At 45.6% G+C, this 121,896-nt stretch overlaps 1 protein-coding gene across 1 annotated transcript; it reads right to left on the reverse strand.

Annotated features, from left to right (window-relative positions):
* Positions 1–52,145: 52,145 nt before the first annotated feature.
* DICER1 (dicer 1, ribonuclease III) lies at positions 52,146–120,940 on the reverse strand. Its single transcript, XM_069737488.1, has 29 exons — positions 120,773–120,940; positions 119,108–119,168; positions 118,194–118,256; positions 117,806–117,981; positions 117,140–117,302; positions 116,127–116,257; positions 112,729–112,863; positions 111,647–111,807; positions 111,220–111,388; positions 110,454–110,932; positions 109,495–109,627; positions 108,390–108,632; positions 108,173–108,309; positions 107,663–107,795; positions 107,453–107,528; positions 106,910–107,049; positions 106,587–106,766; positions 106,146–106,359; positions 105,151–105,304; positions 100,381–100,563; positions 99,784–99,889; positions 99,517–99,692; positions 92,007–92,664; positions 65,682–65,837; positions 64,733–65,564; positions 63,914–64,182; positions 63,639–63,801; positions 57,401–57,476; positions 52,146–53,772 (listed from the first exon to the last, which is right to left on the reverse strand). Exons 4-29 carry the CDS (start codon positions 117,917–117,919, stop codon positions 53,607–53,609), a joined length of 5,547 nt encoding a protein of 1,848 aa, XP_069593589.1. The 5' UTR covers positions 117,920–117,981; positions 118,194–118,256; positions 119,108–119,168; positions 120,773–120,940; the 3' UTR covers positions 52,146–53,606.
* Positions 120,941–121,896: the final 956 nt, after the last annotated feature.

The following is a 121,896-nucleotide window of genomic DNA, read 5'->3' on the forward strand; positions in this document are numbered from 1 at the left end:
GCGGTCACGTGGTACCGCTCATTACAGCGATGAATAGCTCACACAAGACAGGCTGCCGGCGCTGAGAGGAGACATCGCAGGAGCTGGGTGAGTATTTCTCTACAATTGGGCGGGCGCACCGGGGATGGGAGGCGGGAGGTGACCCCCAAACTTTATTTTTAACAAAAAAACTTGATTTTTCATCTCTTCTCTCCTACAGGAGAGAACAGATGAATGCTGCCTTCAGCATCACACGCAGGGGGGACAACGCTTACTGTAGCGCTGTCTCTCCTACCTCGGTACGTGCACACGGAGGAGAGTGCACACTGTTCTCTGTGTGCATGTGTGCGGGACGCTTTGCGGACCATGCTGCCGGAGATAAGCGGACATGTCTCCGTATTTTCAACACCGACACACGGTCCGTGAAAACACGGAAACATGTGCATAGACCCATTCATTTGAATGGTTCTACGTGTGTCAGTGTCTCCGGTATGTGAGAAAACTGTCAGTACACGTACCGGAGACACGGACGTATGAAAGAGGCCTAATATGGCTACATAAGGACTCCATGTGCTCCTTGTACAGGGCAATCAATTTCATAATATGTCTTTATAGCATATCTACAGCGTAGGTTACAGGATAATATTCTGTCTGCAGCCACCACTAGGGGGAGCTCTCTGCATACAAAGGTACATTATAAGATTCTGTCTGCAGCCACCATTAGGGGGAGCTCCCTGTATACAGAGATACCTGATAAGATCCTGTCTGCAGCCACCACTAGGGGGAGCTCCCTGTATAGAGAGATATATGAAAAGATCCTGTCTGCAGTCACCACTAGAGGGAGCTCTCTGTATACAAAGGTACATGATAAGATCCTGTCTGCAGCCACCACTAGGAGGAGCTCCCTGTATAGAGAGATATATGATAAGATCCTGTTTGCAGGCAGCATTAGAGGGAGCTCTTTGTATACAAAGGTACATGATAAGATCTGTCTGCAGCCACCACTAGGGGGAGCTCTCTGTATACAGAGATACATGATAAGATACTGTCTGCAGTCACCACTAGGGGGAGCCCCCTGTATACAGATTTATTACAGGTGAATGTGATGTCAGTAAGCTTGTGAGTACCCTCTAGTGGATGCTGCAGGAAATTTGAATGATTTGGAGCTTTGATCACTAGGTAATTTTATTAAGACCGTAAATGGTTAAATATTCCTGAAATACAGATTAGCATAAGTGTCTCCTGTTTGGGAACATGAACTCTTGCATAATGTCAGCAGTGAAGAGTTTGCTTTCCATCTGCTGATCTATGTCTTGCAGCAGACCTTATTTTAGAGACCTCACTTGTGTCTGTTGAACTGCAGCTCAGCATTAAACCTCCCCCCCCCCAAAAAAAAAAAAAATTAAAAAATAATCTCAGAAAACCTTTTATTAAAACCACCTGTTTGACATTGTTAGTGGACATTGATGCTGTCAAGTCACTGAGCCTCTTAAGCTAAAACAAGTCATTAAGTAGATGGTGAATTAGAGGTTTAGACATGGTCGATAGGAGGCCTCGATGATCAATGGGTCTCCACCTCTGATGAAATGAAGCTCCTCGGACGACCCCGTGCATCACTTGACCGCGCTTCCCTCACTCCATCTAATTAATACTGAGCGATCGCAGGCCCGGCTCAGCGCTGAGAGGACATCAGTAGGTAGAACCATTAATAATCCTCTGCAGCACTGCGCATTGTAATCGTCAGCCTGCAACTTACTGTAATCCTCCCAAAAAAAAATAAAAAAATGAAAAGGTTTTTTATTTTTTTTAATTCAGCTGATTGGAAAATCGTACAAGCAGTTGAAAGGGAGAAAAACAAGGTCCTCCTGGGTGAAGAGGGCAAATTATGCCGGCGTGTACGCTGAGTGACAGACATTTTAGTACTAGCAGGGGACCGAATTTTAAAAGGTCACCGAAATCTTTTGGCTCGGGAACCCCTGACAAACAATGAACTTTCCATATATTTATTTGCCCATTTCTTTGTTTTTACAGCAAGCAGAATAAATGAGTTAAATGACGTTGCGGAGGCCTGCACATTGTCAGCACAGGTTATAAGTCACTATTAAACCCCCATCACATCAGCCCCAAACCCGGTCCAGGCAAGAGGCTGAGAGTTATTTGCATTCTTTATGTCATAAAAAATCATATCCTTTTACCTAAGACTTGTTTCTTTATTAAACGCAGCCACAAGAGTATTTAGCTCTGGCAAAGAAAAAAAAAAGTTTCTCTGTAGAACTTCGAGCCTGCGAGAAAAAAAAAGCATCGGTCCCAGTTGAACGTATCTGGGCGTCCACTCAAAAAACACACATTACTTTTAAATAAGATTAGCCTTTATATTCTGCTGCTTAACGTAAAACTTCTCATGTCATTCTCTCATTTTAGGTAAACGCGAACGTAATTCTGCACTCCGAAAAAAATCAAAACGAAAATACAAAAAAGCGATCTTACAAAAGTGGTTTAATTGGCTAAATTGATACATTTTTGTAAAATTCTTAAAGATACAGATATAGTCAAAATGATTCCCCCACGTATCAAATTTGGTTTGTTAGGAAAATCGGCAAACTTTCTACTCTTGACAATAAACCAATGAATCACGATCAATGTAAATATCTGAACAAAACTAATGTAACAAGTGGTTTCTGCAAATTCAGCACAAAATGACACTTCTATTGGTGTTTTCAGATTATTTATCCCTTCACTAAAGGCCCCTTCACATTTAGCGACGCTGCAGCGATACCGACAACGATTCGAATCGCTGCAGCGTCGCTGTTTGGTCGCTGGAGAGCTGTCACACAGACCGCTCTCCAGCGACCAACTATGCCGGTAACCAGGGTAAACATCGGGTAACTAAGCGCAGGGCCGCGCTTAGTAACCCGATGTTTACCCTGGTTACCATGCTAAAAGTAAAAAAAAAAACAAACACTAGATACTTACCTACAGCCGTCTGTCCTCCAGTGCTGCGCTCTGCTTCTCTGCTCTCCTCCTGTACTGTCTGGGAGCCGGAAAGCAGAGCGGTGACGTCACCGCTCTGCTTTCCGGCTCACAGCCAGTACAGGAGGAGTGCAGAGCGCAGCGCTGGAGGACAGACAGCGGTAGGTAAGTATCTAGTGTTTGTTTTTTTTTTACTTTTAGCATGGTAACCAGGGTAAACATCGGGTTACTAAGCGCGGCCCTGCGCTTAGTTACCCGATGTTTACCATGGTTACCAGTGAAGACATCGCTGGATCGGTGTCACACACGCCGATCCAGCGATGTCTCCAGGGAGTCCAGCGACGAAATATAGTTCTGGACTTTATTCAGCGACCAACGATCTCCCAGCAGGGGCCTGATCGTTGGTCGCTGTCACACAGAACGATTTCATTAACGATATCGTTGCTACGTCACAAATAGCAACGATATCGTTAACAATATCGTTATGTGTGAAGGTACCTTAACAGTGTCTTTAGTACTGCAGCCCTCAGGCTGTTGTGACCTGCTGCCCTTCTGGCTGTTGTGATCTGCTGTCTTTCTGGCTGTTGTGACTTGCTGTCCTTCTGGCTGTTGTGACCTGCTGTCCTTCTGGCTGTTGTGACATGCTGTCCTTCTGGCTGTTATGTCCTGCTGTCCTGGCTGTTGTGACCTGCTGTCCTTCTGGCTGTTGTGACCTGCTGTCCTGGCTGTTGTGATCTGCTGTCCTTCTGGCTGTTGTGACCTGCTGTCTTGGCTGTTGTGATCTGATGTCCTTCTGGCTGTTATGATCTGCTGTCCTTTTGGTTTATAGTCCTTTTACTAGGCACTGCTCCTAATAGCCAGTTTCCTACTCCACACTGATGAGGGGCAAATACCCCGAAACAGCTGTCTGTGGATGGATACCATGTTTTGGCATAGGTGGTTTTCCTTTTTGGATGCTGCCCTTCCCGTGGTTGTTCCTTCCCGGTGAAAGACCTGGCTATTTATTGCTGGCATTGAGAAACACGTGATGGTGTCTCCGCAGCTTTTCTACATGCTTCTGGCTGTTGTGACCTGCTGTCCTGGCTGTTGTGACCTGCTGTCCTTCTGGCTGTTGTAACCTGCTGTCCTGGCTGTTGTGATCTGCTGTCCTTCTGGCTGTTGTGACCTGCTGTCCTTTTGGCTGTTATGACTTGCTGCAGAAGTGATACTGGATCGCTCCGTCAGGGCAGCCGGGTACTCGGTACCGGGTCCTTCGATTCTCAGGGGGATGTCACGGTGGCTGACTCGGTCCGTGGCCCTCGAAAACATCCGTTGTAAAAGGGGGAAAGGTCTTTAAAGGGAATGTTCGTGACACCACCTGTGGTATTCGGTCAGGATCACCGACGCTGCTTTAAGGGGTCCGCTGGGGTGATGTTATGGCAGCTAGATGGTATACCTTCCCACAGGTGAAGTGTGTCCCCAGGGCTTCCCAGTGTGTAGATGGTGGATGGTGTGAAGCACAGTGAAGAATGAGGACACAGGGTTGCAGTCTCTTTACCTTTTTACTGAAGGTTTCAGCATCCACAGTCCAGAGCACAGACCACAGGACAGGCAGAGTCCAGCCGGTTTGGAGGCAAATCCAGAGTCCCCTTATCCAGGTGAAAAACAGTAGCTTTTCTTTGCGCTGCAGTGTTGTAGTCCCTTACTGCTAAGGTTCTCATAAAGTCCTCACAACTGTTGTAGATGTTATGTCTGTTTCTCTGTCCCCCAGATAGGATAGGACAAACCCATATGACTGGTGGCTTGAGGCAGTTTATAGGGACTCTAGCATGCCCCAGCCTCTGGGAGTTGCCACCGTGCCTCCTGGGCATAGGTCGGATAGATACCGTGGAAATAGCTGTCCTGCCGGTCTCTGAAGAAAAGTGTAGAGATCTTTACTCCCTCGGTATTCCAGCCACCGAATTTCTGCGCCTTATAAGGAAGCAGCCTGCTCCTGGCTGATCTCCCTCTGATATCCTCTCCTTTGCTTTGCTTTCCTTCATGCTTGCTGCAATATGTTCTGCTTTCTATCCGTCTGTTTCCTAGGAGCTGCGGCACTTCAGGCCACAGGGCTCCTATGCTTCCTCTCTCTGTCTTCCTGACAGGAACTGAACCTTTTCCCTCCAGATCAGGATGTTCTTATAGGGGAGTTCACCTTAAACAGGCTTAGAGCTCCCCCTTTCTGGTCTGGAATGTGAACATGTTGCATGCATTGTGCTACCTGACAAAGAGTTCTCCTTCATTGCCTCCAAATGTAACATCACTCCCCCCCAAGAGGAGAATGATACTACTGCAATGACCAGGACCCTAAGGCACTGCACTCCCCAACCCCCGTTAAATCCAGTACTCCCGAACTGGGAAAAGAAAAACAACAGTTACAGGTTAGCATACAGACATAAAAAATGTTGAAAAACATTTGAACAATTATAAAACTTTGGCTTCCCATTATGGGAGGTGAGGACACTTGAACGTTGCAAAACATGTTTATAAAAAGTACATCTGTATTGTCTTTGGTCAGATGTAGCAAAGAAAGGCTCTTACCCACGCTGGCAAAGTGGGCAGTTTGAGGGTGCCAAACTATTTACAAAGAAAGTTTTTGGGTAAGCAATGTCCATTACTGCAATATCCATTTTTAAACCTGTAACAAAAATAAGCAAACAATTCAAACATATATCAGCAGTTATTAACATTTTTAATCCCTGTAACGAGCTGGGATTTGACACTTGGTGCTACGTGTAGACCTGCGTAGTTCCTGATCTACTGTGTCTGTTGTAGTGTACCCACTAGTGTATGTACTATGTGTAAGTATACTAGGTAGTCGTCTGCGTGGTCTCAGATTCACCATGGGTCTAACAGTTTCACCAATAGCAGAGGGTGGATTGTCTGGTTCCACTGCTGGGGTGACAATTGCTGCTTGAACCTGTTGGTGCAGAGTCTCTTCAGGTTCTGGATGGTTCTGAGTCACATTTTGTTCTGGTATTTCCAGCTGAGGAAACGTTAAGACAGGTATCACGATGGCCTGATGTACTGGAGTCTAAGACTGGGGAAAATCTCCAAGAACAGTGTGTATCATCTTCTCTTCCATAGGTGGAGATGTTCCTGGATCGGTTTCTCAGTTCCTCAATTTATCAGGGCATTTCTTGAGATGGTGTCTGGATACTGCCGTCGAAGTTTCTCCTCCATCTTTTCTGATAAGACAGACTTTAGTATTGTCAAAGTTGGACGGTAAGATGGTATATGCTTCTGCTTCCCATTGATCATCAAATTTGTTCATTCGCCTTTTATGCTTTAACACTTGTTCACCTGGTGACAAGGGAATTGCAGGAGCACGTTAGTTGTAGTCTCTCTCTTGTTTTTGTCTGGCTTTAGATAGACTTCTTCAATGCATTCTTGTACTTGACAGTACTTTTGCTGTCTTTCTGTATCCCAATCCGCATCTGGTGAGGTATTTTCTGGGATTAGGACTCCGATGTCTAGATCAACAGGTAGTTTGCTGGCTCTTCCTCTCATCAGGTATGCTGGAGTACAGTTGGTGGAATTCACTGGAATGTGGTTGTACAAGTCTACCAAGTCTGGCAACTTTTCTGGCCATAAGATCCTTTCCTGTATAGGTAAGGTTTTCAGTAGGTCAATCGCTACTTGGTTCATCTTCTCACACATTCCATTGGTCTGTGGGTGATACGGAGTTGTTCTGATCTTTTTGCATCTGTAAAGGTTGCAGAACTCTTACATAGTAACATAGCTAGTAAGCCTGAAAAAAAGACATTTTACCATCCAGTTCAGCCTATATTCCATCATAATAAATCCCCAGATCTACGTCCTTCTACAGAACCTAATAATTGTATGATACAATATTGTTCTTCTCCAGGAAGACATCCAGGGCTCTCTTGAACCCCTCGACTGAGTTCGCCATCACCACCTCCTCAGGCAAGCAATTCCAGATTCTCACTGCCCTAACAGTAAAGAATCCTCTTCTATGTTGGTGGAAAAACCTTCTCTCCTCCAGACGCAAAGAATGCCCCCTTGTGCCCATCACCTTCCTTGGTATAAACAGATCCTCAGCGAGATATTTGTATTGTCCCCTTATATACTTATACATGGTTATTAGATCACCCCTCAGTCGTCTTTTTTCTAGACTAAATAATCCTAATTTCGCTAATCTATCTGGGTATTGTAGTTCTCCCATCCCCTTTATTAATTTTGTTGCCCTCCTTTGTACTCTCTCTAGTTCCATTATATCCTTCCTGAGCACCGGTGCCCAAAACTGGACACAGTACTCCATGTGCGGTCTAACTAGGGATTTGTACAGAGGCAGTATAATGCTCTCATCATGTGTATCCAGACCTCTTTTAATGCACCCCATGATCCTGTTTGCCTTGGCAGCTGCTGCCTGGCACTGGCTGCTCCAGGTAAGTTTACCATTAACTAGGATCCCCAAGTCCTTCTCCCTGTCAGATTTACCCAGTGGTTTCCCGTTCAGTGTGTAATGGTGATATTGATTCCTTCTTCCCATGTGTATAACCTTACATTTATCATTGTTAAACCTCATCTGCCACCTTTCAGCCCAAGTTTCCAACTTATCCAGATCCATCTGTTGCAGAATACTATCTTCTCTTGTATTAACTGCTTTACATAGTTTTGTATCATCTACAAATATCGATATTTTACTGTGTAAACCTTCTACCAGATCATTAATGAACTCTTGAAACACTTCCGCTTCAAAGGCTGGACCTTGATCAGTAAGGACCTTCTCTGGGTATCCATGTGGTCTACAGAAATACCATTGGAAGGCCTTGGCTGCTGTTCTTGCTGTCAGATCCTTGACAGGTACAACTACCAGGAATCTGGAGTAGTGATTAGGGTTGAGCGACCTTGACTTTTTTAGGGTCGAGCCGGGTTTCGCGAGACCTGACTATCTCAAAAGTCGAGTCGAGTGAAATCGGCCGATTATGGCGAAAAGTCGAGGATCGACCGAAACACGAAACCCAATGCAAAGCCAATGGGATTTTTTTTTTCTCTCTCTCTCTCTCTCTCTCTCTCTCTCTCTCTCTCTCTCTCTCTCTCTCTTTTTCTCTCTCTCTCTCTCTCTCTCTCTTTTTCTCTCTCTCTCTCTCTCTCTTTTTCTCTCTCTCTCTCTCTCTAAAAAAGTCAAGGTCGCTCAACCCTAGTAGTGATCCACCATGGTCAGGGCATAGACATAGCCTGACCAGCTTGGAGTTAGCTTCACATGATCTAGCGTGACCAATTCAAGTGGCTGTTTGGTGACTATGGGCTGTAGGGGAGCCCTCTGACTGTCACGGTCTTTTCTGTGCAGGCTACACAGGCCACACTCTCGGCACCACTTTTCGATGGCTTTTCTCATGCCGACCCAGTAGAACCTTCCACGAAGTAGACTCTCCAACTTTTTCCATCCAAAGTGTCCTGTTCCGTCGTGGTATGCTTCCAGAATCATTGGCGCATTTTGTCTTGGGACCACTATCTGCCAAACCAACTCATGAGTGCGTGGGTTGATGCTTCTCCAGCACAGCTTACCATCATAGATAAATAGTTTGCCTTTCTCCTTCCACAGTTGTTGCGTCTCTTGTGGGTCATCTGGGCCAGGGTGTGAACCTGCCTGCATCAGGAGATCTTTTGCCCGACGGACCATGGGATCACTGTCCAGGGTCTCTGCCCATCCATGGTGGGGCAGGGGATTCAGTGTGGCTTCTGGCTTGTTTCTGTGCTGATTCCTCACAGGATGAGAATACTGAGTTGCCTTGGGGCGGTGGAAAGCTGGCAATTCTATTTCTTCGAGTGTTTCTGAATCTTCTCACATCTCTGGCAAGTTGGTCATTCTGGACAATGCATCGGCATTCGCATTCTTGTGCCCTGCCCGGTACTTGATGGTGAAATCATAATTGGACAACCGGGCCATCCACCGTTGCTCCAGGGCACCAAGTTTTGCTGTGTCCAAGTGTGTCAGTGGATTGTTATCCGTGAAGACGGTGAATTTTGCCAAAGCCAAGTAGTGCTTGAATCTCTCCTGTTATGATTAGGTAATTCAGTACCACAATGGACATAGAAGTCAGAGCACATACAGTGACCTGACAATAACCCAAAAACATAGAACGAGCTCTGAGACGTGGGAACTCTGCTGACCGCAATCCCTAATCCTCTCCAACCACACTAAAGGCAGCCGTGGATTGCGCCTAACGCTCCCTATGCAACTCGGCACAGCCTGAGAAACTAGCTAGCCTGAAGATAGAAAATAAGCCTACCTTGCCTCAGAGAAATACCCCAAAGGAAAAGGCAGCCCCCCACATATAATGACTGTGAGTAAGATGAAAAGACAAACGTAGAGATGAAATAGATTTAGCAAAGTGAGGCCCGACTTTCTGAACAGAGCGAGGATAGGAAAGGTAACTTTGCGGTCAACACAAAACCCTACAAACAACCATGCAAAGGGGGCAAAAAGACCCTCCGTACCGACTAACGGCAAGGAGGTACACCCTCTGCATCCCAGAGCTTCCAGCAAGCAAGAAAAAACCAAATAAGCAAGCTGGACAGAAAAAACAGCAAACAAAAATAACAAAAGCGGAACTTAGCTATGCAGAGCAGCAGGCCACAGGAACGATCCAGGAGGAAGCAAGTCCAATACTAGAACATTGACTGGAAGCCAGGATCAAAGCACTAGGTGGAGTTAAATAGAGCAGCACCTAACGACTTCACCACATCACCTGAGGAAGGAAACTCAGAAGCCGCAGTACCACTTTCCTCCACCAACGGAAGCTCATAGAGAGAATCAGCCGAAGTACCACTTGTGACCACAGGAGGGAGCTCTGCCACAGAATTCACAACACTCTCCGTCACTGCCTAGACGATGGCGAGGAACTCCAGCTTAAAGGAACTGTAGTTTTCAGGGTTCCTTTCAGTGGGACGAAGTTTCCTGCTGGCGTAGGCAATTACCCTCTCTTTGCCTTTCTGGACCTGGGACAACACTGCTCGTAGTCCCATCTTGCTGGCATCCGTGTACAGCACAAACGGTTGGTCATATTCAGGTTAAGCCAGTACCTCATCTCCCGTCAAAGCTAACTTCAAATCAGTGAATGATCTCTCCAGTCCGTCGTCCCAGTCAAATGGGGTATTCTTACCCTTGGTTTTCATGGATTGGCCCACTAACAGCTCTTGTAGTGGCGTGGCTTTCTTGGTGAAGTCTTTGATAAATCTTCGGTAGTGGCCTACCAGCCCAAGGAATTGCTGGACTTCATGGAGGTCGCTGGGCTTCGGCCAGTCTCTGATCACAGTGACCTTGTCAGGGTCTGGGGCCACTCCTTCGGCACTCACTACATGGCCCAGGTAGTGCACTTTAGACTTTAACAGATGGTATTTGGATGGTTTTACCTTTAGGCCAAAGTTGGACAGGGCTTTGAACACCTCGGCCAGGTGCTCCAGATGGTCCTCATAAGTCTCGGAGAAGACAATGACATCGTCCGGATACAGCAATACGGTTTCAAAGTTCTTGTGTCCAAGACAGCACTCCATCATCCTCTGAAATATTCCTGGGGCGTTGCACAGTCAGAATGGCATGTAGTTGAATTCAAAGAGACCCATCGGTGTGGTAAAGGCCGTCTTTTCCTTATCTGCTTCTGCTATGGGAACCTGCCAGTACCCACTGGTGAGATCCAAGGTAGAGAAATAGTTAGCAGATTTTAAAGCAGTTAATGACTCTTTTATTCTAGGCAAAGGGTATGCATCCTTGTGTGTAATGTGGTTTATCTGCCTATAATCTACACACATCTTCATCGTGCCGTCTTTCTTTCTGACGAAGACTAATGGAGCTGCCCAGGGGCTACAACTGTCTCTAATTACCCCAGCCTCCTTCATCTCTCGCAACATGTCTTTGGCACACTGATAATGAGCTAGAGGTACAGGACGGTATCTCTCTTTAATGGGTGGATGATTTTCCATGGGGACATGATGTTGAACCCCTTTTACCTGTCCAAAATCTAGTGGGTGTTTGCTGAATACCCGCTCATACTCGTGGACCACCCTGTAAGCCCCTTGCTTTTGGTGTGATGGTGTAGAGTCAGTGCCCACGTGTAATTTCTGACACCAATCTTCCATTTGTCCTGCAGAGCCATTGTCCTCTGCCTGGTTAGATGGGACCAAGGGTTCTGTTGCCTGTATCACATTATTATCAACAGTAAACAGCTTGGCAAGTGTGGCATATTTGGTTAGATGGACCTCTTTCTCTCCACAGTTAAGGACACGTACTGGCACCCTCCCCTTGCGGAATTCAACCACCCCTCGGGCTGTCAGGATTGTGGGCCTACTATCTGAATACACAGGTTCTACCAAGGCCTGGTAGTCTTTACCTTTGAGGCCTATTGCTGCACGACACCATATTAACATTTCGCTCATGGGGGGATTGCGATGGGGATTGAATCACTCACTGTGGCATGGCCAATTTCTCCACCAGATGGTTGTACCTGCTGTCTCTGTACCAGAGCTCTGATTTCTTTCTGCAAAATAAGTTGCTCACTGGAACCAGTAGTTTCGGCCACTTGTTGTAATAAGACAATAACCTCAGACAGACAATTTTCAATAACATTAGTGCCAATGGTCATCATAGGATTACATTCACGGTGATCAATATCAACAACCACTATCCCTTGGGATTTCAACTCTACCCGCCCCACTTTAATGGTGACCTCTTTGTATCCCACTTGTGGTAAGGGTTGAGCGTTACTGGCTACTATGGTGAAATCATCATCAGGGCCACGAGTAATGTCTGTCAGCCCAATAACGTTTATAAAGGATGTAAGGCATAGTTGTCACCTGAGAACCGGTGTCCAACAGAGCGTTCATTGGGATAACGTTGATCACAATGGGGAGAACAGGTCGTCCTCCAACGTACTTGGCTCTCCAGTTAATAATAATCTTTATTTTTTAATAATCTTTATTTTTTATATAGCGCTAACATATTCCGCAGCGCTTTACATCACATTATCATCACTGTCCCCGATTGGGCTCACAATCTAGAATTCCTATCAGTATGTCTTTGGAATGTGGGAGGAAACCGGAGTGCCCGGAGGAAACCCACGCAAACACGGAGAGAACATACAAACTCTTTGCAGATGTTGTCCTGGGTGGGATTAGAACCCAGGACCCCAGCGCTGCAAGGCTGCTGTGCTAACCACTGCGCCACCGTGCTGCCCAAAATCAGTTTTGTGGGCCTGGTTGTCCTACTCATGGGGATTGGCCCTCTGCCCCAGGGGTCGCTCGTTTAAATGACAGTATCTTGCAATGTGTCCTGCCTGATTGCAGTGGCGGCAGAGGGGTCTTCCGTCCTGATGATAGCAATCGTCTCTTCCTCTGGTCGGTGGGATCTTCTTCTGTTGTCGCCAGGGAACATCCTCCGGTCTGGAAGCCAGCTTGATCTTCACATTGGGGGCCTCCTGTAGGGACTGCATGGTCCGGGCTAATGCAGCAAAGTTCTTGGTCAGCTCATGCATCTGGAGGCGTAGTCCTGCGGGAGAATCCTCTTCAAGGATCTGGGCATCGGCCTCAGCAGGGACTTGGGGACTGGCGCCACCTCCTGGTGGTACATGAGGGCTTGACACCTAGGGGGTACTGCACGGCTGGGCTGCCGTTCCTGTAGCACCTGAATGGCCTTGTCTTGAATTGTGTAAAGGTTAGGTCCGGATTCTGCATGGCCAGGAGATGCAGTTGGGCCCTTTGGTTATTACACAGGAGTCCCTCAATGAACCGCTCTTTTAAGAGTTTGTCTTCATCGTGCATGCTGTTAGGATCAACCTGCCTGACTGCCCACAGTGCTTCCTGGAGATTAAGGGCATAGTCCCGTAGGCTATCCTGCAGCCTCTGCTTGCACCCATAAAACTTCAATTTGATTTCTGTAGCTGTGCGGGTGTCAAAGGTGGTTTTAAGCTTAGCAAAGATCCACTGCACAGTCCCTTTATCCGCAGCTGGCCAGGATTTCACCTCCCTCAGGGCCACTCCAAGCAGTTGGCCCGTTACAATGTGAACTTTCTGATACACTGTCAGGGGATAAACTTCAAGCAGGCTGCAGAGGCTTTCTTTAAAGTCAGCTAACGTATGCGATTCTCCAGAATATTGCGGGAGCCAGGCTGCTCCAGGGATGTATGGCATGGAAAAGGGCATGATGACCGTTATAGCTGTGGCGGTGTCTGGCCGGCCTAGGGGAGCTGCGGCTGTGTTCTCCGTGGGGCTCAGGGGCATCACTGGGCCTGCGGGCACATCCGCTGCGAGGTCGGGGGTGCTATTAGGTTCGCGGCTGCAACCGCCGCCAACTCCCCTCCCGGGTTAGACATTGTTCTTCCCCCTCATTAACCTGATGTAATTCGGGGATCCCCTCCGCAATCAGCAACGGTTTCTCTGGTGCTCCGCTCTTTGCAGCGTCTCTTCTTTTGGCTCCGCTGCATGACGTCTTCACTTCCGGCGTTCCAGGCAGCAGCGCAGCACCTGGTCTTCCTGCTTCGCGCTCTCTTTGGCTAGCTCCGCCCACAAAGGTACGTCTCCTCCCCCTCGCGCTCCACGTGACGCCGCAATGGCGGATTTTGGTGGCAATTTTTAGCGGCAATGCACAGTCTTTTAGCACAAATCACGGTTAGGCACAGTCTCTAGGCGCACATGACCCGATTTTCAGGCTTAAGTAGATCCTGTTCGTGACGCTAAGTTGGATCGCCCCATCAGGACAGCGGGGTACTCGGTACCGGGTCCTTCGATTCTCAGGGGGATGTCATGGTGGCTGACCCGGTCCGTGGCCCTCGGGACGTCCGTTGTAAAAGGGGGAAAGGTCTTTAAAGAGAATGTTCGTGACGCCACCTGAGCTATTCGGTCAGGATGACCGACGCTGCTTTAAGATGTCCGCTGGTGTGATGTATGTCCCCAGAGCTTCCCAGTGTGTAGATGGTGGATGGTGTGAAGCACAGTGAAGAACAAGGACACAGGGTTGCAGTCTCTTTACCTTTTTACTGAAGGTTTCAGCATCCACAGTCCAGAGCACAGACCACAGGGCAGTCAGAGTCCGGCCGGTTTGGAGGCAAATCCAGAGTCCCCTTATCCAGGTGAAAATCAGTAGCCTTCCTTTGCGCTGCAGTGTTGTAGTCCCTTACTGCTAGCTTCTCATAAGGTCCTCACAACTGTTGTAGATGTTATGTCTCTTTCTCTGTCCCCCAGATAGGATAAGACAAACCCATATGACTGGTGGCTTGAGGTGGTTTATAGGGACTCTAGCATGCCCCAGCCTCTGGGACTTGCCACCGTGCCTCCTGGGCATAGGTCAGACAGGTACCGTGGAAATAGCTGTCCTGCCGGTCTCTGAAGTAAAGTGTAGAGATCCTTACTCCCTCGGAATTCCAGCCACCGAATTTCTGCGCCTCATAAGGAAGCAGCCTGCTCCTGGCTGATTTCCCTCTGATATCCTCTCCTTTGCTTTGCTTTCCTTCACGCTTGCTGCAATATGTTCTGCTTTCTATCCGTCTGTTTCCTAGAAGCTGCGGCACTTCAGGCCACAGGGCTCCTATGCTTCCTCTCCCTCTGTCTTCCTGACAGGAACTGAACATTTTCCCTCCAGATCAGGATGTTCTTATAGGGGAGTTCACCTTAAACAGGCTTAGAGCTCCCTCTTCTGGTCTGGAGTGTGAGCATATTGCATGCATTGTGTTACCTGACAAAGAGTTCTCCTTCATTGCCTCCAAACATAACATCATTCCCCCCTAGAGGAGAATGATATTACTGCAACGACCAGGACCCTGGGGCGTTGCAATACATATCTAGACACCATCTTCAGGCACCAATCCTGAGGACTCATGGGCAATGGCTTCCACGTCACTATGGTTTTCTGTAAACGCATTTTTCTAAGATGTTCCTTTTGACAGATGACTCATTCTTCTTCTTGCAGACACCACTGATCTGTAGGGCCTTTTTTCTAATTTTGTTTCATTGCTCCACAGAACATTGGTTTCTGAAAATTCAGCCCAAAATGACACTTCTATTGGTGTTTTTAGATTATTCATCCCTTCATTAACAATGTCTTTAGTACTGCAGCCCTCAGGCTGTTGTGTCCTACTGTCCTTCTGGCTCTTGTGACCTGCTGTCCTTCTGGCTGTTGTGACATGCTGTCCTTCTGGCTGTTGTGATCTGCTGTCCTTCTGGCTGTTATGACCTGCTGTCCTTCTGGCTGTTGTGACCTGCTGTCCTGGCTGTTGTGATCTGCTGTCCTTCTGGCTGTTATGACTGCCTGCAGATGTGATACATATCTAGACATGATCCTCAGGCACCATTCCTAAGGACTCATGGGCAATGGCTTCCACGTCTCTATGGTTTTCTGTAAACGCATTTTTCTAAGATGTTCCTTTCAGCAGGCGACTCATTCTTCTTGTAGACACCACTGATCTATAGGGCCTTTTTTCTAATTTTGTTTCATTGCTCCACGGAACAGAATCTTAGAACTTCTGGGGGGTTTTCTATAGTTTTAAAAAAAAAATAGAGGTGGCTTTTATTGTGCTTTTGGGGTGCATGCATTGGAGTTTAGGCATATTTAGCACCTTACTGTGCAAACTGATAACTTAGTGTCTGCTGCCACCAAATCTTGCGGCAGGTCTCCTGCAGTCTCTTGAGGGTTTTTGAATGTCAAAGTTTGGGTTGAGTTTTCCAGGTCACAGAAAAATGGAACAAAACAGAGTTCCCAGTGGTGTGAGGTAGGAGGAAGCAATCTTCATAGCAAATATAGGTACTTGAATAATTGTAAAGAATCTCATCTTGGAAAATCCTTCAGGAGGCGTTATACTGTTTGAAAAAAATGTAAGACTGACTGTATTTTTGTAGATTTAAAAGGTTCTGCCACTTTGACTAATAAGTGTTTGCTTCAAGGCTGGATGCTAAGATGATCATATATGGAACTCTGCAGCTGTGAACTCCAATGATCAGATACAAAGGGAAGCGAACGCAACATGCCCTATTGTTTAACCACTTTGAGACGAAGCCTGTTTTCACCTTAATGACCGGGCCAATTTTTCTAATTCTGACCTCTGTCAATTTATGAGGTCATAACTATGATACGCTTCAAAGGATCCTGGTGATTCTGAAACTGTTTTCTCGTGACATATTGTACTTTATGATCGTGGTAAAATGTATTCGATATGACTTGTGTTTATTTGTGAAAAAAATGGAAATTTTGCGAAAATTTTGAAAATGTCACCATTTTCTAACTTTTAGTTTTAATACCCTTAAGTTAGAGAGTCTTGTCACACAAAATAGTTAATGAATAACATTTCCCACATGTTTGCTTTACATCAGCACAAATTTGGAAACATAATTTTTTTTTGTTAGGAAGTTATTAGCAGCGTCGGACTGGAGCACCTTGGGCCCAACAGAGAAAATCATTCTTGGGGCCCACTATGTAGCTACATACAAATAAATACAAGACCACCAATTGTGCTGTAAAACACGCTAATATCAGGGTATAATATAGGTAGTACACGTCTTGATTATGTAGCAGGTGTTGGGGTAGCCCCCTCATAGAATATAAAGTAGCCCCCTCATAGTATATAAAGTAGACCCCTCATATAGTGTGATGTAGCCCCCTCATAGAATATAATGCAGCCCCCATAGAATGTAATGTACCCCATAGAATATAATGCAACCATTCTCAGAGTATAATGCAACCCCCTCATAGGGTATAATGCAGCACCCCATATAATATAATGTAGCCCCCTCATAGAGTATAATGCAGCCCCTTCCTATAGTATAATACAGCCCCCAGAATATAATGTAGCCCCCTCAGAGTATAATGCAACCCCTCCATAGAATATAATGCAGTCCCTCATATAGTATAATGCAGCCCCCCACAGAATGCAATGTATCCCCCTCAGAGTATCATGCTGCCCCCCTCTTAGAGTATAATGCTGCTCCCCTCATAGGGTATAATGCAGCTCCCCCATAGGGAATAATGCTGCCCCACTTATAGGATGCAATGCAGCTCCCTCATAGAGAATAATGCTGCCCTCATAGGGTACAATGCAGTTCCCCCTATAGGGAATAAGGCTACCCCCTCATAGGGTACAATGCAGCTCCCCCATAGGGTATAATGCTGCCCCCATAGGGTATAATGTATCTCTCCCATAGGGAATAATGCTCCCCCATAGGGAATACTGCTGCCTCCATGGGGTATAATGTAGCTTCCCCATAGGGAATAATGCTGCCCCATTATAGGGTATAATGCAGTTCCCCCATAGGTATTAATGCTGCCCCCTCATAGGGTACAATGCAGCTCTCCCATAGGGTATAATGCTGCCCGCCACAGGGTATAATGTATCTCCCCCATAGGGAATAATGCTGCCCTCCCTCATAGGGTATAATGCAGCTCCCCCATAGGGTTTAATGCAGCTTCCCCCATAGGGAATAATGCTGTCCCACTTATAGGGTACAATGCAGCTCCCCCATAGGGAATAATGCTGCCCCCCTCATAGGGTACAATGCAGCTCCCCCTATAGGGAATAAGGCTACCCCCCTCATAGGGTACAATACAGCTCCCCATAGGGTATAATACTGCCCTCATAGGCTATAATGTATCTCCCCCATAGGGAATACTGCTGCCCCCCATAGGGTATAATGTAGCTCCCCCATAGGCAATAATGCTGCCCCCCTTATAGGGTACAATGCAGCTCCCCCCATAGGGAATAATGTTGCCCCCCTCATAGGGTACAATGCAGCTCCCCCATAGGGTATAATGCTGTCCCTCATAGGGTATAATGTATCTCCCCCCACAGGGAATAATGCTGCCCCCCTCATAGGGTATAATGTTGCACCCATAGGGAATAATGCTGCCCCCATAGGGAATAATGCTGTCCCCATATTGAATAATGCTGCTCCCTCATAGGGTACAATGCTGCCCACCAATAGGGAATAATGCTGCCCCCTCATAGGATACAACACTGCCCCATAGGGAATAATGCTGCCCCCATAGGGTAAAATGTAGCTCCCCCATATGGTATAATGCTGCCCCCCCATAGGGAATAATGCTGCCCCAGACTCACTGATATATATATATAAAAAAAACGCAATACTCGCCTCTTCTCCTCACTCCCACCCTGATTCTGGCGGCATCTCTGCTCCGATGTCAGGGGCTGCACTGCAGTCGGCCTCGCACACAGCAGGTACGTGATGAAGTGATGTCATCGTGCACCAGCTGTGTGTCAGAGACGAGGGGAATGATGGGAGAGGGAGCGTCATCTGACTCTCTCTCCTCCATTAATGCGTGCTGGGGGCGGCGCTGGCGACGGGTCCCCCTGGCTTATGGCCCCATAGCGGCTGCGTGGGCTGGGGGCCCCTGAGGGAGCGGGGGTGGGGGCCCTGGTCTGCGGACCCTGATAGTGGGCACTGTTAGCTGCAGCATGCGACAAACGCTGCCTGCTATTATAGTGAAATTAATTAACTCCTATCCACGCCCATGGGGGCATGGGGAAGAATGAATATTCATTTCACTTTAGCAGCAGGAACAGGCTTAGGCTTCCTGTCACCTGCTGCTGCTCCGCTGGCACAGGGGGGCCCCATAACAGCTGCGTGGTGTGCCGCTATTAGTGACACCCCACTGGCTGGGGGCCCCTGAAGCAGCGGGGGCCCTAGGAAGCTGCTGGCCCTGTATGCCAGCAGGTGTCAGGGCCTGGGCCCACCGGAGAATCTTCCAGTTCTCCGGTGGCCTAGTCCGACCCTGGTTATAAGGGTTGAAAGTTGACCAACGATTTCTCATTTTTACAACAAAATTTGCAAAACCATTTTTTTAGGGACCACCTCACACTTGAAGTGACTTTGAGGAGCCTATATGACAGAAAATGCCCAAAACTGACACTATTCTAAAAACTGCACCCCTCAAGGTACTCAAAACCACATTCAAGAAGTGATTTCAGATGCTTCACAGGAATTTTTGGAATGTTTAAAAAAATGAACATTTAACTTTTTTTCACAAAAAAATTACTTCAGATCCAATTTGTTTTATTTTACTAAAAGTACCAGGAGAAATTGGACCCTAAAAGCTGTTTTACAATTTGTCCTGAGTACGCTGATAATACCCCATATATGCAGATAAAACAGTTTGGGCGCATGGCAGAGCTCGGAAGGGAAGGAGCGCCGTTTGACTTTTCAATAGAAAATTGACTGGAACTGAGATCAGATGCCATGTCGCGTTGGGAGAGCCCCTGATGTGCCTAAACAGTGGAAACCCCCCAATTCTAACTCCAACCCTAACCCCAACACACCCCTAACCCTAATCCCAACACTAACCATAACCCTAACCACAATCCTAACCCTAACACACCCCTAAACCTAATTCCAACCCTAACCTTAATTCCAGCCCTAACCCTAATTCCAACCCTAACCCCAACCCTAGCCCTAACTTTAGCCCCAACCCTAACCATAAATTTAGCCCCAACCCCAACCATAACTTTATCCCCAACCCTAACCCTAATGGGAAAATGGATATAAATACATTTTTTTCCCTAACTGAAGGGGTGATAAATGGGGGGGGGGGGGGGTGATTTACATATTTATAGTGGGTTTTTATGTTTGGCAGCTGTCACACACTAATGACCCTTTTTATTGCAAAAATAGTTTTTGCATCATCACATTTTGAGAGCTATAATTTTTCCATATTTTGGCCAACAGAGTCATGTTAGGTCTTTACTTTTCTGGGACGGGTTGATGTTTTTATTGGTACAATTTTTGGGCACATGACATTTTTTGATCATTTTTCATTCCGATTTTTTTGAGTCAGAATGAACAAAAACCAGCAATTCCTGAATTTGTTTTGTGGGGGATAGTTTACACCGTTCCCCATGTGGTAAAATTGATAAGGCAGCTTTGTTCTTCGGGTCAGTAAGATTACAGAGATACCTCACTTATATCTTTTTTCATGTTTTGACGCTTTTCCACAATAAAAACTATTTTATAGAAAATGAAAAAGAGTGGTATTCACCTGCGCTGTCTACAAAAACGAACAATAAAATGACTTTCCGGAACCGCTTCCCTCCGCACTCAGCACCGCAGTGAGTATAGCATATTTTATGTGCACATAGCAATTGTGGCATATTAGTGCTCCAACATACTAGGGGAGCATTTCTCCTCATCTCAACATATGGGCAATCAATTCTAATCACAGTAATCCTTGTCAGCCAGCATCTGATGGTCATCTTACTACCTTAACCTAACGGAATCCTGCGCTACTCCCACCAGCAGTAAGTTTATTGTGTACTGGGAAAACTAGACCTCATTTATTTAAAACCACCATTACCTATAAAGGTTGTACATTTATCTAAGCAGGGGCATCTACTATAAACCTCTGAAGATTAAGCAACCGTGGTCATCACAATACCCGCATCAATTGCAGATACACAGGGATCACGTCTCTTCATTGCACATTTCCATTTAATATCTGAGAGAGTATATATTATAAATCTATTTAGTCTCACTATATTCACCAATACAAACATTTACCCCCTTTTTTTTTTTTTTGTCTCTCCTCATTCCCCTAAGATTCTGGTAGTACTTTAAGGACCCATTGCAACATCCACTGCATAACCAATGATTACTCATTAAGTAAGTGCTCTCTTATTCATTTATTCATCTATTTTTCATTTTATTGTTCGTTTTTGTAGACAGTGCAGGTGAATACCACTCTTTTTCATTTTATATACTTTACAGGTCTACACAGAACCTGTCACAATCACCAGCAGCACGCTACATTCAGCAGTTTTGTTTCCCCACTAGGGACTATCAGGAGCGCCAGTGCTTTTTACTTTCTTTTTTAGTATTTTATAGAAAAAATAATTATTTTTGCATCGCTTTATTCTGAGAGCTATAACTTTTTTATTTTTCTACTGATGGAGCTGTATGGTGGCTTGTTTTTGGCAGAACAAGATGACATTTTCAGCAGCATCATTTTTATTTACATCCATCTTTTTGTTCATGTTTTATTGCACTTTTTGTTCGGCGCTATGACGATAAAGCATTGTTTTTTGCCTTGTTTTTTTTTTACAGTGTTCACTGAAGGGGTTAACTAATGGGACAATTTTATAGAGCAGGTCGTTACGGACACGGCGATACCAAATATTGTACTTTTATTGTTTTTTTTTACTTACACAAATAATAAATGGATTTATTGGAAAAATATTTTTTTTCTTTATTTGGGGATTTAAAAAAAAAATGTTTCTACACATTATAACTTTTTTTTAAACTTTATAACATTGTCACATGTTGGACATCACTATATCATGTCAGATTGCTGATCTGACACTTTGCATAGCACTGTGTCAGATCAGCAATCTGACAGGCAGTGAAGGAGGCTTTCCGGCGCCTGTTCTCAGCAGGTGCTTGCAAGCCACCTCCCTGCAGGACCCAGAAGGACCACATGGCCATCTTGGAGCGGGGAATCTCCATGGAGACCACCAGAAAAACGTGGTTGCATCACGTTGTTCCAGTGGGAGCACTCAGGGAGCCCCCTCCCTGCGCAATGCTTCTGTATGCCGCTGTCACTATTGACAGTGGCATCAGAGGGGTTAAATGCCCACAATCGATGCTAGCACATACAGCTGACCACCACGGTGCTCACCGTGAGACCGCGATGATCACACTGCCGTACTAGTACTGCTCATGGCACATGTCGCTAAGGGGTTAAATCTGTTTTTTAGTTACTTTTTTTAATTTATTCCTTAATTAGCAATGCTTTTTCTTCGCATCAGGAGCTATATATATATATATATATATATATATATATATACACACAGTACAGACTAAAAGTTTGGACACACCTTCTCATTTAAAGATTTTTCTGTATTTTCATGATTATGAAAATTGTACATTCACACTGAAGGCATCAAAACTATGAATTAACACATGTGGAATTATATACTTAACAAAAAAGTGTGAAACAACTGAAATTATGTCTTATATTCTAGGTTCTTCAAAGTAGCCACCTCTTGCTTTGATGACTGCTTTGCACACTCTTGGCATTCTCTTGATGAGCTTCAAGAGGTAGTCACCGGGAATGGTCTTCCAACAATCTTGAAGGAGTTCCCAGAGATGCTTAGCACTTGTTGGCCCTTTTGCCTTCACTCTGCGGTCCAGCTCACCCCAAACCATCTCGATTGGGTTCAGGTCTGGTGACTGTGGAGGCCAGGTCATCTGGCGTAGCACCCCATCACTCTCCTTCTTGGTCAAATAGCCCTTACACAGCCTGGAGGTGTGTTTGGTGTCATTGTCCTGTTGAAATATAAATGATGGCCCAACTAAATGCAAACCGAATGGAATAGCATGCAGCTGCAAGATGCTGTGGTAGCCATGCTGGTTCAGTATGCCTTCAATTTTGAATAAATCCCCTACAGTGTCACCAGCAAAGCACCCCCACACCAACACACCTCCTCCTCCATGCTTCACGGTGGGAACCAGGCATGTAGAGTCCATCCGTTCACCTTTTCTGCGTCACACAAAGACACGGTGGTTGGAACCAAAGATCTCAAATTTGGACTCATCAGACCAAAGCACAGATTTCCACTGGCCTAATGTCCATTCCTTGTGTTCTTTAGCCCAAACAAGTCTCTTCTGCTTGTTGTCTGTCCTTAGCAGTGGTTTCCTAGCAGCTGTCTTACCATGAAGGCCTGCTGCACAAAGTCTCCTCTTAACAGTTGTTGTAGAGATGTGTCTGCTGCTAGAACTCTGTGTGGCATTGACCTGGTTTCTAATCTGAGCTGCTGTTAACCTGCGATTTCTGAGGCTGGTAACTCGGATAAACTTATCCTCAGAAGCAGAGGTGACTCTTGGTCTTCCTTTCCTGGGGCGGTCCTCATGTGAGCCAGTTTCTTTGTAGAGCTTGATGGTTTTTGCCACTGCACTTGGGGACACTTTCAAAGTTTTCCCAATTTTTCGGACTGACTGACCTTCATTTCTTAAAGTAATGATGGCCACTCGTTTTTCTTTGCTTAGCTGCTTTTTTCTTGCCATAATACAAGTACAAGTTCTAACAGTCTATTCAGTAGGACTATCAGCTGTGTATCCACCAGACTTCTGCACAACACAATTGATGGTCCCAACCCCATTTATAAGGCAAGAAATCCCACTTATTAAACCTGACAGGGCACACCTGTGAAGAGAAAACCATTGCCTGTGACTACCTCTTGAAGCTCATCAAGAGAATGCCAAGAGTGTGCACAGCAGTCCTCAAAGCAAAAGGTGGATACTTTGAAAAACCTATAATATGACATATTTTCAGTTGTTGCACACTTTTTTTGTTAAGTATATAATTCCACATGTGTTAATTCACAGTTTTGATGCCTTCAGTGTGAATGTACAATTTTAATAGTAGTCATGAAAATACAGAAAAATCTTTAAATGAGAAGGTGTGTCCAAACTTTTGGTCTGTACTATATATATATATATATATATATATATATATATGTGTGTGTATATGTATATATATACAGTGCGGCAAAAAAGTATTTAGTCAGTCAGCAATAGTGCAAGTTCCACCACTTAAAAAGATGAGAGGCGTCTGTAATTTACATCATAGGTAGACCTCAACTATGGGAGACAAACTGAGAAAAAAAAATCCAGAAAATCACACTGTCTGTTTTTTTTTAACATTTTATTTGTATATTATGGAGGAAAATAAGTATTTGGTCAGAAGCAAACAATCAAGATTTCTGGCTCTCACAGACCTGTAACTTCTTCATTAAGAGTCTCCTCTTTCCTCCACTCATTACCTGTAGTAATGGCACCTGTTTAAACTTGTTATCAGTATAAAAAGACACCTGTGCACACCCTCAAACAGTCTGACTCCAAACTCCACTATGGTGAAGACTAAAGAGCTGTCAAAGGACACCAGAAACAAAATTGTAGCCCTGCACCAGGCTGGGAAGACTGAATCTGCAATAGCCAACCAGCTTGGAGTGAAGAAATCAACAGTGGGAGCAATAATTAGAAAATGGAAGACATACAAGACCACTGATAATCTCCCTCGATCTGGGGCTCCACGCAAAATCCCACCCCGTGGGGTCAGAATGATCACAAGAACGGTGAGCAAAAATCCCAGAACCACACGGGGGGACCTAGTGAATGAACTGCAGAGAGCTGGGACCAATGTAACAAGGCCTACCATAAGTAACACACTACGCCACCATGGACTCAGATCCTGCAGTGCCAGACGTGTCCCACTGCTTAAGCGAGTACATGTCCGGGCCCGTCTGAAGTTTGCTAGAGAGCATTTGGATGATCCAGAGGAGTTTTGGGAGAATGTCCTATGATCTGATGAAACCAAACTGGAACTGTTTGGTAGAAACACAACTTGTCGTGTTTGGAGGAAAAAGAATACTGAGTTGCATCCGTCAAACACCATACCTACTGTAAAGCATGGTGGTGGAAACATCATGCTTTGGGGCTGTTTCTCTGCAAAGGGGCCAGGACGACTGATCCGGGTACATGAAAGAATGAATGGGGCCATGTATCGTGAGATTTTGAGTGCAAACCACCTTCCATCAGCAAGGGCATTGAAGATGAAACGTGGCTGGGTCTTTCAACATGACAATGATCCAAAGCACACCGCCAGGCAACGAAGGAGTGGCTTCGTAAGAAGCATTTCAAGGTCCTGGAGTGGCCTAGCCAGTCTCCAGATCTCAACCCTATAGAAAACCTTTGGAGGGAGTTGAAAGTCCGTGTTGCCAAGCGAAAAGCCAAAAACATTACTGCTCTAGAGGAGATCTGCATGGAGGAATGGGCCAACATACCAACAACAGTGTGTGGCAACCTTGTGAAGACTTACAGAAAACGTTTGACCTCTGTCATTGCCAACAAAGGATATATTACAAAGTATTGAGATGAAATTTTGTTTCTGACCAAATACTTATTTTCCACCATAATATGCAAATAAAATGTTAAAAAAACAGACAATGTGATTTTCTGGAATTTTTTTTCTCAGTTTGTCTCCCATAGTTGAGGTCTACCTATGATGTAAATTACAGACGCCTCTCATCTTTTTAAGTGGTGGAACTTGCACTATTGCTGACTGACTAAATACTTTTTTGCCCCACTGTATATACTGTATATATATATATATTCTTACAATTTAATTTGCAAACTGGCCACTGGGGCTTATTTAGACTCATACTTCTTGTCCTTTCAGGTGTTTTCAACAGGCTTCTTATCATCAGAGATAGGATGCCATTGGCAGATAACTCAGGATTTAATAATTGCAGTAGGGGATGTCACGTCTCATCTCAACTCCTGTACAATGACTGATAACACCTCTATATACAGAAAATAGCAGAGGATCCACCATTCACAATAGGTGATGTCATAGCTCACCTCCTCCTCCTGTACAATGACTGATAACGCCTCTATATACAGTATATAACACAGAATCCACCATTCACAATAGATGTCACAGCTCACCTCCTCCTCCTCTTGTACAATGTCTGATAACACCTCTATATACAGTATATAACACAGAATTCACCATTCACAATAGGAGATGTCACAGCTCACCTCTTCCTCCTCTTGTACAATGACTGATAACACCTCTATATACAGTATATAACACAGGATCCACCATTCACAATAGGGGATGTCACAGCTCACCTCCTCCTCCTCCTTTTACAATGACTGATAACACCTAAGGGGACAATACAAATATCTCGCTGAGGATCTGTTTATACCAAGGAAGGTGACGGGCACAAGGGGGCATTCTTTGCGTCTGGAGGAGAGAAGGTTTTTCCACCAACATAGAAGAGGATTCTTTACTGTTAGGGCAGTGAGAATCTGTAATTGCTTGCCTGAGGAGGTGGTGATGGCGAACTCAGTCGAGGGGTTCAAGAGAGGCCTGGATGTCTTCCTGGAGCAGAACAATATTGTATCATACAATTATTAGGTTCTGTAGAAGGACGTAGATCTGGGGATTTATTATGATGGAATATAGGCTGAACTGGATGGACAAATGTCTTTTTTTCAGCCTTACTAACTATGTTACTATGTTACTATGTTACCTCTACACTGTGTTCTGAATTATTATGCAAATTGGATTTAAGTGTCATAAAGATTTCATTGTTTTGTTTTTCAAATAAACTCATGGATGGTATTGTGTCTCAAAGATCAATGGATCATTGAAATCAATCTTAACCTCTTAACACCCAAGGGTGGTTGCATGTTAATGACCGGGCCAATTTTTACAATTCTGACCACTGTTTCTTTATGAGGTTATAACTCTGGAACGCTTCAACGGATCCCGGTGATTCTGACATTGTTTTCTTGTGACATATTATACTTCATATATTAATAGTAAAGCTGCACCCTATAATGACAATGTCTCTATGGACAGCAGAGTGCACGTCCTCACCAGGGGATCCATCTCAGTAGGTAAATCCAGAAGCGCATGAAGAGAAGGACAGTGCCACAGCAATTGTGATAAAACAGCACCCGTATTTATTCTGCCATCTGCAACGTTTCGGTCCGTGCTTGAAAAAGGTCCACGGACCGAAACGTTGCAGATGGCAGAATAAATACGGGAGCTGTTTTTTCACAATTGCTGTGGTGCTGTCCTTCTCTTCATGCGCTTCTATATTATACTTCATGTCAGTGGTAAAACTTCCTTGACATTACTTGAGTTTATTTGAGAAAAAAATTTCCAACTTTGAATTTTCATGCCCTTAAATCACAGAGATATGTCACACAAAATACTTAATAAGTAACATTTCCCACATGCCTACATCAGCACAATTTTGGAACCAACATTTTTTTTTGTTAGGTAGTTATAAGGGTTAAAAGTTGACCAGCAATTTCTCATTTTTACAACACCATCTTTTTTTAGGGACCACATCACATTTGAAGTCACTTTGAGGGGTCTATATGATAGAAAATACCCAAGTGTGACACCATTCTAAAAACTGTGCCCCTCATGGTGCTCAAAACCACATCCAAGAAGTTTATTAACCCTTCAGGTGTTTCACAGGAACTTTTGGAATGTTTAAAAAAAAATTACTTCTGATCCAATTTGTTTTACTTTACCAAAGGTAACAGGAGAAATTGGACACCAAAAGTTGTTGTATAATTTGTCCTGAGTATGCCAATACCCCATATGTAGAGGTAAACCACTGTTTGGGCGCATGGCAGAGCTCGGAAGGGAAGGCGCCATTTGACTTTTCAATGCAAAATTGGCTGGAATTGAGATACGACGCCATGTGCGTTTGGAGAGCCCCTGATGTGCCTAAACAGTGGAAACCCACCATAAGTGACCCCATTTTGGAAAGTAGACCCCCTAAGGAACTTATTTAGATTGTGGTGATCACTTTGAACCCCTAAGTGCTTCACAGAAGTTTATAATGTAGAGCTGTAAAAGTAAAAAATCTTATTTTTTTCACAAAAATGATTTTTTGTCCCCAATTTTTTATTTTCCCAAGGATAACAGGAGAAATTGGACCTGAAAAGTTGTTGTACAATTTGTCCTAAGTATGCTTATACCCCATATGTGGGGGTAAACCACTGTTTGGGCACATGGCAGAGCTCAGAAGGGAAGGAGCACCATTTGACTTTTCAATGCAAAATTGGCTGGAATTGAGATGGGAAGCCATGTCTCGTTTGGAGAGCCCCTGATGTGCTAAAACAGTGGAAACCCCCCAAAAGTGTCCCCATTTTGGAAAATAGACCCCTCAGGAACTTATCTAGATGTGTGGTGAGCACTTTGAACCCCCAAGTGCTTCACAGAAGTTTATAATGTAGAGCCGTAAAAATAAAAAATCTTATTTTTTTCACAAAAATGATTTTTCACACCCAATTTTTTATTTCCCAAGGGTAACGGGAGAAATTGGATGCCAAAGTTGTTGTACATTTGATCCTGAGTACGCTGATACCCCATATGTGGGGGTAAACTACTGTTTGGGCACATGACAGAGCTCGGAAGGGAAGAAGTGGTGTTTTGGAATGCAGACTTTGATGGAATGGTCTGCAAGTGTCATGTTGCGTTTGCAGAGCCCCTGATGTACCTAAACAGTAGAAACCCCCTACAAGTGACCCCATTTTGGAAACTAGACCCCCCAAGAAACTTATTTAGATTGTGGTGATCACTTTGAACCCCCAAGTGTTTCACTAAAGTTTATAACGCAGAACCGTGAAAATAAAAAAATCTTTTTTTTTCCACAAAAATGATTATTTAGCTCCCAATTCTGTATTTTCCCACGGGTACTCAGGACAAATTGGACAATAACTTTTGGGGGTCAATTTCTCCTGAGTACGGTGATACCTCATACGTGGGGGTAAACCACTGTTTGGGCGCACAGCAGTGCTCGGAAGGGAAGGAGCACCGGTTTACTTTTTCAACGCAGAATTGTATGGATTAAGATCGGACGTCATTTTGCATTTGCAGAGCCCCTGGTGTGCCTAAACAGTGGAAACCTCCCAATTCTAACCCCAACCCTAACCCCAACACACCCCTAAGCCTAATCCCAACCCTAGCCACACCTCTAACCCCAAACACACCCCTAAACCCAACACACCCCTAACACTATTCCCAACCCTAAACACAACCCTAACCATAATCCCAATCCCAACACACCCCTAACCCCAACACCCCTAACCCTATTCCCAACCCTAACCATACCCCTAACCCTGACACACCTCTAACTCAACCGTAAACGTAATCCAAACCCTAACCCCCAACTCTAGCCCCAACACTAACTTTAGCCCCAACCCTAACCCTAACTTTAGCCCCAACCCTAACCCTAACTTTAGCCCAACCCTAACCCTAACTTTAGCCCCAACCCTAACTTTAGCCCTAACCCTAACTTTAGCCCCAACCCTAAGGGTATGTGCGCACGTTCAGGATTTCTTGCAGAAATTTCCTGACAAAAACCGGACATTTCTGCCAGAAATCCGCATGCGTTTTTTTTTTGCGTTTTTTACGCAATTTTTGCACGTTTTTTTCCGGAGCTTTCCCAATGCATTAAATAGCGGGAAAAACGCAAAAAATCTGCAAAATTAATGAACATGCTGCTCTTTTTACCGCAATGCGTTTTTTTTCGCGGGGAAAAAACGCATCATGTGCACAAAAATGTAGGAATGCATTCTAAATGATAGGATGCATATGTATGCGTTTTTTATGCGTTTTTATCGCGAAAAATGCAAAAAAACGCGAAAAATCCTGAACGTGTGCACATACCCTAACCCTAACTTTAGCCCCAACCCTAACCCTAACGGGAAAATGGAAATAAATACATTTTTTAATTTTATTATTTTTCCCTAATTAAGGCGCTGATAATGGAAGGTTTGATTTACTATTTATAGCGGGTTTTTATAGCGGGTTTTTATGTTTGACAGCTGTCACACACTAAAAGACGCTTTTTATTGTAAAAAAAAAATTTGTATTACCATATTCTGAGAGCTATAATTTTGCCATATTTTGGTCCACAGAGTCATATGAGGTCTTGTTTTTTGCGGAACGAGTTGACGTTTTTATTGGTATCATTTTCGGGCACATGACATTTTTTGATCGCTTTTTATTACGATTTTTGTTAGGCAGAATGAACAAAAACCAGCAATTCATGAATTTCTTTTGTTGGGGTGGGCGTTTATACCATTCCGCCTTTGGTAAAATTAATAAAGCAGTTTTATTCTTCGGGTCAGTACAATTACAGTGATACCTCATTTATATATTTTTTATGTTTTGCTGCTTTTATACAATAAAAACTATTTTATAGAAAAAATAATTTTTGCATCGCTTTATTCTGAGGGCTATAATTTTTTTATTTTTTTCGCTGATGATGCTGTATGCCAGCTCGTTTTTTGCGGGACAAGATGATGTTTATGGCGGTACAATGTTTATTTATATCAGTCTGTTTGATCGCTTGTTATTCCATTTTTTGTTCGGAGGTATAATGATAAAGCATTGTTTTTTGCCTAGTTTTTTTTTTTACAGTGTACACTGAAAGGGTTATCTAGTGGGGCAGTTTTATTGGTCGGTCTTTACGGACGCGGCGATACTAAATATGTGTACTTTTATTGTTTGTCTTTTTAATTTACATAAAGAAATGTATTTATTGGAACAATATTTTTTATTATTGTTTATTATTATTAGGATTATTTATTTTATTTTTTACACATGTAAATATATTTTTTTTACTTTGCCCCATTGTGGGACATCATGGTAAAGTGTCAGATCGCTGATCTGTCACTTTGCAATGCATTGTGTCAGATCAGCGATTTGACAGGCACTGCAGGAGGCTTGCCAGAGCCTGCTCTGAGCAGGCACTTGAAAGCCACCTCCCTGCAGGACCCGGAAGGAGCCCCCCAGCCATCTTGGATCCGGGGCCTGCAGGGAGGAGGACGGAGGAGACACTCGGAGCAATGCGATCACATCCTGTTGCTCCAAGGGTCTCAGGGAAGCACACAGGGAGCCCCTCCCTGCACGATTCTTTCCTATGCCGCTGGAGCACTGTGATCATGTTTGATCGCAGTGTTCCGGGGGTTAATGTGCCAAGAGCGGTCCATGACCGCTCCTGTCACATAGTGCTGGATGTCAAGTAAATAAGGCAGCACACTGCAGCGCTAGAACATACAAACTTGAAAAACAAAATTTGAACTGCATTACTGCACTAGAAATATGAAAAATGAGAGCGTTTAGCGCATAAAAATGGCCAATTTTATGTGTACCTGGTAGCCCCTTTACGGCATCTCTCTTATACCAGGTCCTACACTTGCCTTACCTCGCTGAGAATAAACGCCTCCATCTGAATGGGTACATGTGAAACCTCTTCCTAGACTAAAATTCTCTCTCTCTGTGGAGGGGTATTGGACCTGCTGTAGCTGCCTCCTAGCCACATGTGTTTTAATTACAGCAGGTCCAATACCCCTCCACAGAGAGAGAGAATTTTAGTCTAGGAAGAGGTTTCACATGTACCCATTCAGATGGAGACGTTTATTCTCAGCGAGATAAGGCAAGTGTAGGACCTGGTATAAGAGAGATGCCGTAAAGGGGCTACCAGGTACACATAAAATTGGCCATTTTTATGCGCTAAATGCTCTCATTTTTCATATTTCTAGTGCAGTAATGCAGTTCAAATTTCGTTTGTCAAGTTTGTATGTTCTAGCGCTGCAGTGTGCTGCCTTATTTACTTAACTATATACGAGTTGGCGACTCTAGGTTCAGCACCTGTTCACACTGAGTCTATGTTTGGATGTGCCGGTCAGGTTTTTGAAATGTATTCTCTAACCTTCTGATCGTGCACTCCGCCTCCTAGCCACAGGTGTTTTAATTACAGCAGGTCCAATACCCCTCCACAGAGAGAGAGAATTTTAGTCTAGGAAGAGGTTTCACATGTACCCATTCAGATGGAGACGTTTATTCTCAGCGAGGTAAGGCAAGTATAGGACCTGGTATAAGAGAGATGCCGTAAAGGGGCTACCAGGTACACATAAAATTGGCCATTTTTATGCGCTAAACGCTCTCATTTTTCATATTTCTAGTGCAGTAATGCAGTTCAAATTTCATTTTTCAAGTTTGTATGTTCTAGCGCTGCAGTGTGCTGCCTTATTTACTTAACTATATACGAGTTGGCGACTCTAGGTTCAGCACCTGTTCACACTGAGTCTATGCTTGGATGTGCCGGTCAGGTTTTTGAAATATAGTGCTGGATGTTAGCTGTGATAATCAGCTGACACCTGGATGCGATCGGCTGCGCTCCCCCCGTGAGCGCGGCTGATCGCGTTAGCGTTAGATGTACTATTCTGTCGGTGGTTATATGGGCCCATACCACCTCAACGGGATGGTATGTCTAATGTCAGAAAGGGGTTAAACACATGTGATAATTAGTTTTCCAGGTGATTCTAATTAAAGGAAAACTACTTAAAAATGATGTTCCACATTATTAAACAGGCCACAGGTTTCAAGCAATATGGGAAATAAAAAGGATCTCTCTGCTGCTGAAAAGCATTAAATAGTGCAATGCCTTGGACAAGGTAAGAAAACATTAGATATTTCACGAAAACCTAAGAGTGATCATCATACTGTGAAGAGATTCGTGACTGAAACAGAGCTCAGACAGAGTTCATGCAGATAAAGGCATAATGAGGAAGGTTTCTGCCAGACAAATTCATTGGATTAAGAGAGCAGCTGCCAAAATACCATTACAAGGCAGCAAACAGTTATTTGAAGCTGCTGGTTCCTCTGGAGTCCCTCGAACCTCAAGGTGTAGGATCCTTCAAAGGCTTGCTGTGGTGCATAAACCTACTATTCGGCTACCCCTAAACAGTGTTCACAAGCAGAAACGGTTGCAGTGGGCAGTCATACATGAAGACTAATTTTCAAACAGTCTTGTTTACTGATGAGTGTCGAGCAACCCTGGATGGTCCAGATGGATGGAGTAGTGGATGGTTGGTGGATGGCCACCATGTCCCAACAAGCTGTGACGTCAGCAAGGAGGTGGAGGAGTCATGTTTTGGGGCCAGGATCATGGGGAAACAGCTGGTAGGGCCCTTTAAGAATCCTGAAGGTGTGAAAATGACCTCTGCAAAGTATATAGAGTTTCTGACTGACAACTTTCTTCCATGGTATAAAAAGCAGAAACGTGCCTTCAGGAGCAAAATCATCTTCATGCATGACAATGCACCATCTCATGCTGCAAAAAATAACTCTGAGTCATTGGCTGCTATGGGAATAAAAGGAGATAAACTCATGGTGTGGCCACCATCTTCCCCTGACCTCAACCCTATAGAGAACCTTTGGAGTATCATCAAGCAAAAGATCTATGAGGGTTGGAGGCAGCTCACATCAAAACAGCGGCTCTGGGAGGCGATTCTGACTTCATGCAAAGAAATACAAGCAGAAACTCTCCAAAAACTTCACAAGTTCAATGGATGCAAGAATTGTGAAGGAGATATCAAAGAAGGGTTCCTATGCTAACATGTAACTTGGCCTGTTAGAAGGTTTTGGAGTTAAATAGCTTTTTTGTTCAGTGAATGTGACCTCCTATTGCTGCAAATTCCACAAATGAGCATTTTCAGTTCTATAAAACATATCAAATGTTTACAAATTCTACTGTGCCTAATAATTTGGAACAGTGCATTTTGAGTTTTTATTTATTTTGGAGATTATACTGTTATCATTGGGAGGTTTCTTCAATAAAATTCGATGTATACTCTAACGGGTGATTACTTTTATTAGACTGACTGTCATTTGCACCGACCATTTAGGGAAATCTGAGAAAAATGTCATTTGCATAATAATTTGGAACATGGTGTATATACAGTATATAACACAGGATCCACCATTCACAATAGGGGATGTCACAGCTCACCTCCTTCTCCTCCTGTACAACGACTGATAACACCTCTATATACAGTAGATAACATAGTATTCACCATTCACAATAGGGGATGTCACAGCTCACCTCCTCCTCCTGCACAATGACTGATAACACCTCTATATACGGTAGATAACACAGGATTCACCATTAACAATAGGTGATGTCACAGCTCACCTCCTCCTGTACAATGACTGATAACACCTCTATATACAGTAGATAATGCAGGATCCACCATTCACAATAGCTGATGTCACAGCTCACCTCCCTCCTCCTGTACAATTACTAATATCACCTCTATATACAGTAGATAACACAGAATTCACCATTCACAATAGGTGATGTCACAGCTCACCTCCTCCTCCTGTACAATGACTGATAACACCTCTATATACGGTAGATAACGCAGGATCCACCATTCACAATGGGTGATGTCACATCTCACCTCCTCCTCCTGTACAATGACTGATAACACCTCTATATATAGTAGATAACAAAGGATCCACCATTCACAATAGGTGATGTCACAGCTCACCTACTTCTCCTCCTGTGCAACGACTGATAGCATCCCTATATACAGTAGATAACATAGGATCCACCATTCACAATAGGTGATGTCACAGCTCACCTCCTCCTCCTGTACAATAACTGATACACTAGATAACACAGGATTTGCCATTCACAATAAGTGATGTCACATGTCGCCTCCTCCTCCTGTACAATAACTGATAACACCTATATATACAGTATATAATACAGGATCCATCATTCACAATAGGTGGTGTCCCAGCTCACCTCCTCCTCCTTTCACAATGCCCTTTTAACCTATTCATTAGATGCTTCAATACAAAAGACTGGGTTGAGGTTCTGAGCATTGGTGCTAATGCTCATGTGAATTAACTGAAACAAGAGGAAGGTAGAATCTAAAAAAGCTCTGGTGGGCAGTGTGAAAAATATTTTTTTGTTAGTTTTAATAGATTACATGTAAAAGAAAAACTATTGGCAAAAATACATTTAGCACAAAATCTAATTTAGTCAGTGGGTCATTTTCTGGCAAGTGTTTAATTCCTCTGCAGCGCCGCCACAGGAAGATTAAAGCATTACAGTGAAAGCAATGGCCTGCGTGAGAAAAATTATTTTCTACAGTGCTCTCCATACAGGAGAATGGTAAATAGAGATGGGACAAAGTGAGGAGGTAGTGAAAGACGTCTCTTGGGTAGGATTTTTTAACAAGTCTCTGGGCTCTTAAATAGATATTTCAAATCTGTCGGGGTAAAAATTGGATGACTTTATTAAGAAGTTCAATTTGGAAGAGCAGGAACATCCTCTCAGATTCGGACGGCCCCCAAGGTCCGGTTTGGTGTCACATAAGAGCTAATAAGGTTAAGTGGTATGGTGGTGCGAGCTTATTCACTAAAATCCAGTTTAAGGTCACTTTTATGTGGCCCCATTTTGGCTGCAATAGTAATGTTGGGTGTCTGCTTTTAAAATCATGTTGTTTTGTTAATTTGGAGGTCATTTTTTTTTTTTTGTTAATATCCTTTTTTTTACTTGCAATGATTTGATCCATTATTGCCCTATATCCTTGTGACTGCACAGTGGCTGGGTGGTTAGTCCTGTTACTTTGTGCCACTGAGGTGCAGGGTTCTAATCTCAGCAAAAACATTATCTTACAGGATGCTTTTTCTGAAAAGAGGTTTACAAAGGTGTTTTTGCAACTTTTGCTGGTCTTACTTGTTCCATTTCTGCAATTCTGCATTATATAGAAGATATAGCCACTTTCAATGACAACATGGTGGCTCAGTGGTTAGCGTTGAGGGTTTTCATCACTGAGGTCCTTGGCTCTAATCACACAAGGGGAAATAGGTTAAAGGAATACCACCAGCAAGGCTACTTAGTATCAATGCAGAGGGATTTCATTTCCAGAGTTATACCCTAGATACGCAGAAAAACATTAGACTCGAACAAAGAAGACCCAGGAAAACATACTCAGAAGGGAGGTAAGAACATTTCTAAAACAATCCACAGCAGGGAGATTGGAACAAAACAAAATCCTCTAAACTGCATGCTCGCAAACTCCAGAAGCCTGACAAACAAGATGGAAGAACTAGAAGCAGAAATATCTACAGGTAACTTTGACATAGTGGGAATAACCGAGACATGGTTAGATGAAAGCCATGACTGGGCAGTTAACTTACAGGGTTACAGTCTGTTTAGAAAGGATCGTAAAAATCGGAGAGGAGGAGGGGTTTGTCTCTATGTAAAGTCTTGTCTAAAGTCCACTTTAAGGGAAGGGAATGAGGATGTCGAGTCCATATGGGTCGAAATTCATGGAGGGAAAAATGGTAACAAAATTCTCATTGGGGTCTGTTACAAACCCCCAAATATAACAAAAACCATGGAAAGTCTACTTCTAAAGCAGATAGATGAAGCTGCAACCCATAATGAGGTCCTGGTTATGGGTTAACTACCCGGATATTAACTGGGAAACAGAAACCTGTGAAACCCATAAAGGCAACAGGTTTCTGCTAATAACCAAGAAAAATTATCTTTCACAATTGGTGCAGAATCCAAGCAGAGGAGCAGCACTTTTAGACCTAATACTATCTAATAGACCTGACAGAATAACAAATCTGCAGGTGGTCGGGCATCTAGGAAATAGCGACCACAATATTGTGCAGTTTCACCTGCCTTTCACTAGGGGGACTTGTCAGGGAGTCACAAAAACACTGAACTTTAGGAAGGCAAAGTTTGACCATCTTAGAGATGCCCTTAATCTGGTAGACTGGGACAATATCCTCAGAAATAAGAATACAGATAATAAATGGAAAATGTTTAAGAACATCCTAAATAGGCACTGTAAGCGGTTTATACCTTGTGGGAATAAAAGGACTAGAAATAGGAAAAACCCATTGTGGCTAAACAAAGAAGTAAGACAGGCAATTAACAGTAAAAAGAAAGCATTTGCACTACTAAAGCAGGGTGGCACCATTGAAGCTCTAAAAAACTATAGGGAGAAAAATACTTTATCTAAAAAACTAATTAAAGCTGCCAAAAAGGAAACAGAGAAGCACATTGCTAAGGAGAGTAAAACTAATCCCAAACTGTTCAACTATATCAATAGTAAAAGAATAACAACTGAAAATGTAGGCCCCTTAAAAAATAGTGAGGAAAGAATGGTTGTAGATGATGAGGAAAAAGCTAACATATTAAACACCTTCTTCTCCACGGTATTCACAGTGGAAAATGAAATGCTAGGTGAAATCCCAAGAAACAATGAAAACCCTATATTAAGGGTCACCAATCTAACCCAAGAAGAGGTGCGAAACCGGCTAAATAAGATTAAAATAGATAAATCTCCGGGTCCGGATGGCATACACCCACGAGTACTAAGAGAACTAAGTAATGTAATAGATAAACCATTATTTCTTATTTTTAGGGACTCTATAGCGACAGGGTCTGTTCCGCAGGACTGGCGCATAGCAAATGTGGTGCCAATATTCAAAAAGGGCTCTAAAAGTGAACCTGGAAATTATAGGCCAGTAAGTCTAACCTCTATTGTTGGTAAAATATTTGAAGGGTTTCTGAGGGATGTTATTCTGGATTATCTCAATGAGAATAACTGTTTAACTCCATATCAGCATGGGTTTATTAGAAATCGCTCCTGTCAAACCAATCTAATCAGTTTTTATGAAGAGGTAAGCTATAGGCTGGACCACGGTGAGTCATTAAATGTGGTATATCTCGATTTTTCCAAAGCGTTTGATACCGTGCCGCACAAGAGGTTGGTACACAAAATGAGAATGCTTGGTCTGGGGGAAAATGTGTGTAAATGGGTTAGTAACTGGCTTAGTGATAGAAAGCAGAGGGTGGTTATAAATCGTGTAGTCTCTAACTGGGTCGCTGTGACCAGTGGGGTACCGCAGGGGTCGGTATTGGGACCTGTTCTCTTCAACATATTCATTAATGATCTGGTAGAAAGTTTACACAGTAAAATATCGATATTTGCAGATGATACAAAACTATGTAAAGCAGTTAATACAAGAGAAGATAATATTCTGCTACAGATGGATCTGGATAAGTTGGAAACTTGGGCTGAAAGGTGGCAGATGAGGTTTAACAATGATAAATGTAAGGTTATACACATGGGAAGAAGGAATCAATATCACCATTACACACTGAACGGGAAACCACTGGGTAAATCTGACAGGGAGAAGGACTTGGGGATCCTGGTTAATGATAAACTTACCTGGAGCAGCCAGTGCCAGGCAGCAGCTGCCAAGGCAAACAGGATCATGGGGTGCATTAAAAGAGGTCTGGATACACATGATGAGAGCATTATACTGCCTCTGTACAAATCCCTAGTTAGACCGCACATGGAGTACTGTGTCCAGTTTTGGGCACCGCTGCTCAGGAAGGATATAATGGAACTAGAGAGTACAAAGGAGGGCAACAAAATTAATAAAGGGGATGGGAGAACTACAATACCCAGATAGATTAGCGAAATTAGGATTATTTAGTCTAGAAAAAAGACGACTGAGGGGCGATCTAATAACCATGTATAAGTATATAAGGGGACAATACAAATACAATACAAATATCTCGCTGAGATTCTGTTTATACCAAGGAAGGTGACGGGCACAAGGGGGCATTCTTTGCGTCTGGAGGAGAGAAGGTTTTTCCACCAACATAGAAGAGGATTCTTTACTGTTAGGGCAGTGAGAATCTGGAATTGCTTGCCTGAGGAGGTGGTGATGGCGAACTCAGTCGAGGGGTTCATGAGAGGCCTGGATGTCTTCCTGGAGCAGAACAATATTGTATCATACAATTATTAGGTTCTGTAGAAGGACGTATATCTGGGGATTTATTATGATGGAATATAGGCTGAACTGGATGGGCAAATGTCTTTTTTCGGCCTTACTAACTATGTTACTATGTTACTATGATGTTGAGCAGCGCTCAGGTCCTGTGTTCAAATCTCTAAAATTTCAAAAGTTTTGTGGAGACATGGGGGGTCAGCGGGTGCTCTAGGTTGGTAGCCGAAACTGCATGGATCGGGGATTATTTCACCGAACGCCCGCTCGCCTTTTTATTGTGGGCATAAAACTGCTCAGACAACACAGGGTAAAACAGTGTGATAATAATATATTGAACCACAAACAGGCAGATAACACATAGAACAGTCCCAGCAAATTACCCAAGATGGTGCAAAATCTGCTGACTTGCTGGGAATAGAGTCACTGTGATTTCAGAGCTTCCAGGGCCGACTACCTCCACTCGTGGCATGCACAGAGAAGAGATAACGACAAGATTAGGGAGCTGACAGTCCATTGAGGTACAAGACCAGTTGACTGGAGGGTCACAGTATGGCTTCTCCAAACATCTTCATGGAGTCAGGCAACTGGTGGGTCCCATTCTTGGCCCCCACAAACGTATCCATGAAGTTTAGGTGACTGGTGGGTTCAAATCCTGACTACCCCAAATGTATGCATGGATTTGCGATGGTCAATGAAGCAGATCTGTATTCTTCCAGCCAAGGCTATGGTCCCCTAAGCTGGCATCCGGTAGAATGAAAAATTTGTGTCGCTTATCATGGAGTGATGTGTTGGATGCTATTCTGTAGAACTCTCTGGATCTCTTGGCTGTCTGGATGTATATCTGTGCATGTATGTATCCATCCTTTTTATAGTTTACAACTGTCCTTCATCCAGCATTCACAAGTAAAGGGGACGATTGGTGATATGAACAACTTGCATTGTTTGAGTATATAATCTATTTGCATAGTTTTTCTCCTCTATTTTGCAAGTCAACAAACTAGCTGGCCTGGAGAATGTGTAATCAGCATATCAGCAAACATCATTGTTCAATGACCCTGGCACACTGTCTTGCAAAGAGAGCAGACAATAAGTTGTAGGATCAAATATAAGATGCAAAACATTAGTCATTCATCCATTTAGAAATATCAATTTAACCTACAAGAAGAGTAAACATTTCAGATTCTTCACCAACAAGAACCAGCAATTAAAAAGTCAACATATAAATTACAGTCTATTCCTCCTGGGTTGCTGAAAATAGATGTGTGGTCAACTAAGATAAAATGCTGTGTTGTCACAAGTTTTATTTATTTGGCATTATCTTGGAAAATCATCTTGAAATTTTTATTATTTTTATTAATAACCGTAATTTCCTTTTTTTTTACTTGTTAGCGATACTGCAAACAATATTTATCTCCAAACTTTAGAGGCAGTGTGGTGGTGCAGTGGTTAGTACTGATGCTTTGCAGTGCTATTATCTAGGGTTCTTATCCTGCCTATAAGGTTCTGTATGTCTATTTGTGATGTTTTCATCTCTTGTTTTAGATTCTGATGTATTGTATTATATAGAATAAATGCCCATTTTTTTATCTATAGCATATTGTGGAGCAGTGGTTATGGTTGGTTGTGGTTGATTTTTGCAGCACTGAGACCTGGGTTCAAATCGTACAAAAATAGTAAAAACTTGTGTTTATGTCAATGATATTATATAAAAGAAACAACAATCATTTGCTTAGGTTGGTATGGTGGTGCAGTGTTAAACAGTGGTGCTTTGAAGCACTGTTATGCCAAGATAAAGTCTGAATGTTGATAAAGAGATCCCTTTCACTTTAAAAATTGAAACTAATAAATTGGTTTGATGTTTTGAGCACTTGCTCTGCTTTTCTATGATCTGTCCATAGTTGCTGTTAGTCATATTGCAGACCTAGAAGAAGGTGGAAGCTTGTGTAGTGTGGTGGCTCTGTGGTTAGTGCTCATGCTTAGCAGCATTGGGTCCTTAGTTAATAATAATCTTTATTTTTATATAGTGCTAACATATTCTGCAGCACTTTACAGTTTGCACACATTATCATCGCTGTCCCTGATGGGGCTGACAATCTAAATTCCCTATCAGTGTGTCTTTGGAATGTGGGAGGAAACCGGAGAACCCGGAGGAAACCCACGCAAACATGGGGAGAACATACAAACTCCTTGCAGACCATCCTGGCCCCCCGAGGAAGCCATTGCGAAACGAACGTCGGGGCGCATGGCTACAGATGGACATCAATATGGGTGAGAATTACTTATAATATTTTATGACTCACTAGTGTATTAGGTGGTGAGTTCTATGTGACAGGTCACTGACTGGAGAACTGTGAGAAATCTCCAAACTATTATAGTACTAGATGGTGGCCCTATTCTAACGCATCGGATATTCTAGAATATGCATGCATAGTGACTAGCACAGCCCACGCAGTACATTGCGCAGCCCACGCAGTAAACGTATATTGCCCAGCCCACGTAGTATATTGCCCAGTCATGTAGTATATTGCCCAGCCCACGTAGTACATTGCGCAGGCCACGTAGTACATTGTGCAGCCCACGCAGCACATTGCGCAGCCCACGCAGTACATTGCGCAGCCCACGCAGTACATTGCGCAGCCCACGCAGTAAATGTATATTGCCCAGCCCACGTAGTATATTACACAGTCCATGTAGTATATTGCATAGCCCACGCAGTCTATAGAAATGTGGGCACCATATCCCTGTTAAAAAAAAAAAGAATTACAATAAAAAATAGTAATATACTCACCCTCCGATGGCCCCCCGGATTGAAGCGGTTAACGACGCTCCTCGTGCGCTCCGGTCTGAAGAGTGCATTGCGGTCTCGCAAGATGACGTAGCGGTCTCGCGAGACCGCAATGCATGGAGCAGTCACCGGGGCGTCGCGAGGAGCGTCGGTAACCGCTTCGATCAGGGGGGCCACCGGAGGGTGAGTATATAACTTTTTTTAACATTAGATCTTTTTACTATTCATGCTGCATAGGCAGCATGAATAGTAAAAAGTTGGTCACACAGGGTTAATAGCAGCGTTAACCGAGTGCGTTACACCGCGGTCAACGCTGCAATTAAGCCTGTGTGAGCGCTGACCGGAGGGGAGTATGCGGGCGCCGGGCACTAACTGCGGGGAGGAAGGAGCGGCCATTTTCTCTCGGACTGTGCCCGTCGCTGATTGGTCGTGGCTGTTTTGCCACGACCAATCAGCGACTTGGATTTCCTTGACAGAGGCCGCAACCAATGAATATCTGTGACAGGAGGACAGATGGAAGTGACCCTTAGACAATTATATAGTAGATTACTTACCTCTATGGCACTTAGGTTTTGCGATCCCTATATCTTTGGAGAATATGCACTGGCACTTTAGATTTAACTGATATTTACATTGGGGATACTGTCGATAACGATGTATTACCTTTTCCCATGATTTTGTCTCATTTGTAGCATTATGTCTTACATCTTGGCATCTGTGGCCATATTCGAATAGCTCTGTTTATATACGTACGTTATCAACGGCTGTTGGTTTTAACTTATTTTGCTATTAAAGAATATAATATTCAAAGAATATATGTTAAAAAAAAATATTGTGGTGCCTTTGCTCCATGTTTTGGTGTTTGAAACTCCTTGCAGATGTTGTCCTTGGTGGGATTTGAACCCAGAACTCCAGCGCTGCAGTGCTAACCACTGAGCCACCGTTCTGCCCTTCAGTTTAATCCTGACTGATAGTGAGGTATGTTTTGTTAGGAATGGATCCCAGCTCCGATTATTCCTCATCTTCTGATAGGTGCTGGGCAGCATATTAACGCCTTAGTCAGAGCTTACCTTCAGAGCAGAATGGTGGCTCAGTGGAAGCACTGCTGCTCAGCAATGTTGGTGTTCTGGGTTCAAATCCCACCATTGATGGAGTTTGTCTGCTGTGGAAGGGAGGAGCCTCACTGGTGTGAGGCTCTGATGCACCAATGATGGTGCCTTCATCCACACACCTTATCTATCAGGGTTTATGTTTGTTCAGAAACACAGACACACCCAAAGAGAGATGCACACAGACACAAGCAGATGTACAAAAATAGACAGGGACAAATAGATACACACAGACCAATACACACAATCAGACAGAGTGGGAAGACTTAAGGCCCCTTCACATTAAGCGACGCTGCAGCGATACCGACAACGATCCGGATCGCTGCAGCGTCGCTGTTTGGTCGCTGGAGAGCTGTCACACAGACCGCTCTCCAGCGACCAACTATGCCGGTAACCAGGGTAAACATCGGGTAACTAAGCGCAGGGCCGCGCTTAGTAACCCGATGTTTACCCTGGTTACCATGCTAAAAGTAAAAAAAAACAAACACTAGATACTTACCTACCACTGTCTGTCCTCCAGCGCTGCGCTCTGCTTCTCTGCTCTCCTCTTGTACTGTCTGGGAGCCGGAAAGCAGAGCGGTGACGTCACCGCTCTGCTTTCCGGCTCACAGCCAGTGCAGGAGAAGTGCAGAGCGCAGCGCTGGAGGACAGACAGCGGTAGGTAAGTATCTAGTGTTTGTTTTTTTTTACTTTTAGTATGGTAACCAGGGTAAACATCGGGTTACTAAGCGCGGCCCTGCGCTTAGTTACCCGATGTTTACCCTGGTTACCAGTGAAGACATCGCTGGATCGGTGTCACACACGCCGATCCAGCGATGTCAGCAGGAGTCCTGCGACGAAATAAAGTTCTGGACTTTCCTCAGCGACCAACGATCTCCCAGCAGGGGCCTGATCGTTGGTCGCTGTCACACATAACGATTTCATTAACGATATCGTTGCTACGTCACAAATAGCAACGATATCGTTAACAATATCGTTATGTGTGAAGGTACCTTAAGTGCAACATGAACGGTGGAGGGGAAGGAAGCCAAGACAATAGGGAAAGGGTGAGTGGAGACCCCCTAGGCAGATCTGATAACACCCTACCTGCCCTAAATTGGTTCCTTACCAGTTGCTGAGCAGGAAACCTAAGGCTAGGTTCAGATTGCGTTAGGGCAATCCGTTTAGCGCTAAGCGCTAGCTGATTGCGCCAACGCAATGTCTTTTTAGGGGTCACGTTAAACGTCCCCGCTAGCGCAGATCCCCGATCTGCAAGAGCGGGGAACGAACCTCGGGCACACCGCGGACGCTGCAAGCAGCGTCCGAGGCGCGCCACAAAAGAACGGCACATAGCTAGCGCGTGCCGAAAATGGCACGCGCTAGCAATGCCCTTTAACATTGCTGGCAATGGGAGCGCTAACGGACGCGTTGCACAGCGTTAATTTCGCCGTGCAACGCTGTCAGTTAGCGCTCACACTAAAACGAAATGAGAACCTAGCCTAAGCCTTGTATCTTCCTAGAGCAAGGCCCTGGATAGTGAGAGGGAGGGATGTAACTAGTCCATCCCCACTGTAAACTAAATAAAAAAAGGCAAACAAGGGGAATTAACTTAGCTTGAAGAGACTCAGAGAGGTAACACCAAACAGCCTCAAACAGCTCCAGAGAGAAAGTTAGCTGACTGCTATAGCTCCAACCCTTCACAAGGGGAAAAATGTGAATATCACTGATGACTCTCCGCAGCAGACTGGAGTTTTATAAACCCCCAGGTGTGTCAACTAGAGCCAAAGAGAGGTTGCCGCTGGGTACAAGAGTCAAAATTATTAAGGAGGTGTCGAATGCCAAACGCAGAAAGCTTCTGCAGCCAGATTCAGAGCGATGGTCTGTTGCATCTGACATCAAGACAGAGACAGACACACACACGCAAAGACAGATACAGGCACTCAGACACCCAAAGACAGGTACATACAAAGACAGGAAGACAGATACAGAAACATGCACACAGAGGTAGACACACTGGCACAAACAAAGACAGAGAGACCCAGGCATGCAAATACCCACAGACAGACAAGTAGACACACATACAGGCTTGCAGACACACTGGCACAAACAGACAGAGACAAAGACACACAAAGGTACAAACAGTCACAGAGACGCAAAAACACACAGGCTTACAGGCACAAAAGAGACAGGGATAAACAGACAGACAACAGAGAGTGACACACAGATACCGACAGACAGAACCACAAACACAGGAGCAGAAACACAGGCTTTCCAGGCACAAAGAGACACAAACACAGACAAAGACACACACAGGAGCGGCCGTAGAAAGAGACACACAGGCTAACTGGCACACACACAGAGAGACACTCACAATGACAGAGACAGATACAGGCACAAACAGTCATACAGGTGTGTCAACTAGAGCCAAAGAGAGGTTGCTGCTGGGTACAAGCCACACAGGCAGAGACAGACACACACGGGCACATAAAACAGACACACAAACACAGGCAGAAACAAACATGTACAGAGACACACAGACAAAGGAACAGACAGGTACACAAAGACAGAAGCAGACAGGCACAGACACAAACACAGGCTTACAGGCACAAGCAAACACATATGCAGTCATACAAACAGGCACACCCACACGCAGACATACAAACAGGCTTAGAGGCACAAGCAGACACTTGCACAGAGACACATACAGATATGCACAGACACACAAACAGGCACACCCACAGACTTACAGTCACAAGCAGAGACAGGTACAGAAGACAAAGACACACGTGCTTCTCTAATTTGTGTGATTAACAGCACCTGTAACTTACCTGTGGCACCTAACAGGTGTTGGCAATAACTAAATCACACTTGCAGCCAGTTGACATGGATTAAAGTTGACTCAACCTGTCCTGTGTCCTTGTGTGTACCACATTGAGCATGGAGAAAAGAAGACCAAAGAACTGTCTGAGGACTTGAGAAACCAAATTGTGAAGAAGCATGAGCAATCTCTAGGCTACAAGTCCATCTCCAAAGACCTGAATGTTCCTGTGTCTACCGTGTGCAGTGTCATCAAGAAGTTTACAGCCCATGGCACTGTGGCTAACCTCCCTAGATGTGGACGGAAAAGAAAAATTGACAAGAGATTTCAACGCAAGATTGTGGGGATGTTGGATAAAGAACCTCGACTAACATCCGAACAAGTTCAAGCTGCCCTGCAGTCCGAGGGTACAACAGTGTCAACCCGTACTATCTGTCGAGGTCTGAATGAAAAGGGACTGTATGGTAGGAGACCCAGGAAGACCCCACTTCTTACCCCGAGACATAAAGCCAGGCTGGAGTTTGCCAAAACTTACCTGAAAAAGCCTAAAACGTTTTGGAAGAATGTTCTCTGGTCAGATGAGACAAAAGTAGAGCTTTTTGGGCAAAGGCATCAACAGAGTTTACAGGAGGAAACAAATAGGCAAAGAAAAGAACATGGTCCCTACAGTCAAACATGGCGGAGGTTCCCTGATGTTTTGGGGTTGCTTTGCTGCCTCTGGCACTGGACTGCTTGACCATGTGCACGGCATTATGAAGTCTGAAGACTACCAAATAATTTTGCTGCATAATGTAGGGCCCAGTGTGAGAAAGCTGGGTCTCCCTCAGACGTCATGGGTCTTCCAGCAGGACAATGACCCAAAACACACTTCAAAAAGCACTAGAAAATGGTTTGAGAGAAAGCACTGGAGACTTCTAAGGTGGCCAGCAATGAGTCCAGACCTGAATCCCACATCTCCACACCTGTGGAGAGATCTAAAAATTACAGTTTGGAGAAGGCACCCTTCAAATATCAGGGACCTGGAGCAGTTTGCCAAAGAAGAATGCTCTAAAATTCCAGCAGAGCATTGTAAGAAACTCATTGATGGTTACCGGAAGCGGTTGGTCTCAGTTATTTTGGCTAAAGGTTGTGCAACCAAGTATTAGGCTGAGGGTGCCAATACTTTTGTCTGGCCCATTTTTGGAGTTTTGTGTGAAATGATCAATGTTTTGCTTTTTGTTTCATTCTCTTTTGTGTTTTTTCATTTAAGACAAATTAAATGAAGATAATACCAAAGAATTTGTGATTGCAATCATTTTCAGGAAGAAACTGAGTATTATCTGACAGAATTGCAGGGGTGTCAATACTTTTGGCCACAACTGTACAGATATGCTCATACATACACAAACAGGCACACACACAGACAGGCTTACAGTCATAAGCAGACAGATACACAGACAGGCACAGACACACGCAGACACCCACACACAGGCACAAACACACAGGAACTGACACACACACAGACATCAGCACAGACAAAAACAGACACAGGCACATACTCACAGCATTGCAGGCACAAGCAGATGCACTCGTACAAACAGATATAAAGACACAGGATTAAGGGCACCAGCAGACACACGGAGACACAGACTGGCACAGAGACACGTACAGACACGCACAGTCACAGGCTTACAGGCACAAGCACACACATGCATAAACAAACACAGTAACTCACACAGACAAAAAACAAACCCAGGCACAAACACACAGACACCCACACAGGCACAAAAAGACACACAGACACAGGGGCAAATAGACACACGCACACACACTAAGACAAAAACACAGGCAGGCATACCCACAGACACATAGGAATACCCACAGGCGCAGAGACATACAGACACCCACAGGCTTACAGGCACACAAACAGAAACACAAGCACAGACACACAAAAACAGACACATGCACAGAGGCACAGAAACATAGGCACACACACAAAAGCACAAATAGATACATAGACACCAACACCGACCAACACCATCACACACAAGCACACAAGAGGCACAGACACACACAAGCACAGACAAAGGCACATAGACAAACTCACAGACACAAACAGACATACAAAAACAATGGCACATACACAGGCACAGACACACCCTCACAGGCACAAAAAAACACAGAGGCAGTCACACACACAGGCTTACTGGCACAGACACAAAGGTACAGACACACACGTCACGCATAGACAAAAGAACAGACATACAGGCACAAAAAGACACAGGCGCAAACAGACACAAACACAAGACAGACTCAGGCACAGATGCACAGCAACAGACAGACAGTCACGCAGACAAAAAAAACAGACTCGGAGGCACACAGGCACAGACACATACAGGTACATACACCCCCCACACACACACATACATATGCAGAGACACCGACAAACACAGGAACAAGACACAGGCTCAGGCACAGACAAACATGCACAGACAAACATGCACACACAGGCATACAAAAAGACAGGCAGGTACAGACAGAGCAGCACAAACAACCACGCAGAGGCACAGAAGACACATCCACAAAGACACAAACTGACACATATAGATACACAGACTGACACAGGACAGACACACAGACAAGCACAGACACAGGCTTACACGCAGAAGCAGACACACACTGGCACAAACCGATGTACACAGACACACAAACAGGTACACCCACAGACATACACCCACACATAGGCACGCACATGAACAGAAACACAGACACAGGCAGAACCAGACATACATATATATATCCAGCACTGAACATGGAATCTAGGCCAGAACCTGGTTTTACCAGGTACAAACTACCTCCCCTGGTGACCTTAGTTGGGGCCGGTAAATGAGACGGGGGGGGGGGTGTAGGTACTAAACATTATGAGTTCTCCAATCTTCAGGATATTTGCTCCGGACGGTCCCATGTAAAAAGATATTAACGTCAATTTTAGCATTTTTTCATAATGGATCACTACATATGCTGACGCTCCGTCCTTATAGAAGTGTGCCTCTGAGCGGTCATTAAACAACCCCACCACATTCACCGTGAATGCTACAATTGGCCATAGAGTTGGTTAATTTAAAAACTACCGTACTTGCTAAAGTTGAAAGTTTAACAGTGAACAAAAATAATGTAAAAAAAATTTTTTATTTATCATCCCATGATGACTCAATGAGTAAAAGTTCTGACAAAAGCTTCAACAACCAGAACATAACTTTATTTGAGATATATTCAGCTACAGTTATTACAAAAACTATTAAAAGTATTTGTGATCCATAAGGTGCAGACTGCAAATTCCTGCAGTACGATTACAGTATGAAAGTCATCGAGGACAGCTGCAGCATGTGACATTGACAAGTTTCACATCCAGATTACAATTTCGCTTTGTAAAATCAACCTCCCCCTCCCGCATCCTCCTACTCCCATTACGCTATATACAATAGGACTGCCTGCAAATTTTCATCCTCATGCTCGCAAACATTTACTGGAGAGTTGACGGCTGCAAAAAGATGCACCGTGTCATCTGGTTTGGGGAGACTTTAGCTAAAAAAAAAAAATAAAATAAAAAATAGAGGAATATTCATATCAAGAAAAATATCTTTCTTGGCCATGTGAAGGCTATGAGAAGGGGATTTTAAGCCCCCAAAATACTCCTCCTGCTATGATGGAAACTCACCTGAAGTTATAGAGCGCTTCGAAAAAAAAAATAAGGTGATGAATGCAAAAAAAAAAAAAAATAAAAAAATTTATATATGTTTTCACATCTTGTTTATGTCAAATGGAGGCGGGATCCACAGAAAAAAAAATAATGGAATGTAACTTATGCAGGGGCTTTTGGAAAGAAAAAAATAATTTTGACATTCAGTATTTAAATACACAATAACCAGATGCTCAAAAAAAAGGCCACTAACCAGGAAAAAAAAAAACCCCAGTCATTACATAATGTTTGCTGTGCAAGAACATGACACGATGCAGGCATAAAAATGATCCTATTTTGTGATCAAAATGACAGCGAAATCCAAACCATATTACTCCTCTCCCCCTCCCTGTGAAGTATATAGTCATTCTGAAATGAGGTAAAGCACGGTACCAAGTGCAAGGCTTATTTGTGCTACATTAAACAAAAAAATGCAAAACAAAATAAAGAAAAAAAATGTAAAAAGCTTTAAATACACACATATATGCAGCATAGTTAGGTGTAAAATACAGTATTGTAACTCCGGGCTGGTCAATATTCACGTCTCCAGAATGCTGCTGGGTCATTTATGGATTCCAGGGTGCAACCTAATGATTTTCAGTTTTGTTTTTTGTTTGTTTTTTCGGATTTAAATGGTTTTAAAATACATTTGCTTTTCCCGACCAGCTGAAAATTGCAATCATTGAACACCTTGTATTCAGCAGAGTAGAAAATGCGTCAAATGAGGTTTGCACAAATATTGAGGCAGTCACAGAAAATCCAAATAAAAATACATGAAAAGGAATGAGAAGGGGGGAAAAAAAACAAAGATAACGACATGACATCTTGATTTGGCAGAAATCACAAAAAAAAAAAATGCTATGAGGACAATTTATAAATTACATAATTTTTTAATTTTTTTTTTAAATGCAATTCCAAAGAAAGGGGACATTTTATTTTTGTAGTGAATATTTTTTTCTAGTGATTAAAAGCATTTTCTCGGTATGTAAAATATAATTTTTGGTTATATTGAAGTCCTGAAAAAAAAAAAAAATTAAGGGCAGGAGCAAATTATTATTATTTTTTTTTTTTTATCTCTGCATTATTTTTGTGTTTTTACATCAGGAATTATTTCTCTTTTTCGAGGAAATATTAAATTAAATGAAAGTGTGTTTTTAGGATTGCTCCACAAAACAAGGACTTTTCATTTTAGATTTTTAGGACCCATCTCTAATGAAAAGAAAAACAAAACAAAACCCTTTCTTCAGGAAACTATTAGTTTCTAGAGAACTGTGACTTTTGTAAAAAAAAAAAAAAAAAATAAAGATATAGCTTTATTATTTCCTCCTTTAAGGGAGATGTGAGGGAATCAGTCTTCCAGTTTGGCACTTGGGATAGATATATCTATAGACACTATATATATATGGCGGCAGCGTACACTTATGGTTTGCCCCAATGAAGCAATAGAGAAAAAAAATTTACATGAATGCTGGAAACCAGTTACATTTGGGAATGTTTGCCGATTTGTTGCCAAATATTTTAATCTATGGTTGTAAAGAGGGGGAGAAAATAAGTTTTTCAAAAGAAAAAAAATCATGATATATTTTTCATATGTAATTGTGACCACTTCTCAGATGCATTTGGTAAATTTTGGTTCAGTATAGATATATATATATATACACACATACACACACACACATACAGTACAGGCCAAATGGACACACCTTCTCATTTAAAGATTTTTCTGTATTTTCATGACTGAAAATTGTACAATAACACCGAAGGCATCAAAACTATGAAATAACACATGTGGAATTATATACTTAACAAAAAAGTGTGAAACAAATGAAAATATGTCTTATATTCTAGGTTCTTCAAAGTGGCCACCTTTTGCTTTGATGACTGCTTAGCACACTCTTGGCATTCTCTTGATGTGCTTCAAGAGGTAGTCACCGGGAATGGTTTTCAATTCACAGGTGTGCCCTGTCAGGTTTAATAAGTGGGATTTCTTGCCTTATAAATGAAGTTGGGACCATCAGTTGTGTTGTGCAGAAGTCTGGTGGATACACAGCTGATAGTCCTACTGAATAGACTGTTAGAATTTGTATTATGGCAAGAAAAAAGCAGCTAAGAAAAATGAGTGGCCATCATTACTTTAAGAAATGAAGGTCAGTCAGTCTGAAAAATTGGGAAAACTTTGAAAGTGTCCTCAAGTGCAGTTACAAAAACCATCAAGCGCTACAAAGAAACTGGCTCACATGAGGACCGCCCCAGGAAAGGAAGACCAAGAGTCACCTCTGCTTCTGAGGATAAGTTTATCCAAGTCACCAGCCTCAGAAATCGCAGGTTAACAGCAGCTCAGATTAGAGACCAGGTCAATGCCACACAGATTCCTAGCAGCAGACACATCTCTACAACAACTGTTAAGAGGAGACTTAGTGCAGCAGGCCTTCATGGTAAAATAGCTGCTAGGAAACCACTGCTAAGGACAGGCAACAAGCAGAAGAGACTTGTTTGGGCTAAAGAACACAAGGATCGGACATTAGACCAGTGGAAATCTGTGCTTTGGTCTGATGAGTACAAATTTGAGATCTTTAGTTCCAACCACCGTGTCTTTGTGCGGCGCAGCAGAGGTGAACGGATGGACTCTACATGCCTGGTTCCCACCGTGAAGCATGGAGGAGGAGGTGTGATGGTGTGGGGGTGCTTTGCTGGTGTCACTGTTGGGGATTTATTCAAAATTGAAGGCATACTGAACCAGCATGGCTACCACAGCATCTTGCAGCAGCATGCTATTCCATCCAGTTTGCGTTTAGTTGGACCATCATTTATTTTTCAACAGGACAATGATGCCAAACACACCTCCAGACTGTGTAAGGGCTATTTGACCAAGAAGGAGAGTGATGGGGTGCTACACCAGATGACCTGACCTCCACAGTCACCAGACCTGAACCCAACCGAGATGGTTTGTGGTGAGCTGGACTGCAGAGTGAAGGCAAAAGGGCCAACAAGTTCTAAGCATCTCTGGGAACTCCTTCAAGATTGTTGGAATACCATTCCCGGTGACTACCTCATGAAGCTCATCAAGAGAATGCCAAGAGTGCGCAAAGCAGTCATCAAAGCAAAAGGTGGCTACTTTGAAGAACCTAGAATATAAGACATGATTTCAGTTCTTTCACACTTTTTTGTTAAGTATATAATTCCACATGTGTTAATCCATAGTTTTTATGCCTTCATTGTGAATGTACAATTTTCATAGTCATGAAAATACAGAACAATCCTGAAATGAGAAGGTATGTCCGCACTTTTAGTCTGTACTGTATAATATATATATATATATATATATATATATATATATATATATATATATATATATATATATATATATATATATATATATATATATTTTATTTATTTATATTTTTTTTTTAACATGGTGAAGGCCAAGAATTGAAAATATTCAGACATCAGAAATCTATTTTTTGTTTTTACAATTTAAAAAAAAAAAAAAAAAAAACTTTAAAAAAATTTGAGATCAATTGCAAATAAAAGCCACTGGAAATTCTAAGAAATTCTAGCAAGTGAAATGTTAGGGTACTTTTGCATTTTTTTTTATTTTTTTTTTTGGACAGTGGCACCAAAAAATGATAAGTTAAAATGCAAAAAAAAAAAAAAAAAACCCAAAGGGGAGTTTGCAAATCTTTGATAGGCACAGCTCTCCCTGGCTTTAATTTAGGGAAACCCTTTGATTTGTTTGAGGCTTCAAATGTCCGTTGGAAAACAGGAAGAAAATAAAAATCAATTGCAGCAAACCTCCAATGATTTCACGGTGGATGAAGATGCCCCACTTTTGCTTTTTAAGAAACACGTAAATTGAAGAGGTAATATAGTTACAGTGCAAATTTAAAAAAAAAAACGCATTTCAAGCATAATACATAAACATAGCACCGGGACAAATCAGAAAGCATGCGGGGAGGAAAAATAAAAGGATAAATGAGGTATTCAAGTGAAGACTGCCTACAGAGACTACGAATTTAGGAAATAACCCAACCCATAAGATATATTAACAAAAACAAAACCTACAGCTTTCTCCCACTCATCCTTACCTAAAAGACAACATTGCCTTGATTACAGATTGTTTTTTTTTTTCTTCTGGCATTATCATGTAAATAAAAAGTTAGATTGTGATGCCAGACACCACTCGGCATACACAGCAGTCATTGGAAAATGTTGGGATGTCCATCAATGGGGAATTTTGTTATTTTTTTGCTCCCCTATTTATTTTATGTTACCAAATTTCCATTGACGCATGACAAAAAAAAATAAAAAAAATTGTAACACAATTACTGCCTGTGCATCAAATCCACAAATGACTTAAGTCCGCTTACGTGAATGGGTCTCGTGTCTATATAGGCAGTGGGAATTTGTCGGGGAGGGAAAAGGAGGCTCAGAGAAAAATAAAAAAAGATTAAAAAAATAAAAATTGACCCATTTGTAGCGCTCATCCTTTTGCGCGCTCCTCGACACAGGTCGGGGTCTGTAAGTGCAATGTACGTTGTAAAGGTTATGCTTTTCTTGCATGATGCTGGAAACTCCCATCGGAATGGAGAGTCCCAATAAAACTTTTATAAACATCCCTCCCCTCCCCAAAAATAACAGCCCTCAAAAAGTGAATAAAATACTCAACATATGTGAATTTATAGCTATAGATCTCATTCACAGGGACAAACTTTTACTTCACCCTCTGCCCCTTTCCCTATCAAAACCCCCAAATCTGCTTCCAGCCGCTATATCCCCCTCACAAAAACAAGTCAGTCATTCTCAATGGAGACATGGACAAAGCCCTCTTGTGACATGGGGACAGGTGACCGGATTGTGTTTGCGCATTGTATCGTTACCCACAATGCAGTGGGGGATTGGACTGAGTTGGGGTATTTTTGATGTTTTTAGAGTGCTGTGCTCCATCACATATCGGCGATTGGTTCCTCTGGATGCCATGAGCTCGTGGTCATAGGGTTAAAATGGATCATTATTCAGGATGGGCATTTGCCCATGGCGGCGGTGGCTAGGCGGGGTAACGAGATCTTTCAGCTGCTCACGACCTGAGGTTGATTTGCTTTGAGGCTCCTGAGGGCTCGCCTAGCAGCGGCCGATTTGGCAATTCTGTAACTCCTACCGACACCCTTGAATTTGCCTTTTCCGACGACTTCCACGGTGACGCGAACTTTGCCATCGTATGTCCTCTCGGCAGGGCTGCCAATATAACAATAGATTTCAGATGGGTTTTTTTTATTACAGAATAAATAAACACAAGACAGCCTTACATTTTGAAGAAATGAAAACCAGAAGAAAAAAAAAAAAACAACAACAACAACTTTGTTTACCAGATCCAGAAAAATATTTAACCCCTTCATGACCCAGCCTATTTTGACCTTAATTGCCTGGCCGTTTTTTGCAATTCTGACCAGTGTCCCTTTATGAGGTAATAACTCAGGAACGCTTCAACGAATCCTAGCGGTTCTGAGATTGTTTTTTTCGTGACATATTGGGCTTCATGTTAGTGGTAAATTTAGGTCGATAATTTTTGCGTTTGTGACAAAAATGGAAATTTGGCTAAAATTTAGAAAATTTTGCAATTTTCAAATTTTGAATTTTTATTCTGTTAAACGAGAGAGTTATGTGACACAAAATAGTTAATAAATAACATTTCCCACATGTATACTTTATATCAGCACAATTTTGGAAACTTTTTTTTGCTAGGAAGTTATAAGGGTTAAAATTTGACCAGCGATTTCTCATTTTTACAACACCATTTTTTTTTTAGGGACCACCTCACATTTGAAGTCAGTTTGAGGGGTCTGTATGGCTGAAAATACCCAAAAGTGACACCATTCTAATAACTACACCCCTCAAGGTGCTCAAAACCACATTCAAGAAGTTTATTAACCCTTCAGGTGCTTCACAGCAGCAGAAGCAACATGGAAGGAAAAAATGAACATTTAACTTTTTAGTCACAAAAATGATCTTTTAGCAACAATTTTTTTATTTTACCAAGGGTAAAAAGAGAAACTGGACACCAAAAGTTATTGTACAATTTGTCCCAAGTACGCTGATACCTCATATGTGGGGGTAAACCACTGTTTGGGCGCACGACAGGGCTCGGAAGGGAAGGAGCGCCATTTTACTTTTTCAATGAAAAATTGGCTCCAATCGTTAGCGGACACCATGTCGCGTTTGGAGAGCCCCTGTGTGCCTAAACATTGGAGCTTCCCCACAAGTGACCCCATTTTGGAAACTAGACCCCCCAAGGAGCTTATCTAGATGCATAGTGAGCACTTTGAACCCCCAGGTGCTTCACAAATTGATCCGTAAAAATGAAAAAGTCCTTTTTTTTTTTTTTCACAAAAAAATTATTTTAGCCTCAGTTTTTTCATTTTCACATGGGTAACAGGTTAAAATGGATCCTAAAATGAGTTGGGCAATTTCTCCTGAGTACACCGATACCTCACATGTGGGGGTAAACCACTATTTGGGCACACGGCAGGGCCCGAAAGGAAAGGAGCGCCATTTGACTTTTTGAATGAAAAATTTAGCTCCAATCGTTAGCGGACACCATGTCGCGTTTGGAGAGCACCTGGGTGCCTACACATTGCAGATCCCCCACATGTGACCCCATTTTGGAAACTAGACCTATATGGAACTAATCTAGATGTGCGGTGACCACTTTAAACCCTCAAGTGCTTCACAGACGTTTATAACGCAGAGCAGTGAAAATAAAAAATCATTTTTCTTTCCTCAAAAATGATGTTTTAGCAAGCAAATTTTTATTTTCACAAGGGTAACAGGAGAAATTAGACCCCAATTGTTGTTGCCCAGTTTGTCCTGAGTACACTGATACCCCATATGTGGGGGTAAACCACTGTTTGGGCACACGTCGGGGCTCGGAAGGGAAGTAGTGACTTGAAATGCAAACTTGATGTAATGGTCTGCGGGCGTCACGTTGCGTTTGCAGAACCCCTGATGTGCCTAAACAGTAGAAACCCCCCACAAGTGACCCCATTTTAGAAACTAGACCCCCAAGGATCTTATCTAGATATGTGGTGAGCACTTTGAACCCCCAAGTGCTTCACAGAAGTTTACAACGCAGAGCCATGAAAATAAAAAATCATTTTTCTTTCCTCAAAAATTATGTTTTAGCAAGCAATTTTTTATTTTCACAAGGGTAACGAAAGAAATTGGACCCCAATAATTGTTGCCCAGTTTGTCCTGAGTATGCTGCTACCCCATATGTGGGGGTAAACCACTGTTTGGGCACACGTCGGGGCTCGAAAGGGAGGGATCACCATTTGACTTTTTGAATGCAAGATTGACTGGAATCAATGGTGGCGCCATGTTGCGTTTGGAGACCCCTGATGTGCCTAAAACAGTGGAAAACCCTCAATTCTAACTCCAACACTAACCCCCCCACACCCCTAACCCCAATCCCAACTGTAGCCATAACCCTAATCACAACCCTCACCCCAACACACCCGTAACCCTAATCCCAACCCTAACTCTAATCCCAACCCTAACCCCAACCACAACTTTAACCCCAACACACCCCTAACCCTATCCATAACCCTAACCACAAGCCTAATCTTAACCCTAAGGCTATGTGCCCACGTTGAGGATTCGTGTGAGATTTTTCCACACGATTTTTGAAAAATCCGCAGGTAAAAGGCACTGTGTTTTACCTGCGGATTTACAGCGGATTTCCAGTGTATTTTGTGCGGATTTCACCTGCGGATTCCTATTGAGGAACAGGTGTAAAACGCTGCGGAATCCGCACAAAGAATTGACATGCTGCGGAAAATACAACACAGCCTTTCCGCGCGGTATTTTTCGCACCATGGGCACAGCAGATTTGGTTTTCCATTGGTTTACATGGTACTGTAAACCTGAAGGAAAACTGCTACCAATCCGCTGCGGATCCGCAGCCAAATCCGCACAGTGTGCACATAGCCTAATTCTAACCCTAACCCTAGTTCTAACCCTAATTCTGGCCGTAACCCTAACCCTAGTGGGGCAAAAAAAAAAAATATATATATTTTCTTTATTTTATTATTGCCCCTACCTATGGGGGTGATAAAGGGGGGGGGTTTATTTATAATTTTTTTTATTCTGATCGCTGTGATAGAACCTATCACAGCGATCAAAATGTACCTATCACAGCGATCAAAATGTACCTGTAACGAATCAGCCGGCCGGCCGATTCGGCGGGCGCACTGCGCATGCCATTTTGGAAGATGGCGGCGCCCATGGAACAGACGGACGGACACCGGGAGGGACACAGGAGGTCGGTAAGTATGAGGGCAGGGAATCGGACAGCGGTGGAGGGGTTGATCGGACGGAGGGGGGAGCCGACACGAGGACGGAGGGGAGCGGAGGAGAGGAAATGACAGGACGGAGGACGGAGGGAAGCAGATCTGGTGGTGGTGGCGGGGGTCAGATCACGATCTCCAGCCATGGCTGATGCTATTGCAGCATCGGCCATGGCTGGATTGTAATATTTCACCAATTTTCATTGGTGAAATATTACTATCGCTCTGATTGAAAGTGAAACGTCACTTTCAACAGCCAATCAGAGCGATCGTAGCCACAGGGGGGGGGGGGGGGGGGCGAAGCCTCCCCCTCCCCCCCCGGGCTCAAGTACAACTCCCCCTGTCCCTGCAGGTCGGGTGAAATTACAGTTGACCCTTTCACCCGGCCTGCATATGCTGTGTCACAGGTCGGATTGGCTCAGGTTTTCATGATGCATACGGTGCGTCAAAGGTCGGGAAGGGGTTAAAGTCACTTATGTACTCAAGGATTCCCAATTTCGGCAAAAGAGCCTCGCACTCACCTGAATTTGGCCGTTTCTGGCTCCATTTCTAACAATTCTCGCACCGGGGATCGGGGAACGTTCGCCGAAAACTTTTCTGTAATGAAAAACACTTTATCAAAGCACATATTAGGGAGAGGACAAAGCACTCTGATATATGAAGTAGAGCAAATATTAACCTTCCAAAAAATATATAATTTCCCTAATGAGCAGGTAAAAAATGGAATTCAGTGCCTACAGTAAAATCCATTTCTCGTGGAATAGCATGGGGAAGACAGTGCCGCGGGTATACGCCCTACCACAAGGAGGCTCAACACTAGGTAGACAGAAAAGTGCCTGCGCTGCCTGATGGGCCAAGCACAATAGAAATAAGTGACTGTGCGGACCACCTAGTACACGGTGGGTCATGGCATCCAACTATCCCAGTTAGCATCTTCGGAGGTCATTGGTAACCTGGGGAAAAAAACCTGCATGATGCAAACAGAGGACCACTCACCCTGCCGATGTGGGTAATAAGAGCAGCACGTTGGGCAGCTCTTTCGAGGAGTGTAAACACAAAAAAAAAAACAGTACACAGGCAAAGATGCTTACCTGTCCAAGGCCTCCAAACAATTACACTAACCAAAGTGCAGCGGACCCAAGTTAATATGGTGGATGACAGATGCACAGGTGCAATAATACTGATAATGCAGCCAGCCTACAATCAGGATTTGGCCGCCTGGCACACCTGTGCAAAATGATCTGTATGTGGCATGTTCACACAGAAATGCAGAGCATATGGCTCAAGGCCTATTAGTGACGCCATAAAGCGGGCCAGCCATTGCTCTGTAAACTGTGGCCTCTGTTCACACAGGATGCCTTCTAGCAATGGCTAGCCCAATTTCTGGCGTCACTAATAGGCCTTGAGCCATATGCTCTGAATTTCTGTGTGAACATGCCACATACAGATCATTTTGCACAGGTGTGCCAGACGGCCAAATCTTGATTGTAGGCTGGCTGCATTATCGGTATTATTGCACCTGTGCATCCGTCATCCACCATCTTAACTTGGGTCCGCTGCACTTTGGTTAGTGTAATTGTTTGGAGGCCTTGGACAGGTAAGCATCTTTGCCTGTTTTTTTTGTCAAGAATAGTGGGAGGTTTTTTTCCTCTTATGGTGTTTTTTTGTTCGAGGAGTGTAAACACAAAGGGGTGCAGCGGCACTCCTGGACCTGTAGGCTTTCACCTTAGCAGACCAAATGATCTGGAAGAAAGGTCATCTTAAGAGACCGACCGCAGCCAGTGCTGCCTAACGTCACTGAAGGAGAGGTGGAAAGCTGGAGAGGCTTTCTTAGCCAAAAAGAATCATCAAAGCCACATGCAGCAAACACTGATGAAAATAGGAAGACCAAGCAGTGAGGACCATGTCCACAAGGAAAAGATCTTCTCATGGGAAAAAAAGATGGCAAAAAGTAAGACCACCCAAGGAAGCCGAATCGGCAGATGGCCAGCTCACAAAGATTCTGCAAATAGTGGTCACCAAGCAGAGACCCTGCAGAGATGGAGTCTGTGAAAAACAGGGGAGAGCTAATGAAATAAGAAATCCAACTATAAACAAAATATGGTGAGACATCTATGCTCCTGCCTATACCAGAAGGGCTGAGCACTGGTCCGCCCCTGAAGAGATCTACAACAGCTTGCAGACATCAAGAGCACTGAAAAGGGCATAAGGAGCAGAAAACTATAGGAGACTAGAATCAGAGGTCTGCGCCTGGCAATGGGACGTCAGCCTTGGAGCAAAGCGAGGATTAAACATTTATTGGGAATCCAAGCAAATTGGAAAGTGGATAAGATTCTACCAATTCGTTCCACAGAAAGTGTAATGGGAGTGGTGAGGTAGTCTAGTGTAGAAAAAGGCATGGGGGATGGCTTTGAGACACACAATATCTTGGCAGGGCTAACACACATGGGTCAAGGGATTGGAGGTTTGGCATAGGTCAAGGGCTTCTGTAATAGAGGAGAGTCTTCCTGGGGACAGTGAGAAGACTACCAATGCTGAAACACAATACGACTGCCTTTGTAGACCCAGGAGAGTTCCCTGAACAGGAACGGTGAGAAAGGTGGAATACCTTTGGATTCGATCTGAGCCCATAGCACAAAGTCCCCTTGAAATAAGAGGACATAAAAAGCTTGGAGGAATTGTGGACAGTCAGTCAGGAGAGACCATATTGGTGGGAAACCCACAGAAACTAGGCAGGCATCGTCCACAAATAGAAGATGTAACTGCAGAGTAGGAAAGGTGGCTTTCGCTGTTCTTCCAGAGGAAGGATCAACAGTACAAGCCTCCCTGACCAGATCCTGGAGGTGCTGGCTTTATCGAGGTGAAAATATGAGGAACGAAAAAAAATGTCATAAGTCATTTAAAAAAAAAAAAAAAAAAAAGTTAAATTTTGGGAACACCTGTATGACCAAGAACTCCTGTGGTTCTAGGAAAGGTGTTACCTCGCAAGACAAAAAAAAAAAAAACGTTCTAGGAGGCAGGGACCAAGAACTAACAGAACATTGACCAACAATCTATCAAGTCATTCTCTTGGCTGTCAGATGTGCAGACTCAAGGGATGATTGTCAGAATAAAGTCGATGCAAACAGTCACTGAGTGAATAGACCCAGAAAATCTTGAAGGTTGGAGATAAGCTATGGACTGGTTGAGTGGACCAAAGCAAGCACAAAAATAGCTGATCCACCTTGTAGAGGGGTCAATTAGCATAATTAGTAGATCACAGCAGAACACCCCAATAGATGAAGGCAAGCTCCTCACACCCCGTAGGGAAGCACACACAAAACATGCTCGGGGCTGCACTGGACATCAGATACGGTAGGCAACCATATGGGTAAGCTGGTCTTCTGCCTAATCATGACTTATATTTGACTCAGCCTGTGCTCTGCCCTATATACTACATGTTTTCTTATCATAGGGAATTAGTACTACTTGTTAGTTTTATGGGGGCATGTTTGTTACTTACAGCCTAGGGCTGAGTAGGTGACTCTAGAATAACATAATTGGGCAATTGTGCTGCACTTATTTGCACTAAGTACGTAATGTTTTTATTAACCACGAGGTTACTGTCACTTTTCAAGGCTTAGCTTTTCCTGATCCTGTTTTCACTTTTTACTTTGTTTATACAGTGGGGCAAAAAAGTATTTAGTCAGTCAGCAATAGTGCAAGTTCCACCACTTAAAAAGATGAGAGGCGTCTGTAATTTACATCATAGGTAGACCTCAACTATGGGAGACAAACTGAGAAAAAAAAATCCAGAAAATCACATTGTCTGTTTTTTTAACATTTTATTTGCATATTATGGTGGAAAATAAGTATTTGGTCAGAAACAAAATTTCATCTCAATACTTTGTAATATATCCTTTGTTGGCAATGACAGAGGTCAAACGTTTTCTGTAAGTCTTCACAAGGTTGCCACACACTGTTGTTGGTATGTTGGCCCATTCCTCCATGCAGATCTCCTCTAGAGCAGTGATGTTTTTGGCTTTTTGCTTGGCAACACGGACTTTCAACTCCCTCCAAAGGTTTTCTATAGGGTTGAGATCTGGAGACTGGCTAGGCCACTCCAGAACCTTGAAATGCTTCTTACGAAGCCACTCCTTCGTTGCCCTGGCGGTGTGCTTTGGATCATTGTCATGTTGAAAGACCCAGCCACGTTTCATCTTCAATGCCCTTGCTGATGGAAGGAGGTTTGCACTCAAAATCTCACGATACATGGCCCCATTCATTCTTTCATGTACCCGGATCAGTCGTCCTGGCCCCTTTGCAGAGAAACAGCCCCAAAGCATGTTTCCACCGCCATGCTTTACAGTAAGTATTGTGTTTGATGGATGCAACTCAGTATTCTTTTTCCTCCAAACACGACAAGTTGTGTTTCTACCAAACAGTTCCAGTTTGGTTTCATCAGACCATAGGACATTCTCCCAAAACTCCTCTGGATCATCCAAATGCTCTCTAGCAAACTTCAGACGGGCCCGGACATGTGCTGGCTTAAGCAGTGGGACACGTCTGGCACTGCAGGATCTGAGTCCATGGTGGCATAGTGTGTTACTTATGGTAGGCCTTGTTACATTGGTCCCAGCTCTCTGCAGTTCATTCACTAGGTCCCCCCGCGTGGTTCTGGGATTTTTGCTCACCGTTCTTGTGATCATTCTGACCCCACGGGGTGGGATTTTGCGTGGAGCCCCAGATCGAGGGAGATTATCAGTGGTCTTGTATGTCTTCCATTTTCTAATTATTGCTCCCACTGTTGATTTCTTCACTCCAAGCTGGTTGGCTATTGCAGATTCAGTCTTCCCAGCCTGGTGCAGGGCTACAATTTTGTTTCTGGTGTCCTTTGACAGCTCTTTGGTCTTCACCATAGTGGAGTTTGGAGTCAGACTGTTTGAGGGTGTGCACAGGTGTCTTTTTATACTGATAACAAGTTTAAACAGGTGCCATTACTACAGGTAATGAGTGGAGGAAAGAGGAGACTCTTAAAGAAGAAGTTACAGGTCTGTGAGAGCCAGAAATCTTGATTGTTTGTTTCTGACCAAATACTTATTTTCCACCATAATATGCAAAAAAAATGATAAAAAACAGACAATGTGATTTTCTGGATTTTTTTTTTCTCAGTTTGTCTCCCATAGTTGAGGTCTACCTATGATGTAAATTACAGACGCCTCTCATCTTTTTAAGTGGTGGAACTTGCACTATTGCTGACTGACTAAATACTTTTTTGCCCCACTGTATATGTTTTGTGATATAATTTTTAATGCTTTATTATTCAATGAATTTACTTGATTATCATCTTGTGGATTTATACTCCATATTTTCTCTAGGATTAATATTATGGGAGTGTCCATTTATATTCCTTACTGGTCTTATACTGTGGCATTGTGCCAGTTTTGACATTTATGTAGTATGTTTCAGTGGATTGTGATGCCCTTACGGTAGGGTATGCGTCTGATATATCTTTTATGTCATCTAAAGCAGGGGTCCCCAACTCCAGTCCTCAAGGCCCACCAACAGGTCATGTTTTCAGGATTTCCTTTGCATTCCACAGGTGATGCAATTATTACCTGGGCAAGACTAAGGAAATCCTGAAAACATGACATGTTGGTGGGCCTTGAGGACTGGAGTTGGGGACCCCTGATCTAAAGGACATAGTGTTGGATAAGAACAAGGTGATGGCTGTTATTGACCACTGAGAAACCAAATTGCTCCTTACAAGAGGACCTCAGGCCTACTGGAGAAAGGCATAAGACGTATGCAACTATTCTAAGAGCAGGTCAATGGAGCCTTTCCCCCTGATGACACTGAGCACACTCTCCCAACTGATGTGAACAAAAACAAACTTGCCACCACCAGAAGAAAATCATTTCCTTAAGGAGCACAGAGCGGTTTAGTCCCTGTGCCAGAGCTAAATGCCAAGTCCGATATATCCCCAAATTATTCAGACATGGTGGAAGACAGTCTTGCATCATAGCAGCTCTTTCCCCAGTGCAGAACTGTGTGTGAGGACATCCTGACCTTCTTATGAAAAAGGCTATAAGATAATTCATTATGGAAGACAATAGCAATGGAAGGCAAAAGTTGCAGTGTGGTGAAACCGAGGGTACCTACATCATAGAGAGGGGCTTAGCACTTAGTGCCAGCAGGTGAGGAGTCGAAGGTTCACAACCAGGATGTGGGTTAAGGTTCTAAGACCTTAGCTTACCACATGGGAGGAAAACTACACAGCGGGAAAAGCAAAATGGGTTAAAACTTATGGGAACAGGAGCTGGCGTCGGGGCCCAGACGGATGAGAGGCGAGAGGAGCTGGCGTAGGGGCCCAGACGAACCAGAGGCGAGAGGAGCTGGCGTCGGGGCCCAGACGGACCAGAGGCGAGAGGAGCTGGCGTCGGGGCCCAGACGGACCAGCGGCGAGAGGAGCTGGCGTCGGGGACCAGAGGCGAGAGGAGCTGGCGTCGGGGCCCAGATGGACCAGAGGCGAGAGGAGCTGGCGTCGGGGCCCAGACGTGACAGGAGCTGGCGTCGGAGCCCAGACAGACCAGAGGTTACAGGGGCAACACTTTGGAAAGTAAAGCGAAAGGGAAATTAATCAGTATACTAGCGATGAATCCTCTTAAAATTGCCCTGATCGGAGACACTACCACCCCATATTGCCATAACGTGAAGGCGTCCCCTACTGACAGACCCTGTTAAATCTCAACATCTCAATGTCTCTTCATATATAAATACCTATTAATGGTCTCATCATGGGGTAATACACCTGCCATACGCGCTCCAGTGACATCCCGCTATCCATGTATATGGCTCCTGCTAGAGACTCAAATATGTCACCCATGGCCTTCGGGACTTCAATGTCTTCTTCTTTCTCCTCATCCTCCTCCGATCGTCTCAGCTAAAGAGGAAAAGAAATGAGTGATATTGTAGATGGGGGGGATGTTAATGAATGTGGGGCAGTCAGTGATGAGGGGCTGAGGTTTCCTCCAATTTTGGGATTAGCGGGTTACCTCTGAGTCCATCCCCTGCATCTCGTTCTTCTCCAGTTGAAACTGCACAAAGTCGTCTATGACATGAAAAAGTTCCGGGGAAACGGCCTTGAAGTATTTGTGGTAGTCGTACTTCACCGCCAGCGAAGCAAATATGGTGTTATTGACTAAAGCAGAGCGAAGGTCAGTGAGGACCCCCGGGGAGTGCTGGCGGGGGTCTTCATAAAGGTGCTTAGTAATGAGGTAGTCCAAAATTGCATCTCCGAGGAATTCTAAGCGCTGGTAGCAGTCTAAGGAGAAAAGAAAGATATAATACCGCACCGCAATGTGACAGGACACCGCCACAGAGCAACATGGATCCAACCAGAAAAGGATACCATAAATTCACAAACTTAAGATAAAAAAACTTCAATACTACATCATCAACCAGCTCATATATACTACTGCGGACGATCATTCTGGGACAAAGAAAGCTATAAACAGAAACTCTGACCTACAACGACACGACCTATAATAATAATGCCCTCAAAAGACAATTATATTATGACCCTTATATTCTTGTACATAGGGACAGTATTATAGTAGTTATATTCTTGTACATAGGGAGAGTATTATAGCAGTTACATTTCTGTACATAGGAGCAGTATTATAGTAGTTAGATTTAGGTACATAGGGGCATTTATTATAGTACTTATATTCTTGTACATAGGAGCAGCATTATAGTAGTTATATTCTTGTATATAGGGGCAGTATTATAGTAGTTATATTACTGCACATAAGAGAAAGTATTATAACAGGTATACAGCACACAGATGGCAGTACACTTCCAGTCTCACTCACCAGTGATGGTGTTGTAGTGGTAGGAGGCATGGGTGAAGGCCTGGAGGAGGTAAGCTTTATTTTTAAACTGATAGTTAATTCTCTTCTCAAAATTATGAAACCCAGAAATCAGGTGGTCCAGAGTTTTCTCAGCATCTGGGTGGTCGAACATGTACCTGGGAGGTATTTTCAGATAACCGTACTCCACTCCTTTGCAGGTTGACAGATTAGAACTTGCCTTGTTGTTGTGTTTACTAAAGTCACAGCCGTTCTCCTGTTTCTTGATCTCAGGGAGAACTCGGAGGCCGAGAGAACAGAGAAAGAGCTGGGCGGCCCGTTCTCCGCAGCTGGTCAGGTAGCAACCCAGCAAGGCCTCCACACAGTCCGCAATGCTCTTGTCCGCGATGCACTGCTCCGTATGGAGGTCGTAGGAGATTGACTGCTTGCCAGACTCCAAACCACAGTTTTCTTCAGATGGGTTCCAAAACCCCACCACAAAGTCATCCTCCTCTACGGCCTTGCTGGGATCTAGGTAGCACATGGCATCCCAAGAACTGTAATCAAAGTCGTCAAGATCAGGGGAGAACTGGGAATTATCCAAGGAGCTTTTTTTCGGGGTTTTCCACTCAAATTCTGGGTCAGGAGTGGAGAAGGTTGTAAGAGGAATCTTCTTGACAAATGCACCTGAGCCCATCAGCATGCTGTCGATGAACTTTATGTGCTCTTGGTCATACTCCAGAAAGTCGTCATCAAAGTCCACCTCCTCCTTAGGGTTCCTCCACATCAGGTCTTCATCCTCATCGTCATCGAAGTCATCATCCATCTTGCCGTTTGCGGTCACGCTGTCGCTGGCCTGAGGGTACCAAACACAATGCATTTTAATGCCTTAATCACAGGTAAAATTAATTCCGGCCCTCCAGAGCAGGTGATACTGCATATCACACCTACAACATTTTTCCTTCTTACTCACAGTTTCGTTACTTCCCCATTTCTCGGAGGAGCTTTTATCCTGGTTCACAACGTATCCGGGAGGAAGCCAGTTAACAGGTGGATCAAATATGGAGACCACCATGCGGCTTGGCGAGCATTTCTTCTTCCCAAGACGGTAAAGGTTACAGTTACTGACCTGCGGGGAGGATGATGAGGGACGAATGAGAGCAGGAACGGCGTACGCCCGTGACATCTTATAGAAAGGCTGTGTCGCTACAATGTATCTTAGGTGTCAGCTCCTCTCGGTGTCCAAACCTCTGCAAGCTTCCATTGAATAGGGTGCATATTACATAGAAACTTAACCCCTTCACCCCTGGGCATTTTCAGTCTTTCCCTCCCCTTCTTTCAGGAGCCATAACTTTTTTTTATTTTTCTGTCAATATGGCCGCATGAGGGTTTTTTTTTCTGCGGGACTTTTTTTTATGACACCATTTATTTTCCTACTGGAAACAAGCCGCAGAGGTGGGGGGGGATAAAAAAATCTAAGGGCTTCTTTTTGGCATCTTCAGCTGACGTTTTATCGATATGTTGTGGTAGATAATTTTTGCGCCCTGTGATGGTGTTATTGATACCACCTTGGGTAGATACAAAGTTTTGATCGCCTCTTATTGCACTTTAATGCAATGTTACGGCGGCCAAAAACGTAATTCTGGAGTTTGATTTTATTTTTTTCCTTACGTTTACCGATTGGATTGTTTTTAGATTTTGATAGATTGGACATTTCTGAAAGGAACGGTACCAAATATGTGCTTTATTTTTAAATGCTTTATTTTTAACGGGGCAAAAGGAGGCTGATTTGGCCAAGAGGGATTTTTGGTTCTTACCGTAAAATCTCATTCTTGGAGCCTTCATTGGGGGACACAGGTAACCATGGGTGTATGCTGCTGTCACTATGCAAATAAAGAAGAAGTAACTCCTCCCCGGCAGTATACACCCTCCGACAGGCACCAGGCAACTCAGTTAGTCCAAAAGCAGTAGTAGGAACAGGTAATATAAAACTCAACCTATGTACCAACCCACAACGGCCCGTTGGCCAACACGGTACAACTTCAAGGGAGGGTGCTGTGTCCCCCAATGAAGGCTCCAAGAAAGAGATTTTACGGTAAGAACCAAAAACCCCTCTTTCTTTCTCGCCTCATTGGGGGACACAGGTAACCATGGGACGTCCAAAAGCAGTCCCTAGGGTGGGATATTCTGCAGAAAGAGGAGTTAGGTCGGCCGGTGAGAAACCGCCGCCTGCAGTATCCTCCTACCCAGGCTAGCATCCGCAGAAGCCCGAGTATGCACCTTGTAGAATTTGACAAAGGTGTGAATGGATGACCACGTTGCGGCCTTGCAAACCTGCGAGGCCGAAGCTTGGTGACGAACTGCCCAGGAAGCTCCCACAGCCCGGGTAGAGTGAGCCTTCACCCCCGAAGGAGGCCGTTTGTCTTGGACACGGTATGCCTCCAGAACCACCGAACGGATCCAACGAGCAATTGTGGACTTGGAGGCGGGGAGCCCCTTTCGCCACCCTTCCGAGACGATGAACAGAGGATCGGCCTGACGAAAAGAGGCAGTTCTGAAGAGATAAATCCGAATTGCCCTGACAAAATCAAACTTGTGAAGAGATTTCTCCAAGGGATTAACAGGGAAAGGGAACAGGAAAGGGAGGACAATGTCCTCATTGATGTGAAAAGCCAAAACTACCTTTGGTAGGAAAGAAGTAACCGGACGAAGAACCACTTTGTCCTGATGCAGGACTAGAAAGGGAGAACGACAGGATAATGCCGCCAGCTCCGACCTCTTCTAATGGAGGTGATGGTGACCAGAAAGGCTACTCTCAAGGATAGAAGCGAGACGGAAATGTCCTGAATCGGTTCAAAGGGTGTACGCTGGAGGGCATCTAACACGAGGTTGAGATCCCAAGGCTTGACGGGAGGACAATAAGGGGGAGCTATATGAACGACCCCCTGGATGAAGGTCTTCACCTGAGGCAGGGAGGCCAGGTCTCTTTGAAAAAGAATGGACAGAGCGGAGATCTGACCCTTCAAGGTGCTAATGGAAAGACCCGAATCTAAACGCGCTTGAAGGAAACTGAGAAGGGATGGAAGAGAAAAGGTCATCGGAAACAGATTGTTGTCCTGACACCACCGGAAAAAGGCCTTCCACATCTGTGGTAAATACGCGAAGAAGCCGGTTTTCTTGCTCTTATCATAGTCTGGATGACACTATGAGAAAAACCCGCGTCCTTCAGGACCGCGGCCTTAACGGCCATACCGTTAGATTCAGAGACCGAGAATTCAGGTGGAAGAGGGGCCCCTGCGAAAGAAGGTCCGGACGATCCGGAAGCCTCCACGGAACGTCCGATAGCATGTTCACTAGCTCCGCATACCAGGCCCTGCGAGGCCAATCTGGAGCTACCAAGAGTATGGTGACCCCTTCTGTCTTGATCTTTTTTACGACCCTTGGGATCAAGGGGAGGGGTGGGAACAGATAGGGCATCTGAAAACTGGGTCCACGAGATCACGAGAGCGTTGCATCCGACGGCCATCGGATCCCAAGATCTGGAGACGTACTGGGGAACCTTGTGGTTTGCCCGGGAGGCCATCAAGTCGATGTCTGGGACGCCCCACCGCTGACAAATCTGGCTGAAGATTGCGGGAAGAGACCACTCGCCTGCCACGATGCATTGGCGACTTAGAAAGTCGGCTTCCCAATTGCCCAATGCAGAATTTTTGCCACTTCCTTCATGACTTGTCTGCTGCGAGTCCCTCCCTGATGGTTTACGTAAGCCACAGCTGTGGCGTTGTCCGACTGAATGCGGACCGGTTTTCCTGAAAGAAGAGACTCCCAGCGGATGAGGGATAGGAAGATGGCTGATTTCCAAGAGGTTGATAGGGAGGCACGCCTCCTGAGCAGTCCAGCGGCCCTGGGCCGTGATGTGGAGAAAAACCGCTCCCCCAACCTTGGAGACTGGTGTCGGTGGTGATAACCTGCCAGCGGGGGAGGGAGAAATGACCTCCCGCGCAGAATGGAGGTGGACAGCGTCCACCAAGAGAGACTGTTTCACCCTGGGAGAGAGGCGAAACGGGCGATCCAGGGAAAGTGGGTTCCTGTCCCAGGCAGACAGAAGGGCCAGCTGGAGGGGATGAGAGTGGAACTGGGCATAGGGGACCGCTTCGATACAAGCGACCATTTTCCCCAGAACCCTCATGGCGAGGCGGAGAGACAGAGGATTCGGGCTCTTTAGTGCTCTGACACCCTGACGAAGGGAAAGGAACTTCTCCTTGGGGAGAAAGACCTGAGCCTGAGAGGTGTCGAATTCCATGCCCAGGAACTCCAGACGCGGAGTTGGAATCAAGGAAGACTTCTGGTAATTGATTATCCAGCCGAGGCGAAGAAGCGTGTCCAGAGTAAGCTGGAGGCTTTGGCTGCAATCCCGATGGGATGGACGCTTGATCAAGAGGTCGTCGAGGTATGGGATTACCAGAATCCCCTTTGAACGTAGAATGGCCATGACAGCTGCCATGACCTTCGTAAAGACCCTGGGCGCAGATGCCAGACCGAAAGGGAGAGCAGTGAACTGATAATGATGTTCTTGGATCGCGAACCGGAGGAATCTCTGATGCCGTACGCAAATAGGAACGTGAAGGTACGCATCTCGGATGTCCACGAAACACAGAAATTCTCCCGGTTCCATGGACGCGATCACAGAGCATAGAGATTCCATCCTGAAGCGCCGAATCCGGAGATGGCGGTTCAACTGCTTGAGATCCAAAATTGGACGGAGAGAGAAATCCTTTTTTGGAACCACGAACAGGTTTGAGTAAAAACCCGAAAACCGCTCGCGATAAGGCACCGGAACTACGACTCCTGAGGCGAGGAGCGAATCGACGGCCTGGAGAAGCCCTGGGAGATGAGAGGGCTGTTTGGGAGGATGAGAGAGCAGGAAACGACTTCCTGGGGGCGAAGAAAATTCTATTTTGTAGCCTGACGTGACGATCTCCCTGACCCAGGCGTCATCGACTACCGATAGCCAAACCTCTGAGAACAGAAGAAGCCGGCCTCCCACCCTGGAGGGATTTCCAGGTGGGGGTGACCCGTCATTTATTAGAAAACCTGTGGCCCCGAGATCCAGATGGTTTTGCGGGGTGGCTCTTAGGCTCTAGCGCGGTGGAGGCCTGAAAGAAGGTTTCCTTCGGTCCCCTTGCGAGGAAGAACAGTCCTGGTTGGGGTTTCCTGTGGAGGCGAAGGACCAAAAGGACTGTCTAGTCGTTTCCTGCCCAGGAAACGCTTACCAGGGTTTTCCCAGTGTGTAGAGGTAGTGTTGTCAAACTCCCTGTGATTAGGAAAAACCCTAGAGGGACGTTTAATCCGTTTAAACGCAACGGAGACGTCTTGAGAGCTTGCCTCATCCTCCTTAAGTTCAAGCGTCTGAATAATAGCTGAAATAAGGCTATCGACCATCTCCTGTGTTCCGGAAGTCTGATCTGCATCAGAGTCAGATTTCGACAGAGGATAGGTCAGACCCGACATCTGCCTGCGAGGAGGGGGAACGGGCAGAAAGGGGAATCCCGGTGTGGTCCAGGAAACTGGAAGAGGATCTAGATAAGGTCCTTTTTCTGTCTCTTTTGTCCGGTCTGCCTCTGTGGACACTGGTTCTGTGCCTTTAAGACCAGGGAACACCGGTCATGAGCCTTTAAGATCAGGGAACACCGGTCATGAGCCTTTAAGATCAGGAAATACTGGACATGCGCCTTTAAGACCAGGGAATACTGGTCATGCACCTTTAACCCCTTCCCGACCTTTGACGCAGCGTATGCGTCATGAAAACCCGTGCCAATCCGACCTGTGACGCAGCGTCATGGCCGGATTGGACTCCTGCAGGCTGGGTGAAAGGGTTAACTCCAATTTCACCCGGCCTTCAGGGACAGGGGGAGTGGTAGTTTAGCCCAGGGGGGGTGGCTTCACCCCCCCCCCCCCCACCAGCTACGATCGCTCTGATTGGCTATTGAAAGTGAAACTGCCAATCAGAGCGATTTGTAATATTTCACCTAAAAAACTGGTGAAATATTACAATCCAGCCATGGCCGATGCTGCAATATCATCGGCCATGGCTGGAAACACTTTTGTGCCCCCACCCCACCGATCGCCCCCCCAGCCCTCCGATCTGTGGTCCGCTCCCCTCCGTCCTGTGCTCCGCTCCCCCGTCCTCCTGTCCGCTCCCCCCGTGCTCCAATCCCACCCCCCGTGCTCCAATCCACCCCCCCTGCACACCGATCCACCCCCCCCGCACACCAATCCACCCCCCCCGCACACCGATCCACTCCCCCCGTGCCCTGATCTCTCCCCCCCCCCTTATACTTACCGAGCCTCCCGGGGTCCGTCCGTCTTCTTTCCTGGGCGCCGCCATGTTCCAAAATGGCGGGCGCATGCGTAGTGCGCCCGCCGAATCTGCCGGCCGGCAGATTCGTTCCAATGTGAATTTTGATCACTGTGATAAAACCTATCGCAGTGATCAAAATAAAAAAAACAGTAAATGACCCCCCCCCCCCCATCTTGTCCCCCATAGGTAGGAACAATAATAAAATAAAGATTTTTTTTTTTTCCACTAAGGTTGGAGTTAGAGTTAGGGTTAGGGGTAGGGTTAGGGTACGGTATGTGCACACGTATTCTGGTCCTCTGCGGATTTTTCCGCAGCGGATTTGATAAATCCACAGTGCTAAACTGCAGCGTTTTCCGCAGCGTGTGCACATACCTTTATTAGGCTATGTGCACACGGTGCGGATTTGGCTGCGGATCCGCAGCGGATTGGCCGCTGCGGATTCACAGCAGTGTTCCATCAGGTTTACAGTACCATGTAAACATATGGAAAACCAAATCCGCTGTGCCCATGGTGCGGAAAATACCGCGCGGAAACGCTGCGTTGTATTTTCCGCAGCATGTCAATTCTTTGTGCAGATTCCGCAGCGTTTTACACCTGATTCTCAATAGGAATCCGCAGGTGAAATCCGCGGTCAATCCGCAGGTAAAACGTAGTGCCTTTTACCCACGGATTTTTCAAAAATAGTGCGGAAAAATCTCACACGAATCCGCAACGTGGGCACATAGCCTTAGGGTTGGGTTGGAATTAGGGTTGTGGTTAGGGGTGTATTGGGGTTAGGGTTGTGGTTAGGGTTAAGGCTACAGTTGGGATAAGGGTTAGGGGTGTGTTGGCGTTAGAATTGAGGGGTTTCCACTGTTTAGGCACATCAGGGGTCTCCAAACGCAACATGGCGCCACCATTGATTCCAGCCAATCTTTTATTCAAAAAGTCAAATGGTGCTCCCTCCCTTCCGAGCCCCGACGTGTGCCCAAACAGTGGTTTACCCCCACATATGGGGTACCAGCATAGTCAGGACAAACTGCGCAACAATTACTGGGGTCCAATTTCTCCTGTTACCCTTGAGAAAATAAAAAATTGCTTGCTAAAACATTTTTGAGGAAAGAAAAATGATTTTTTATTTTCACGGCTCTGCGTTGTAAACGTCTGTGAAGCACTTGGGGGTTCAAAGTGCTCACCACATATCTAGATAAGTTCCTTGGGGGGTCTAGTTTTCAAAATGGGGTCACTTGTGGGGGGTTTCTACTGTTTAGGCACACCAGGGGCTCTGCAAACGCAACGTGACGCCCGCAGACCATTCCATCAAAGTCTGCATTTCAAAAGTCACTACTTCCCTTCTGAGCCCCGACGTGTGCCCAAACAGTGGTTTACCCCCACATATGGGTATCAGCGTACTCAGGAGAAACTGGACAACAACTTTTGGGGTCCAATTTCTCCTGTAACCCTTGGGAAAATAAAAAATTCTGGGCTAAAAAATCATTTTTGAGAAAAGAATTTTTATTTTTTATTTTCATGGCTCTGCGTTATAAACTTCTGTGAAGCACTTGAGGATTCAAAGTGCTCACCACACATCTAGATTAGTTCCTTTGGGGGTCTAGTTTCCAAAATGGGGTCATTTGTGGGGGATCTCTAATGTTTAGGCACACAGGGTCTCTCCAAACGCGACATGGTGTCCGCTAACGATGGAGATAATTTTTCATTCAAAAAGTCAAATGGCGCTCCTTCCCTTCCGAGCCTTACCATGTGCCCAAACAGTGGTTTACCCCCACATGTGAGGTATCGGCGTACTCGGGAGAAATTGCCCAACAAATTTTAGGATCCATTTTATCCTGTTGCCCACGTGAAAATGAAAAAATTGAGGCTAAAAGAATTTGTGAAAAAAAAAGTACTTTTTCATTTTTACGGATCAATTTGTGAAGCACCTGGGGCTTTAAAGTGCTCATTATGCATCTAGATAAGTTCCTTGGGGCGTCTAGTTTCCAAAATGGGGTCACTTGTGGGGGAGCTCCAATTTTTAGGCACACGGGGACTCTCCAAATGTGACATGGTGTCCGCTAAAGAGTGCAGCCAATTTTTCATTCAAAAAGTCAAATGGCGCTCCTTCCCTTCCAAGCCCTGCCGTGTGCCAAAACAGTGGTTTACCCCCACATATGAGGTATCAGCATACTCAGGACAAATTGGACAACAACTTTTGTGGTTCAGTTTCTCCTTTTACCATTGGGAAAATAAAAAAATTGTTGCTGAAAGATCATTTTTGTGACTAAAAAGTTAAATGTTCATTTTTTCCTTCCATGTTGCTTCTGCTGCTGTGAAGCACCTGAAGGGTTAATAAACTTCTTGAATGTGGTTTTGTGCACCTTGAGGGGTGCAGTTTTTAGAATGGTGTCACTTTTGGGTATTTTCAGCCATATAGACCCCTCAATCTGACTTCAAATGTGAGGTGGTCCCTAAAAAAAATGGTTTTGTAAATTTCGTTGTAAAAATGAGAAATCGCTGGTCAAATTTTAACCCTTATAACTTCCTAGCAAAAAAAAATGTTGTTTCCAAAATTGTGCTGATGTAAAGTATACATGTTATTTATTAACTATTTTGTGTCACATAACTCTGGTTTAACAGAATAAAAATTCAAAATGTGAAAATTGCAAAATTTTCGCCAAATTTCCGTTTTTATCACAAATAAACACAGAATTTATTGACCTAAATTTACCACTAACATGAAGCCCAATATGTCACGAAAAAACAATCTCAGAACCGCTAGGATCCATTGAAGCGTTCCTGAGTTATTACCTCATAAAGGGACACTGGTCAGAATTGCAAAAAACGGCCAGGCAATTAAGGTCAAAATAGGCTGGGTCATGAAGGGGTTAAGACCAGGAATACTGGTCATGTGCCTTTAACCCCTTTACCCTTAAGGGTGGTTTGCACTTTAATGACCGGGCCAATTTTTACAATTCTGACCACTGTCCCTTTATGAGGTTATAACTCTGGAACGCTTCAACGGATCCTGGTGATTCTGGCATAGTTTTCTCGTGACATATTGTACTTCATGATAGTGGTAACATTTCTTTGATAGTACCTGCGTTTATTTGTGGAAAAAAAAGGAAATTTGGCGAAAATTTTGCAATTTTCCAACTTTGAATTCTTATGCCCTTAAATCACAGAGATATGTCACACAAAGTACTTAATAAGTAACATTTTCCACATGTCTACTTTACATCAGCACAATTTTGGAACCAATTTTTTTTGTTAAGGAGTTATAAGGGTTAAAATTTGACCAGCGATTTCTCATTTTTACAACACCATTTCTTTTTAGGGACTACATCACATTTGAAGTCACTGAGGTGTCTATATGATAGAAAATACCCAAGTGTGACACCATTCTAAAAACTGCACCCCTCAAGGTGCTCAAAACCATATTCAAGAAGTTTATTAACCCTTCAGGTGTTTCACAGGAATTTTTGGAATGTTTAACCCCTTTACCCCCAAGGGTGGTTTGCACGTTAATGACCAGGCCAATTTTTACAATTCTGACCACTGTCCCTTTATGAGGTTATAACTCCGAAACGCTTCAACGGATCCTGGTGATTCTGACATTGTTTTCTCGTGACATATTGTACTTCATGATAGTGGTAAAATTTCTTTGATAGTACCTGCGTTTATTTGTGAAAAAAACGGAAATTTGGCGAAAATTTTGAAAATTTCGCAATTTTCAAACTTTGAATTTTTATGCAATTAAATCACAGAGATATGTCACACAAAATACTTAATAAGTAACATTTCCCACATGTCTCCTTTACATCAGCATAATTTTGGAACCAATTTTTTTTTTGTTAGGGAGTTATAAGGGTTAAAAGTTGACCAGCAATTTCTCATTTTTACAACACCATTTTTTTTTAGGGACCACGTCTCATTTGAAGTCATTTTGAGGGGTCTATATGATAGAAAATGCCCAAGTGTGACACCATTCTAAAAACTGCACCCCTCAAGGTGCTCAAAACCACATTCAAGAATTTAATAACCCTTCAGGTGTTTAATAGGAATTTTTGGAATGTTTAAATAAAAATGAACATTTAACTTTTTTACACAAAAAATTTACTTCAGCTCCAATTTGTTTTATTTTACCAAGGGTAACAGGAGAAATTGGACCCAAAAAGTTGTTGTCCAATTTGTCCTGAGTACGCTGATACCCCATATGTGGCAGTAAACCACTGTTTGGGCGCATGGGAGAGCTCGGAAGGGAAGGAGCGCCGTTTGACTTTTCAATGCAAAATTGACAGGAATTGAGATGGGACGCCATGTTGCGTTTGGAGAGCCACTGATGTGCCTAAACATTGAAACCCCCCACAAGTGACACCATTTTGGAAAGTAGACCCCCTAAGGAACTTATCTGGATGTGTGGTGAGCACTTTGACCCACCAAGTGCTTCACAGAAGTTTATAATGCAGAACCGTAAAAATAAAAAATCATATTTTTTCACAAAAATTATATTTTTGCCCCCAATTTTTTATTTTTCCAAGGGTAAGAGAAGAAATTGGACCTCAAAAGTTGTTGTCCAATTTGTCCCGAGTACGCTGATACCCCATATGTGGCAGTAAACCACTGTTTTGGCGCATGGGAGAGATCGGAAGGGAAGGAGCGCCGTTTGACTTTTCAATGCAAAATTGACAGGAATTGAGATGGGACGCCATGTTGCGTTTGGAGAGCCACTGATGTGCCTAAACATTGAAACCCCCCACAAGTGACACCATTTTGGAAAGTAGACCCCCTAAGGAACTTATCTGGATGTGTGGTGAGCACTTTGACCCACCAAGGGCTTCACAGAAGTTTATAATGCAGAGCCATAAAAATAAAACAAAATTTTTTTCCCACAAAAATTATTTTTTAGCCCCCAGTTTTGTATTTTCCCTAGGGTAACAGGAGAAATTGGACCCCAAAAGTTGTTGTCCAATTTGTCCTGAGTACGCTGATACCCCATATGTGGGGGGGAACCACCGTTTGGGCGCATGGGAGGGTTCGGAAGGGAAGGAGCGCCATTTGGAATGCAGACTTAGATGGAATGGTCTGCAGGCGTCACATTGCGTTTGCAGAGCCCCTAATGTACCTAAACAGTAGAAACCCCCCACAAGTGACACCATTTTGGAAAGTAGACCCCCTAAGGAACTCATCTTGATGTGTTGTGAGAGCTTTGAACCCCCAAGTATTTCACTACAGTTTATAACGCAGAGCCATGCAAATAAATATTTTTTTTTCCACAAAAATTATATTTTAGCCCCCAGTTTTGTATTTTTCCAAGGTTAGCAGGAGAAATTGGACCCTAAATGTTGTTGTCCAATTTGTCCTGAGTACGCTGATACCCGATATGTGGGGGGGAACCACCGTTTGGGCGCATGGGAGGGCTCGGAAGGGAAGGAGCATCATTTGGAATGCAGACTTAGATGGATTGGTCTGCAGGCGTCACATTGCGTTTGCAGAGCCCCTAATGTACCTAAACAGTAGAAACCCCCCACAAGTGACCCCATATTGGAAACTAGACCCCTCATTGAACTTATCTAGATGTGTTGTGAGAACTTTGAACCCCCAAGTGTTTCACTACAGTTTATAACGCAGAGCCGTGAAAATAAAAAATCTTTTTGTTTTCCCACAAAAATTATTTTTTAGCCCCCAGTTTTGTATTTTCCCAAGGGTAACAGGAGAAATTGGTCCACAAAAGTTGTTGTCCAATTTGTCCTGAGTACGCTGATACCCCATATGTTGGGGTAAACCCCTGTTTGGGCACACAGGAGAGCTCGGAAGGGAAGGAGCACTGTTTTACTTTTTCAACGCAGAATTGGCTGGAATTGAGATCGGACGCCATGTCGTGTTTGGAGAGCCCCTGATGTGCCGAAACAGTGGAAACCCCCCAATTATAACTGAAACCCTAATCTAAACACACCCCTAACCCTAATTCCAACGGTAACCCTAACCACACCTCTAACCTGACACACCCCTAACCCTAATCCCAACCCTATTCCCAACTGTAAATGTAATCTAAACCCTAACCCTAACTTTAGCCCCAACCCTAACTGTAACCCTAACCCTAGCCCTAACCCTAGCCCTAACCCTAGCCCTAACCCTAGCCCTAGCCCTAATGGGAAAATGGAAATAAATACATTTTTTTTTATTTTTCCCTAACTAAGGGGGTGATGAAGGGGGGTTTGATTTACTTTTATAGCGAGTTTTTTAGCGGATTTTTATGATTGGCAGCCGTCACACACTGAAAGACCCTTTTTATTGCAAAAAATATTTTTTGCAATACCACATTTTGAGAGCTATAATTTTTCCATATTTTGGTCCACAGAGTCATGTGAGGTCTTGTTTTTTGCGGGACGAGTTGACGTTTTTATTGAAAACATTTTTGGGCACGTGACATTTTTTTATCGCTTTTTATTCCGATTTTTGTGAGGAAGAATGACCAAAAGCCAGCTATTCATGAATTTCTATTGGGGGAGGCGTTTATACCGTTCCGCGTTTGGTAAAATTGATAAATCAGTTTTATTCTTCGGGTCAGTACGATTACAGCGATACCTCATTTATATCATTTTTTTATGGTTTGGTGCTTTTATACGATAAAAACTATTTTACAGAAAAAATAATTATTTTTGCATCGCTTTATTCTCAGGACTATAACTTTTTTATTTTTTTGCTGATGATGCTGTATGGCGGCTCTTTTTTTGCGGGACAATATGACGCTTTCAGCGGTACCATGGTTATTTATATCTGTCCTTTTGATCGCGTGTTATTCCACTTTTTGTTCGGCGGTATGATAATAAAGCGTTGTTTTTTGCCTCGTTTTTTTTTTTTTTTTCTTACGGTGTTTACTGAAGGGGTTAACTAGTGGGACAGTTTTATAGGTCGGGTCGTTACGGACGCGGCGATACTAAATATGTGTACTTTTATTGGTTTTTTTTTTTTATTTAGATGAAGAAATGTATTTATGGGAATAATATTTTTTTTTTTTTTCATTATTTTGGAATATTTTTTTTAATTTTTTTTACACATTTGGAAATTTTTTTTTTTACTTTTTTACTTTGTCCCAGGGGGGGACATCACAGATCAGTGATCTGACAGTTTGCACAGCACTCTGTCAGATCACTGATCTGACATGCAGCGCTGCAGCCTTCACAGTGCCTGCTCTGAGCAGGCTCTGTGAAGCCACCTCCCTCCCTGCAGGACCCAGATCCGCGGCCATCTTGGATCCGGGGCTGGAGGGAGCAGGGAGGGAGGTGAGACCCTCGCAGCAACGCGATCACATCGCGTTGCTCCGGGGGTCTCAGGGAAGCCCGCAGGGAGCCCCCTCCCTGCGCGGTGCTTCCCTGCACCGCCGGCACATCGCGATCATCTTTGATCGCGGTGTGCCAGGGGTTAATGTGCCGGGGGCGGTCCGTGACCGCTCCTGGCACATAGTGCCGGATGTCAGCTGCGATAAGCAGCTGACACCCGGCCGCGATCGGCCGCGCTCCCCCCGTGAGCGCGGCCGATCGGCTATGACGTACTATCCCGTCCAGGGTCAGATAAGCCCAGGGCACCTCGACGGGATAGTACGTCTAAGGTCACAGAGGGGTTAAAACAAAAATGAACATTTAATTTTTTTTCACAAAAAATTTACTTCAGCTCCAATTTGTTTTATTTTACCAAGGGTAACAGGAGAAATTGGATGCAAAAAGTTGTTGTGCAATTTGTCCTGAGTACGCTGATACCCCATATGTGGGGGTAAGCCACTGTTTGGGCGAACAGCAGAGCTGTGAAGGGAATTTGACTTTTCAATGCAAAATTGACTGGAATGGAGATAGGACGCCATGTCGCGTTTGGAGAGCCCCTGATGTGCCTAAACATTGAAACCCCCCACAAGTGACCCTTGGAAAGTAGACCCTCTAAGGAACTTTTCTAGATGTGTGGTAAGCACTTTGACCAACCAAGTGCTTCACAAAGTTTATAACGCAGAACCGTGAAAATTTTCTTTTTTTTCTTTTTTTACACAAAAATTATTTTTTAGCCCACAGTTTTGTATTTTCCCAAGGGTAACAGGAGAAATTGGACCCCATAAGTTGTTGTCCAATTTGTCCTGAGTATGCTGATACCCCATATGTGGGGGGGAAGGAGCGCCGTTTGGAATGCAGACTTAGATGGATTGGTCTGCAGGCGTAACGTTGCATTTGCAGAGCCCCTAATGTACCTAAACAGTAGAAACCCCCCACAAGTGACCCCATAATGGAAACTAGACCCCACAAGGAACTTATCTAGATGTGTTGTGAGAACTTTGAACCCCCAAGTGTTTCACTACAGTTTATAACGCAGAGCCATGAAAATAAAAAATCTTTTTTTTTCCCCACAAAAATTATATTTTAGTTCCCAGTTTTGTATTTTCCCAAGGGTAACAGGAGAAATTGGACCCCGAAAGTTGTTGTCCAATGTGTCCTGAGTATGCTGATACTCCATATGTTGGGGTAAACCCCTGTTTGGGCGCACGGAAGAGCTTGGAAGGGAAGGAGCACTGTTTTACTTTTTCAACTCAGAATTGGCTGGAATTGAGATCGGACGCCATGTCGCATTTGGAGACCCCTGATGTGCCTAAACAGTGGAAACCCCCCAATTCTATCTGAAACCCTAATCTAAACGCACCCCTAACCCTAATCCCAACGGTAACCCTAACCACACCCCTAACCCTAATCCCAACCATAAATGTAATCCAAACCCTAACCCAAACTTTAGCCCCAACCATAACTTTAGCCCCAACTTTAACTGTAGCCCTAACCCTAGCCCCATCCCTAACCCTAGCCCCAACCCTAGCCGTAGCCCTAACCCTAATGGGAAAATGGAAATAAATACATTTTTTAAATTTTTGTATTTTTCCCTAACTAAGGGGGTGATGAAGGGGGGTTTGATTTACTTTTGTAGCGGGTTTTTTAGCAGATTTTTATGATTGGCAGCTGTCACACACTAAAAGACGCTTTTTATTGTAAAAAATAGTTTTTGCGTCTCCACATTTTGAGAGCGATAATTTTTCCATATTTTGGTCCACAGAGTCATGTGAGGTCTTGTTTTTTGCGGGACGAGATGACGTTTTTATTGGAACCATTTTCGGGCACGTGACATTTTTTGATCGCTTTTTATTCCGATTTTTGTGAGGCAGAATGACCAAAAACCAGCTATTCGTGAATTTCTTTGGGGGGAGGGGGCGGTGTATATACTGTTCCGTGTTTGGTGAAATTGATAAAGCAGTTTTATTCTTCGGGTCAGTACGATTACAGCGATACCTCATTTATATCATTCTTTTATGTTTTGGCGCTTTTATACGATAAAAACTATTTTATAGAAAAAATAATTATTTTTGCATCGCTTTATTCTGAGGACTAGAACTTTTTTATTTTTTCACTGATGATGCTGTATGGCAGCTCGTTTCTGCGGGACAAGATGGCGTTTTCAGCGGTACCATGGATATTTATATCTTTTTTTTGATCGCGTGTTATTCCACTTTTTGTTCGGCGGTATGATAAAGCCTTTTTTTGTGACGGTGTTCACTGAAGGGGTTAACTAGTGGGACAGTTTTATAGGTCAGGGCGTTACAGACGCGGCGATACTAAATATGTGTACTTTTATTTATTTATTTTTTTTTAAGATAAAGAAATGTATTTATTGGAACGATATATTTTTTTCTTTATTTAGGAATTTTTATTTTTTATTTTTTTTTTACACATGTAAATATATATTTTTTTTACATTGCCCCAGGAGGGACATCACACTATAGTGTCAGATCGCTGACATGACTCTTTGCACAGCACTGTGTCAGATCAGCGATCTGACAGGCAGTGCTCCTGGCTTACCTGCGCCTGCTCTGAGCAGGCGCTGGTAAGCCACCTCCCTGCAGGACCCGGAAGCAGCCCCGCGGCCATTTTGGATCCGGGGCCTGCAGGGAGAAGGAGGTAGGAGACCCTCAGAGCAACGCAATCACATCGCGTTGCTCCGAGGGTCTCAGAGAAGCAAGCAGGGAGCCCCCTCCCTGCGCGATGCTTCTTTATGCTGCCGGAACGCTGCGATCATCTTTGATCGCAGCGTTCCGGGTGTTAATGTGCCAGGAGCGGTCCGTGACCGCTCCCGTCACATAGTGCCGGATGTCAGCTGCAATAGTCAGCTGACACGCGGCCGCGATCAACAGCGCTCCCCCCGGGAGCGCGGCTGATCACGCTGGACGTACTATTCCATCCATGGGAAGTAGGGCCCACCCCACATGGACGGAATAGTACGTCCAATGGTAGAAAGGGGTTAAGATTAGGGAATACTGGTCATGTGCCTTTACGACTAGGGAATACTGGTCGTGTGCCTTTAAGCACAGAGGGAGATGCAGGGGGGAGAGCAGTACTTTCTTACCCAGTTGCATGTGCCCCTTCAATGCAAAACCATCGCCCGTGACTTCCATGAATAGACCCAAGCCGGGGCCTAAATTCCTGCAGCCGGCGGGAGCAATACCAGGGGCAGAATAGAGGGGCGTTGCCGAAAGAAGCAAGCCTTCCCGTGCTAGGTGAGAAGACCCAGAAAAGGTGTGCAGAGCCGCCTTAGCACGCCATAGTGCGGGTGCGGCTCCCGGGATGCGGCCTACACATCGGCCGAAGCCGGGGGCTAAATTTTTGCATCTGGTCGGAGCGTTACCTCAGGGAGGTGGGTCACAGGGAAGCCATGGCTGAGGCTGCCTGTCAGCATGAGAATATCCCACTGCAGAGGTCCACCGCTGACTGGATCCACTCACCATCAGTGTGCGTCCTGGCATGAAGCCGCCGCGATGACTGGGTTTCAGCGCCGAGGAAAGCGCGTGCATTCTACTGTTCTGCTGCAAGTCAGGTATTGCAGCGTGGACGGTGCAGGAATAAACCTCAATTCACCATCCCTTTGTTAGGGAGGTGGAGAGGAACTCTCCGCCTCCTTGTGCTATCCGCACACACCGGAAAGTAGGCAGAAATTTCCTGAGAAAATCCTGAAGTTTTCCACAGGAATTCTGCACATGTTTTTGTTGTATTTTGCGCAGATTTTTCACTGATTTTACCAGAGGTTCCCAATGCAATAATACATTGGGAAATCCGCAAAATTAATGAACATACTGTGTATTTTTCCACATGCGCTTTTTGGAGGGGGGGGGGGGGGAGAAATACGCAACATGTGCATAAAAATTGTGAAAACCATTATAAAACGATGGGATGCATATGTATGCTTTTTTTTAAGCATTTTTGTTGCGAAATCCACGGAGTTCAAGCACTCAGGTGGACAGGGCCAGTTGTGCGGCAATAGGCCTGGCTGGAGAAGAGGGTACGTGGAGGCAACACTCCATGTACTCGTCCGTTCAGGGTGTGGGGAGATCGGTGCCCTTGTAGGGAACCGTCGCCCCTAAGAATCAGCTCAGGCGTGGCACGTCGCAGGAGAGGATACAGAGAGGCGACAGTCTTCGTGCTGGCCTGTTGATGGTTCGGGGAGATCGGAGCCTTGAAAGGATCCGTCGCCCCTTCGTTGTAAAAAGTAAAATCAAAAATGTAAAAGGTAAAAATAAAATAATAAAGAGTTTTGGGTCTGAATAGCAGACTCGACCGTGTGCCTACGGACATTAAGCAAGAACTGGTTAGGTGAGAGCCAGCAGGAGGGTGTATACAGCAGGGGAGGAGCCAACTTTCATTGTATCAAGTTAGTGTCAGCCTCCTACTGGCAGCAATATACACCCACGGTCTGTGTCCCCAAATGAGGCAAAGGAGAAATTGAGCTCTTTGACATGAACTCATCTCGCCGTGTTTGGAGGAAGAGAAACTCTGCCTATGACCCAAGAACACCATCCCCACTGTCCAGCATGGAGGTGAAAGCATTGTGTTTTAGGGGTGTTTCTCTAAGGGCACAGGACTACTTCATCACATCAATGGGAGAATGGATGCTGCCACGTACTGTAAAATCCTGAGTGACAACCTCCTTCCCTCCGTCAGGACATTAAAAATGGGTCGCGGCTGCGTCTTCCAGCAAGACAATGACCCAAAACATAGAGCTAAGGCAACAAAACGAGTGGCTCAAAAAGAAGCACATTAAGGTCAAGGAGTGGCCTAGCCAGTCTCCAGACGTTAATCCCATATAAAACTTATGGAGGGAGTTGAAGCTCCGAGTTGCCAAGTGATAGCCTCAAAATCTTAATGATTTAGAGATGATCTGCAAAGAGAAGTGGACCAAAATTCCTCCAGACATGTGCGCCAACCTCATCATCAACTGCAAAAAACATCTGACTGCTGTGCTGGCCAACGAGCGTTTATACAATGTATACAATGTGATTTTCTGGATTTTAATTTTAAATTTTAATTTTATCTCTCAACATTAAAATTAACCTACCCTTAAAATTACAGACTGTTCATGTCTTGGTCAGTGGGTAAACTTACAAAATCAGCAAGGGATCAAATACTTATTTCCCCCACTGTAGCAGGGCTTCAGCACAGGAAGACCGTGATGACAGGCACGGAGGTCTTCAGTCATGACAACTTATCGGGGCTCCACAAACACGTGAGAGGTGTCAAGTGGCATGATCAAAGACATGCTTCCTGTGTGCACATGTGAGAAAGTTGAATGCCGCTGTTTGGGACTGACAGCAGCATTTAACTGGTCAACGGTCTCAGCGGTTAGACGCAATGGCGTCAATATAAGTCATTGACCGTGAAGGTGTTAAACCATCACAAATTCAGTCCGCTCTGAGATGGGAAACTAAGTAAAAAGTCATTAAAATTGTAAAAATCTATGGCGGAACATCTTTTCAGGTGCTTCACTTCCTGAGAAAAATGCAAAAAAGAAAAAAATCAAAAGCACTGTATGAACCCGAAAATACTAGTAAAAAACTACATTTAAAAAAATATATTCAAACAGAAAAAAAAGGCAAGGGTCTGGGAAAATGAGGCATTAATTTAGTTTTAACAATTTCCAAATGTTTAAAATCCACAAAAAAAAGAGGGCTTTTTGGTACTCACCATAAAATCTCCTTCACTGGGGGACACAGGTAACTATGGGTGTATGCTGCTGTCGCTAGGAGGCTGACACTAGGCAAAAAAGGAAAATAGCTCCTCCTCAGCAGTATACACCCACTGACAAGCACCAAGTACCTCAGTTAGTGTTAAAGCAGTAGGAGAACTAACCAAAACTCAACATATGTACCAACCAAACAACATAGCACGTGGGCTCAAAAGCGGTACAAACAGTTAGGGAGCATGCTGGGTCCCACAATGAAGGCTCCAAGAAAGATTTTACAGTGGGTACCAAAAATCCCTCTTATCGCTTCACTGGGGGACACAAGTAACCATGGGATGTCCCAAAGCAGTCCCTACGGTGGGAGCCAGAAAAAATGGCAAAGAAAACAGACTTGGGTTGGCCGGTACGTAACGCCACCTGCAGCATCTTCCTTCCCATGCTTGCTTCAGACAAGGCATGGGTATGAACCCTGTAGAACCTTGTGAAGGTGTGCAAAGATAACCAGGTCACGGTCTTACAAATCTTTAAAGCCGAAGCATAGTGATGAACTTCCCAGGAAGCCCCCACCGCCTGAGTGGAGTGAGCCTTCACCACTGGAGGAGGCTGTATGTCCTGCACTTGGTATGCCTCCAATAGTGCCAAACGAATCCAACGGGCAATAGTGGATTTAGAAGGAGAGAGCCCTTTACAACTACCTTCGGAGATGACAAATAGGGCCATCAGAGTCGCGAAAGAAAGCAGTCCTAGAAAGGTAGACTCAGATGGCTCTGACCACATCCTAATTGTGGAGGGACTTCTCCAGAAGATGGACCGGAGAGGGGCATAGAGAAGGAAGGACGATGTCTTCATTAATGTGAATTAAGAGACCACCTTAGGAAGATAAGAAGGAACGGGTTTTAGAACTAACTTGTCCTGAGGTAGAATCAGGGACGGAGAACGGCAGGATAGTGCCGCTAGCTCAAACTCTAGTGATGGACGTAATGGCAACTAAGAAGGCAACTTTCCATGACAGGAGAGAAAAAGAAATGTCTAGAATGGGCTCAAAAGGAGCGTGCTGGAGTGCGCCAAGGACAAGATCCCATGGAACAATCGGAGGACGATAAGGAGGTGCCAGGTGGGTGACTCCTTGAAGAAAAGTCTTTACCTGAGAACGAGAAGCCAGATTTAGTTGGAAAAGAACTGAGAGCGGAAACCTGACCCTTTAGGGTACTGAGAGATAGACCAGAATCAAGACCCGCTTGTAGAAACCCCAGGATGGAAGGAAGGGAAAAAGACATAGGGACCAAATTGTTGTCCTCACTCCACCGAAAGAATGCCTTCCAGTATCTGTGGTAGATATGCGAGGATGCTGGTTTTCTTGCCCTAATCAAGGTCTGAATGACCTGATGGGAAAAACCGGCCTCCCTCAGGACTGCAGCCTCAATGCCCATGCTGTTAAACTCAGACTGTGAACTCTGGTGGAAGAGGGGGCCTTGTGACAGAAGATCTGGATGCTCTGGAAGCCTCCATGGAGCGTCCATGAACATGTTCAACCAGCTCCGCATACCATGCCCTTCTTGGCCTGTCTGAAGCTACCAGGATTACAGGGATCCCTTCTGCCTTTATCTTTTTCACGACTCTCGAAATCAAGGGGAGAGGCGGAAAAAATATACTTACCGATAACTGTATTTCTCTGAGCCTATGACGGCACCACGGAGAGAGAGGACCCGCCCCGAGGGACAGGAAACCTACAGATAAAAAGGCAGTACCTATCTCCTGCATCAGTTGTTTAACAGAGCACTAAAGGAAGTTCAGATCAACAACATGAATAACTAAAAAATATTTATCATTACTTATGAAACTTCAAGGAAACACCGCAAATTTTTTTTTTTTTTTTTTTTTAACATAACGTTATGTAAACTAAGTGTTTAAACCCACACGTGAAGGGAGGGAATGTACAGGTGCTATTATGGGCTCAGAGAAATACCGTTATCGGTAAGTAACTATATTTGTCTCTTTCCCCCATGACGGCACCATGGAGAGAATTGCAGAGATATGCAGATTGGGGGGGGGGGGGGGGGGGGAACCACTGCTTCCAGAACCCTTTTCGCCAAGGGAAGGTCTGAAGAGGAGGCTGGGTCCAGCCGATAGTAGTTAAAGAAAGTAGAGGGGGGAAGACCAAGTAGCAGCTCGACATATCTGTTCTATCGAGGCGCCGGCTCTTTCCGCCCAGAAAGTTGCCACTGCTCTTGTTGAATACCTCCACCTGACTTCTAATCAAAGACCTAAAAGGTCTGAAAGCAAACTTCGGGGACGCCTCGCAAATTGTCTGCTCTATACAAGAATCACAGAGTCTCTTTCCCCATGTAGCGGGTAGTTCCTCTGCACAGAGCGCACAAATCCTATGTTTAGACTTAGGCTACGTTCACACTAGCGTTGTGCGCCGCTGCGTCGGCGACGCACAACGCACCGAAAAACGCGTGCAAACGCACGCAAAAACGCTGCGTTTTTCGACGCGTGCGTCGTTTTTTGACGAAAATCGGACGCAAGAAAAATGCAACTTGTTGCGTTTTCTTGGTCCGACGCTAGCGTCAAAAAAGACGCACGTGTCGGAAAACGCAACAAGCAAAAACGCATGCGTCCCCCATGTTAAACATAGGGGCGCATGACGCGTGCGTCGCCCGACGCTAGCGCGACGCACACTAGCCGAACGCTAGTGTGAACGTAGCCTTAGTGGTACACTTATTCCCCTATTAGAGAAGAGGAAAACAGGACCCTAATTACAGAGTGGACTTTCACTGAGTTCACTTACCATCCCAGCAGAAAGAAGGATACCGGATTCGGGGGAGAAACCATTTCCAAAGATGGGTTTTCTTTACCGCTGACAACCACGCTGGAGCCCTTACTGTGTTGATAGCCCGAGTGGTTGCTGCCGCTGCGTCGATGGGAAGAATCCTTCTCCGTCCACTTCTGCTGCCGCTGCTTCTGCCCATGATGGAGAGACTGACCCTGCGAGGCCTGCTCCTCTGGAAGCTCCTGGTCGCTCATGCCGGTAGGGACGCCAAGCTCCATGTGAAGCCCTGTTCCAGGCGTTCCCGCTGTTTAAATCCCTGTTCCAGGACCTCCCAGAGCCTCCGTTTCATGAGGGAGCGCTGTGTGCCCGGCCACAGCGTTCCCAGTAATGCACTGCGGCGCCCGTTTGCATTATAAGGCCGCGCCTCTCACACGTGCGCACTGCTGCTCCGGAGTCCCGGACGCCGCGCGCAATGAAGCAGACCGAGACACCAGGAGGGGTGGTCTTCCTCCATTTCTTCTGCCACCTCTCCCCGCACACCCTCAAGGTTCGCTGACCCCGGAGGTGACGCTTCAGGCAACCCCCAACTGCCTGGATCGTACTCTGCTGTCCATGTCGACTGTAGGTTCCCCAGGGACAGGAAACTAACTGATGCAGGAGAGAGGTACTGCCTTTTTATCTGTAGGTTTCCTGTCCCTAGGGGTGTGTCCCCTCTCTCCGTGATGCAGTCATGGGGGAAAGAGAAGGGATAAGGCAGCTGGAATTGGGACCACGGGGTCACTAGCACATCGCAATCGATGGCTAGTGGATCCCAGGACCTGGCCACAAACCGAGGAACCTTGTGGTTTATCCGAGACGCCATCATGTTGACGTCCAGCCTGCCTCACCTCTGGCATATCTGGTTGAAGACAGCGGGGTTGAGAGACCATTTGCTCGATGCGAGACCCTGACGACTGAGAAAATCAGCTGCCCAATTTTCCACCCCCCGGAATGTGAACGGCTGACATGGCGGAAACGTGATGCTCCGCCCATTGCAGAATCCTTGTTACCTCTGCCATTACCCATTTACTGCGAGTGCCGCCTTGATAGTTTATGTAAGCCATGGCAGTGGCGTTGTCTGACTGTATGCACACCGGCTGGCCTTCGAGGAGGGATTGCCAGCGGCAAAGGGCAAGAAAAATTGCCCTGTGCTACTGAAGATTGATGGAGAGAGCGGCTTCTTGGACGTTCCAGCGACACTGCGCTGAGTGATCAAGAAAGACCGCTTCCCCAACCGAGGAGACTCGCGTCGGTGGTGTTGACCTGCCACTGGAGATGGAGGAAGGACCTCCTACACAGGACTGAGGCGGATAGCATCCACCAGGTCAGGGATTGCCTCACCTTGAGGGGCAGAAGCACGGGCCAGTCCAGAGAGACGAGAAGAGAGGATGGGTATGGAACTGGGCAAAAGGCACAGCTTTCCCAGAACTCTCATACAGGACCGCAGGGGAACAGGAGCTTTAGAGTGCGGATCCCCTGGCAGAGGGGTGAAAACTTCTCCTTTGGAAGGAAGACACGGGTTTTGGCCGTGTCGAACCTCATACCCAGAAACACCAGGTGCTTAGCTGGGGTCAGGGAGGACTTCTCTCTGTTGACAATCCAGCCGAGATGGACCAGAGTTTCCAGAGTGATCTGAAGACTCTGGTCGCAGTCTCGGTGGGACAGCCCCTTGATGAGAAGATTATCCAAGTAAGGAATTATGAGAATCCCCTTAGAGCGAAGGATTGCCATGACCACTGCCATGACCTTCGTGAATACTCTGGTGGCAGAGGCCAGACTGAAGGGAAGAGCCGTGAACTGATGGTGGTCCTCCTGTATCGCAAATCGTAGGAATCTCTGATGCTGAACACAAAGAGTAATGTGAAGATAAGCATCCTGAATGTCTACAGAGCAAAGAAATTCTCCTGGTTTCATGGAGGCAATTACCGAACGTAGGGACTCCCATTCTGAAATGACGGATTCGAACGTGACTGATTACTCGCTTGAGATCCAAAATTGGACGGAGCGATCAATTTTTTCGGAGCCCCGAAGAAAGATGGGAGTAGAGCCCTGAAAACCATTTGTTCTGGGGAATGGGTACGATTACTCCTGTGCATGGTAGGGAAGAGACGCCCCGAGACGGGAGTCATGGCGGGTGAGACAGAAAGTAACGTCTTACTGAAGGGGGGGAGGGGAAGGGGGGGGAGACGATTTTGTAACAGGACGTAACTACAGTGCCCTGCGAAAGTATTCGGCTCCCTGGAACTTTTCAGCCTTTTCCCAAACATAAAGCAAAATCTACAATGGAATGGTTCACAAATAAACGTATCCAGGTGTTAGAATGGCCAAGTCAAAGTCCAGACCTCAATCCAATCGAGAATCTGCGGAAAGAGCTGAAAACTGCTGTTCACAAACGATCTTTATCAAACCTCACTGAGCTCGAGATGTTTGCCAAGGAAGAATGGGCAAGAATTTTAGTCTCTCGATATACAAAAGTGATAGACATACCCCAGGCGACTTGCAGCTGTAATCGCAGCAAAAGGTGGAGCAACAAAGTATTAAGTTAAAGGGGCCGAATAATATTGCACGCCCCACTTTTCAGTTTTTGAATTTCCACAAAAATTTTAAATAACCAATACATTTCGTTCAACTTCACAATTGTGTTCCACTTGTTGATTCTTCACCAAAAATTTACATTTGGCATCTTTGTGTTAGAAGCATGATATGTGGGAAAAGGTTGAAAAGTTCCAGGGAGACGAATACTTTCGCAAGGCACTGTATCTCTCTGACCTAGGCATCGTCGACCACCGACACCGATGCATCCCGGAAGAGAAGAAGCCAGCCTCCCACCCTGGAGTGATTCCCGGGTGGGGGTGACCCGTAACCCTGAGGAAAATCTGTTGGCGCAGGACCCTGAAGACTTAGAGGAGCGACCCCTTAGACACTGGTGAGGGGCAGGTTTGAAAGACTGCTTCTTCCTTTTCCCTTGGGTGGAAGAGCGGTCTTGCTGGGCGTAAGCTCCTGAAGCAGAAAAGGTCCAAAAGGAACGAAATTGAAGTGACCTCTTATTATTATTATTATTATAATAAAGACATTTAGGCTTAGACTGGAGAAGCAAGGTGCTTTTTCCGCCGGTAGTGTCGGAAATTATTTGATCCAGTTTGGACCCAAAAAGTCTAGAGCCTTGGAAGGTAAGGCCAGTAAGGGACTTTTTTGACGGTGGATCTGCATTCCACGCTTTCAACCTGAGAATGCAGCAAATAGCAACGATATTGCTGGTAGCCCCAGTGGAACAACCGACCGCATCCAAAGAAGCGGTCAAAAGATATTTGCTGGCATGGGCAATCTGATCTGCCAAATCTGCCAGCTCATCCGGAGGAGCTACTACTAGGATACCCTGGCGAAGCATTCTTGCTCAGGCAGACATCGACTTTGCCACCCAGGTGGAGGCAAAAATGGGACAGGGGGAGGCGCCAGCCGCTACAAAAGCTGACTTAGCCAAGGATTCTATCTATCCGTAGAATCCTTAAGGGATGCACAATCCAGTAGAGACAGGATCATCTTAGAAGACAGGTGAGAAACCAGCGGATCCACATTAGGGCATTCTGCCCATCTATCAAAGAGGTCTGGGCTAAAGGGATACAGAATATCGAGCTGCTTCCTTCCTGGGAAGCACTTATCAGGGTGTTCCCAGTGTTTGGACATAATAGCTTCAAACTCTCTGTGATTAGAGAAATTCTGGGAGGGACGTTTTACCCGTTTGAAGGAGACGAGTTGTTCCTGAGCAGGTGCCTCGTCCTCTTTTAGGTTCAGCATTTGGGTAATTGCCAGGTTAAGGCTATTGACCATATCTTGAGGTCTGGTCCGTATCAGAATCAGACTGGGAATCCACATCTGACCCAAATGCCACCTCAGAGGAGGGGGCATAGAGTGGAGGAATGCATCCAGGATGTAGAGGGACCCAGAGAACTGGAGGAAGAAATTGAAAGAGGCCGCTTCCTTTGTCTTGTGCCCGATTGGTCCCTTTGAAGGTCGCGGTCTGGTGCGTGCATTGGACAAATGTGGGAGTCGTTCCAGGACCTGGACCAGGGACTGTGAAACGGCAACAGCCCACTCTGAAGGAAAGGGTGTGCCCTCATCACAGGTGTTAGAGGGCTCCTGTGGGGCAGACATGGTGGAGGGGCTGCAGGACAGGCCTACCAGATGCCAGCGACGACCAGAAATGTGGGAGCTGTGTCTCCCTTTGCGGCGCGTCCACTCATGTGCAGAGCGCCAGCAGCTCATGCAGCGGTATGCAGAGTTTCCTCGGCTTGTCCCACAGCACTGCTAATGGCTGGCTGGCAAAAAAGAAAGCAAGTGTCCTATTAGCTGACATGCCGGGGGCGTGAATAGCCAGGACAATCAGCTGGCCAACAATAACGAAGGTCCCCCTCCGATTGGATGACACGCGAGGGGCGTGAACAGCCAGGAAGGAGAAGCTCCGTGACAGGTGCAGAAAAATGGCCGATGCATGCTCAGATTGAGATCTTGGCAATAAGATCGGCGCATGCTCAGATTGAGATCTCGGCAATGAGATCTCATCCCGAAATCTGCTGCACCAGCCCGAGAAGGGAGTGTGATCATCGCACTGCAGCATAGGACCGCCGCAGATTCGCCTGATTCCTGCTGCCGCCACACTACTTTTAAGTATATCCCGACTGTAAGGCACACACCTATTTTCCCCGAGAAATTCTTGGGGAAAAAAGTGTGTCTTACAGTCCGAAAAATACGGTATATACTGCGTTTCCTTTTTTGCCTAGTGTCGGCCTCCTAGCGACCTGTGTCTCCCAATGAAGCGATAAAGAAAAAAAAATAATCAGCTAAACCAGGAGAATCTTAGTGCTGGGTCGTTTTTAAGCACACAATGAACGATGAAAAATAAAACATAAAAAACGTTGTGGTGGAAATGTGTCTTTCCACTTTTCTAATTTTATATAGACAACAGGACCTTCCTGAGGTCATAATTGTTGTGTGCCTAAAAGCAGGGACAGGGGGACCTAAGCCACCCCCATGACTACGGGATCTACCTGTGAGAAACTTCAATCTACATTATTTGCGGAGTGGCATCGCTTTTGATATTTTGTGAGAATTGCACCAACCTTTTTGCTCCTCATATAGGACAGCCGGCCCTCGTGGGCGTCGGGGTAGGTGCAGTACAGGTAGGTGGTGATGCCGTGTTTCAGGAAGGAGTCGCCCAACATCTCCAGACGCTCCAGGTTAAAGCCGTCGCTGGCGTTGGACAAGGTCAGGGCCTGCAGGATGAGACCAGGGTTCGGCCCCAGAGTCTTGGATGAGTGCCCTTTGGAAGTCCCGTGTTCGAACTTTGCAGCTTCTGCGCTAGACGAGGGGCCGGGGCTCCCACCTGAGGTAGGTTTGGTATGGTCGCTCACAGTACATTCGCTATTGGCCACGAGTTGCTTCTCGCTAAGTAAAGTCTCAAGGGTTAATGAGGTAGAGGATTGAACAGGTAGTTGCTTGCAGCAAGTCAATCGCTTCGTTGGGCAAACGTCACCATTAGTGAGACCGTTACAGGAGACGCCATTGACGGCCCCCGAATCGGTCGGCTCCTGGTGGGTGCTGGGGGCACAGGGTGCTGGACACTTCGTAGGCATTTGGTCACAGTTTTCTGCAGGGGCCTCCAGTTTGGCACCGAGCTCAGGAGTCGCAGCCAAAGCGTCGGACGTTGAGGGGTTGAGGCTCGAGATGAATGTTTTGCTATCGATGGACCTTTTCCACCCAAAGTCTAAATTGGGATATCTGCAAAAGAAAACATTTGTTTATTTAGCGGCTGGACCTTGTCGTACCCTGACACAGCTGCAGCTTGTAATAATGCATCAGCGTAGAACAGCCTCTAAATTAGAAGCAGCAGAATTTAACTGCAGCATCAGAAATGGCGCCGAATAATTAACCACTTCATGACCTTGCAGCTTTTAGTTTCCATTTTCCCATCCCAATTTTCCAAGACTCATAATTTTTTTATTTTCCCATCCCCATAGCGGTTCGAGGGATTGTTTTTTGTGGGAGGAGTTTTAGTTTTGAACGTCACCATTGATTTTACCATACAGTGCACTGGAACAAAGGGAAAAGAAATCCAAGTGTGGTGAAATAGGGATTTTTGTGTACTCACCGTAAAATCCTATATCCTGACTGCCACATTCACTCACATTCACCGCCCTTGCATAAACTCTTTACAATCCATCCATATCGGCCCCTCTGTCCTTCCCTCTCCTATGTATAGCGCTCATGCTCTGTTCACATTGCTTAACAGCACAGATCCATTCAGTCCCACCATCCAACACAAGAGACACTATCACAAATCACTTAACCATCTACTCACTCTTTCTATCCTCCTTCTCCTAGTTGCTGGAGACATCTCTCCCAACCCCGGCCCCTCATGTTATAACCAGTCAAACCTCCCAACTGCTACACTCAGAAACCCCTCTAACCTTATTAATATTCCATGCATGCCTTCTGTATCTTTCAATTGTGCCCTTTGGAATTCTCGCTCTGTGTGTAATAAACTCTCCTTCATCCACGACTTCTTCCTTTCTAACTGTCTTAATCTCCTGGCCCTTACTGAACCCTGGATCCAGCAGTCAGACACCACCGCTGCTGCTGCTCTTTCATATGGTGGACTACACTTTTCTCATACCCCAAGATGAGACAACGGAGCAGGTGGAGGCGTTGGTCTGCACCTTTCACCCAAATGTACCTTCCAAATTATCCCCCAAGTACCTTCACTTGTCTTCCTTTCCTTTGAGGTCCATGCAGTCAGACTATGTCCCATTCTCCATGCGAGTGGCGGTGGTGTATCGTCCTCCCGGCCCCTCATCAGTTCCTGGATCACTTTGCCACCTGGCTTCCACACTTTCTCTGTGACACCCCCACCCTTATCATGGGTGATTTCAACATCCCCATTGCTTCACCCCTCCCCCCATCTGCTTCTCATCTTTTATCTCTAACCTCCTCTTTCGGCCTCTCGCAGCATACTAACTCTCCAACACATGAAGATGGAAACTCCCTTGTCTTGGTCTTCTCCCGGCTTTGCTCAGTGGATGATTTCACAAACTCCCCTCTCCCGCTCTCTGACCACAACCTTCTTTCATTCTCTATCAAGAACTGCCATCCCGCTCAGGTCACCCCCACTTTCCACACTTATAGAAACATACAGGCCATTAACACCCAGAAACTTATGAAGAACTTACAGTCATCATTGGCCCCAATCTCCTCCATCTCATGTCCTGATTCTGCTCTGAAGCATTACAATGAAACCCTGCAAAGTGCCCTGGATGAAGCTGCACCTCCTATACATAGAACAACTCGGCACAGACGGCGACAACCGTGGCACATGCTGCAAACACGTTTCCTGCAGCGGTGCTCCAGGTGCGCCGAACGTCTGTGGAGAAAATCTAATCTACCCGAAGATTTCATCCATTATAAATTCATGCTAAAAACATACAACTCTGCCCATCACCTCTCCAAACAAACCTATTTCAACACCCTCATCACCTCACTGTCAAATAAACCTAAACGTCTCTTTGACACTTTCCAGTCCCTACTCAACCCAAGAGTGCAGGCCCCAACCACGGATCTCCGCGCTGACGATCTGGCCAATTACTTCAAAGAAAAAATTGACCACATTCGACAGGAATTCCTCTCCCAATCTCTTCATACCATGCACTGTCCTCCCTCCCCCACTGCATCTATTTCACTCTCTGACTTTGAACCAGTTACAGAAGAAGAAGTAATCCGGCTCCTTGCATCTTCTCGCCCAACTACTTGCACCAGTGACCCCATTCCATCACATCACCTCCAGTCCCTTTCAACGGCTGTCACCTCTCACCTAACAAAAATATTCAACCTCTCTCTCATTTCCAGTATTTTTCCCTCCTCATTTAAGCATGCCATCATACATCCATTACTTAAAAAACCATCCCTCGACCAAAACTGTGCCGCTAACTATAGACCTGTCTCTAATCTTCCCTTCATCTCTAAACTCCTGGAACGCCTGGTCCACTCCCGTCTTACCCGCTATCTCTCAGATAACTCTCTTCTAGACCCTCTTCAATCTGGTTTCCGCTCTTTACACTCTACTGAAACTGCCCTCACTAAAGTCTCTAATGACCTACTAACAGCTAAATCTAATGGTCAGTACTCCATGCTAATTCTCTTGGATCTCTCCGCAGCATTCGATACTGTGGATCATCAGCTCCTCCTCAATATGCTCCGCTCCATCGGCCTCAAGGACACCGTTCTCTCCTGGTTCTCCTATCACTCTGACCGATCCTTCACTATATGTTTTGCTGGTTCCTCCTCCTCTCACCTTCCCCTTACTGTTGGGGTTCCTCAAGGATCAGTCCTAGGCCCCCTCCTCTTCTCTTTGTATACTGTCCCTATTGGACAAACAATCAGTAGATTTGGTTTCCAGTACCATCTCTATGCTGACGACACCCAATTATTCACCTCTTCTCCTGTTATCACGCCGACCTTTTTAGAAAACACCAGTGATTGTCTTACCGCTGTCTCTAACCTCATGTCCTCCCTCTATCTGAAACCGAACCTGTCAAAAACTGAACTCCTCGTGTTTTCTCCCTCTACTAACCTACCATTGCCTGACATTGCCATCTCCGTGTGCGGTTCCACCATTACTCCAAAGCAACATGCCCACTGCCTTGGGGTCATCCTTGATTCCGAGCTTTCATTCACCCCCCACATCCGATCACAGGCTCGCTCTTCTTATCTGCACCTCAAAAACATTTCTAGAATTCGCCCTTTTCTTACTCTCGACTCTGCAAAAACTCTTATTGTTTCACTCATTCATTCTCGTCTGGACTATTGTAACTCTCTACTAATCGGCCTCCCTCTCACCAAACTCTCCCCGCTCCAATCTGTCCTGAATGCTGCAGCCAGGATCATATTCCTCGCCAACCGTTACACCGATGCCTCTACCTTGTGCCAGTCATTACATTGGCTTCCCCCTTCCACTCCAGAATCCAGTACAAAACTACCACCCTCATCCACAAAGCACTCCATGGCTCAGCACCACCCTACATCTCCTTTCTGGTCTCAGTCTACCACCCTACCCGTGCCCTCCGCTCCGCTGATGACCTCAGGTTAGCATCCTCAATAATCAGAACCTCCCATTCCCGTCTCCAAGACTTTACACGTGCTGCGCGATTAATCCCCAATCCACACAGTTTTAAGTGTGCCCTAAAAACTCATTTGTTCAGATTGGCCTACCGCCTCAACACATTAACCTAATGATCCCTGTGTGGCCTATCATAAAAAAAAAAAAAGTTCCTCGTATCATGTTCTCATACACTTTATGCAGTTAATAGCCCTCTGTGTCTGTACTGTTACATACTTAGGCAGTTAACTGGTTCATGCAGCTTTACATGAACACCCGAGCCTTACACTATGGCTGGTCCGAATAACTAAAGCAATTGTTACCATCCACCTCTCGTGTCTCCCCTTTTCCTCATAGTTTGTAAGCTTGTGAGCAGGGCCCTCATTCCTCTGGTATCTATTTTGAACTGTGGTTTCTGTTATGCTGTAATGTTTGTCTGTACAAGTCCCCTCTATAATTTGTAAAGCGCTGCGGAATATGTTGGCACTATATAAATAAAATTAATATTATTATTATTATAAAATCCTTTTCTCCAAGCCAATCATTGGGGGACACTGACCATGGGTGTTATGCTGCTGCCACTAGGAGGACACCAAGTTGAAACAAAAAAGTTCCTCCTCTGCAGTATACACCCTCCTGCTGGCTCCCAGAGAACCAGTTCGGTGCAAAAGCAGTAGGAGATCACAAACTTCATATCAGATTAAAAACCAAGCGCAAGCCAAAAAAATGAACACGGTGGGTGCTGTGTCCTTCAATGATTGGCTCGGAGAAAAGGATTTTACAGTGAGTACACAAAAATCCCTATTTCTCCTAAGCGTCATTGGGGGACACAGACCATGGGACGTCCCAAAGCAGTCCCTGGGTGTGGAATCACATTACAGATCTAACCCCATGTACCAACTGACTAAAGTTGCGCTACCGCCTCTTGCAGAATACATCTGCGATGGGCCGTTTGTGCAGAAGTCTGAGAGCATAGGCTGTATCAAGTTACAGCCTTGCAGACCTGTTGTGCTAACGCCTGATGCCGAAAGGCACAAAAAAAGAACGTCTACCGACCGAGTAGAGTATGCCGTAATCCCACTGGGTTAGGCTTGTCTCTGAAGCAGTAGGACATCTGAAAAGCCAAGTGAGACCATTTGGTATCGTAGCCCTGAAATGGCTAAACAGTGCCTGAGACCCTCAGGAAGCACAGATAGGGCATCCGACCTACTGAAGGGCGCCGTCTTCTAGATGCACCTTCAGAAAGCCATTACTATGTCCAGGGTGTGAAGGGTTCATTCCACCAGATGTACCAGAGCTGGACAAAGAGAGAAGGACAAAGTCCTTGTTAAGGTGGAAAGAGAAAAAAAAAACACCTTGGGAAAAAGCGGAGACGGTAGATGATTCAATGACAGCCTTGTCCTGGGGGAAAATTAGGAAAGGAACGGAACTCAACCGAACAGAGTGGTAGCTCTAAAGCTTGGTTGATAAGACAGCACAGCAAGAAGAACCAGACGACTTTAGAGACATCCTGACTCAGCTTGTCTCTGATGCTACGGGAGGAAAGAGCAATTCTTCTCCACAGCAAGGCTTAGACGCCCTTTTTTGGTGGTAAAAAAAAAAAATCATTTTTCGGACTCCATAGGTTTACGAGGGGCTCAAGATGTCCTACTCGAATCTGTTTGACGTTCGCTCATTACTTTGGCTGCATGGGGTCCTGGGATCAAAATCCCACCTTAGTTTATCGGACCTGCAGCATCATTGGGCAACAGCCCCGGGTAAGTGCTGCAGTGGGGGCTGCACGGACGCCATAGTGCACCCTCTGTTGTGGAAGAGGGAATGTCCGGCTGTAGGCCTGGCTCCAGGAGAGGATACGTGGAGGCGACACTCCATGTGGTCACCTGCTGCTGGTGTGGGGAGATCGGGACCGTGAAGGAACCGTCGCCCCTGAAGTGAGCTCAGACATGGCTTCCCACGTCGCAGGAGAGGTACGGGGAGGTATACTCTGCATGCTCGCCTGTTGATGATTCGGGGGAGATCGGAGCCTTGAAAGGATCCGTCGCCCCCTTCACTTTGTTAATTAAAAAATAAAAATTTACAGAAAAGTAAAAATAAAATAAAAACGTTGGGGTCTGAACCAGACCGAAGTGCCTCCTACAGACACTAAGCAAGAACTGGTTCTCTGGGAGCCAGCAGGAGGGTGTAAAATGCAGAGGAGGAGCTAACTTTTTTGTTTCAACTTAGTGTCAACCTCTTAGTGGCAGCAGAATACACCCAGGGGCTGTGTCCCCCAATGAGGCATAGGAGAAATTGCAATAAAAGCGCAATTCCACAATAGTTATGTTTTTTTTTTTATTTACCATGTTAACTGAATCGTAAAACTGACCTGGCAACAGGATTCCCCAGGTCAGTATGAGTCCACAGATACCAAACATGTACCGGTTTATTTTTTATTTAATTGAAGGAAAAAAAAAATCTGTAAGCAAAATAAAATTTGAGCTTATGTCACCATTTTCCAAGACCCATAGTGTTTCCACTATCTGAGGCTCGGTGAGGGCTTATTTTGTGCGCCCTGTGCTGGTGTTATTATTGATACCATTCTGTGACAGATACAATGTTTGGATCGCATCTTATTGCATTTTAATGCAATCATGCAGCAGCCAAAAAAACTTAATTGCAAAGTTTTGATTTTTTTTCCTTCTCTTTACGCCATTTACTGACCGGATTAATTTAATTTGGCTTTTGATCGGACATTTCTCAAAGCGGCAATACCAAATATGTGTATTTATTTTAAATGGGGCCAAAGAGGGTGGGGGGTGATTTTAACTTTTTTTTTCATATTTTTAAAAACTTTTCACACTTTTTACTTTATATAATAGTCCCCTTATGAGACTTGAAGCAATTGTCCGATCCCTTGTGCTATGCACAGCAGTGCTTCAGCTCTGCTAGGTGTAGCAGAAATCATCATCTCTGGCGTTCACAGGAGTTTCACAATGACAGGCACAGGGGTCTTCTGCAGACCCCTGGCTGTTATGACAACCCATCGGCACCCTGCAGTTATAAAACGGGCAGAATCTGTGACGCGCTGCCGGCTGACGAATGTCAGATCACACTGTTAGTGATTGACAGCTGCATTAAAGTGGTTCACAGCCACAGGCGCTAGCAATCCTCCATCTGCGGCTGTTAAAGGCACTTGATCTATATCCATCTATAGTGCGGGGAAAGCTGCGGATTCCGCACCGGAGCCGCATAAAAGGCAGGGACACGACCTTTGACGTAGGAACAGGATGCAGATGGTAGGTATAGTGCACCTGCCCTATAAATGCGCTGCATCAATACAGTGACACTTGCCTCTCATTATCAGACCACGGAGCTCCGAATGTCTCTCCTATCTACAGATTGGAGGGTCCACAGCACTCTAATGAGTGCCCCCCATTAACATTATTAGAAGGGCACAGTGCCATACTTTAGGTAGCGGCTATATAGAGATGAACAGATCTTACCGGAAGTCCTCGGGAAGGGTTTGGACTCCGACGCCCGCATCGATAGCCGTCTGGGCTCTCAGCTCCTCGGCGGTCAGCAGACAGTGCATGCGGTACAGGATGCTCGGCAGGCACACCGCCTTCCTCCACAACGACGCAGGGATGGGATGAATGGCACAAAGTTCTGGTACCAAGATCTAATGAACGCGAGAGAGGAGATGCGTTCAGAGGAAGCGAGGATCCGCTGCGCAGCGCTCCGCACACTAGGGGAACGCGATGGAAACGTACCTGCTTGTTCTGTAAACTTTCCCACTTGGCTTTACGTTTTTCTGCGCTGCTTAAAGGAAGAGCCTTCCCCTTCTGGTTCAAGTGCCGCGGAGTCAGCAGGTTCAGGCTAACGGGGGAGAAGACGGATCATTGTGTACAGTGTAATGAAGGGTTAATTCAATACGTCGCTTGCTGTCACTGAATGGAAACATCTGGAGCTTTAAAATTTCTTCCTAACGTTTTCCTCTTTCACTGTTAAAGCAAAAGGCATTTTCCCTTCCATTACTAGGATCTGCCATCACTTTACGATTGTCGAGGTCCAAACTTTGGGACCCCACCAATACTGAAGTTTCATTACAGTCCTTCATGCACTTTATTATTTAGAGACGAATTCAAATAGATGTCATCCGGCTGCTGTTTCTTCCATTTGTCAGAATCACAAATGGGAAATGTGCCAAGAAAAAGGTAAATCTAGACTGAAACATCAGCTATATGAGTATTAAAGCCAGTGGATTATAGAGGTCCCAGTAATCAGACAAAATGATGGACGCTACGAGCCCATTCATGGCTCCGCTAGATCGTATGACCCCATGTGCCTCCCCCGGACCTTGTACGTACCGCGACGAGGTGTGGTCCACATCCAGGAGCGGCTGGTTGAGGTTCGTCAGGTCGAGGTTATACTTCGTTTTATAATATTCGGCAAATGTTTCGTATTCGGGGGAAGGAAATTTACTGAGCGGAGTCAGGTCAGTGTATACGTCAGCCACGTAAAACCGATGAGGCTGGTCGAAATTGCGATATCTGCAGGAAAAAAATTAATTTAAAAAAATATATAAAAAAAAAAAAAAAAAAAAAAAAAAAAAAAATCGGGGTTAAACAAAGTTAAGAGATGCAAAATCTGGTCATGAGGGAGAAACGAGGCCACGGAGCAGTAAGATCCTCTACAGCAGCGCTCTCCAACCTGCGGCTGTCAGGGCATGTTGGGAGTGGCAGTTAGGCTGCTGTATGAGGGCGGGAGATCAATGACGTAGGATATTGTCCTCTTATTATATTCAAGGAGGGTCTCACATGCGGTCACCTACCTAATACATGCACCACTGGTGGGTGAATGCACAGGCCCATCGCAATGGATATATTAAAGGAGTTGTCCAGGACGTCCATTCTCAGGATAGGTAATCAATATCAAACCAGTCGGTGTATGACACCTCACACTCACCGTTGAACATATATTCCCAGATCCCTACAGTGGCTTGACTTTTACTTATTTTGTTATATTACAAATTATATAAATATTTTTGTAATCCAATGAGTGTGATGCATCAGCACTAAATGTAGGTGGTGAAGTGAGAAAAATCTAGAGATAAAATAAATGTATGGGATCAAATAACTAAACATTAACATGTGCATAGTAACATAGTAACATAGTAACATAGTTAGTAAGGCCGAAAAAAGACATTTGTCCATCCAGTTCAGCCTATATTCCATCATAATAAATACCCAGATCTACGTCCTTCTACAGAACCTAATAATTGTATGATACAATATTGTTCTGCTCCAGGAAGACATCCAGGCCTCTCTTGAACCCCTCGACTGAGTTCGCCATCACCACCTCCTCAGGCAAGCAATTCCAGATTCTCACTGCCCTAACAGTAAAGAATCCTCTTCTATGTTGGTGGAAAAACCTTCTCTCCTCCAGACGCAAAGAATGCCCCCTTGTGCCCGTCACCTTCCTTGGTATAAACAGATCCTCAGCGAGATATTTGTATTGTCCCCTTATATACTTATACATGGTTATTAGATCGCCCCTCAGTCGTCTTTTTTCTAGACTAAATAATCCTAATTTCGCTAATCTATCTGGGTATTGTAGTTCTCCCATCCCCTTTATTAATTTTGTTGCCCTCCTTTGTACTCTCTCTAGTTCCATTATATCCTTCCTGAGCACCGGTGCCCAAAACTGGACACAGTACTCCATGTGCGGTCTAACTAGGGATTTGTACAGAGGCAGTATAATGCTCTCATCATGTGTATCCAGACCTCTTTTAATGCACCCCATGATCCTGTTTGCCTTGGCAGCTGCTGCCTGGCACTGGCTGCTCCAGGTAAGTTTATCATTAACTAGGATCCCCAAGTCCTTCTCCCTGTCAGATTTACCCAGTGGTTTCCCATTCAGTGTGTAATGGTGATATTGATTCCCTCTTCCCATGTGTATAACCTTACATTTATCATTGTTAAACCTCATCTGCCACCTTTCAGCCCAAGTTTCCAACTTATCCAGATCCATCTGTAGCAGAATACTATCTTCTCTTGTATTAACTGCTTTACATAGTTTTGTATCATCTGCAAATATCGATATTTTACTGTGTAAACCTTCTACCAGATCATTAATGAATATGTTGAAGAGAACAGGTCCCAATACTGACCCCTGCGGTACCCCACTGGTCACAGCGACCCAGTTAGAGACTATACCATTTATAACCACCCTCTGCTTTCTATCACTAAGCCAGTTACTAACCCATTTACACACATTTTCCCCCAGACCAAGCATTCTCATTTTGTGTACCAACCTCTTGTGCGGCACGGTATCAAACGCTTTGGAAAAATCGAGATATACCACGTTCAATGACTCACCGTGGTCCAGCCTATAGCTTACCTCTTCATAAAAACTGATTAGATTGGTTTGACAGGAGCGATTTCTCATAAACCCATGCTGATATGGAGTTAAACAGTTATTCTCATTGAGATAATCCAGAATAACATCCCTCAGAAACCCTTCAAATATTTTACCAACAATAGAGGTTAGACTTACTGGCCTATAATTTCCAGGTTCACTTTTAGAGCCCTTTTTGAATATTGGCACCACATTTGCTATGCGCCAATCCTGCGGAACAGACCCTGTCGCTATAGAGTCCCTAAAAATAAGAAATAATGGTTTATCTATTACATTACTTAGTTCTCTTAGTACTCGTGGGTGTATGCCATCCGGACCCGGAGATTTATCTATTTTAATCTTATTTAGCCGGTTTCGCACCTCTTCTTGGGTTAGATTGGTGACCCTTAATATAGGGTTTTCATTGTTTCTTGGGATTTCACCTAGCATTTCATTTTCCACCGTGAATACCGTGGAGAAGAAGGTGTTTAATATGTTAGCTTTTTCCTCGTCATCTACAACCATTCTTTCCTCACTATTTTTTAAGGGGCCTACATTTTCAGTTTTTATTCTTTTACTATTGATATAGTTGAAGAACAGTTTGGGATTAGTTTTACTCTCCTTAGCAATGTGCTTCTCTGTTTCCTTTTTGGCAGCTTTAATTAGTTTTTTAGATAAAGTATTTTTCTCCCTATAGTTTTTTAGAGCTTCAATGGTGCCATCCTGCTTTAGTAGTGCAAATGCTTTCTTTTTACTGTTAATTGCCTGTCTTACTTCTTTGTTTAGCCACATTGGGTTTTTCCTATTTCTAGTCCTTTTATTCCCACAAGGTATAAACCGCTTACACTGCCTATTTAGGATGTTCTTAAACATTTCCCATTTATTATCTGTATTCTCATTTCTGAGGATATTGTCCCAGTCTACCAGATTAAGGGCATCTCTAAGCTGTTCAAACTTTGCCTTCCTAAAGTTCAATGTTTTTGTGACTCCCTGACAAGTCCCCCTAGTGAAAGACAGGTGAAACTGTACAATATTGTGGTCGCTATTTCCAAGATGCCCGACCACCTGCAGATTTGTTATTCTGTCAGGTCTATTAGATAGTATTAGGTCTAAAAGTGCTGCTCCTCTGGTTGGATTCTGCACCAATTGTGAAAGATAATTTTTCTTGGTTATTAGCAGAAACCTGTTGCCTTTATGGGTTTCACAGGTTTCTGTTTCCCAGTTTATATCCGGGTAGTTAAAGTCCCCCATAACCAGGACCTCATTATGGGTTGCAGCTTCATCTATCTGCTTTAGAAGTAGACTTTCCATGCTTTCTGTTATATTTGGGGGTTTGTAACAGACCCCAATGAGAATTTTGTTACCATTTTTCCCTCCATGAATTTCAACCCATATGGACTCGACATCCTCATTCCCTTCGCTAATATCCTCCCTTAAAGTGGACTTTAGACAAGACTTTACATAGAGACAAACCCCTCCTCCTCTCCGATTTTTACGATCCTTTCTAAACAGACTGTAACCCTGTAAGTTACATATGTATTCACCCCTTTTGCTATGAAGCCCCTAAAGATTTCTGGTGCAAACAATCCCCTTCATTAGTCCCATGCTTAGTGACAGGATGTCCCATGCTTAGTGACAGGATGTCCCACTGTGTGCAATCTAAGTGTCACCTGTCTGTCAATATATACACTTTGCCTTTTCTGAAAGGCCACCAAAACTTTCAGCCCGATCAAGGAGGGCATTAATCAGAGAGGCACCACATAGACCAAAGGTGACCCTGAAGGAGCTGCAGAGTTCCCAAGCAGAGCCTAGCCATATGGCCATAATAAGCCATATACTCCATGGATGTGGTTTTTATGGTAGAGTGGGCAGAAAAAAGCCTTAAATTACGCACAAAAACTTGAGTTTGCCAAAAGACACATGGGAGACTCCCTAAATGTATGGAGGAAGTTAGTGGTCAGATAAAACCAAAATTTAACTTTCTGGCCACCAAGGTAAACACTATATCTGGTGCCAAACCAACTCGGCTCATGACCGCAAGAACACCATCCCCACAGTGTACCATGGTGGCGGCAGCATCATGCTGTGGGGAGTCGAGGTGAAGATGGATGGTGTGAAACACAGGGATAATCTTGGAGCAAAACCAGTTTCAGTCTGGCAGTGATCTGACAGACTGGGATGGGGTGTTCCAACAAGACAATGACATAAAGCATACTACTAAAGCAACACGTGAGTGGCGTAAGGGGAAACGTGTAAATGTTTTGGAGCGGCCTAGTCAAAGCCCAGACCTTAATCCAGTGGCGAATCTGTGGTCAGACTTGAAGATAGGTGGTTTCCTGTGGTGAACAGCAAACGTCAAGGAGCTGGAAAGTTTTGCAAGCCACTCTAAGCATACAACACGGCTTCATACATGGTGTAGTGGTTGTTTTCGGTACTGCAGCTCAGACCATATTCACATCAACAATTGAGCTGCAGTAGCCAGAATGGCCACTAGAGTGCACGGTAGTATCTCAGCTTCATACACTGTGTACATCCAACCGCCATGCAACCAGGCAACAGCTGATCGATGGGGGTCCCTAGTGTCAGGCCCACGCTACTAATGTGATATTACTGACTTCTCCTTCAGAGAGACCATCAATATTAGTCGATCTTCCCATTACATTTTGCACACCAGATCACCTGTGTCACTAACATATCAGCCCGTTCTTGCCTTGCACGGATCTGGTGTCATTAGGACCCACCTTGGAATGATCACTGCATCCTGGTAATCTTCTAGTCTGAAGATGAAAGGCTTCTCGGCAGAGTACTGAGAGGTGGGAATGCCGGTACGAGCCTCCGACTTCTCGATATCTTCCACAAACTTAAAATCTATATCCAAAGTGCCGCAGTCATTGACTAAAGGAGAGAAGACAAAGTTGTTGGGCGATAAGGAATAAAAAAATTTAAATATATGCATGTCATATACGAAGTCTCTTGTGACCTTATATTTATTAAGATGTATATAAAATATAGACGTTTAAAAAAAATATATATATTACAGCTATTGCCCCGCCCCCGAGGACCCAAAATATAAATCTCTTGACCATAAAATAAAGGAAGGACAACTCTCATATGCATTATAGAGAGAAAAAAAGGGGGATTGTCCCTGTATGGATGGTTGGATGGTCCGTCCGATGTACACTGTAGTGGCCATATTCGGTACTGCAGCTCAAGTCCCATTGAAGTGCAGAGAGCGGCCTCTGCACTGCATAGAACTTGCTGTTTGCTGATCGATGGGGTTAACAGGGGTCTGACATTAGCGACTTATCCTCAGTATAGGGTATCAATATCAAAGCCCTTGACAACTTAACAGGTGGAAAAAAAGCCCAGATTTTAACTGGTTAAATTATTTTTCCCCCGCCAGTCATTTCTGAAGCAGTGCCGATGACGCTTCAACCCCAAAGTATTGCCAAGATGATCAGCAGGTTACCGGATTTTAAAGTCATCAGCAGAAATGAGGGGAGTCGGAAAACCCCTTTAAGTTCAAAGGCACCTGCTGCATCCCCAAACATCCCAATGATTGGTTACACAGGTCTAGCCGACGAAATTTGTATGGACGGTGACCAAATGATCCTAGAATCAGTCAGGTCATCATTACATCCCAGTAGTGCAGACTCGCAATCCGGGAGCCAAAAACACACCAGGGCACAATATGCAAACATCCTATATAAATCAGCACGAATCGACTGCCGCTCACCGACATTGAGAGGTAGAACGCAATAGGCAGAGTCGGACGCCGTGGGCTTGAACTCTAGTGCAGGTTTCTCAAGACGAAGGATGTGAGAAAAGATGTACTGGTGCAGCCGGGTGATCAGCTCCAGCTGATGCAGTGTTAGTGTAAACCCCGACTTCTTAAGCTCAATTGATATGGTCACTTCTCCAGATCGGGTGTAGACAGGGAAATGTGGGATCTGCAAGAGACGTGAATACCACCACGCTGAAGATATTTATCTTCCACCAAGCCATTTATATGACGTTATCAGCCGCATTTAAATAGGTAAAGAGCAGCGATCAGAGCTAGTCTCCAGTCACAGCTGATACAAACAGAAGCTGGGTATATAACACAGCCGACATCTGTTCCTGCGTAAGCTCCCTGTACAGTTATGGCCATATGCACCAGGCGGTAAACCACGGGTACCTGAGGTATGGGTTTGGCAGTCAGGATACCGAAGCATCTAGTTGAGTCTTCGGGAGGGTAGAGCTTCCTCCTCCGGAAGTTCAGTTCGTCCGGCAGAGGGGTCGTCAATACCATCCCTATGACATAGAGGTAACACGGCTGACCCGGCTTCGGATAACTGTTCCGCAGACACTCGGGGATCTGAAAGAAGAAGGAAGAAAGGACATTGTAAGGAGTAAGAAAATCTTTCTGCATCTGTCCATCCACACTGAGCCCTATACAGCGGTAGAGAGGATCCCCAATAACTGTGCCTCCCCCCATTCTGCCTCACGAGAGGGACGTACCGCCTTGGTGTAGCACTGCCTCCTCTTGGTGGAGCCGGGGCGGCCAGGGACATTGGTTTCCTCCTCGTCGTGTAGATCCAGCTCCTCCTCGTATTTAACAGTTTCCTTGCCGACTGGCATTAAATGGTCGTCCAGTTCACCTGCGTGGAGAGGTGGAGGATTTCACATTTCCATATGACCAAATATTGTAAATCGCATGCGAAGAACCAAAGCATGCAGACACTGCGCCCCCAGAAGTATCCTAAGGACACCGCAGCATGGCTTCATATCAGCATCAGAGTCCTCACAGTGCAGGAAAACTATACTATATACCACTATATGTGGAGCAAACGCTTCCGGGAACAAACAAATGTCGCTCTTTCCATCCCCATATGAGGGCTGATAGCTTTTTGAGGGGCGAGTTGTAGATTTGAATGACATCATTCACTTTACATGTCCCTATGACAGTGGACTTGCCAGAAGAGGGCACAGGAACTGTTGTCATAGGGACAATAGTAGCTGCAGGGATCAGGTCCCATACCATCAGATAGCGGGGAGACGTACCGATCTGGTGCAGCATCTCGCAGCATATCAGGGCCACCGCCCGTTCAGCAAGCCTGATGCAGTTCATGGATGGGCCCTGTACCAGGAAAAAAAAATTGTGAGCAAAGAGGACTGTGAGGGGTTAATCAGGGGCATTATACCACAAAATCAGCACTAACAGTCAGACCTCTAATCCTGGAGGCAGACACAGAATTCTTACCAAGTACTTACAACAATGGGGGCCCTGAGCGGGGAGTTGATCGGCAGATAAAGGGTGGACTGGTAAAGGCCAGCAGACACCTCCCGGGTCTTACACTTTGGAGCGAGGTGAGTGAATGGATCACTGGGCAGCCGGGCACAATACCTGCAAATGGAGAGGAGACAGTATAGTCGGATGGAATCTTGTGACGGAAGTGCCGACAACTATCTGGGTATTTGTATAGTCAGTGTATATTGTATAGTCAGTGTGTGAACTATTACTTACTCCACATGCGTCTTGGCACAGGTGCCAAAAAGTGAGGCCGGGCCCCCTCACGGCACCAAGACTCGAGGCCCGGCTCCCTCCAGGCGCCAAGACTCGAGGCCCGGAGCTAAGACTCTAGCCCCGGCCCCCTCCCGGCGCAAAGATTCGAGGCATCCAGAGGCCCCGGCATTACGGTTTGTGGCATTTTATCAATTTTGTTATTCCCTTTATGCTGCGTTATAACTAGTACAAACTGCCGACACCACAATGGGACTTACCGGTTTATGTGGCCAATGGCGTCGTTCAGTGTTGCCCTCGGGCTGTCGCCATTTTGCCGTAACGCGTCGTCATCCACAATGGTGTCAGTCTCCGTGTCCCCACAATCCACGGACTTGGAGCATTTATTCCGCAGGATCTGTAATGTAATAGAAGTGAACATGAACCCCCCAGAGTCGCTGCACGAAACTGGCAACACGCAAAATGGAGACGTCATACCTTCTCGATGGCTTTGTAGGTCTTCAGATCTTCTTCGAACCCCTTTATCCGGTCAGTGTCTGCCAGCATAATGTAGTTTGAGATGGGGGCTCGGGCTCGACCCTTGGACTGAACGTAGGACCTGTACTCTGTCGGCAGGTCGAAGCGGACCACCAAATTGCACTTTGGGATGTCCACGCCTTCCTCCACGATGCTGGTGGCGATCAGCAAGTTTGTTTCGTGAGCTCGAAACTTTCGCAGAACCTAAAAGGGAAAAGTGGGGATGACAGTCAGCAGGAAGGTAACACTAGAAAATCATAACGAAAGGATGAAAAGTGACAATTTATTATTCCTCAACTAGCAAGATGTAGGCTTGCTGACGGTGAATGGAAACAGTCTGGTTTGCAGTCAAAGGCTGAAAATTTAATGTAATTTAGTTTTGGCTACCACAAATCAGTGTAAATGAATGTACCGTTGTGTTTAGCTCAGAATATTACCCAAGCAGACACTGCAGCAAACCTTCAGCTGTGATTGCTGACCCATGCTGCTACAATGCGGGTCCCAAGGCTGCCATCTTGCTATATGCAGGAGCTCTGTTTGCATTATTGAACAGAATACTTTTATTTTAATTCCATCTGGGGCATGTGATAATCTAGATGCACGTGGGTCATTACAAGAGAGGGATCAGGAGCCACAAACCACAAGGCCATGATTTGGGGCCACTACGAGGTAACTCATGCAGATAGACGCACTGCAACAAGCAGTGTGTGCAGCTGGAAGGAAAGTATTTCCAATTATTGCCCCGTCTGAGGTCATTAGGGTCTCACAAACCCACCCTGGATACCCTGGCATGGCAGCTTTGGATTGAGGAAAGACCATTCCAGTCCACGGCCAACCCAGTCTATTCACTTACTGGCAGTAAGTGGCGTGATTTAGCTGTCAGGGTCAATAAGCTGCACAAACAGCAGAGCTGACCTGTAAGGGCCTAACGTGATGGCCCCGGGTCTATAATGGCACATAATTATAGCTGGGTCTGGAGGGAGTCCAGGCCGCAGAGGGGGAGCAGACACAAAGCAGACTGTAGGCAGGAGGCTGTGCGGGGAGAGGCCGCTGCCATGACCATTACCTCCTCCTGCTTTCTGAACTCCACTTCCATCTGCTTGTTTCGGAGCTGGCTCTTTCCGATGCCGTGGCCAGTTATGAAGTTGCTGCTAATGTAAGCCAGGTCAGGGTCCTGCTTCCCTGCCTCCTTAATCAACCTGCAAGACAAGGCCGGGAGAATTGGTTATATCACGCTGGTGACGCGGTATTAGAGCGCCTCCTCTGGACAGCGAGGGGAGAATTTCCATACAGACAACCACATCAAACATTTGGGTTATGTATACGCACCCCCACAAGCAGAGGAAACATCAGACCGGTCAACATCGCACCTTACAGTGAAAGTGAGGCATTAAACTACTCCCAATGCAGCAGCTCAAGGGTTAATAGATGGAGATATCTAAACAAGACCCCTAAAAGGTGAGTACATAGCTCAAAATGCGTCATCACTTCATGACCGGAGAAGCCTGATCTTTGGCACTAACCGCTGTACCAGAAAATGAAGGGGCTACAGTGATTAAGGGCTGCAGCCCCTTACAGGCACCTGGGGTGCGAAGGAGACCTGCAAGGAGACTGTATGGAAATACAAAAAAAGGGATCAGCGCTGCGGCCATCTTTATTCTCCGGATCGTTGGGGGGTCCCCGAGATCACATCCCATAACCTACCAATATGCCATCTATTTACAAGATGGGAATAACCCATTATCGCCAGCTCAGCTCAGTTCGCTGCTGTTTAATCACCACCGCGCAATTCATCATCTATGGGACGGCCACGGATAGGAGAGTACCGTGGTTCCGAAGGCAATGAATGGGAGTGACCACCGCTTTTTTCCATTGGGCATTTCAGAGCTCCCAGTATGGAGCTGTCAGAACCCCTTTAAGGCTGGGAACCAAAGAGATATCTTGGGTAACCCATTGTTCACTGGTATTTCTAGGACACATCGGATGTGATGTGACCAGTATGTCGCTTGCAAGGCAGAACGTTACCGATTGAGGATGACGGCGGTGTATCTGCGCTCCACGAAGATGATTCCACACAGGATGTTGGTGAACGGGGAGGGGAAGTTGGTCTCGGTCTTCTCTTTCTCCTCTATCTCCTCGTCATCATCATCGTCGTCATCCTCGGAGTCGCTCCAGGACACGTAGTTGTCCTGATTGCGGTTGTTGTACCACTCCACGCTCTCGAACTGCTGCCGCTCGTAGGGCTTGTACTTTCGCAGGATCTCCAGGAGCTTCACTACTTTGGGGGTGACGAACCTCATATCGAGGGAAGCAGGGGAGAAGTGCTCCTCGCACAGAGCGTGGACCTTTCGGAGGATGGTGTCGGTGAACAGCAGGAATTTCCTGTGCAAATCCTCCTGCTCGTGCTTTATGTACTTCTGCAGCTCTCGCACCATTATCCCAGCAACTTTATCAGCACACCACGGGCCCAGGACGAGCAGGACGGCCCGGCAATCTGAGAGAATCTAGGAAGGGGGAAAAAACATTAAGCTCAGATCAGTGTGAATCAGTGTGGCTCCGTGAGGGCACCACACCCCCCCTCTGCGATGGTGCATGGTCTGCACATACTTCCAGGCCATGTGCACGAGATCCCAGCCCTGTATATATACAGAGGTGGCCAGATCTTTTCTGTACAGCAGACTGCCTCACTACACTACACAGACAGAGCCTGTACGAAGTCCCAGCTACTGCTCCGGAGCAGATATTGACTGCTCTTCTGCCTCATCCAGGGTCGGACTTTCGCTCCACGTACCTGTTTGGAGATGGAGATGGAATCTCGCTCTTTAGACACGATGGGAATATTGCAGTCGTTCAGAAAGTGAAGCGCGTCCTCCAGCTCGGACAGGAGCCTCTGATAGAGGCCGCTTTTGTCGTGATAGGGGCCACAGTCCAGTACGATCTCACAAGGCTGCAGGGCGTACCTTCAGCACCAGAGGGGGAAAGAAAACCACAGAGTTCATCTTTCTCATCTATTCCAAAAAAAAGCAGGTTAGAAATCACCAAATCCAACTTTACTGCCGAGAGAGGACGTGTAAACTGCAAATCCATCACAAATTGGCTGCTCAAGAATCTAGCAAAGCTGGGTACGATTATCAACCTGCAGCCCTGTCGGGGTTAACCCAATGACGACCGCTATGCCTTTACCCTATAGAAGAGGTGACAAGTCTGGCAGCATTTACCTGTCTAGGACCACCAGATCGGTCGCAGTCTCGGCGTTGCTCCTCAGAATCTCCTCCAGTTTCTGGATCTTCTCTTTTAGGTCATGAGGGTCACACTTCCCGTTCAGTATGGATGCAGTCAATCCCAGGATTCGTGGACTTGTCTGACAACCTTCACAGATCTGCAGGGGAAGCAGCGGACCATGAACGAGGCGAGCGTATTGCTGGAAACAATCGTACCAGGTAACATGATAGAAGCCAGCTACGCCTGCACTATGGGGGTCCGTACATCCCAAACACCTGAGGAACACAAAAAAATGTACCATGCTACAAGCAATGGCTCCTTTAAGGGGTTGTCTAGAGAGAGTAAAACCATGTCTGCCACCCCTGTCTGCAGGTTGTGTGTGGTATTGCAGAGCTGCTCCATCTAGAGGCCATGCCATGGAATTGCTGCTCCACCAGATTCACCCGAAATGGTCCATGGCCAGGGGTGGCGCTCCTTCTGGCTCCATCTACTCCTGGACAAGACCTTGCAAGTCTACAGACTATGTAACAACAGTGGAAATGTGGCGTCACTTCATCAACTTGAGAAGCGCCATCCCATTCACATAGCCCTAATGGGGCGTAAAGATGTCAAGTCTGGGGAGGACGACTGGTTGATGCAGGAAGTCTCGCTCTGCTCCCAAGGAGTCAGCAGCACCATGTAACACACCATTGCCTGTTCACTTGCCCTAAAAGGAAAGGATAGTCTCTTAAAGTGATTGTCCAAGGTCAGAAAAACATAGCTCCTTTATTCCACAAACAGTGCCACATTGGGTGGCGTCTGGTATTGCGGGTCTATTGTTAATACCACACACGACCTATATAGACAGTTTTTGAAAGAAAGCAGCCATGTTGAAAGGGGTTGGCCCATAAGCATTGGGGGTCTGGCTCTCCTGTAAACAAGTACTCCAAAGACCCCTGTGTAAATGGTGCTTTAGTGAGCATGTGTGACCCCCACTCCTATAGACACGAGTGGGGCAGCGGCCGATACTGCCGCATTCCCACAGACTAAGGACCCCTGATTTTGGGGTATAAGGGGCAATATGTGTGATAAATCCTACCTCCATGATCTCGCGATAGGGGTGATCCTGGATGGCGAGGTGGCACTCATCGAACACCAGGAGGTTGATCTTGGCTAAGGACAGGCTCTCGCCCCTCAGGACATGGAGGAAGATGTGACAAGTCATAACCAGGATCTGAAATAAATCACAAAACCGGTGAAGCCTCGGAGGGCGACCAGGAACCTGCCGACGTCTGGTTTGCATTTCGCCGCTCACATGTTTTCAATGATTCCTTTGTAAACTGTCTGACAATTCCCATCACATCCCGCCGCTGACACGCACCAAATTGCCCTCATACTAAGCGTTCCTGGAGAATGAAGTTTGACAAGTGCCCGGGTGAAAACTCAGAGCCCCGAACTTAAATTACTGCCCCCTTTATTAGACGCCTTGTAACAATCAGATGTTTCACCTCCGCCACAACAGTTACTCCTTATACTGAGCTTACACTATACGGGGAGATAGCGGGCTCCCTTCCCTCCCAGTGCAGGGGCTGCCATGACAGATGTTGTAACACAAGGAAATAATCCAATTGCGGTTATGACGGCTGATAAAAGGAAATGTCGGCCTCTGGCACCACATCTAGGGGCTGTGATCTGAACCAGTGACCCTTTCATGGAGGTAGAGGGATTAACTGGTGCCATTCACAACTGATGGCTCAACCAATGATGCAGCGCCCACTTTTACAGGGGTCCGGGATCTAAAAATCACATTTACCTCTGTTCATGTCCCACAGCCCCAGCTTCACTGCAATGACGAGTGCCATATATCCACGGAGAGCACTAATGTGCATGTACGTGACGACATCACAGCAGGACAACGGGGACCACCAGAGAGGGAAGACTGAGGCAACTAGTGTGCATATACGTGACATCACAGCAGGACAACAGGGACCACCAGAGGGAAGACTGAGGCAACTAGTGTGCATATACGTGACATCACAGCAGGACAACAGGGACCACCAGAGAGGGAAGACTGAGGCAACTAGTGTGCATATACGTGACATCACAGCAGGACAACAGGGACCACCAGAGAGGGAAGACTGTGGCAACTAGTGTGCATATACGTGACATCACAGCAGGACAACAGGGACCACCAGAGAGGGAACACTGAGGAAACTAGTGTGCATATACGTGACATCACAGCAGGACAACAGGGACCACCAGAGAGGGACCACAGAGGTCATTATTGTGCATATACGTGACATCGCAGCAGCACAACGGGGACCACAAGAGAGGGACCACAGAGGTCATTATTGTGCATATACGTGACATCACAGCAGGACAACAGGGACCACCAGAGAGGGAAGACTGAGGCAACTAGTGTGCATATACGTGACATCACAGCAGGACAACAGGGACCACCAGAGAGGGAAGACTGAGGCAACTAGTGTGCATATACGTGACATCACAGCAGGACAACAGGGACCACCAGAGAGGGAAGACTGAGGCAACTAGTGTGCATATACGTGACATCACAGCAGGACAACAGGGACCACCAGAGAGGGAAGACTGTGGCAACTAGTGTGCATATACGTGACATCACAGCAGGACAACAGGGACCACCAGAGAGGGAAGACTGAGGCAACTAGTGTGCATATACGTGACATCACAGCAGGACAACAGGGACCACCAGAGAGGGAACACTGAGGCAACTAGTGTGCATATACGTGACATCACAGCAGGACAACAGGGACCACCAGAGAGGGAAGACTGTGGCAACTAGTGTGCATATACGTGACATCACAGCAGGACAACAGGGACCACCAGAGAGGGAACACTGAGGAAACTAGTGTGCATATACGTGACATCACAGCAGGACAACAGGGACCACCAGAGAGGGACCACAGAGGTCATTATTGTGCATATACGTGACATCGCAGCAGCACAACGGGGACCACAAGAGAGGGACCACAGAGGTCATTATTGTGCATATACGTGACATCGCAGCAGCACAACGGGGACCACCAGAGAGGGACCACCAAGGTCACTATTGTGCGTTTACGTGACGACATCACAGCAAGACAACAGGGACCACCAGAGAGGGAAGACTGAGGCAACTAGTGTGCATATACGTGACATCACAGCAGGACAACAGGGACCACCAGAGAGGGAACACTGAGGAAACTAGTGTGCATATACGTGACATCACAGCAGGACAACAGGGACCACCAGAGAGGGAAGACTGTGGCAACTAGTGTGCATATACGTGACATCGCAGCAGCACAACGGGGACCACCAAGGTCACTATTGTGCGTTTACGTGACGACATCACAGCAAGACAACAGGGACCACCAGAGAAGGAAGACTGAGGCAACTAGTGTGCATATACGTGACATCACAGCAGGACAACAGGGACCACCAGAGAGGGAACACTGAGGAAACTAGTGTGCATATACGTGACATCACAGCAGGACAACAGGGACCACCAGAGAGGGAAGACTGAGGCAACTAGTGTGCATATACGTGACATCACAGCAGGACAACAGGGACCACCAGAGAGGGAACACTGAGGAAACTAGTGTGCATATACGTGACATCACAGCAGGACAACAGGGACCACCAGAGAGGGAAGACTGTGGCAACTAGTGTGCATATACGTGACATCGCAGCAGCACAACGGGGACCACCAAGGTCACTATTGTGCGTTTACGTGACGACATCACAGCAAGACAACAGGGACCACCAGAGAAGGAAGACTGAGGCAACTAGTGTGCATATACGTGACATCACAGCAGGACAACAGGGACCACCAGAGAGGGAACACTGAGGAAACTAGTGTGCATATACGTGACATCACAGCAGGACAACAGGGACCACCAGAGAGGGAAGACTGAGGCAACTAGTGTGCATATACGTGATATCACAGCAGGACAACAGGGACCATCAGAGAGGGACCATCAAGGTCACTATTGGGTGTATACGTGACATCACAGCAGGACGTGCACAGGCAGGATGACTGGGACCTGCAGAGAGGGACCACTGAGGCTACGAATGTGCACATAAGTGACATCAAAGCAGGACGAGCGCAGGAATGACGAGGACCACCAAGCGCACTAATGTGCATATATGACATCACAGCAGAACAAGCCAAGTCAGAAAAAGGACATTAAGAAGAAAACACACAACGGCTACCCCCCTTACTAACCTACTGAACATATTTAGCCCACCGACCGGACCCAGAAGAAGCCCGGCACTGCCGCCCAAGTAAGAGTAGCAGATCTGTTGGGTTACGGCACTGCTTTATACTAGGGGTAACATGCCGGCAGCTGTACATGGAGGCAATATCTGTGAGAGTAGAGAAGACTTGTGTGGACAGTAGTCCTTTACTCGGCCATCATGACCTCTGCTGATTAACCCCTTACATGAAGCTACGTTCTCCTTTCCTGGATCCGTCCCTACCTGATGAGCCACAAATTCCTCGTTCCATTTTTCCTTTGACCAATTTTCCACAATTTCTAAACTGGAATATTCCCCGACCTTCAGATCGGAGTGCGTGCGAACGGCGGACACTTGCTGAGCAACTTGTTTATCTGGTAGGGACACAAATGTAGGATGGTCACATTGTTATTCTACATCACTGAGCACTCGATACGAAAAGGGGAACAGCAGGTTGTAGAAGCATAAAATTTAGTCTTAAACTTGAACCATTATCTAGATCTCCACATTTTTATTTTACCAGACTGGCAGGATTGTGTTTGTCATGCTGGCAGCAGATTAACAAGCAGCACTGTTGTAACACTAACGTCCGGCCTGCAGTGTAAAGAATGGTGGTTTACATTTTTGGTTGCCTTAGCCACTAACCTACAAGTACAATTTCTCCTTTAACCCCTCTGTTCTCAAGCAGTGCTCTGTATCCCCCAGAGGGTGCATGTCCTGTCTGCGGGGGGTACTCTGCCTAACCTGCTGCAGTGGATACTATATGCAGAGTCTACCTCTGGTGCATGATAAGTGGAAAATCTGCTACACTGTAAAAATCGCCCTGGAGTTTGCTACAAAAAACACAACGTCTCCATTCTTTACACTGCAGGCTGCAGTCCGAGAACTGGAAAATGGTGCAAAATAGAAGCAAAGTTTATACCATGGGGCGAGACTTCTATCCCCACATGGAGAGGGGTTGTAATGAACATCTGACCTCTACTCCATTCACTTCTATAGGTGAGGGTGCATGTGATCACTGCTCCCAAAAATGGAGACTAGTGCAGTGGTCACACGTATGCACATAATTCGCACATGAGCAGAATGGGTGATAAATGTGGGAACGTCAAAACGTACACTCATGATATCTAGTGCAAAATGTGCACGGCCACTGCCATAGATATGACTGGAGTCCAACACATGCGCTCCCGTCCCATTCATCAGGACCTGACCCCACTAGTCACATCCATTACCGCTACGCATTGGACAATAGTTACCAGAATTGACCAAGAACACTGTTCTCTTGGCAACGTCATGGAAGTTTCCCCGGATCTGATAGGACAGCTCTTTAGTGAGTAGTACGGCAATGAACGTCTTCCCTGAGCCAGAGTTCAGACACACTATCGTGTTGTGATCCAACGCTGCCTCCAGCAACTCCACCTGCGGGAGAACCGAGGACCAGGATCAGCGAGGTCATGAAAAATACAAATGCATTCCATTACTTCTCAGTCATGGAGCTATAAAGAGTTAAAAATCCCTGCATAGGGCCCCAAAATAATAAGACTGGTAAGTAGCCCCATCATGGACGTGGACAATTCAGGACTATGAAGCTCCACAGGTCGGGTGCGGTGCTCTCCTGATGTCTCATCACAATGGATATTATATCAGCGTGTACAGAGGGTACGGAGAGGTGATGGAACAAGAGACCCCCGACAGGGAATATGAATGGAGCTTGTGATCTGTGGTGACTTTCCTCAGCTGCCTGGGAGGGATGAAAACCTTTTTTTTTTTTTAAAGGGAGCCTTGTGAAGAACTGCATAAATATGTTTGGGAGTTGCAGTTTTGCAACACCTGGAGTGATTGTTCCTGTGAGGGTAATGAGTGCAAATAGGAAGCCATGTACCACCAAGCAACAGTGAGAGACCCCCAACAATGGCCAGTACCTGATATTTCCTAGGGGTGTATATATTATCATGGATCGCCTCCTGCTGCCAGGGCAGTCCAAAGAAAGGGCCCATGGGCGAGGAGGCCGGGGTCAGGAGTTGCAAGCCTGCCATGCTGAGGGGCTTTCTATCATCCAGTAACTTAGATCATTGCAACCGAGTGTCCGCACAGCTTTCTGCAAACAGAAGAACAACAGGTGAGGAACGGAGGGTGCAAAGCACAAGACCAAGGTTTCCAGCCATCCAGGGGTCACACGGCGAGGGCCGTATTTACTGGATTATCAGACAGGAGCTTCCGTAAAATTCCAACCCAACAACCAACCTGCAGGTTAAGGGCATGACGTGTGCCGGACAACTGGAGGTTCCCGATTACTGGAAGTTTACTTACCGGTTTCAGTCTCGGAGGTCACAAATGCAAAGAGGCTTGAAATGTTCTGTGACATAGTCATAACTATAAAAGAAAAAAATAAATAAAGTTATGTATGCAACCTTACATCACAGCCCGAGGCACCACGGCCGCATCTCGTAACATGGAAGGAGTGGTCAGCATTTGGAATATTGATACGTTTATGGGATATCTCCACAGGCTAGGATATAAACCTGAGACACATGCGGATCCCACCTGCCTCCAGGGGGACCACGGTGCTGTGTCAGGAATACAGAGGTGGCGGATCATGCACTGAAGACTGCGCAGTAATGAACAGAGATCCATGCATGCACGTCCACCTCCTGATGGTGTGAGCCTTTACCCCGCCCAGGTGGGATGCATATCTATCGGGCATTTTCTAGTGCATCCCATCTCTGTGCCAAAAATAGCCCACATGGGAACACCTCTATGGTTATGAGACCTTTAAATAGACACCTAAAGACGAGTTCATCGATTCGCAGAACCCTGATGCAGCATCCATGGGGCAGGAGTCCTGCACACCGCCTCCACCCTGCTGGCATCACCCGACGCCTCCTCAGCTCAGGCACGACATCATGCGTCTGCAGTGCTGCAATGATGACATCACCAACCAGAATAGGCGCCTCTGTGCTAATACAGATGAACTGCTCACAGATTACAAAGTCAGCAGAGTTCGGAATGCCGCTCTGGAGGTGACTAGAGCAGAAGACACAATATCACTTGTATCAGTACGTCACTGTTGCAAGGAGGGATAATGCAACGGTCGTGGCTCCGCTTTCTGTGTCAGACGCTACTACCTGAGTAATGTGAAATTCACACTAGGCATTCTTGCTGCTTTTTTATGCAGCTTCTTTCCTGCCAAGAGATTAATGAAAAAACGTCCAGTGTGAACTTACCCTAAATCTTCACCTCCGCGCAGATTACGAGCCTCCTCAGCGCTCTCTCAGTACTGGTGACCTGGGAGGAAACAGAAATATGCCAGGGTTTATTTTTTTTCCTGCATTTATCTCGGTCTGGTTTTGGCAGATAGTTTTCTGCAGCAGCTTTGGATGCGAGAGGAACGGAAAACGGTGCAGATCCCATGGGAGCATCGTGAAGATCCGCACCCTGCAATGGCTACAGTTTCATCCTGGACCCAGACGGGAGGATGTGATGTCTACATTCCACGTCCTGTCAAAGCTCGCACATGTTCCAACGGCCCGAGAACAACCGTTACCACCGTCAGCGGGAAATCTAACGTTATGATGGACGGTGCAATAAGACGAGGCCGTACAGCAGACCCCCAGCTTAGAGTTCCATCTTAAAGGGATCTTCTAATCCTATGTTACATTAAACCAGCCCCCAGACTCTGCGCCACCCAACCACTAGCCCCTCCCGACTCTGCACTCCCCACCATGCCACCAGCACCTAATGCCTCTGTGCCACCAATCAGCCAGCCACGTGACCCTGCACCTGCCCTCCCCAGACTCTGCGCCACCCTACTGCCACCTCCCCCGACTCCACGCCACCCTACTGCCACCTCCCCAGACTCTGCGCCACCCTACTGCCACCTCCCCCGACTCCACGCCACCCTACTGCCACCTCCCCCGACTCCACGCCACCCTACTGCCACCTCCCCCAACTCCACGCCACCCTACTGCCACCTCCCCCAACTCCACGCCACTCTACTGCCACCTCCCCCAACTCCACGCCAGCCCCACTGACTCTGCACCACCTCGACTAAGCGCCACCCTACTGCCACCACCCCTGACTCCGTGCCACCCTATTGCCACCACCCCCGACTCCGCGCCATCCTACTGCCACCTCCCCCGACTCCACCCTACTGCCACCAACCCTGACTCCACGCCATCCTACTGCCACCACCCCTGACTCCACGCCACCCTACTGCCACCACCCCTGGCTCCACGCCATCCTACTGCCACCACCCCTGGCTCCACGCCACCCTACTGCCACCACCCCTGGCTCCACGCCATCCTACTGCCACCACCCCTGGCTCCACGCCATCCTACTGCCACCACCCCTGACTCCACGCCACCCTACTGCCACCACCCCTGACTCCACGCCACCCTACTGCCACCACCCCTGACTCCACGCCACCCTACTGCCACCACCCCTGACTCCACGCCACCCTACTGCCACCACCCCTGACTCCACGCCACCCTACTGCCACCACCCCTGACTCCACGCCACCCTACTGCCACCACCCCTGACTCCACGCCATCCTACTGCCACCACCCCTGACTCCACGCCATCCTACTGCCACCACCCCTGACTCCACGCCACCCTACTGCCACCACCCCTGGCTCCGCGCCATCCTACTGCCACCACCCCTGGCTCCGCGCCAGCCCCCTTGACTCTGTGCCACCCTACTGCCACCTCATGTGACTTCGTGCCAGACAACCTGCTGGCATCATGACAACCCCACACTGCCAGCTGCAGGAAGCACTGACGCCCCCGCACAGCCCGGCACCAGCTCTCCTTCGCCTCCCGGCACACTCAGCGGGATCGTCGGGACACAAGTTGCCTCCGCCGCGGGGTGTGTTACCCGCACAGACTCTTACCCGCGGGGCCCGGCCGTTCTCCTCAGCCCCCGCGCTGCACGTACGAGGCCCCGGGCTCCTCTCCGGCACTGGGCGCTCCCGGCCTCCGGGGAGAAGAGCGGAGACAGCGGCGCAGACCCAGGACTCCGGCAAGAGAGCGCCACCTGACGTCACTGTCATGTGACCGCCGCGGCCGGAAGGGGAGGAGCCTAAACTGGAAGCCACCGCTAGTCCTGCTAGGCAGCCTATATCACCTGTGGCCGCTCTCCCCGCCCCTCAGTGACGTCAGGCGGCCTCCCCGGGCTGGACTCCCTGCACTCCCCCCCGCACGACTTAACAACGCACTTCATATACAAATATAGCAAATTCACCGCTGATGATGCACATATAGTCCATGTACCAACAAAACCATGGGGTATACGGACACCGCAGCAAAAAAGACTGTTACAATGTAAATAAAAAGGAACAGTCTCACCAATTCCGGTAGATTGATGGGGAGACGAAACAGGTCCTGGATCATCGGCTTCAGGCCAAATAGAAGGGACATACAGTACAATACCGTGCCGGTCCCTATGGGGCTAGCTGTAGTCCATGCCCCAAGCTCCCGCCCTTACAAGGGAATTCCACAGCTACCCCTGAATTAAACATGCCCTGCACTCTCCCTCAAACCATGACCTGACGCGTTTCCTCCCTCAAACCATGACCCGACACATTTCCTCAAACCATGACCCTACGCGTTTCCTCCCTCAAACCATGACCCGACACATTTCCTCAAACCATGACCCGACGCGTTTCCTCCAGGCAGTTCGTCAGGGGAGTAGCCTGTGGTATGGATTAAAGTGCATCATCGACGGTGAATGTGCTATACTAGATGGTGAAGACACAAAAGCGCACAGCGAGGTCAAAAATACTCTGTTGTAAAAAAGTCACAGTAAATAAGCAAGTGCTAGTCAAACAATGAAAAAAATACAGGGTATTTTGTTAATATGTTTTTTTGCAAAAAAATGTATGTTAAGCTGCTCCACCAATCGCCAAGGTATACCCATAATAGAGACTAGGGAGTCCACCACTCCTGTGTGGGTCATTTGCATTGTAGCTGTTCCATCTCGCATGTTCAACGTGGATATTTTCTCTCTGAGCCCTGT

Source organism: Ranitomeya imitator, chromosome 1, assembly GCF_032444005.1.
Source record: "Ranitomeya imitator isolate aRanImi1 chromosome 1, aRanImi1.pri, whole genome shotgun sequence".
NCBI lineage: Eukaryota > Metazoa > Chordata > Amphibia > Anura > Dendrobatidae > Ranitomeya > Ranitomeya imitator.

Excerpts from the sequence above, each read along its gene's own strand:
- DICER1 (XM_069737488.1), bottom strand. The coding sequence starts at position 117,919 with ATGGCAGGCTTGCAACTCCTGACCCCGGCCTCCTCGCCCATGGGCCCT. Across the intron at positions 92,665-99,516 it reads ACCCTTCCCGAGGACTTCCG|ATATCCCAATTTAGACTTTG; the intron begins GTAAGATCTGTT and ends TTTCTTTTGCAG. Across the intron at positions 57,477-63,638 it reads CATGATGAGACCATTAATAG|AAAAGTTTTCGGCGAACGTT; the intron begins GTATTTATATAT and ends TTTTCATTACAG.